Source organism: Oncorhynchus tshawytscha, linkage group LG01, assembly GCF_018296145.1.
Source record: "Oncorhynchus tshawytscha isolate Ot180627B linkage group LG01, Otsh_v2.0, whole genome shotgun sequence".
Classification (NCBI taxonomy): Eukaryota; Metazoa; Chordata; class Actinopteri; order Salmoniformes; family Salmonidae; genus Oncorhynchus; species Oncorhynchus tshawytscha.
Window position 1 is genome coordinate 5987966 of NC_056429.1, and position 112114 is coordinate 6100079.

Below are 112114 nucleotides of genomic sequence, written 5' to 3' on the forward strand. Positions count from 1 at the left end.
CACTAGTCATTTTAATAATGCCACTTTAATAATGTTTACATGTCTTGCATTACTCATCTCATCTGGAATTTTCCAAGCATTTTAAAGGCACAGTCAACTTAGTGTATGTAAACTTCTGACCCACTGGAATTGTGATACAGTGAATTTTAAGTGAAATAATCTGTATCTTATACCATCTACTGCATCTTAGCCTATGCCGTTCTGTCATCGCTCATCCATATATTTATATGTATATATTCTTATTCCACCTCTTTACATAGATTTGTGTGTATTAAGGAGTTATTGTGGAATTATTAGATATTGATGCACTGTTGGGAACTAGAAGCACAAGCATTTCGCTACACTCGCAATAACATCTGCTAACCATGTGTATGTGACCAATACAAGTTGATTTGATTTGACACAGACACACACCACACACACACAGACACACACACAGCTTTTTAAATGACAAATGTTTTGTCAAACAAAATATTTTATTCTAATATATTGTAAAAAAGAAATGTGTTCAGTTCATTTATAAGAACAAAACCTAATAAAGTGTATTTATCTCCAATAAGCAGAGAAATTAGATATACTTGCAATAATATTCTTACTTCCAATAGTAACAGGTGATAAGCACAATGCTTTCGACACTAACAGCACATGAACCATTGTTACATCTGGCCCCATACTGTGTGATAACTCGCCCAGCTACGGGGCAAGATGTCACAACTGATCAGAGTGTTACTCGACCAATAATAACTTAAAAATGGCAATGTGTAACTTTTTTCGGGGGGGGGGGGCGAACCTGAAAAAAAAAGTCACATAGAAATGTGTGTTATAGATCTGTCATTCCACTTGAACGCAAGTCTAAGAAGCGGTAGATCAGTTCTATGTGTGCTATGTCTATGCTTCCTGTTCTTGTTCACTATGGCCTATTTATTGCCTTTACCTCCTCACGCCATTTGCACACACTGTACATAGACTTTCTTTTTTTTTCTTCTATTGTGTTTTATTGACTGTGTTTATGTGTAACTCTGTGTTGTTGTTGTTTGTGTCTCACTGCTTTGCTTTATCTTGGCCAGGTCGCAGTTGTAAATGAGAACTCGTTCTCAAATAGCTTACCTGGTTTAAATAATGGTGAAATAAATATAAATAAAAGATGGTACAATGATTCTCTCTACTATACTAGCTTATTGTCTCACATAAACTGAAATTAGGCAAACTATTACAGTTTTAGCAACCGGGACATGGTGGAGGAGCAATTTCTGCATAGTGCAACTTTAATTTATGTTATAAAAGATGTAAAAGTAACTTTTTTCTAATCAAATCAAATTGTATTTGTCACATGCACCGAATACAACAATAGTAGACATTATAGTGAAATGCTTACTTTAATCTATTCATCAATACCAATGCTGAGAAATCTACACTTAAGTGGTTAAGTGCGACAACATGCCCCGGTCTACATTCAGAGTACCTTTACATGCACAGTAATAATTCGATATTAATTTGATTTTGGTAGTAGGTAGATTATGTAATAGTCATGGAAACACATTACTCTTCTTATCTTAATTGGTATAAAGTCAAAATCGAAGTAAGCATTACACGGTTTAAAAACACCTGGTTTTCCGAGCAGTCTTTCGAATTATTAGGATATATAAATGCCGACGCTGGGACAATTGTGCTCCACCTTATGGGACTCCCGATCACGACCGGTTGTGATACAGCCCGGAATCGAAACAGGGTCTCTAGTGACTCTGGCACTGAGATGCGGTGCCTTAGACTGCTGCGCGAGTGAAGTTCGTCACAAATTCTTACAGACTTTATATGTCCGAAATCAGAATCAAATATGTTTCCCAAAAATAACATCGCTGCAGTGCTTAAGGTGAGCCTGCCGGAACAGGATTCGGCACCTCTCCGATCAAAGTTAATTCGAGTTGCCTCTTTGTTAATTGTCCTGCCCCACGGCCTGATATTCTAAGAGTTGATTCGGGTTGGGTCGGCCAGTGTTTGTGGTTTGCGTGACATTGTAACCTTTGTTTGAGACCAATGCGTGGCCATAGCTGTGTGAGTAGCGCGCCTGTATCTCTCACAGAACTAGAATGAGATTCACTTTGTATGATCTGCCTCCCTCGCTCTGCTCTGATAGACATGATCCTACAACTCTCCTATTTTCAGCGTTGCACTTCCTCATGTATTTGTTTATTGAATCATAGACGCGCTGAGGGTTCTGGAAAAGGGATCTGGAATTGAAATATATTTGCCAAAGTTAGCTATTGAATAACTGATGTTCAGAAATAAATTAAATGATTCAGAATGTCCTACTACACCATGCAAATGCCCGTCATTTTGTCACAGAGGATCAACAGTTTATATAATTGCTGTGGATTGTGCGTAACCCAATAACATGGCATGGCCTACAGTCGGGCATGCGGTCAAAACAAGCCTTTCGCAATATGTCAAATACAATCGGGAGAAAACACCGGTTGGAAACCAAATGGCTACTGCTGGAAAAAAAGAATGCTAATCTGTCTGCTACCAAAAATATTTAATCAACTTCCAAATATTGTTTAAAATCGCGTCGGCCATCGCCGGTGAGTGAGATGCGCATCATTGGGGTGAGTCAGTGAAACTGGAACGCATGTTTAGGACTATAATTTCCTCTTCATATTGTAGCCTACAATGTGTGTCTCCAAACACCTAGCCCTAGGTTATTGATAGATTCAAGGTCGTTTTTATTCATCTCAGATTCTCAGTTTGTCAGGGTCAAAGTAGTCTGTCATTTCGATCATTTGTGCGGCATTAAAGAAAAATTAAGTCTCCAGTCGTGTAAAATTATGTAAAATTGCATGATATGCGTTTATAAAGGAAACATGTTTTCCCTTACCAATTTCTTTCCGGACCCTAGGCTACTAAAATGTTCCCCATGTATAAATGCCTCTACTCTATTGCCCTATGCCACTACGCAAATGAGATGATATGCAATGCTTTGTTAGATATGTTGTTGTTGTTTTTCTCGTGATGTCCCGTACCTCAGAGCTTCCCAGGTCACCCCCCTCTCCCGCTTACTGTTAGTTCCGGCACCTCCCGATTTACAAATGAAGCACATGACCAGTGTGCTAGAAAGTTTCTTTTGATTGGCGATGTTCTGCATTCATCAGAGTGCCATCATGTAGCCTTTTTCAGATGTGTCCATGTAAACATAATGATTAGGGGAATCGTTCTTCTTAGCAAAGCAATAACTACTATATGAATCTAACTATCCACAATAATCGCATTATTGTGTGCATGTAACAGGTACTCAATGAGAGAGTTTATTTTCCTGTGCCAGGTAGCCTACTCTCCCTCACAGACTCCACCCCGTTGTTATTTCAGCATATACTGTATAGTTCATTACCGAGGGAGCAGTCGTAAGAAAAGTATCTCACACAGGAACGAGCAACTCAACACCGAATACCGACTTTACCGATGACCAAATTAATAATTTCCAGATCAGAAATTGTTTAGACGAGAAACACACATTGCGCTCTCGGTTGGAATCCTTGGAACTTTTAAATTGCCTTCCGAGTTTCGACAATGAGTTTCGGGGCTCAAGATCATGTCTTTCTGTCTGCTTTGCAGCCCAATACCGCCGTCAGTACTTACGCGGTCCCGTCCGAGATCCAACTCGAGGGGAAAGGGGGCAACCTGTCGGATGAGATGACCCGGGCCAAGCGGGTCCAGCAGCAGGTTGCTATGCGGCTCGCCGAGAAAACCTCGACGCTTTCACGACAGAACGGCTCAGCCACACACTATACCTCCTCAGGTAGGACCTAGCCTCCTATGGCGACATGGTACTCAAATGTACGGTAGACTATCTATTACATTGCTGCGCTCAGAGACAATTTACTGACTTGATTTGATACATAAGCAAACTATTGACAGTGCTCAATCCACCTGTAGCAACTGTCGGTAGAACTGCATTGCAATGTGATGCATTTGCCTCATGGCACAACAAACTGATTAATACTGTTATATAAATATACCTTTCTTTCTTCAAACATGTATTCCACATTGTGTAAAATTATCATAAAGTCTACAAATGTTGAATTACCCACAATCCTCTAAAAACAGGCATGCTGCAAGTTATTGCAAGAACTTAAAATATTATTTAAAATAAAAATTATTATTTAAAATACTTAGATTTTGAGCAACATACAGGAGTTGGATTTATTCTTAACTTTTTTTGGTTAAATTCAATGAACAAATCATGTAAACAACTTGCATGAATTCGTACTAATTATATAATATTTTATTCAATTAATTTTAGTCATTTAGCAGATGATGTTATCCAGAGCAACTTAGAGTAGTGAATGTCTACATTCTCTTACTTATTTTCCCCATACTGGTCCCCCTGGGAATCAAACTCACAAGCACAATGCTCTACCACCTGAGCTACGCGGGACCACTGTAGATGAATTGTTTAGTGTTGTATACAGTGTATAAAAGCTACCTGATCCAGTTCTGCCACTCATCTCTCTCTCCCTCTCTTCTCTCTCCCATTCTCCACTCATCTCTCTCTCCCTCTCTCCCACCCACCCCTCTCTCTCTCTCTCCCTCTCTTCTCTCTCCCATTCTCCACTCCCTTTCTCTCCCACCCTCTCTCTATCTCTCTCCCCCTCTCTCTCCCTCTCTTCTCTCTCCCATTCTCCACCTCCCTTTCTCTCCCACCCACCCCTCTATCTCTCTCTCTCTTCTCTCTCCCATTCTCCACCTCCCTTTCTCTCCCACCCACCCCTCTCTCTCTCTCTCCCTCTTCTCTCTCCCATTCTCCACCTCCCTTTCTCTCCCACCCCTCTATCTCTCTCCCTTTCTTCTCTCCCCCTCTCCCTCTCCCGCTTTCTCCCATTCTCTACCTCCCTTTCTCTCTCCCCCTATCTCCATCTCTTTCCCCTCTCTTTCTTTCTCTCCCCTCTCTCCATCTCTCTCCCCTCCCTTTCTCTCTCTCTCCCCTCTCTCCATCTCTCACCCCTCCCTTTCTCTCTCTCCCTCACCTCTCTCCACCGGCTACCTCAGTCTTTGTATAAGCCTGTACATAATAAAATAAACTTTATTTTTTTGGGGGGGGTTATCGCAGTGCTTTATCATGAAGTTTTTATACAATTGAATCTTTAGCTGACAGACTCAAACAAGCATGGCTTTCATAGATCGGTTAGTTGACAATGTCACGAAGCGCGAAGCGCGCCCTTCAACGGGGCAGACGGTCTGTGTGTTGTTGTTGTGATTCTGAATGGCCAGATAGCTAAGCAACAATGACAAGAAGCTGCCATGTGGAGAATCGTAAGTGGCTGGTTTCAGCTAGTTTTATCTTGTTCTTGATACCATGTCTTGTTTTGATGTTTTGACTGTTCTCACGTCTTTGCAACCATGGCAACCATAAAATAGCCAGCTAACCATCAACTGCAGCAATGTATTTGAGTGACAACAAGTGCTCATTGTCCAAATGTATTTATGTATTCAATAAACATTTGAGACTAAATATAGTTGACATGTTGTCAACAATCTAAGCCAAACCCGTCGTTTTTTCCCACACAAGTCGGTTTTGTTGCTAAACAAACAACCCATCTATAAAATTAACTCACTGCCAGGAGAAAGAGAAAGAGAGAGTGAGGAACTGTCGCCAAGGACTAGGTTGAAAGAAATAGCTTCAGTGAAACAAGGCCTTGAGTGAGATTGAGATCCAGACGATTGGGTTACAGGTGTTACTCAGGCTGAGTCTGCTCTAAGATGACCAATGAACTCACAGCTACCCCGAAACAATGAGGACTAGGGTGAAAATAAAGCGCTTCAGTCAGACCTGGTTGAATCAGACTTGTTTCAGTGAGATATGGTTTAGTCAGAATTGGTTCAGTGAGACTTGGTTCAGTCAGACTAAGTTCAATCAGACTTGGTTCAGTGAGATATGGTTTAGTCAGAATTGGTTCAGTGAGACTTGGTTCAGTGAGACTTGGTTCAGTGAGACTTGGTTCAGTGAGACTTGGTTCAGTCAGACTTGGTTCAGTGAGACTTGGTTCAGTGAGACTTGGTTCAGTCAGACTTGGTTCAGTGAGACTTGGTTCAGTCAGACTTGGTTCAGTCAGACTTGGTTCAATCAGACTTGGTTCAGTGAGACTTGGTTCAGTGAGATTGAGTTTCAGGTCTGTCTTAGTCCGCTTTAGAGAGGAGAGGGTTTAATGTATATGTAGTTAATGAGAGGTGGAGAGACCAGGTTTCTGTGACTCTCGTCTGCCCAGTCTTGTCAGGGAAATTACATATCAATGGTCTTTCTCTCTGTCAACACAAAGCAGGCTGGGTGTCTAAGTGGTCTTGTTATGTAAGCTCTCTGGGACTGTCAAGGATTAGCTAAACTTTGGTACTCCCTGGATTTTTAAGTTAAAAGTTTCCTGACGTCTTCAGAGTTATCCCAGGTGTTAAATTATGGTGTTCAGTAGTCAGTGACAGTGTTAGCCCCAGGCTGCTACCAGGAGAGACTGAAAATGATTTTGATGTAGACAAAGAGCATATTTTCATCAGAATCATTAAGCATAGGCTCCTGAGTGACGCAGCGGTCTAAGGCACTGCATTTTAGTGCAAGAGGTGTCACTGCAGTCCCTGGTTTGACTCCAGACTGTATCACATCTGGTTGTGATTGGGAGTCCCATAGGGCGGTGCACCATTGACCCAACGTTGGCTGGGGAAGGTCGTCATTAACCCACTGTTCTTAGGCCGTCATTGTAAATGAGAATTTGTTCTTAACTTACCTAGTTAAATAAAAGGTAAAATACATTTGTTTAAAATAATATGGACTTGTTCATCCGTTTAGAAAATTCCACAGAACAAGCAGAATAAAGTCGGTAATTTGCAAGCAAGCACCACTGCTGAGGTTACAGACCTCTTTCAGGACTGTGTTCCCCAATATAATGTAACCAGTTGACATTACGGTTTAAATCAATTGTTATTGCTTTTTTTATTGACTTTAATATACATGTGGCAATTTAGCAACTATGATTTGTTATCTATAATGGTTATGAGAAATGATACATTATTGTGCACTTTTGACAAAGGCCTATAGATAGATGTGCACGTATATATTTTTCCAATGCAGGCCTTATGTTATCATTTTTTAAATATTTTTTTTCCATTTCAGTACTCGATTATTCAACCAAAAAATATGTGAGTACTCGAACAGTTTAGAAATGTCAAATGCCCATATACCTAATGTTGACTCACTGATCCAAACCTCGCATGAGGTTTACGGTACATTGCCTTCAGAAAGTATTCACCCCCCCCACACACACTGTTGTGTTACAGCCTGAATTTAACATGGATTTAATTTAGATTTTGTGTCACTGAGCTACACACAAATACCCCATAATGTCAAAGTGGAATTATGTTTTTAGAAATGTTTACAAATTCATTAAAAATGAAAAGCTGAAATGTCTTGAGTCAATAAGTATTCAACCCCTTTATTATGACAAGCCTAAATACGTTCAGGAGTCAAATTCCGTTTAACAAGTCACACAATAAGTTGCATGGATTCACTCTATGTGAAATAATAATCATGTTTAACATTATTTTTAAATGACTACCTCATCTCTGTACGCCAGCAGTGAATTTCAACCACAAAGACCAGGGAGGTTTTCCAATGTCTCGCAAAGAAGGTCAGTTATTGATAGATGGGTAAAGATTTTTTTTAAAGCAGACATTGAATGTCCGTTTGAGCATGGTGAAGTTATTAATTACACTTTGGATGGTGCATCAATACACCCAGTCACTACAAAGATACAGGCATCCTTCATAACTCAGCTGCTGGAGAGGAAGGAAACCACTCAGGGATTTCACCATGAGGCCAATGGTGACTTTAAAACATGTACAGTTTAATGGCTGTGATCGGAGAAAACTGAGGATGGATCAACAACTTTGTATGTGCTCTACAAATCCAACACAACACATCACTGAGTACCACGCTACATATTTTTAAGCATGGTGGTGACTGCATCATGTTATGGGGATGCTTGTCATTGGCAAGAACTAGGGAGTTTTTTTTAGGATAAGAAAAAATGGAATAGAGCTAAGCACAGGCAAAAATCCTGGAGGAAAACCTGGTTTAGTCTGCTTTCCAACAGATACTGGGAGACAAATTCACATTTCAGCAGGACAATAACCTAAAGCACAAGACCAAATATACACTGGAGTTACTTACCAAGATGACATTGAATGTTCATGGGTGGCCTAGTTACAGTTTTGACTTAAATTGGCTTGAAGATCTATGGCAAGACTTGAAGAATTTAATAAAGAATAATGTGCAAATATTGTACAATCCAGGTGTGCAAAGCTCTTAGATACTTACCCAGAAAGACTCACAGCTATAATCGCTGACAAAGGTGAATCTAACATGTATTGAGGGATGTGAATACTTATGTAAATGAGATATTTCTGTTTAATTTTCAATACATTTGCAAAACATTTCTAAAAACATGTTTTCATTTGGTCATTATGGTGTATTGTGTGTGTGTGTGTAGATGGGTGAGGGAAAAAATCTATTTAATAAATGTTGAATTCAGGCTGTAACACAACAAATGTTGAAAAAGTCAAGGGGTGTATTCTCTAGGCAGCCAGAGACACATACCTGAGAGGAACAGTACAACATGTCTTCTTCTATCTAGGTCAACTTAGTGCAAACTGAACAAACAAACAGAGTATGTCTCCCAATTCATGTTTAAAGCGGGACTACGTTGAAATAGATAAAAGGGTTGCACTTAAACAAATTGCTAACTACACTAACTACAGTGGTAGGATGAGGGAGAAACGTGGCCTTATTTCTATTACAGCATATTGGATGACTCTCATTCATCTTCCATTCACCCAGCTCTATAAGGTAGTAGTTTTGGAATTGTTAGCTAGATTACTTGTTGGTTATTACTGCATTGTTGGATCTAGAGGCACAAGCATTTTGCTACACTCGCATTAACATCTGCTAACCATGTGTATGTGACAAATAACATTTGATTTGATGTAACAGCGATAGGTTTAGGTTTAATACATGATAATTTTCCCTATACACATCATGAGGTTGCTACAACCTATTCTATGAATACAAGCTCTATGACGTAGATGCACAGTTCAAGAGACATTTTAGTAATCAAGGTGGCAGACATGTAACACATTCAATACCAACTTGCACACTCCTGCCTGAATCTAGCTGATCTAGGGTGTAATCGTTAGTCAAACAGTTGCAAACATGAGTTTCTATTGGACAAATCCAGGTACGTTTATCCTCGTTTCGTTCCATTTGCTTCCGTTTAAGAAATGTTTTTCAACAGAATCAGTGGAATGAATACACCCATGATCACACGCAAACACAGTTCACTTTCATAGCAGCCAGATAGTTGTATAATTCCTTCTTGCATCTACTAGCTGCATTCCCTAGCTAAGTAAGTGAAAGTGAAAGTTTAAAACATTTGAAATATCTCTCTCTCTCTTTGTGTTGCTCCTCCTTCAATGTTATATTTGTTCTTAACTGTTCAGCTATTGTCTTTTTCTCTTTGAGACAAACTACTCACCACATTTTATGCACTGCAGTGCTAGCTAGCTATAGCTTGTGCTTTCAGTACTAGATTCATTCTCTGATCCTTTGATTGGGTGGACAAAATGTCAGTTCATGCTACAAGAGCTCTGATAGGTTGGAGGACATTCTCCGGAAGTTGTCATAATTACTGTGTAAGTCTATGAAAGGGGGTGAGAACCATGAGCCTCCTAGGTTTTGTATTGAGGCCAATGTACCCAGAGGAGGAATGGAAGCTAGCTGTTCTCCGGCTACACCATGGTGCTACCCTACAGAGTGCTGTTGAGGCTACTGTAGACCTTCAAGGCAAAACAGGTGTGTTTTAATCAATTATTTGGTGACGTGAATATATTAAGTATAGTTTTATCTAAAAAGGATAACTTAAAAAAAATATTTCACCATTTTTATTTTGGTGAAATTCACTGAGGAGGATGGTCCTCCCCTTCCTCCACCGACTAACTACAACTTTGAAGGTGTAATGAAGCCTTCCGGATACTTTGAAGCATGTATTACTGTTGTAAGGTATTGTATCATAGAGGCTGAATAGCTATCCCAGTTTAGGATAATATCTTAATGCAAGTAGTCTCCTAACCCCACAGCCTTTGTATGAGTAGGAAGTGAAATTAAATGCAGAGTAGTCCAGTATCCCAGTAGCCCAATAGCCCAGTAGCCAAGTATCCCAGTAGCCCAGTAGCCTAATTGCCCTATTGGCCCAGTAGCCTATTGGCCCGGTATCTCAGTAGCCCAGTATCCCAGTAGCCCAGTAGCCTATTGGCCCAGTAGCCTATTGGCCAAGTATCACAGTAGCCTAGTAGCCTATTGGCCCAGTAGCCCAGTAGCCTATTGGCCAAGTATCACAGTAGCCTAGTAGCCTATTGGCCCAGTAGCCCAGTAGCCTAGTAGCCTATTGGCGCAGTAGCCTAAATGAATGAATATTCTATTCCAGTGACAGCTCAGGGCCCTGCTGCCTTAATGGAGATATCCAATCACTTAGTCAGTAATAGTCACCTTAAGCAATCTATTGAACAACACCGTGTATGGCAATGGGAAGTGCCGTTTATCATTACAATACAATGTTGTTTTCTGTGAGATGGTGCTACGAGTCACTGGCAGGGATTTCAGAACAAATACAATGTAGACTTTTCACACTATGAATGCAGTTATGCGTTATGTGCTAGTAGAACAACACACAGACAATACTAGAGCGAGGATAAAACATCCACAGATTACATCTTCCTGAGGGGATTGCACCTTTTATTCAAATTCCGCTTTACATGACTGACTTTGCAGGGAGAAATATAATGGCTGTAAATAGAGGAAATAATGTAATGTAATGGCTGTAAATAGAGGAAATAATGTAATGGCTGTAAATAGAGGAAATAATATAATGTAATGGCTGTAAATAGAGGAAATAATGTAATGTAATGGCTGTAAATAGAGGAAATAATGTAATGTAATGGCTGTAAATAGAGGAAATAATGTAATGTAATGGCTGTAAATAGAGGAAATAATGTAATGTAATGGCTGTAAATAGAGGAAATAATGTAATGTAATGGCTGTAAATAGAGGAAATAATGTAATGTAATGGCTGTAAATAGAGGAAATAATGTAATGTAATGGCTGTAAATAGAGGAAATAATGTAATGTAATGGCTGTAAATAGAGGAAATAATGTAATGTAATGGCTGTAAATAGAGGAAATAATGTAATGGCTGTAAATAGAGGAAATAATATAATGTAATGGCTGTAAATAGAGGAAATAATGTAATGTAATGGCTGTAAATAGAGGAAATAATGTAATGTAATGGCTGTAAATAGAGGAAATAATGTAATGTAATGGCTGTAAATAGAGGAAATAATGTAATGTAATGGCTGTAAATAGAGGAAATAATGTAATGTAATGGCTGTAAATAGAGGAAATAATGTAATGTAATGGCTGTAAATAGAGGAAATAATGTAATGGCTGTAAATAGAGGAAATAATATAATGTAATGGCTGTAAATAGAGGAAATAATGTAATGTAATGGCTGTAAATAGAGGAAATAATGTAATGTAATGGCTGTAAATAGAGGAAATAATGTAATGTAATGGCTGTAAATAGAGGAAATAATGTAATGTAATGGCTGTAAATAGAGGAAATAATGTAATGTAATGGCTGTAAATAGAGGAAATAATGTAATGTAATGGCTGTAAATAGAGGAAATAATGTAATGGCTGTAAATAGAGGAAATAATGTAATGTAATGGCTGTAAATAGAGGAAATAATGTAATGGCTGTAAATAGAGGAAATAATGTAATGTAATGGCTGTAAATAGAGGAAATAATGTAATGTAATGGCTGTAAATAGAGGAAATAATGTAATGTAATGGCTGTAAATAGAGGAAATAATGTAATGTAATGGCTGTAAATAGAGGAAATAATGTAATGTAATGGTTGTAAATAGAGGAAATAATGTAATGTAATGGCTGTAAATAGAGGAAATAATGTAATGTAATGGCTGTAAATAGAGGAAATAATGTAATGTAATGGCTGTAAATAGAGGAAATAATGTAATGTAATGGCTGTAAATAGAGGAAATAATGTAATGTAATGGCTGTAAATAGAGGAAATAATGTAATGTAATGGCTGTAAATAGAGGAAATAATGTAATGTAATGGCTGTAAATAGAGGATACAAATAAATACATACCATAATACAATACTTATTTGTAACATAATTCATAACATTTGATCAATACTATGAAATATCGTGATGTATTGATAACATTATTAACGGATGATTAACGTATCATTGATTTGGATAAGAACACAATGGAAATTGATTTCTTCAATTCACGTTTGTAAGCCTGTGGGCCTAGACAGCAGCCTGATCTCTGGAAATAGACTCCCAATTTCAGATGTTTGAAAAGGACGTGGATATATATCTTCATCCAATGAATCAAATGAATCAAATGAATTAAATGAATCAAATGAATTAAATGAATTAAATGAATTAAATGAATCAAATGAATTAAATGAATTAAATGAATCAAATGAATTAAATGAATCAAATGAATCAAATGAATCAAATGAATTAAATGAATCAAATGAATTAAATGAATCAAATGAATTAAATGAATTAAATGAATCAAATGAATTAAATTAATTAAATGAATCAAATGAATTAAATGAATTAAATGAATCAAATGAATCAAATGAATCAAATGATTAAATGTTTGGCCGGCACTGGGTGTGAATTCATGACGCTGTGGGAGCACATTGCTTAGGTCACTGCACCACCACAGTAGCAAGCCATGAGAATACTCAATGATATTTGATGGTAAGAGTGCATTGTATTTCATTATTTTAGTTATTTAGTTTGTTTTAAGCCTGACCCTAGTGGTTAGAGCATTGGACTAGTAACCACAAAGGTTGCACGATCAAATCCCCGAGCTGACAGGGTAGAAAATCTGTCGTTCTGCCCCTGAACAAGGCAGTTTAACCCACTGTTCCTAGGCTGTCATTGAAATAAGAATTTGTTCTTAACTGACTTTCCTAGTTAAATAAAGGTTAAAAAAATAAAAAAAAAACAAAGCCCTAAGCTTAACCACGTGGAATTAATGCCTAAACTGTTCATGTTTTAGTTTACCTTGTAACCATGTGGAATTAATGCCTAAACTGTTAATTTTTTAGTTTACCTTGTAACCACGCGGAATTAATGCCTAAACTGTTCATTTTTTAGTTTACCTTGTAACCATGTGGAATTAATGCCTAAACTGTTCATTTTTTAGTTTACCTTGTAACCATGTGGAATTAATGCCTAAACTGTTCATTTTTTAGTTTACCTTGTAACCACGTGGAATTAATGCCTAAACTGTTCATTTTTAAGTTTACCTTACCTTACCGCGGAATTAATGCCTAAACTGTTCATTTTTTAGTTTACCTTGTAACCATGTGGAATTAATGCCTAAACTGTTCATTTTTTTAGTTTACCTTGTAACCACTCGGAATTAATGCCTAAACTGTTCATTTTTTAGTTTACCTTGTAACCACGTGGAATTAATGCCTAAACTGTTCATTTTTTAGTTTACCTTGTAACCATGTGGAATTAATGCCTAAACTGTTCATTTTTTAGTTTACCTTGTAACCACGTGGAATTAATGCCTAAACTGTTCATTTTTTAGTTTACCTTGTAACCACATGGAATTAATGCCTAAACTGTTCATTTTTTAGTTTACCTTGTAACCATGTGGAATTAATGCCTAAACTGTTCATTTTTTAGTTTACCTTGTAACCACATGGAATTAATGCCTAAACTGTTCATTTTTTAGTTTACCTTGTAACCACTCGGAATTAATGCCTAAACTGTTCATTTTTTAGTTTACCTTGTAACCATGTGGAATTAATGCCTAAACTGTTCATTTTTTAGTTTACCTTGTAACCACGCGGAATTAATGCCTAAACTGTTCATTTTTTAGTTTACCTTGTAACCATGTGGAATTAATGCCTAAACTGTTCATTTTTTAGTTTACCTTGTAACCACGTGGAATTAATGCCTAAACTGTTCATTTTTTAGTTTACCTTGTAACCACGTGGAATTAATGCCTAAACTGTTCATTTTTTAGTTTACCTTGTAGCCATGTGGAATTAATGCCTAAACTGTACATTTTTTAGTTTACCTTGTAACCATGTGTAATTAATGCCTAAACTGTTCATTTTTTAGTTTACCTTGTAACCATGTGGAATTAATGCCTAAACTGTTCATTTTTTAGTTTACCTTGTAACCATGTGGAATTAATGCCTAAACTGTTCATTTTTTAGTTTACCTTGTAACCATGTGGAATTAATGCCTAAACTGTTCATTTTTTAGTTTACCTTGTAACCATGTGGAATTAATGCCTAAACTGTTCATTTTTTAGTTTACCTTGTAACCACGCGGAATTCATGCGTCAAAGAAACATTGCCGTTCGTCCAAACTATGTTGAATTTAGAAGGGAACCTTTGAGATCTTGTTGTAGACAGACCAGGAAAAGGTGCCTGTTGAGTGACAGGTAGTGTTTGCATGTTGTCAGCAGGGTTAGGCCCAAGTCCTTGGGGTGCAGTCTCTTTAATCTTTCCCTCTCACTCTTTCCCTCTCGCTTTCTGGCCTCTCACTCTTTCCCTCTCGCTTTCTGGCCTCTCACTCTTTCCCTCTCGCTTTCTGGCCTCTCACTCTTTCCCTCTGGCTTTCTGGCCTCTCACTCTTTCCCTCTGGCTTTCTGGCCTCTCACTCTTTCCCTCTCGCTTTCTGGCCTCTCACTCTTTCCCTCTCGCTTTCTGGCCTCTCACTCTTTCCCTCTCGCTTTCTGGCCTCTCACTCTTTCCCTCTCGCTTTCTGGCCTCATTCTCCACCAACCAGTTTGTTGCCTGTTCCCTGAGGCTTTGACTTAGCCAAGTATGAAGCTCACACACCCCTCCCTCCAGCCTACCTGCCTGGGAACACACAAATGCGTGCACACACACCCACAAGTACAGTCTTGTTGTCTTTAACTTTGTACTGTAAAATCAAATCATATCAAATTGAATTAGTCACATGCGCCGAATACAAGAAGTGGAGATCTTACAGTGAAATGCTTACTTACAACCCCCTAACCAACAATTCAGTTTAAATACGAATAAGAATACAAAATAAAAGGAACAAGTAATTAAAGAGCAGCAGTAAAATAACAATAGCGAGACCATATACAGGGGGTACCAGTACCGAGTCAATGTGCGGGGGCACCGGTTAGTCGAGGTAATTGAGGTAATATGTACATGTAGGTAGAGTTATTAAAGTGACTATGCATAGATGATAGCAACAGAGAGTAGCAGTAGCGAAAAGAGGGGGGAGTGGGCAATGCAAATAGTCTGGGTAGCCATTTGATTAGATGTTCAGGAGTCTTATGGCTTCGGGGTAGAAGCTGTTTAGAAGCCTTTTGGATCTAGACTTGGCATTCTGGTACAGCTTGCCGTGCGGTAGCAGAGAGAACAGTCTATGACTAGGGTAGCTGGAGTCTTTGACAATTTTTAGGGCCTTCCTCTGACACCGCCTGCTATAGAGGTCCTGGATGGCAGGAAGCTTGGCACCAGTGATGTACTGGGCCGTACGCACTACCCTCTGTAGTGCCTTGCGGTCGGAGGCCGAGCAGTTGTCGTACCAGGCAGTGATGCAACCAGTCTGCTCTTGATGGTGCAGCTGTAGAACCTTTTGAGCATCTGAGGAAGCATGCCAAGTCTTTTCAGTCTCCTGAGGGGGAATAGGCTTTGTCGCACCCTCTTCACGACTGTCTTGGTGTGCTTGGACCATGATAGTTTGTTGGTGATGTGGACACAAAGGAAATTGAAGTTCTCAACCTGCTCCACTACAGCCCCGTCGATGAGAATGGGGGCGTGCTCGGTCCTCCTTTTCCTATAGTCCACAATCATCTCCTTTGTCTTACTCACGTTGAGGGAGAGGTTGTCCTGGCACCACATGGCCAGGTCTCTGACCTCCTCCCTATAGGCTATCTCGTTGTTGTCAGTGATCAGGCCTACCACTGTTGTGTCATCGGCAAACTTAATGACGGTTTTGAAGTCATGCCTGGCCATGCAGTCATGAGTGAACAGGGAGTACAGGAGGGGACTGAGCACTCACCCCTTAGGGGTCCCTGTGTTGAGGATCAACATGGCGGATGTGTTGTTACCTATCCTTACCACCTGGGGGCGGCCCGTCAGGAAGTCCAGGATCCAGTTGCAGAGGGAGGTGTTTAGTCCCAGGGTCCTTAGCTTAGTTATGAGCTTTGAAGGCACTATGGGGTTGAAGTCAAGGCACTGAGCTGTAGTCAATGAATAACATTCACACATAGGTATTTATTTTGTGCCGGTGGGAAAGGGCAGTGTGGAGAGCAATAGAGATTGCATCATCTGTGGATCTGTTGGGGCTGTATGCAAATTTGAGTAGGTCTATGGTTTCTGTGATAATGGTGTTGATATGAGCCATGACCAGCCTTTCAAAGCACTTCATAGCTACAGACGTGAGTGCTATGGGTCAGTAGTCATTTAGGCAGGTTACCTTAGTGTTCTTTGGGCACAGGGACTATGGTGGTCTGCTTAAAACACGTTGGTATTACAGACTCGGACAGGGAGAGGTTGAAAATGTCAGTGAAGACTAACAGTAACAGTTTACGTCCTTGTAATCCGTCTGGCCCTGCGGCCTTGTGTATGTTGATCTGTTTTAATGTTTTACTCACATCGGCTGCGGAGAGTGTGATCACACAGTCGTAGAGAGAGAGAGACTTCCTATTAACTTCCAGTGTAGAGAGAGAGAGAGAGACTTCCTATTAACTTCCAGTGTAGAGAGAGAGAGACTTCCTATTAACTTCCAGTGTAGAGAGAGAGAGACTTCATATTAACTTCCTGTGTAGAGAGAGAGACTTCCTATTAACTTCCTGTGTAGAGAGAGACTATCACTGTGGTACGTTAATACAGGATGGATTTCTGCCTGCTTGAACACCAATAACTCAGATACACATGAAATGACCCAGGTAATCGATAGAACATCACTCAGAGATGAACAAAAACAATATGACATTGAAAATGGGTGAATATTTACTTCAATTAATACCTAAACTTTACCATCAAAAACTGTGGACAGGGATGGTGGATTGGCGTAAACGGTGCGATCCGGGTCTGAGGTTCGCGGGTTCAATCCCAGTTTTAGGCACTAGCTTGGATTCAGAAGTCAATTTCACCATTTTCTGTGAGATCTTGTTGAATTTTTGTTCACAACAGGTAAATGAAGGTTCTGTTACGACCAGCCTAGGGCCATGACTCCCCTTTTAATCTAAGCAGTCATGTCGCAGCATGAAATCACATAGTTCTTTCTGCAGAGCTCCTTCCCTGGTTCTCACAAACATATTTCATATTTCCTCAGGACAGGATGTAATACCAGTCTATATATGAAGCGTTTATTTCCTAATCTCTATATCCACCATTTTGTTTTTTCATTTTTTTTTTTCTGTTCGAAACGATTGCTTATTTTTATTTATTTATTTTTATTTAACCTTTATTAAACTAGGCAAGACAGTATGGGGGCATTCATGTGTGTGTAAAATTTTACAGTTCTCAGATTTTTTAAATTCATAGATTTTAATGTGTATGAATTTTTTTTTTTTTTTGTATATCGATTGTTTTAGCTGGAATGGAATGTTTGTATCCTGTATATTAGACTGTGATATGTGGTTGTCTCATTTAGCTATCTTAAGATCAATGCACTAACTGTAAGGCACTCTGGGTAAGAGCATCTGCTAAATTAGAAATGTCAAATGTAAATGTTTTACATACAGATCTCATATTAATGTATTTAATTATTATTCTTAGATGTTTCTATAATTATAAATGTATCATTTGTATAGTTCTTTATTAAAAATGTATTTTTTATTTTATTTTTTACATTAAAACCTAGCAGTACTACTTATTTATCTGACCGTGAGGCGGAGATACATCATTTTACAAAAAAAAAAAACTGATTATTTGTCTTTCTGAAATGAAACCATCAAGTGACAGATTTTTAAAAAACAAACAATAACAAGTGGATGTTATAGAACAACAACAATATGTATGTTATAGAACAACAACAATATGTATGTTATAGAACAACAACAATATGTATGTTATAGAACAATAACAATATGTATGTTATAGAACAACAACAATATGTATGTTATAGAACAACAACAATATGTATGTTATAGAACAACAACAATATGTATGTTATAGAACAACAACAATATGTATGTTATAGAACAACAACAATAACAATATGTATGTTATAGAAACACAACAACAACAATATGTATGTTATAGAACAATAACAATATGTATGTTATAGAACAACAACAACAACAATATGTATGTTATAGAACAACAACAACAACAACAATATGTATGTTATAGAACAATAACAACATGTATGTTATAGAACAACAACAATATGTATGTTATAGAACAACAACAACAACAATATGTATGTTATAGAACAACAACAACAACAATATGTATGTTATAGAACAATAACAATATGTATGTTATAGAACAACAACAATAACAATATGTATGTTATAGAACAACAACAATAACAATATGTATGTTATAGAACAACAACAATATGTATGTTATAGAACAACAACAATATGTATGTTATAGAACAATAACAATATGTATGTTATAGAACAATAACAATAACAATATGTATGTTATAGAACAACAACAACAACAATATGTATGTTATAGAACAACAACAATAACAATATGTATGTTATAGAACAACAACAACAACAATATGTATGTTATAGAACAACAACAATATGTATGTTATAGAACAACAACAATAACAATATGTATGTTATAGAACAACAACAATATGTATGTTATAGAACAATAACAATATGTATGTTATAGAACAATAACAATATGTATGTTATAGAACAACAACAACAACAATATGTATGTTATAGAACAATAACAATATGTATGTTATAGAACAATAACAATATGTATGTTATAGAACAACAACAATATGTATGTTATAGAACAACATCAACAACAATATGTATGTTATAGAACAATAACAACAACAATATGTATGTTATAGAACAATAACAATAACAATATGTATGTTATAGAACAACAACAACAACAATATGTATGTTATAGAACAACAACAATAACAATATGTATGTTATAGAACAACAACAACAACAATATGTATGTTATAGAACAACAACAATATGTATGTTATAGAACAACAACAACAACAATATGTATGTTATAGAACAACAACAACAACAATATGTATGTTATAGAACAACAACAATATGTATGTTATAGAACAACAACAACAATATGTATGTTATAGAACAACAACAACAATATGTATGTTATAGAACAACAACAACAACAATATGTATGTTATAGAACAACAACAATAACAATATGTATGTTATAGAATAACAACAATATGTATGTTATAGAACAACAACAATATGTATGTTATAGAACAATAACAATAACAACAACAATATGTATGTTATAGAACAATAACAATAACAATATGTATGTTATAGAACAACAACAACAACAATATGTATGTTATAGAACAACAACAACAACAATATGTATGTTATAGAACAACAACAATATGTATGTTATAGAACAACAACAATAACAATATGTATGTTATAGAACAACAACAATAACAATATGTATGTTATAGAACAACAACAATATGTATGTTATAGAACAATAACAATATGTATGTTATAGAACAACAACAATATGTATGTTATAGAACAATAACAATATGTATGTTATAGAACAACAACAACAACAATATGTATGTTATAGAACAATAACAATATGTATGTTATAGAACAATAACAATATGTATGTTATAGAACAACAACAATAACAATATGTATGTTATAGAACAATAACAACAACAATATGTATGTTATAGAACAATAACAATATGTATGTTATAGAACAACAACAACAACAATATGTATGTTATAGAACAATAACAACAACAATATGTATGTTATAGAACAATAACAACAACAATATGTATGTTATAGAACAATAACAACAACAATATGTATGTTATAGAACAACAACAATATGTATGTTATAGAACAACAACAATAACAATATGTATGTTATAGAACAACAACAATAACAATATGTATGTTATAGAACAATAACAATATGTATGTTATAGAACAATAACAATATGTATGTTATAGAACAACAACAATATGTATGTTATAGAACAATAACAATATGTATGTTATAGAACAACAACAACAACAATATGTATGTTATAGAACAATAACAATATGTATGTTATAGAACAACAACAATAACAATATGTATGTTATAGAACAACAACAATATGTATGTTATAGAACAACAACAATATGTATGTTATAGAACAACAACAACAACAACAACAATATGTATGTTATAGAACAACAATAACAACAACAATATGTATGTTATAGAACAATAACAATAACAATATGTATGTTATAGAACAACAACAATAACAATATGTATGTTATAGAACAACAACAATATGTATGTTATAGAACAATAACAATATGTATGTTATAGAACAATAACAATATGTATGTTATAGAACAACAACAATATGTATGTTATAGAACAACAACAACAACAATATGTATGTTATAGAACAATAACAACAACAATATGTATGTTATAGAACAACAACAATAACAATATGTATGTTATAGAACAACAACAATATGTATGTTATAGAACAATAACAATATGTATGTTATAGAACAACAATATTCTGTATTTATTGAACATTTCTATTGAGCGGTGTAGTTTTACATACTGAGACAGAAACCTTCATTTGGCCTTGTTAACTAGTTTCAGTGAAGCCAGATAACCGTGTCAGCCACCTGTGGCGTGTGTGTGTGTGTGTGTGTGTGTGTGTGTGTGTGTGTCCAGCCTTGTACAGCTAGTAAAAGCCAGATAACTGTGTCAGTGAACTGCAGAGGTTAGTCAGTCTGTTCTGCAACTCCTTCTGACTTAGCCTGTCACTAACACGTGACTCTGTAATTACACACACACACACACACACTACCCTAAGATCACTGCTCTTTATGCCTCTCAGTGCTTTACTTATACAGAAACATTTAATGAGTCACTGTTTCTCTTCCCTGAGGACGCTGGGTTGGGTCCAAATAGTATTTATTTTGTTTGAAATATTTTATCTGTGCTTTATTTGATGTCGTCTGGAGTAACACAACCAGTGGAGTAGCCCCGTTGCAGATCCTGCCCCTCCGGCGCTAACAAGCTTGCTCAATCACACGCTCAAGGTGTTTGAAAGAAAACAAATACTAATTGCTCCCAGGTCAGGTTGGTGCCTGTAAACTACTATATACAATTGTTGTCCTTCTGCACTCTGTGCAAACTATGCTCTGTACTATCTCTGCTCTCTGTACTATTTAAAAAATATATATATATTTCACCTTTATTTAACCAGGTAGGCTAGTTGAGAACAAGTTCTCATTTGCAACTGCGACCTGGCCAAGATAAAGCATAGCCGTGTGAACAGACAACACAGAGTTACACATGGAGTAAACAATTAACAAGTCAATAACACAGTAGAGAAAAAAAAGGGGAGTCTATATACATTGTGTGCAAAAGGCATGAGGAGGTAGGCGAATAATTACAATTTTGCAGATTAACACTGGAGTGATAAAGGATCAGATGGTCATGTACAGGTAGAGATATTGGTGTGCAAAAGAGCAGAAAAGTAAATAAATAAAAACAGTATGGGGATGAGGTAGGTGAAAATGGGTGGGCTATTTAACCAATAGACTATGTACAGCTGCAGCGATCGGTTAGCTGCTCAGATAGCAGATATTTGAAGTTGGTGAGGGAGATAAAAGTCTCCAACTTCAGCGATTTTTGCAATTCGTTCCAGTCACAGGCAGCAGAGAACTGGAACGAAAGGCGGCCAAATGAGGTGTTGGCTTTAGGGATGATCAGTGAACTGAGATAAGGTGGAGCTTTACCTAGCATGGACTTGTAGATGACCTGGAGCCAGTGGGTCTGGCGATGAATATGTAGCGAGGGCCAGCCGACTAGAGCATACAAGTCGCAGTGGTGGGTGGTATAAGGTGCTTTAGTGAAAAACGGATGGCACTGTGATAAACTGCATCCAGTTTGCTGAGTAGAGTGTTGGAAGCAATTTTGTAGATGACATCGCCAAAGTCGAGGATCGGTAGGATAGTCAGTTTTACTAGGGTAAGCTTGGCGGCGTGAGTGAAGGAGGCTTTGTTGCGGAATAGAAAGCCGACTCTTGATTTGATTTTCGATTGGAGATGTTTGATATGAGTCTGGAAGGAGAGTTTACAGTCTAGCCAGACACCTAGATACTTATAGATGTCCACATATTCAAGGTCGGAACCATCCAGGGTGGTGATGCTGGTCAGGCGTGCGGGTGCAGGCAGCGAACGGTTGAAAAGCATGCATTTGGTTTTACTAGCGTTTAAGAGCAGTTGGAGGCCACGGAAGGAGTGTTGTATGGCATTGAAGCTCGTTTGGAGGTTAGATAGCACAGTGTCCAAGGACGGGCCGGAAGTATATAGAATGGTGTCGTCTGCGTAGAGGTGGATCAGGGAATCGCCCGCAGCAAGAGCAACATCATTGATATATACAGAGAAAAGAGTCGGCCCGAGGATTGAACCCTGTGGCACCCCCATAGAGACTGCCAGAGGACCGGACAGCATGCCCTCCAATTTGACACACTGAACTCTGTCTGCAAAGTAATTGGTGAACCAGGCAAGGCAGTCATCCGAAAAACCGAGGCTACTGAGTCTGCCGATAAGAATATGGTGATTGACAGAGTCGAAAGCCTTGGCAAGGTCGATGAAGTCGGCTGCACAGTACTGTCTTTTATCGATGGCGGTTATGATATCTCTGCTCTCTGTACTATCTCTGCTCTCTGTACTATCTCTGCTCTGTGCAATCTCTGCTCTGTGCAATCTCTGCTCTGTACTATCTCTGCTCTGTACTATCTCTGCTCTCTGTATTATCTCTGCTCTCTGTATTATCTCTGCTCTGTACTAGCTCTACTCTGTGCAATCTCTGCTCTGTACTATCTCTGCTCTCTGTACTATCTCTGCTCTCTGTACTATCTCTGCTCTCTGTATTATCTCTGCTCTCTGTACTATCTCTGCTCTCTGTACTATCTCTGCTCTGTGCAATCTCTGCTCTGTACTATCTCTGCTCTGTACTATCTCTGCTCTCTGTACTATCTCTGCTCTCTGTATTATCTCTGCTCTCTGTATTATCTCTGCTCTCTGTATTATCTCTGCTCTGTACTAGCTCTACTCTGTGCAATCTCTGCTCTGTGCTATCTCTGCACTCTGTACTAATTGTCAAAGACTCCAGCCACCCTAGTCATAGACTGTTCTCTCTGCTACTATACGGCAAGCGGTACCGGAGCGCCAAGTCTAGGTCCAAGAGGCTTCTAAACAGCTCCTTCCCCCAAGCCATAAGACTCCTGCACATCTAGTCAAAATGGCCATCCTGACTATTTGCATTGCCCCCCCCTCCCCTCACCACACCACTGCCACTCTCTGTTGTCATCTATGCATAGTCACTTTAATACATGTACTTACTTCCTCAACTAACCGGTGCCCCCGCACATTAACTGTATCGGCTTCCCCCTGTGTATATTGTTATTTTCTACTGCTGCTCTTTAATTACTTGTTACTTTTATCTCTTATTCTTTTCCGTATTTTTGAAACTGCACTGTCGGTTAGGGGCTCGTAAGTAAACATTTCACTGTAAGGTCTACCTTCCAGACTTCCAGACTCATATCAAACATCTCCAATCGAAAATCAAATCAAGAGTCGGCTTTCTATTTCGCAACAAAGCCTCCTTCACTCACGCCGCCAAGCTTACCCTAGTAAAACTGACTATCCTACCGATCCTCGACTTCGGCGATGTCATCTACAAAATGGCTTCCAACACTCTACTCAGCAAACTGGATGCAGTCTATCACAGTGCCATCCGTTTTGTCACTAAAGCACCTTATACCACCCACCACTGCGACCTGTATGCTCTAGTCGGCTGGCCCTCGTTACATATTCGTCGCCAGACCCACTGGCTCCAGGTCATCTACAAGTCCATGCTAGGTAAAGCTCCACCTTATCTGAGTTCACTGGTCACGATGGCAACACCCATCCGTAGCACGCGCTCCAGCAGGTGTATCTCACTGATCATCCCTAAAGCCAACACCTCATTTGGCCGCCTTTCGTTCCAGTACTCTGCTGCCTGTGACTGGAACGAATTGCAAAAATCGCTGAAGTTGGAGACTTTTATCTCCCTCACCAACTTCAAACATCTGCTATCTGAGCAGCTAACCGATCGCTGCAGCTGTACATAGTCTATTGGTAAATAGCCCACCCATTTTCACCTACCTCATCCCCATACTGTTTTTATTTATTTACTTTTCTGCTCTTTTGCACACCAATATCTCTACCTGTACATGACCATCTGATCATTTATCACTCCAGTGTTAATCTGCAAAATTGTAATTATTCGCCTACCTCCTCATGCCTTTTGCACACATTGTATATAGACTCCCCCTTTGTTTTCTACTGTGTTATTGACTTGTTAATTGTTTATTCCATGTGTAACTCTGTGTTGTCTGCTCACACTGCTATGCTTTATCTTGGCCAGGTCGCAGTTGCAAATGAGAACTTGTTCTCAACTAGCCTACCTGGTTAAATAAAGGTGAAATAAAAAAAAATTAAAAATACACCTGTTGTACTCAGTGCATTTGAATAATAACATTTGATTTGATTTGATCTCTGCCCTCTGTACTATTCACTTTACTTTGCTATCTCTGCTCTGTACTATTCACTTTGCTTTACTATCTCTACTCTGTACAATCTCTACTCTGTACGATCTCTACTCTGTTCAATCTCTACACTGTACGATCTCTACTCTGTACAATCTCTACTCTGTACAATCTCTACTCTGTACTATCTCTGTTCAATCTCTACTCTGTCCTATCTCTACTCTGTCCTATCTCTACTCTGTCCTATCTCTGTTCAATCTCTACTCTGTTCAATCTGTACACTGTACGATCTCTACTCTGTCCTATGTCTACTCTGTCCTATCTCTGTACAATCTCTACTCTGTACAATCTCTACTCTGTACTATCTCTACTCTGTCCTATCTCTACTCTGTCCTATCTCTACTCTGTCCTATCTCTACTCTGTACTATCTGTGTTCAATCTCTACTCTGTTCAATCTCTACACTGTACGATCTCTACTCTGTCCTATCTCTACTCTGTACGATCTCTACTCTGTCCTATCTCTACTCTGTACGATCTCTACTCTGTACAATCTCTGTAAATCTCTACTCTGTACAATCTCTACTCTGTCCTATCTCTACTCTGTACTATCTCTACTCTGTACAATCTCTACTCTGTACGATCTCTACTCTGTACGATCTCTACTCTGTACGATCTCTACTCTGTACTATCTCTACTCTGTACGATCTCTACTCTGTACGATCTCTACTCTGTACGATCTCTACTCTGTACGATCTCTACTCTGTACGATCTCTACTCTGTACTATCTCTACTCTGTCCTATCTCTACTCTGTACGATCTCTACTCTGTACAATCTCTACTCTGTACAATCTCTACTCTGTAAAATCTCTACTCTGTAAAATCTCTACTCTGTACAATCTCTACTCTGTACGATCTCTACTCTGTACGATGTCTACTCTGTCCTATCTCTACTCTGTCCTATCTCTGTTCAATCTCTACTCTGTACAATCTCTACTCTGTACAATCTCTACTCTGTACGATCTCTACTCTGTACGATCTCTACTCTGTACGATCTCTACTCTGTACTATCTCTGTACAATCTCTACTCTGTTCAATCTCTACTCTGTACAATCTCTACTCTGTCCTATCTCTACTCTGTCCTATCTCTGTACAATCTCTACTCTGTACGATCTCTACTCTGTACAATCTCTACTCTGTACAATCTCTACTCTGTACGATCTCTACTCTGTACGATCTCTACTCTGTCCTATCTCTACTCTGTCCTATCTCTGTTCAATCTCTACTCTGTTCAATCTCTACACTGTACGATCTCTACTCTGTCCTATCTCTACTCTGTCCTATCTCTACTCTGTCCTATCTCTACTCTGTCCTATCTCTACTCTGTACAATCTCTACTCTGTACAATCTCTACTCTGTACAATCTCTACTCTGTATTATCTCTGTACAATCTCTACTCTGTCCTGTCTCTGTACAATCTCTACTCTATCCTATCTCTGTACAATCTCTACTCTGTACGATCTCTGTACAATCTCTACTCTGTACAATCTCTACTCTGTACGATCTCTACTCTGTACGATCTCTACTCTGTACTATCTCTGTACGATCTCTACTCTGTACGATCTCTACTCTGTACGATCTCTACTCTGTACGATCTCTACTCTGTACGATCTCTACGATCTCTACTCTGTACTATCTCTGTACGATCTCTACTCTTTACGATCTCTACTCTGTACTATCTCTACTCAACACTATCTCTACTCTGTACAATCTCTACTCTTTACGATCTCTACTCTGTACGATCTCTACACTGTACGATCTCTACTCTGTTCAATCTCTACTCTGTACTATCTCTACGATCTCTACTCTGTTCAATCTCTACTCTGTCCTATCTCTGTTCAATCTCTACACTGTATGATCTCTACTCTATACGATCTCTACTCTGTACTATCTCTGTACAATCTCTACTCTGTACGATCTCTACTCTGTACGATCTCTACTCTGTACGATCTCTACTCTGTACTATCTCTGTACAATCTCTACTCTGTACAATCTCTACTCTGTACAATCTCTACTCTGTCCTATCTCTACTCTGTACTATCTCTGTACAATCTCTACTCTGTACAATCTCTACTCTGTACAATCTCTACTCTGTCCTATCTCTACTCTGTACTATCTCTGTACAATCTCTACTCTGTACAATCTCTACTCTGTACAATCTCTACTCTGTCCTATCTCTACTCTGTACTATCTCTGTACAATCTCTACTCTGTACAATCTCTACTCTGTACGATCTCTACTCTGTACGATCTCTACTCTGTCCTATCTCTACTCTGTACTATCTCTGTACAATCTCTACTCTGTTCAATCTCTACACTGTACGATCTCTACACTGTCCTATCTCTACACTGTACGATCTCTACTCTGTCCTATCTCTACCCTGTCCTATCTCTACTCTGTCCTATCTCTACTCTGTACAATCTCTACTCTGTACAATCTCTACTCTGTACAATCTCTACTCTGTATTATCTCTGTACAATCTCTACTCTGTCCTGTCTCTGTACAATCTCTACTCTATCCTATCTCTGTACAATCTCTACTCTGTACAATCTCTACTCTGTACGATCTCTGCACAATCTCTACTCTGTTCTAAGCTCTACTCTGTACAATCTCTACTCTGTACAATCTCTACTCTGTGCTATCTCTGTACAATCTCTACTCTGTACAATCTCTACTCTGTACATCTCTACTCTGTACAATCTCTACTCTGTACGATCTCTACTCTGTTCAACCTCTACTCTGTACGATCTCTACTCTGTTCAATCTCTACTCTGTACTATCTCTGTACAATCTCTACTCTGTACAATCTCTACTCTGTACAATCTCTACTCTGTACAATCTCTACTCTATCCTATCTCTACTCTGTACGATCTCTACTCTGAACAATCTCTACTCTGTACGATCTCTAATCTGAACAATCTCTACTCTGTACGATCTCTACTCTGTACGATCTCTACTCTGTACGATCTCTACTCTGTTTAATCTCTACTCTGTACTATCTCTGTACGATCTCTACTCTGTTCAATCTCTACTCTGTACTATCTCTGTACAATCTCTACTCTGTACAATCTCTACTCTGTTCTAAGCTCTACTCTGTACTATCTCTACTCTGTACAATCTTTACTCTGTACGATCTCTACTCTGTACGATCTCTACTCTGTACGATCTCTACTCTATACAATCTCTACTCTGTACTATCTCTACTCTGTACTATCTCTACTCTGTACTATCTCTGTACAATCTCTACTCTGTACAATCTCTACTCTGTACAATCTCTACTCTGTCCTATCTCTACTCTGTACTATCTCTGTACAATCTCTACTCTGTACGATCTCTACTCTGTTCAATCTCTACTCTGTACTATCTCTACTCTGTACTATCTCTACTCTGTACTATCTCTGTACAATCTCTACTCTGTACAATCTCTACTCTGTACGATCTCTACTCTGTACTATCTCTGTACAATCTCTACTCTGTACAATCTCTACTCTGTACGATCTCTACTCTGTTCAATCTCTACTCTGTACGATCTCTACTCTGTTCAATCTCTACTCTGTACGATCTCTACTCTGTACAATCTCTACTCTGTACTATCTCTGTACAATCTCTACTCTGTACAATCTCTACTCTGTACAATCTCTACTCTGTACAATCTCTACTCTGTCCTATCTCTACTCTGTACTATCTCTACTCTGTACAATCTCTGTACAATCTCTACTCTGTACGATCTCTTCTCTGTACGATCTCTACTCTGTACTATCTCTGCTCTCTGTTGTGTCATGTCCCATTTTTTATTTTTTTACAAATTTTATTTTACCTTTATTTTACTAGGCAAGTCAGTTAAGAACAAATTCTTATTTTCAATGACGGCCTAGGAACAGTGGGTTAACTCCCTGTTCAGGGGCAGAACGACAGATTTGTACCTTGTCAGCCTGGGGATTCGAACTTGCAACCTTTCGGTTACTAGTCCAACGCTCTAACCACTAGGTAGCCTATAACTAGTTAAACCAATGTCATGTCCCATATCATTAAACTAGTTATACCAATGTCATGTCCTATATCATTAAACTAGTTGTACCAATGTCATGTCCCATATCATTAAACTAGTTATACCAATGTCATGTCCCATATCATTAAACTAGTTATACCAATATCGTATCGATGTTTAATTTAGGTGTGGTGGTGGTGAAAAACACAAGGCCTCAAAGTTTTCATTTGATGTTTCAGGTCCTTCCTTTAGTGTTGTCTTTAAATTGGATCAGTTTTTGGTGGGCTGATTCAGGTCCTTTCTTAGTGTTGTCTTTAAATTGGATCAGTTTGTGGTGGGCTGATTCAGGTCCTTTCTTAGTGTTGTCTTTAAATTGGATCAGTTTGTGGTGGGCTGATTCAGGTCCTTTCTTAGTGTTGTCTTTAAATTGGCTCAGTTTTTGGTGGGCTGATTCAGGTCCTTTCTTAGTGTTGTCTTTAAATTGGATCAGTTTTTGGTGGGCTGATTCAGGTCCTTTCTTAGTGTTGTCTTTAAATTGGATCAGTTTTTGGTGGGCTGATTCAGGTCCTTTCTTAGTGTTGTCTTTAAATTGGATCAGTTTTTGGTGGGCTGATTCAGGTCCTTTCTTAGTGTTGTCTTTAAATTGGATCAGTTTGTGGTGGGCTGATTCAGGTCCTTTCTTAGTGTTGTCTTTAAATTGGATCAGTTTGTGGTGGGCTGATTCAGGTCCTTTCTTAGTGTTGTCTTTAAATTGGATCCGTTTTTGGTGGGCTGATTCAGGTCCTTTCTTAGTGTTGTCTTTAAATTGGATCAGTTTGTGGTGGGCTGATTCAGGTCCTACCTTAGTGTTGTCTTTAAATTGGATCAGTTTTTGGTGGGCTGATTCAGGTCCTTTCTTAGTGTTGTCTTTAAATTGGATCAGTTTTTGGTGGGCTGATTCAGGTCCTTTCTTAGTGTTGTCTTTAAATTGGATCCGTTTTTGGTGGGCTGATTCAGGTCCTTTCTTAGTGTTGTCTTTAAATTGGATCAGTTTGTGGTGGGCTGATTCAGGTCCTTTCTTAGTGTTGCCTTTAAATTGGATCTGTTTTTGGTGGACTGATTCAGGTCCTTTCTTAGTGTTGTCTTTAAATTGGATCAGTTTGTGGTGGGCTGATTCAGGTCCTTTCTTAGTGTTGCCTTTAAATTGGATCTGTTTTTGGTGGGCTGATTCAGGTCCTTTCTTAGTGTTGCCTTTAAATTGGATCAGTTTGTGGTGGGCTGATTCAGGTCCTTTCTTCGTGTTGTCTTTAAATTGGATCAGATTTTGGTGGGCTGATTCAGGTCCCTCCTTTAGTGTTGATTCATGACATGTTCTGATTTCCCCTCTCTCTTTTTGTTTTGTAGAACACAGCGGTTCTTCAACAATGAAGTACCAGACCTTCAACCCAGGGTTCAGCTCTAAGTCCTATGTCTACACAGCCTCCAGACCTGTCATGGTGAGTGGTAGTCCTACGTCTACACAGCCTCCACGCCTGTCATGGTGAGTGGTAGTCCTACATCTACACAGCCTCCAGACCTGTTATGGTGAGTGGTAGTCCTACATCTACACAGCCTCCAGACCTGTCATGGTGAGTGGTAGTCCTACGTCTACACAGCCTCCAGACCTGTCATGGTGAGTGGTAGTCCTACGTCTACACAGCCTCCACGCCTGTCATGGTGAGTGGTAGTCCTACGTCTACACAGCCTCCAGACCTGTCATGGTGAGTGGTAGCCCTACATCTACACAGCCTCCAGACCTGTCATGGTGAGTGGTAGTCCTACATCTACACAGCCTCCAGACCTGTCATGGTGAGTGGTAGTCCTACATCTACACAGCCTCCAGACCTGTTATTGTGAGTGGTAGTCCTACATCTACACAGCCTCCAGACCTGTCATGGTGAGTGGTAGTCCTACGTCTACACAGCCTCCAGACCTGTCATGGTGAGTGGTAGTCCTACGTCTACACAGCCTCCACGCCTGTCATGGTGAGTGGTAGTTCTACATCCACACAGCCTCCACACCTGTCATGGTGAGTTCTACTCAGTTTTAGGGACCAGGTATTATAAATATATTATAAATGTATTATAAACAATATCGTCCAACATGCAGTATTCTCTTGGGAAAATATTGCCTCCATTACACATCCGATGGTTTCTGAGTTCCACTTGATATGTTCAGCAGATGGTCAAAAGAGCCCAGCAGACGTGTTGTTGCCAGTAAAGAGATATTATAGACGGTGTCTGTCTATGTGAAAATATGCAGCTTAAACACTGTGTCCGCTCTCTGCAGTTTCCTGTAAATACAGTCAGCTATCAACACAGTGGGATGGTTTCACAGTACAGTGTTGCTAGAGCCATCGAGCTAGGTCTTCTCTGGGCTCTGTAAGCGTGGTATTTCACAGCAACTCTCCACCAATCTCTCCAGGACCTAAGGTCCACCCTTCAGATTCCTCCACATCTCACAGTCAGAATGTTCCCACCTCACGTTAGCATAGCAGATATCATTAGACTATGACACCATTACACAATGACATTGCTGAATCAACTTGCCATTGATGAAATTAATTAAATTAATGAATGTAACATTTTACAAGATGTATATTGTTTTTTTTTGTATTCGGCAAATATACATTACACACCATTGGAGTCTGCTGAGGGGAGGACGGCTCATAATAATGTCTGGAACGGAGCAAATGGAATGGCACCAAACACCTGGAAACCATGGAAACAATGGAAACCATGGAAACCATGTGTTTGATGTATTTGAAACCATTCCACTGATTCCGCTCCAGCCATTACCACGAGCCCGTCCTCCCTAATGAAGGTCCCACTACCCTCCTGTGGTACATACAGTAGAATATATACAGTAAGTAAATGATTCACATGTACACGTTAAGGGTAAGGACAGAAAGAACTCCATTATAGTGGCCTTGTTGACTGCATAAAACAATTATAATTCTAAACTCAACAATTTCCACGTGACTTTTACAATTAGCTTTGCACAATGAAGGTACACAGAATTTTTACTTGTGTCAACACTAGTCCATAGACATGAGCCACTCCCTTTTTATGACAGTGACTCACAGCATTTACAGTATCTACTAAAGGTAGATCTGGAAAGGTCAGAGTTTGTTGTCCCCGCTAATAGAGGCGGAGTCATAGAGGCGGAGTCATAGAGGCGGAGTCATAGAGGCGGGGTCACAGTGATTAGCATTAGCAGTAGACGTATAACGATAGAACCACAATCATTTGTCATTCTCAACATAAAGGATAGAAATATACCTCTGGCCTTCGAAAAACCAAATATGTTTTTTTTCTGATAACAGTCAGATAACATGCTGTATGTGGTTTCTGAAAAATAATTAGCTCATTCTAAGAATCCATTGAGTCTGAGTTAGGGAGGGTTTCCTCCCAAGGTCGAGAGAGAAGAGGCCCTGTTGTTCACTCCAACCGCTAACAAGATAATGTCAACAACACTGATGTAATGGTGAAGTTCGCCATCTGGAAGCTTAGCCAAATATGGTCGACCAGTTTACTCAGATATGTCCTAGAGTTTTCTCCCGGGCTCCTGGCATGTCTCCACCTGTCTTTGTCAGGTAAACATGTCATCCTGATCGCTCGTCATTATTGATCACCTCCCCCGGTCTTCATTATTGATCTCCTCCCCAGGCCTTCATTATTGATCACCTCCCCAGGTCTTCATTATTGATCTCCTCCCCAGGCCTTCATTATTGATCACCTCCCCAGGTCTTCATTATTGATCACCTCCCCAGGCCTTCATTATTGATCTCCTCCCCAGGCCTTCATTATTGATCACCTCCCCAGGCCTTCATTATTGATCACCTCCCCAGGCCTTCATTATTGCGTAGTAATAACGATTCACCATGCCTTTCATCCTGCCGTAGTGCCCTTGAGCAAGGGGGGGGTTTACAGTCTGTGTCTTGGGGGCTGGTTAGAAGCAATAAAGACTAATTTCCATGGACTTTAATGCAAATGTACAATACAATATTTGTTCAACTTCTCCTCTTCTTCCTCCTCTGTCCCAGGCACCCAGGATGTCTCATTACTCTGGTGGTTTCTCCTCTCGCTCGGCGATGGACCTGAGTGGTGGTCAGAGGCTCAGCATGGGGGTGGAGGAGGAGGAGGGTACCAGTACCACGATAACATGAGCCTGAGCGGGGGCTACCAGGGGGAGGGGGCTACCAGGGGGGGGGGGCTACCAGGTACCACGTTAATGAGTTACTGTATTCTACAACTACCATACAGATCATTTTGGGGGGGGGCATATGTTAATCATGTATGTGTACCAGTGTGCTGATTAACTCTGTTCTACCAGGCCGGCGGAGGGGCCATGAGGCAACAGATGTCCACCGTGAACCGGGCGATGAGCCGTGCTCCCGGCCCAGACCTAGAGACCATGTCCCTGCGTTCCGTTAGGCTCCAGAACATGCCCGCTCAGGTATCTGACATTAGATACACTGCATTATGTGTTCTGTGTGTATTGTGTCAATGTCAACGTAAGGTTTTTCTTTCAAGTGTTGTATATCTGTATTGATGTTCTGTCTGTATTGATGTCCTGTCTGTATTGATGTTCTGTCTGTATTGATGTGGTGTTGATGTTGATGTTCTGTCTGTATTGATGTGGTATTGATGTTGATGTCCTCTGTCTGTATTGATGTTCTGTCTGTATCGATGTTGATGTTCTGTCTGTATTGATGTGGTATTGATGTTGATGTCCTCTGTCTGTATTGATGTTGATGTTCTGTCTGTCTGTATCGATGTTGATGTTCTGTCTGTATTGATGTTGATGTTCTGTCTGTCTGTATTGATGTGGTATTGATGTTGATGTTCTGTCTGTATTGATGTTGATGTTCTGTCTGTATTGATGTGGTGTTGATGTTGATGTCCTCTGTCTGTATTGATGGCGATGTTCTGTCTGTATTGATGTTGATGTTCTGTCTGTATTGACGTGTCTGTCTGTATTGATGTGGTATTGATGTTGATGTTCTGTCTGTATTGATGTTGATGTTCTGTCTGTCTGTATCGATGTTGATGTTCTGTCTGTATTGATGTGGTATTGATGTTGATGTCCTCTGTCTGTATTGATGTTGATGTTCTGTCTGTCTGTATCGATGTTGATGTTCTGTCTGTATTGATGTTGATGTTCTGTCTGTCTGTATTGATGTGGTATTGATGTTGATGTTCTCTCTGTCTGTATCGATGTTGATGTTCTGTCTGTATTGATGTGGTGTTGATGTTGATGTCCTCTGTCTGTATTGATGTTGATGTTCTGTCTGTATTGACGTGTCTGTCTGTATTGATGTGGTGTTGCTGTTCTGTCTGTATTGATGTTGATGTTCTGTCTGTATTGATGTTGATGTCCTGTCTGTGTTGATGTTGTCTGTCTGTATTGATGTGGTATTGATGTTGATGTTCTGTCTGTATCAATGTTGATGTTCTGTCTGTATTGATGTTGATGTTCTGTCTGTCTGTATTGATGTGGTATTGATGTTGATGTCCTCTGTCTGTATTGATGTTGATGTTCTGTCTGTATTGACGTTGTCTGTCTGTATTGATGTGGTATTGATGTTGATGTTCTGTCTGTATTGATGTTGATGTTCTGTCTGTATTGATGTTGATGTCCTGTCTGTGTTGATGTTGTCTGTCTGTATTGATGTGGTATTGATGTTGATGTTCTGTCTGTATCGATGTTGATGTTCTGTCTGTCTGTATCAATGTTGATGTTCTGTCTGTATTGATGTTGATGTTCTGTCTGTCTGTATTGATGTGGTATTGATGTTGATGTCCTCTGTCTGTATTGATGTTGATGTCCTGTCTGTGTTGATGTTGTCTGTCTGTATTGATGTGGTATTGATGTTGATGTTCTGTCTGTATTGATGTTGATGTTCTGTCTGTCTGTATCGATGTTGATGTTCTGTCTGTCTGTATTGATGTTGATGTTCTGTCTGTATTGATGTTGATGTCCTCTGTCTGTATTGGTGTTTATGTTGTCTGTCTGTATCGATGTTGATGTTCTGTCTGTATTGATGAGGCAGTTTTCTGATTCTGACTCGTTCTGAATCTTGTTTCAGCCGTCCCCAGTGGCAGCCTGGGTAGATGCGGATGGCAGCGATGGGGTCAGCCTCGTCTCGGACCACGATGCCACATTCAACCGCCAGCAGTCTGTCTACAGCACCGTCAATGGAGGAGCCTACAGCTCTGGGACCCAGATGAGACAGGCAGGAGGAGGAGGGTCCATGGCCTACCAAGCCCCCATGAGGATGGTTGGTGAAGCCCTACCGACATTTTCAAACGAGATTAACACATTGCAATTCTTATGTTCCATGGCATGTGAAAATGAGTTATGTATTTCAAATACATTTAGGAACAAATAAGTCCAAACTAGCTTTTCAGGTGTTTGTAAAAGCAAATATGTTCATTTAATTTGCGTTACAATATAATTATTATTATATTTACAGCAGGTTTTTATTTTTTATGAACATTTACATTCCCGGTAGGGGGGAGAGGAGATGATGTCGGTCCAGCAGCAGCATTCCTTTAAAGGGCCAGCGTTTCGCACCATCAGCAGGATCAACAACAGGAACAACAGGATGTCCATGGGCTCCATGTCTGGGGCTTCCACCCTCCCCCCTGGGGGAAGCAGCTACGGCGGTGGAGGGGGAAGCTTCGTCATGTCCAGGACTTCCACCCTCCCCCTTGGGGGGAGCAGCTACGGTAGTGGAGGAGGATTCATGATGGGCCAGGTGAGGATTGCGATGTGATAGGTTTATAGCCCATTCGCATGGACATTTTGTTATGTGTGGTCAGAAAGCAAAACGGAATAAACAAAATGAATACAACAACTCTGAGAAGTGAGTGGACACACATTCATTTTTCAAATTTATTTAACCAGGCAAGTCAGCTAAGAACAAGTTCTTATTTACAATGGCGGCCTCCACCGGCCAAACCTTAACCCGGACGACGCTGGGCAAATTGTGCGCCGCCTTATGTGACTCCCAATCACGGCCGGTTGTCATACAGCCTGGAATCGAACCAGGGTCTGTAGTGATGTCCGTACCTCTTAGACCGCTGCGCCCCTCGGGAGGGTTCACATATTCACATAGCCCCATGATGGACCAGGGCTAATCTGAGCGGATTCTCAGCATCTAGTCCTATATTGCTATTTTACCTGCCTTGATTCTAAAAAAAATGTCATTTGGTAGTTTAATTTTTTTTCTTATATTATATATTTTTTTGCCGAAGTAGAGCTTTGATATAATGAAAAGCGTTATACAATTGAAAATGTATTATTGTAATTGAATATAATGTTATTGTTATTAGATGTCGTCTGGGTCTCAGGGGAATCTGATGATGCAGCAACAGAGGCAGACCACTCTGCCCAGGACCATGTCTATCAAGAGCATGCACAGTGTTGGGAAGGGCATGGATATCTACGACGGACAGATGGACATGACAGGCAGCATGGGCAACCTCAGCAGGTAAGGAGTGGTTAAATATCGCAAACCTGGATACTGAGATTTTACCCCCCCCGCCCCCAAAAACACTCCCTTTTCCCGGGATAAATAGCTGTGAGAAAACCGGTAAATTATAATAATAAATGATTCATATGAACAGCATGGTGTGAAATGGAACTGTTAAATGATATCAGATGTCTAAATCTGGCTGCCCTACGGCCTCTGATGATGAACCATCAACGCTCTGGGTAGGGAGAGACAGCCCTTCTCAGGGTGGAGGACAGACGGCCCATCTCAGGGTGGAGGACAGACGGCCCTTCTCGGGGTGGGGACAGGCGGCCCATCTCGGGGTGGGGACAGGCGGCCCTTCTCGGGGTGGGGACAGGCGGCCCTTCTCGGGGTGGGGACAGGCGGCCCTTCTCGGGGTGGAGGACAATACACAATGTATGTAGACCTATCATCTCATCATGGTAACTTTTTTTCTTGTGACAGGTAGGCCTGAATTTTCTATAATAGCAATAAGGCACCTCGGGGGTTTGTGGTATATGGCCAATATACCACGGCTAAGAGCGCGATGCGTCGTGCTTAAAAACAGCTCTTAGCCGTGGTATGTTAGCCAATATACCACACCCCCGAGGTGCCTTATTGCTTAAATACTGTACCAATATATGATGCCACTTAGCAGACACTATTGTGCAAACACCTACAGTGCAGTGAGTGCATACAACATCTACATACAACCTCAGCACTCAAATACGGGGCGGCAGGGTAGTGGTTAGAGTGTAGAGGTGGCAGGTAGCCTAGTGGTTAGAGTGTAGAGGCGGCAGGGTAGTGGTTAGTGCACGTGTAGCAGTGCACGGAAACACATAACCTCTAAGCGTATGTTTTGTAAACACTACCTACCATGATCGTGATTGTTATTTTGGGATTATGCCTGAATAGGAAAGTCATTCGTTTCTCACGTTAACTCCCAATCTCACCCACACGGGCTAAACTCCCCAACTAACACACAGTGATATCTGATACTTCTTAAATGTAGCGGTTAGGTCAGCGAGGTTTCAGATGATACAGTGTGGTCAACACTTCCTCTCCAATCCCGGGTGTAATAATACTGAACAAGTTGAAATATAGTGTGAACATTCTTACCACACATTCCTTTACGAAACTGGTCAATAAAAATACACAAGCCTCAGGGAAAGCAGATTTTGTTTGAATGTGTGCGTTAGAATGTGTGAAGTAAAATGTTTGCATTAGAATGTGTGTGTTAAAATGTGTGTGTTAGAATGTGTGTGAAAATGTGTACATTAAAATGTGTGTGTGTTAAAATGTGTGTGTTAAAATGTGTACATTAAAATGTGTGTGTGTTAAAATGTGTGCATTAGAATGTGTGCATTAGAATGTGTGCGTTAATGTGTGCATTAGAATGTGTGCATTAGAATGTGTGCGTTAGAATGTGTGCGTTAGAATATGTGACATTTGGGTTGGTATTTGTCTTGAAGCAGGGTTGAACATTAAATTGACTATAGAAAACCACAGAGTGAACCTGCTCCGTCCATCCAAAAGACCAGGTAGAGACTGTCGTAAAGATACAGACACTATAGTTACATATTGGACTACTACTGTATTTCTTGTGGACATTTCGTTACAGTATTATGTTAAAACATGCTCCGGTACTTTGAAAGTATTTTTTACACCTCCCGGTTTGGGCTGGTTGTGTCATACAAGCCTAATCTATGAGCATAATTACTGTCTTACCTCAATTAGCCACGGAATCCCTAGTTTGAAAGAGTCTGTTTTCTTGAAGTTGTGCCGCGCCATTTCGCTACATGTACCTCCACGTGGCTCAGTCCCCTAGCAATTTGAGTTCTAGCCAATGAGCTTCTGCCCCTAGCATTTGAGGGACAGCTAGCAAGAGGCCTGCCCAGCGTTATCCAATGAGATTGCAGGGCGGGCCCAAACAGCTCAGTGGACACAGCAGAGAGAGAGAGAACAATGACATGGTGCACATAGGGGACAGTGAAGCATCACTTTAAGTCCAAAGAGGTTATCTTTTCACAGTGGCGGTACCGCAGTATCGCTGTTTTAGAGCTAATAATGCTATATATACATAATTCTCTCAGTTTACAAGGTTTCGTTCTACCCCTCCAGATGACACTTTACTGGACACTCGCTGTCTGTGTCGACAAATGGTGCACATGTGCAGTGTTGCCCTGGATTATGCTAACGCTGACGTCGGGGTACAAGCTACCATTCGTTGTGTTTCTGTCAGTGTGGTTCCTATGTCAGGGGTCCAGCACGGATGGTACAGCTGGTATTTCCTGGTTCCCAGAAGTCCTGGGACTTTGCATCCATTTTAGAACTGCGTGCACTAAGCAAGCACTTCAAGGTCTACAAATTCAGAATTTGCTCACGATTGGTTCACCTCCATCGACCTGAAGGACACATACTTTCACGTGGCCATGTATCTCCTTACAGGAAGTTCCTGAGGTTCCATTTTGAGACTGTAGCCGATGAGTTTCTGGTCCTCCCTTTTTGGGCTTTCCCTGTCGCCTCGCACTTTCACCAAAGTCGTGGAGCCTATGTAGTTTCAACCTGATAGTGGAGTCCAAGGAGCAGGTGGTAATTACCTGGAGCTATGTAGTTTCTGGGGCTCAGGGTATTGGACAACCTGATAGTGGAGTCCAGGGAGCAGGTGGTAATTACCTGGAGCTTTTGGCACAGTACACAGTGCTCAGGCATTTTCTCCTGTTGTTGGCAGGCCAGCATGTGCTGGTGAGCACTGACAGCGGGACAGAGGTGGTGAGGACCGACAGTGGTGGGGAGGACTGACAGTGGTGGTGAGGACCGACAGTGGTGGGGAGGACTGACAGTGGTGGGGAGGACTGACAGTGGTGGTGAGGACCGACAGTGGTGGTGAGGACCGACAGTGGTGGTGAGGACCGACAGTGGTGGGGAGGACTGACAGTGGTGGGGAGGACCGACAGTGGTGGTGAGGACCGACAGTGGTGGTGAGGACCGACAGTGGTGGTGAGGACCGACAGTGGTGGTGAGGACCGACAGTGGTGGTGAGGACCGACAGTGGTGGTGAGGACCGACAGTGGTGGTGAGGACCGACAGTGGTGGTGAGGACCGACAGTGGTGGTGAGGACCGACAGTGGTGGTGAGGACCGACAGTGGTGGTGAGGACCGACAGTGGTGGGGAGGACCGACAGTGGTGGGGAGGACTGACAGTGGTGGTGAGGACCGACAGTGGTGGTGAGGACCGACAGTGGTGGTGAGGACCGACAGTGGTGGGGAGGACCGACAGTGGTGGGGAGGACTGACAGTGTTGGTGAGGGCTGACAGCGGGACAGTGTTGGTGAGGACTGACAGTGGGACAGTGTTGGTGAGGACCGACAGCGGGACAGTGTTGGTGAGGACTGAAAGCGGGACTGTGTTGGTGAGGACTGACAGCGGGACAGTGGTGGTGAGGACTGAAAGCGGGACTGTGTTGGTGAGGACTGACAGCGGGACAGTGGTGGTGAGGACTGAAAGCGGGACTGTGTTGGTGAGGACTGAAAGCGGGACTGTGTTGGTGAGGACTGACAGCGGGACAGTGGTGGTGAGGACTGAAAGCGGGACTGTGTTGGTGAGGACTGAAAGCGGGACTGTGTTGGTGAGGACTGACAGCGGGACAGTGTTGGTGAGGACTGACAGTGGTGGTGAGGACTGACAGTGGTGGTGAGGACTGACAGTGGTGGTGAGGACTGACAGCGGGACAGTGTTGGTGAGGACTGACAGTGGTGGTAAGGACTGACAGCAGGACAGTGGTGGTGAGGGCTGACAGCGGGACAGTGTTGGTGAGGGCTGACAGCGGGACAGTGGTGGTGAGGACTGACAGCAGGACAGTGTTGGTGAGGGCTGACAGCGGGACAGTGTTGGTGAGGGCTGACAGCGGGACAGTGGTGGTGAGGGCTGACAGCAGGACAGTGTTGGTGAGGGCTGACAGCAGGACAGTGTTGGTGAGGGCTGACAGCGGGACAGTGTTGGTGAGGGCTGACAGCGGGACAGTGTTGGTGAGGGCTGACAGCAGGACAGTGTTGGTGAGGGCTGACAGCGGGGCAGTGTTGGTGAGGGCTGACAGCGGGACAGTGTTGGTGAGGGCTGACAGCGGGACAGTGTTGGTGAGGGCTGACAGCGGGACAGTGGTGGCAGGGCCATCATAGATCTTTGAGAGAGAAAAGGCTCATTGTCGGCTGTTTTTCTGATAAGGGACCTGACTGTTCCATTGGGAATGGATGCTCTCACGCACCCGTGACCTCAGACCCTCCTTTACATGTTTCCCCTGTGGACCTGTTTCATCCCACGCTGGAGAGGGTGTGGCTGGAGGGCTTGTTGTAGATTCTTGTGGCTCCCTGTTGTCCCAAGCGACCTTGGTTAGTCGAGGACCCGTGACAACTCCCATTGAACAGGGACCTGTTGTCCTAGGTGCGTGGGCAGGTCTGGCATCCATTGAGTGTGTACATTGTGCGGTGCAGGGGTGTGTGTGTGACCAAAGTTTTTGTCTGTTTTGCTATTCTGGCTCGTGATAGAGCACTTTCAAATCAGCGTCTTTGTGATGATTACAAATGTCTCTTTGCCAAGAGCTGTAGATTCTGAGCTGGCTGCTACATGGCCCCCGTAGTGGCAGGACTGGTTTGGGTGTGGCACCAGAGGACTTTCATCAGGTTTCACATTTCACACACAAACAGCCGGCACCTAGCTGTTAGCACAGCAGATGGAAAAACCACAGAGTGTTACCTTTAGGGGCAGTTTCCCGGAGACAAGACTAAAAAGCTATTTCAATGGTGATTCTCAATTGCTTTTCATTCCAGGACTAGGCTTAGCTTTATCTGTTATCGAAACGAAAACTAGACAGTCAGGAAGCATAGAAAATTCCAAAAAGCAATGGAAGAGGAACATTTTTTTGCAAATTTTTTACTGAGGCGGCCCTCAGTGAAGAACCAAATGCGGCCCTTAGTGAAGAACCAAATGCGGCCCTCAGTGAAGAACCAAAGGCGGCCCTCAGTGAAGAACCAAAGGCGGCCCTCAGTGAAGAACCAAATGCGGCCCTTAGTGAAGAACCAAATGCGGCCCTCAGTGAAGAACCAAAGGCGGCCCTCAGTGAAGAACCAAAGGCGGCCCTCAGTGAAGAACCAAAGGCGGCCCTCAGTGAAGAACCAAATGCGGCCCTCAGTGAAGAACCAAAGGCGGCCCTCAGTGAAGAACCAAAGGCGGCCCTCAGTGAAGAACCAAAGGCGGCCCTCAGTGAAGAACCAAAGGCGGCCCTCAGTGAAGAACCAAAGGCGGCCCTCAGTGAAGAACCAAAGGCGGCCCTCAGTGAAGAACCAAAGGCGGCCCTCAGTGAAGAACCAAATGCGGCCCTCAGTGAAGAACCAAATGCGGCCCTCAGTGAAGAACCAAAGGCGGCCCTCAGTGAAGAACCAAAGGCGGCCCTCAGTGAAGAACCAAAGGCGGCCCTGAGTGAAGAACCAAACGCGGCCTGCTGGGAAAAAGGACTTTGACACCGCTGCTATAGAGTGTTATCACCACAAAATCCCCCATCATTCATAATCTATTATTTGTCTCAGTCTCTCTAACCTGACCAGGGGCTGGCTTACTGTTAAGCACTTTGTGTCAACTGGGCTTTACAAATACAGGTACATTTGATTGGTTGGTTGATTGATTGATCTTTCTAATTGTACAGGATCAATAACCTGGACATGGCTACGGCGGTGAGGTACCTGGCAGAGGGGGATGCTGAGCTGCAGGTTCAGGGAGCAGCGTTTATCCAACATGAGTGTTACAGCGACACTGAGGCCAAGAAAGAGGTACTAAAGGGAGTTCCTCTTCATTCTGCATTCTCTGTTTCTCTGGTACTTCCTTATGATATTTACAATGTCAAATATGCGTCCCATTCGGTGTGCGTATGTTCATTAACATAATATTAAGGAACAATAGAAGTGAAGTTGCTAGTTGCATAAGAACTATTGTCTATCAACACATTGACTGAGGTGCTCCAGGTATGTCAACACATTGATTGACGTGCTCCAGGTATATCAACACATTGACTGACGTGCTCCAGGTATATCAACACATTGATTGACGTGCTCCAGGTATATCAACACATTGATTGACGTGCTCCAGGTATATCAACACATTGACTGACGTGCTCCAGGTATATCAACACATTGACTGACGTGCTCCAGGTATATCAACACATTGATTGTCGTGCTCCAGGTATATCAACACATTGACTGACGTGCTCCAGGTATATCAACACATTGACTGACGTGCTCCAGGTATATCAACACATTGATTGACGTGCTCCAGGTATATCAACACATTGACTGACGTGCTCCAGGTATATCAACACATTGACATGCTCCGGTTGTGCCAACTGTCAATCTTGGCCTAGGTGCTTAACGTTAAAAGCCTCATCTTTGATTTAATGTCATAGTTCAGCAGACATACAGTAAATGTGATCTAAGTCATTCTAAAAGAATGTTGTCTTGTTGAAGTGACGGACACCATTTTGTTTCAAGCAGGTGTGAAGTATTTTGCCACAGACAGGTAGCTTGTAGGTGCTTGTCTGTTTTTTTTCAGCTGTGGTTTTGTTGAAAGCAGCAGGAACAGAGATTTATGTGTGTGGTCTCTTGTTGCCGGTTGACAGGTTTGCTCAGCAGTCCAAGCATAGATGCTGAATTCTAAATCAAGCCAAAGATCCTGTAAATTTTAAAATATTTGACAGCTTTAAGCAATATGGACTTTATTATTTTACCTTTATTTAACTAGGCAAGTCAGTTAAGAACAAATTATTATTTTCAATGACGGCCTAGGAACAGTACGACAGATTTTGTACCTTGTCAGCTCGGGGACTTGATCTTGCAACCTTTACGGTTACTAATCCAACTCTCTAACCACTAGGCTACGCTGTCTAATCATTTTAGATATACAGGATTGCCTAGGGAATAGGGGCTAGGCTAGGGGTCACTGGGATTCAGAATTAGTCTAAACCTTACAGAGTTGTTCTTCCCTCCAATCACTAGGTGCACCGCTATAAGGGCATCCCAGAGCTGGTGAGGCTGTTCAACAGTGAGAACCAGGAGGTGGCTCGCTACGCCACGGGCGCCACCAGGAACCTCATCTACGAGAACATGGACAACAAGGTGGCCCTTATCGAGGGGGGAGGGATCCCACAACTCATAGAGGCTCTGAAGGTGAATGACGACGAGCTACGCAAGAACATCACAGGTATGACGTTTTACATTTTAGTCCTTTAGCCTCTCTGGGATATGTGGGACGGTAGCGTCCTGCCTCGCCAACAGCCAGTGAAAGTGCAGGGCGCCAAATTCAAAACAACAAAAATCTCATAATTAAAATTCCTCAAGCATACAAGTATTTTACATCATTTTAAAGATAAAATTCTCATTAATCCAGCCACAGTGTCTGATTTCAAAAAGGCTTTACAGTGAAAGCATCACAAACGATTATGTTCGGTCACCACCAAGTCACAGAAAAACACAGCCATTTTTCCAGCCAAAGAGAGGAGTCACAAAAAGCACAAATAGAGATAAAATCAATCACTAACCTTTGATGATCTTCATCAAATGACACTCATAGGACTTCATGTTACACAATATATGTATGTTTTGTTCGCTAAAGTGCATATTTATATAAAAAAAATCTCATTTTTCATTGGCGCGTTACGTTCAGTAGTTCTAAAACATGCAGTGATTTTGCAGAGAGCCACATCATTTTACAGAAATACTCATCATAAATGTTGATGACAATACAAGTGTTATACATGGAATTAGAGATATACTTCTCCTTAATGCAAACGCTGTGTCAGATTTAAACATTTAAAAAAATGTTACGGAAAAAGCAAGCCATGCAATAATCTGAGTACAGCGTTCAGACAATAAAGCAGCCAAAAAGATGTTCGCCATATTGTGTAGTCAGCATTAGTCAGAAATAGCATTCTAAATATTCACTTACCTTTGATGATCTTCATCATGCACTTCCAGGAATCCCAGTTCCACAAGAAATGTTTGATTTGTTCGATAAAGTTCATAATTTATGTCCAAATAGCTTCTTTTGTTAGGGCGTTTGGTAAACAAATCCAGGTCCAGCTGAACGTCGGACGAAAAATTTAAAAAGTTATATTACAGGTCGTAGAAACATGTCAAACTAAGTATAGAATAAATCTTTAGGATGTTTTTATCATAAATCTTCAATAATGTTCCAAATGGAGAATTCCATTGTATGTAGAAAAGCAATGGAACGAGAGCTAACTCTCTCGTGACCACGTGTCACGAGCCTGTGGCAATCTGCCAGACACCTGGCTCAATCCCCTCTCATTCTCTCCCCCTTGATAGTAGAAGCCTCAAACAAAGTTCTAAAGACAGTTGACATCTAGTGGAAGCATTAGGAAGTGCAATATGACCCCATTTACACTGTATATTGGAATGGCAAAGAGTTGAAAAACTACAAACCTCAGATTTCCCACTTCCTGGTTGGATTTTTTTCTCAGGTTTTTGCCTGCCACATGAGTTCTGTTATACTCACAGACATCATTCAAACAGTTTTAGAAACTTCGGAGTGTTTTCTATCCAATACTACTAATAATATGCATAAATTAGCATCTGGGACAGAGTAGCAGGTAGTTTACTCTGGGAACCTTATTCATCCAAGCTACTCAATACTGCCCTCCTGTTTTTTGTTTGTTGTTTATTTTAACTTTATTTAACTCGGCAAGTCAGTTAAGAACAAATTCTTATTTTCAATGACAGCCTAGGAACAGTGGGTTAAACTGCCTGTTTAGGGGCAGAACGACAGATTTGTACCTTGTCAGCTCAGGTGTTTGAACTTGCAACCCTCCAGTTACTAGTCCAACGCTCTAACCACTAGGCTACCCAGAGGTTAGAGCGACTTACATTCATCTGAAGGTAGCTAGGTAAGACTAACACATATCACACTTTTATAGTAAGTAAAACTTTCTTGAGATGCAAAGTACTCTGTACAATGTAGGGCTCTACGCTGACATGTGCTGACATGTGCCATTTTTTGGGGGAGCACAGAAAGAAATTTAGGAGCACAATGTACAATAGTAGAGGTAATGATACAAGGTTTGGGTTTTCTGTCAGGTATTCTGTGGAACCTGTCATCCAAAGACAACCTGAAGGAGAAACTAGCCAAGGAGACGCTATCTGAGCTCACAGAGAGGATCCTGATCCCGCTCTCAGGCAGTGGAGACACTGAGGTCATCCAGCAGAGCCCCTCTGAGGTTGACATCTTCTACAACACCACCGGATGTCTTAGGTACAGTACACAATAGTATACTATAGGATAGTACAGTATTGTATAGTACAGTACACTATAGTACAATATAGTACAGTATAGGATAGTACACTATAGTACAATATAGTACACTATAGTACACTATAGAATAGTACAGTACACTATAGTACAGTATAGTACACTATAGGATAGTACAGTACACAGTAGTATACTATAGGATAGTACAGTATAGTACACTATAGGATATTACAGTAAACTAGTACAGTATTGTACAGTATAGTACAGTACATTATAGTACAATATAGTACAGTATAGGATAGTACACTATAGTACAATATAGTACACCATAGTACACTATAGGATAGTACAGTACACTATAATACAATATAGTACACTATAGGATAGTACAATATAGTACACTAGGATAGTACAGTACTCTATAGGAGAGTATAGTACACTATAGGATAGTACAGTACACTATAGGATAGTACAGTACACTATGGGATAGTACAGTACACTATAGTACACTATAGGATAGTACAGTACACTATAGTACAATATAGTACACTATAGGATAGTACACTATAGTACAATATAGTACACTATAGGATAGTACACTGTAGGATAGTACAGTACTCTATAGTACACTATAGGAGAGTACAGTGCAATATAGTACACTATAGTACAGTAATGTACAATATAGTACACTATAGGATAGTACAGTACAGTATATTACACTATAGTACAGTATAGTAAATCATAGTACAGTATATTACACTATAGTCCAGTATAGTACAGTACACTAAAGTACAGTATAGGACAGTATAGTACAGTACTCTATAGTACAATATAGTACACTATAGGAGAGTATAGTACACTATAGGATAGTACAGTACACTATAGTGCACTATAGGATAGTACACTGTAGGATAGTACAGTATTCTATAGTATAGTACAGTACACTATAGCACAGTAATGTACACTATAGTACGATATAGTACACTATAGGATAGTACAGTACAGTATATTACACCAGTATTGTATAGTACAGTATTGTACACTATAGTCCAGTATAGTACAGCACACTAAAGTACAGTATATGGCAGTGTAGGACAGTATAGTACAGTATATCATAGTACAGTATATTACACTATAGTACAGTATATTACACTATAATACAGTATAGTACACTATAGTACAGTATAGTACAGTACACTAAAGGACAGTATAGGATGGTATAGTACAGTATAGGATAGTATTGTACAGTATATTACACTATAGTGCAATATAGTAGTATAGTACAATATATAACACTATTGTACAGTATTTCACACTATAGTACAGCCTTCTTCTTCTCGTTCCAGCTCCTCCTCTGTGACAACAGTATCCTATCTTCCGATGTCAGTTCATTGACGCATGTCAGTTCATTGATCCATTTCAGTTCATTGACCCATTTCAGTTCATTGATATGTCAGTTCATTGATCCATTTCAGTTCATTGACCCATTTCAGTTCTTTGATCAATGTCAGTTCTTTGTTCTATGATTTCTGTTTGCCTATCCCGTCTCTGACCTCTCACCCTGTTGTCCCCAGGAACCTGAGCTCAGTGAATGAGAAGACCAGACGTCAGATGCGGGAGACCAACGGTCTGGTGGATGCCCTGGTAGGATACATCCAGGCCTCGCTACAGGAAGGCAAGGTGGAGGAGAAGGTGAGAATGAGCTGCGTAGTGGAATGGAGTACAGATAGTGGACTGGAGAACAGATAGTAAACTGGAGTACAGACAGTAGACTGGAGTACAGACAGTAGACTGGAGTACAGACAGTGGGCTGGAGTACAGACAGTGGACTGGAGTACAGACAGTAGACTGGAGTACAGATAGTAGACTGGAGTACAGACAGTAGACTGGAGTACAGACAGTGGGCTGGAGTACAGATAGTGGACTGGAGTACAGACAGTAGACTGGAGTACAGATAGTAGACTGGAGTACAGATAGTGGACTGGAGTACAGACAGTAGACTGGAGTACAGACAGTGGACTGGAGTACAGATAGTAAACTGGAGTACAGATAGTAAACTGGAGTACAGATAGTAGACTGGAGTACAGATAGTGACCTGGAGTACAGACAGTAGACTGGAGTACAGACAGTGGACTGGAGTACAGACAGTAGACTGGAGTACAGACAGTGGACTGGAGTACAGACAGTAGACTGGAGTACAGATAGTAGACATGGAGTATAGATAGTAGACTGGAGTACAGATAGTGGACTGGAGTACAGATAGTGGACTGGAGTACAGATAGTAGACTGGAGTACAGACAGTAGACTGGAGTACAGATAGTAGACTGGAGTACAGACAGTGGACTCGAGTACAGATAGTAGACTGGAGTACAAACAGTAGACTGGAGTACAGACAGTAGACTGGAGTACAGACAGTAGACTGGAGTACAGACAGTAGACTGGAGTACAGACAGTAGACTGGAGTACAGACAGTGGACTGGAGTACAGATAGTAGACTGGAGTACAAACAGTAGACTGGAGTACAGACAGTGGACTGGAGTACAGATAGTAGACTGGAGTACAGATAGGAGTACAGATAGTAGACTGGAGTACAGATAGTAGACTGGAGTACAGACAGTGGACTGGAGTACAGACAGTAGACTGGAGTACAGATAGTAGACTGGAGTACAGATAGTGGACTGGAGTACAGACAGTAGACTGGAGTACAGACAGTGGACTGGAGTACAGACAGTAGACTGGAGTACAGACAGTGGACTGGAGTACAGACAGTGGACTGGAGTACAGACAGTAGACTGGAGTACAGATAGTAGACATGGAGTATAGATAGTAGACTGGAGTACAGATAGTGGACTGGAGTACAGATAGTAGACTGGAGTACAGATAGGGGTACAGATAGTAAGCTGGAGTACAGATAGTAGACTGGAGTACAGATAGTAGACTGGAGTACAGACAGTGGACTGGAGTACAGATAGTAGACTGGAGTACAGATAGGCGTACAGATAGTAAGCTGGAGTACAGATAGTAGACTGGAGTACAGATAGTAGACTGGAGTACAGACAGTAGACTGGAGTACAGACAGTAGACTGGAGTACAGATAGTAGACTGGAGTACAGACAGTAGACTGGAGTACAGATAGTAAACTGGAGTACAGATAGTGGACTGGAGTACAGATAGTGGACTGGAGTACAGATAGTACACTGGAGTACAGATAGGACTACAGATAGTAAGCTGGAGTACAGATAGTAGACTGGAGTACAGATAGTAGACTGGAGTACAGACAGTGGACTGGAGTACAGACAGTAGACTGGAGTACAGATAGTAGACTGGAGTACAGACAGTAGACTGGAGTACAGATAGTGGACTGGAGTACAGATAGTGGACTGGAGTACAGATAGTGGACTGGAGTACAGACAGTGGACTGGAGTACAGATAGTGGACTGGAGTACAGATAGCGGACTTGAGTACAGACAGTAGACTGGAGTACAGACAGTGGGCTGGAGTACAGACAGTAGACTGGAGTACAGACAGTAGACTGGAGTACAGACAGTGGACTGGAGTACAGATAGGAGTACAGATAGTAAGCTGAAGTACAATCAGTAGACTGGAGTACAGACAGTAGACTGGAGTACAGACAGTAGACTGGAGTACAGATAGTGGACTGGAGTACAGACAGTAGACTGGAGTACAGATAGTGGACTGGAGTACAGATAGTAGACTGGAGTACAGATAGTGGACTGGAGTACAGACAGTGGACTGGAGTACAGATAGTAGACTGGAGTACAGATAGTAGACTGGAGTACAGATAGTGGACTGGAGTACAGACAGTAGACTGGAGTACAGATAGTGGACTGGAGTACAGATAGTGGACTGGAGTACAGATAGTAAACTGGAGTACAGATAGTGGACTGGAGTACAGATAGTAGACTGGAGTACAGACAGTAGACTGGAGTACAGACAGTAGACTGGAGTACAGACAGTAAACTGGAGTACAGATAGTAAACTGGAGTACAGATAGTAGACTGGAGTACAGATAGTAAACTGGAGTACAGATAGTAAACTGGAGTACAGATAGTAGACTGGAGTACAGATAGTAGACTGGAGTACAGATAGTGGACTGGAGTACAGATAGTAGACTGGAGTACAGATAGTAGACTGGAGTACAGATAGTAGACTGGAGTACAGACAGTAGACTGGAGTACAGATAGTAGACTGGAGTACAGATAGTAGACTGGAGTACAGATAGTAGACTGGAGTACAGATAGTGGACTGGAGTACAGACAGTGGACTGGAGTACAGACAGTAGACTGGAGTACAGACAGTGGACTGGAGTACAGACAGTAGACTGGAGTACAGACAGTGGACTGGAGTACAGACAGTAGACTGGAGTACAGACAGTAGACTGGAGTACAGACAGTAGACTGGAGTACAGACAGTGGACTGGAGTACAGACAGTGGACTGGAGTACAGACAGTGGACTGGAGTACAGACAGTGGACTGGAGTACAGACAGTAGACTGGAGTACAGACAGTAGACTGGAGTACAGACAGTAGACTGGAGTACAGACAGTGGACTGGAGTACAGACAGTGGACTGGAGTACAGACAGTAGACTGGAGTACAGACAGTAGACTGGAGTACAGTCAGTAGACTGGAGTACAGACAGTAGACTGGAGTACAGATTGTGGACTGGAGTACAGATAGGAAAGTTACTTAGCCGTGTGGTGTTTGCAGAACAATTGTCACAATGCGTAACTGTGCCTTCAGTGTTTTTCTCCGATCAAGTGTCGAACGTGTCGTCATGGGAATTAAATATATACTCAACATTCTATGGTACATTTGTTCATGTGAATGCCTCACGTGTTGTACTTTGGTATTAAAATATATTCAACTTGTGTGTGTGTGTGTCCAGGGAGTGGAGAACGCAGTGTGTGTTATGAGGAACCTCTCCTATCAGCTGTACAGTGAGATCCCGCCCTCGGCCATGCTACGTCTGGAAGGACCGACCAGAGGCCAGGACACCAGCAGGAGTGAAGCCATTGGTTGCTTCACGCCTCAGAGCAAGAAAGTAAAAAATGTATGTATCACAGTGTCAATCTTCTTCTTCTTCTGTCAGTTTAGCAGTTGAACAGTAGTCTTGATGGTCTTCAGAATGACCCTGTCCGTGTCTAAACGGAAGTCCTGGATCACATCGCCTACATCACATTGACCCCTGACCTTCTCCTTTTACAGAAGATGAACCAGGACCTGGTTACATTCACGGAGGTGGCCCGCGTGCCCAAGGGTCTGGAGTGGCTGTGGCACCCCCAGGTGGTGGGGCTGTATAACCGCGTGCTGCAGGGCTGTGAGTTCAACTTCACCACCCGCGAGGCTGCAGCCGGGGCCCTGCAGAACATCACAGCTGGAGACAAGAGAGTGAGTGTTTATAATTCCCACTGCCAATGGTCCTTCTCTCGTCACCATCTCAAACCTCACGACCCATCCCCTGGCGGTGCCAGATAGACTATGGAGTCATCTCACCTCACCACCCATCCCCTGGCGGTGCCAGATAGACTATGGAGTCATCTCACCTCACCACCCATCCCCTGGCGGTGCCAGATAGACTATGGATTCATCTCAGCTCACAACCCGTCCCCTGGCGGTGTCAGATAGACTATGGAGTCATCTCAGCTCACAACCCGTCCCCTGGCGGTGTCAGATAGACTATGGCGTCATCTCACCTCACCACCCATCCCCTGGCGGTGCCAGATAGACTATGGATTCATCTCAGCTCACAACCCGTCCCCTGGCGGTGTCAGATAGACTATGGAGTCATCTCAGCTCACAACCCGTCCCCTGGCGGTGTCAGATAGACTATGGCGTCATCTCACCTCACCACCCATCCCCTGGCGGTGCCAGATATCCGTGAAGCCTCTGTGACCAGGCCACTGATATGTGCTCCAGGGTCATTTTGTTTTGTACCGGACTTGGACACCTGACAATGAAAACTGCAACTCACATCAGTGATCTCTATAGCTCACTCAGCATTCAAAGAACGACGACAGTGTCTCTCTAGCTGGGGTACTAGAACCCCTGTGGGTACCTTGCCTTTCTACAGGGTGTAATTGACTCATAAGAAAATAAGCCCAATGATCAGTTGCACATAAGGGTTTACTTGTTTACTTCAGACAGAGCAAAACGGGATTTTTGTGTGTGGGGGTACTGTGATTAGTTTCAGAAATACTAACGCAGAATGACCTTTCTCTCTTTTCCTCCTCAGTGGGCGGGGGTGCTGAGTCGTGTGGCTCTCGAGCAAGAGAGGATGCTTCCTGTGATGTTGGACAAACTGAGGACCAATAATGACCTGGAGCTGAGATCCCTCACCGGCTTCCTCAGAAACCTGTCACGCCATGCCAAGGACAAGAACGCCATGGGTCAGTAACCATGACCCTTTTTTTATCAAATCCTTGATTGCCTCGGAACCTCATCCTCCATATAAGCTTTGAGAGAAAGCCGAGCAATTCAAGGATGTCAATGTGAGATATGTGTTATTAACAAACGGAGGAAAACCCATTTGATTTCATGCCAGAGCAAGGACCAAAACAAACACACGAAGACTAACAAAGCCATATCCGTCTATTTCAGGGGTGGATTTGACTGCCGTGTGGGATGAATCAAATTAGATCAACCCTTTTTCTTTTCTCCTTCTAGCAACCAAGACAGTGAACAACCTGGTGGACAAGCTGCCTGCTGACGGTCAACAGAAGGAGCCGTCCAGCGACGTGGTGGTCAACATCTGTGGAACGTTGAACAACCTGGTGACCTGCAGCTCCGTCGCAGCCCGGGACATCACTTTCTTTGACGGGCTGCAAAAACTGGTGGCCATCAAGAACTCCAACGACAGCAGGTACGGGATAGGGAGAAATATTGGTAGCACTGTTTCTTGCTGCTCGGTCGTGTAATGTTTGACTTCATTCTGTCAACATTCTGTCATAAAGAGCACATGTTTAACTTCATAAAAAACATGTTTTCCCATCTCAAGAAGATACTTTTTTTTAAAAATGACTATAATAAGTGCCTATAAAGTAACAGGGTTGACCGTAACACGGTTGAAGATTTCTTCTTAAATCAGCCATAAATACCCAGTGGAAGCTTGTTGTGTGCAACAGGAAGTGGCAATTGAATGCAAGCTTGACTAAAAAAATTGTCATCGCTAAAACATTTCTAGCCTGTCTATCTGTTAGGTAACGGGGTTGACATGTTACGCTCGACCCACTTCGGTTTCCAACACAAAAAGAGTAGAGCGAGCGCATGTGCTTTTACATTGATATAACTATTAGATGATCAAATTTTCTTTTAAATGATTTTTTTAAAGAATATAGTTTCACCATATTAAAACGAGAGTGTATTTCACGTAACAGGGTTGAATGTATCCCTTTACTCTCGTACCTGTAAACTGGTTAGAAAATGGCAGATTTGAGCTTAAGTGCCTAAATTGGAACGCAGTAGCTGTACAGTAGCATGCCACACATACCCTCCCATCTCTGCACCGTCGAGAGCGTCTTGGCTGACTGCATCACTGCTCGGTATGGCAAAAGCACCACCCTCGACCGCAAAGCACTACGAAGGATGGTGCGGACAGCACAGTGCATCCCTGGGGCTGAGCTCCCTGCCATCCAAGACCTCTATATCAGGCGGTATCAGAGGAAAGACCGAAAAAAATTCCAAAGATTCCAGCCACCCTGCGGCAAAGAGTACCGGAGCATCGGCTCTCGGACCAAAAGGCTCCGAGACATTTTCTACCTCCAAGCCATAAGACTGCTAAATAGTTTATTAATGGTTACCCAGACTTCTGCACTGTCTCTATGCACACTCACAAGCCTATACAGTGAGGGAAAAAAGTATTTGATCTCCTGCTGATTTTATATGTTTGCCCACTGACAAAGAAATGATCAGTCTATAATTTATATGGTAGGTTTATTTGAACAGTGTGAGACAGAATAACAACAAAAAAATCCAGAAAAACACATGTCAAAAATGTTATAAATTGATTTGCATTTTAATGAGGGAAATAAGTATTTGACCCCCTCTCATTCAGAAAGATTTCTGGCTCCCAGGTGTCTTTTATACAGGTAACGAGCTGAGATTAGGAGCACACTCTTAAAGGGAGTGCTCCTAATCTCAGTTTGTTACCTGTATAAAAGACACCTGTCCACAGAAGCAAATCAATCAGATTCCAAACTCTCCACCATGGCCAAGACCAAAGAGCTCTCCAAGGATGTCAGGGACAAGATTGTAGACCTACACGAGGCTGGAATGGGCTACAAGACCATCGCCAAGCAGCTTGGTGAGAAGGTGACAACAGTTGGTACGATTATTCGCAAACAGAAGAAACACAAAAGAACTGTCAATCTCCCTCGGCCTGGGGCTCCGTGCAAGATCTCACCTCGTGGAGTTGCAATGATCATGAGAACGGTGAGGAATCAGCCCAGAACTACACAGGAGGATCTTGTCAATGATCTCAAGGCAGCTGGGACCATTGTCACCAAGAAAACAATTGGTAACACACTACGCCTTGAAGGACTGAAATCCTGCAGCGCCCGCAAGGTCCCCCTGCTCAAGAAAGCACATATACATGCCCATCTGAAGTTTGCCAATGAACATCTGAATGATTCAGAGGACAACTGGGTGAAAGTGTTGTGGTCAGATGAGACCAAAATGGAGCTCTTTGGCATCAACTCAACTCGCCGTGTTTGGAGGAGGAGGAATGCTGCCTATGACCCCAAGAACACTATCCCCACCGTCAAACTTGGAGGTGGAAACATTATGCTTTGGGGGTGTTTTTCTGTGAAGGGGACAGGACAACTTCACCGCATCAAAGGGACGATGGAAGGGGCCATGTACTGTCAAATATTGGGTGAGAACCTCCTTTCCTCAGCCAGGATATTGAAAATGGGTCGTGGATGGGTATTCCAGCATGACAATGACCCAAAACACACATTCAATGTCGTCTTGGTAAGCAACTCCGCTTTTTTTTAACCAATAGGTTCCCTTCTTTGCGAGGAATTGGAAAACCTCCCTGGTCTTTGTGATTGAATCTGTGTTTGAAATTCACTGCTGGACTGAGGAACCTTACAGATAATCGTATGTGTGGAGTACAGAGATGAGGCAGTCATTCAAAAATCATGTTCAACACTATTATTGCACGCAGATGAATCAATTCAACTTATGTGACTTGTTAAGCAAATGTTTACTAATGAACTTATTTAGGCTTACCATAACAAAGGGGTTGAATACGTATTGACTCATGACATTCAAGCTTTTCATTTTTGAATTCATCTGGAAAAATTCCACTTTTGGAGGTGTTGTGTGGAGGCCAGTGACACAACCTGAATGTAATCCATTTAAAATTCAGGCTGTAACACAAAAACATTTGGATAAAATCAAAGGTGTGAATACTTTCTGAAGGCACTGTACACACACACACACACACACACACACACTATTATTTGTAGGATCATTGTTTTAACTATGCATCGTTGGAAAGGGCTCCTAAGTCAGCACTGTTGAAGTCTACACCTGTTGTATTCAGCATTTCACTGTAAGGTAAAAACACCTGTTACAGTGGCTTGCGAAAGTATTCGGCCCCCTTGAACTTTGTGACCTTTTGCCACATTTCAGGCTTCAAACATAAAGATATAAAACTGTATTTTTTTGTGAAGAATCAACAACAAGTGGGACACAATCATGAAGTGGAACGACATTTATTGGATATTTCAAACTTTTTTAACAAATAAAAAACGGAAAAATTGGGCATGCAAAATTATTCAGCCCCTTTACTTTCAGTGCAGCAAACTCTCTCCAGAAGTTCAGTGAGGATCTCTGAATGATCCAATGTGTGCAGAGTATTAAAATCCTGAGTCATTTGTAAATGTGTGGGTTTTCAGGAGGATACGGTCGCAGATAAAACCGTATGTCTCTGAAATGTTCATCTGGGTTCAGCTGTAATCAGGCTGACAATCCTGAATCCTGAGTCAGACATGTTTAGTTTTTAACAAAACTGTAGCTATTTGAATACAAACATGATAGCATAACAGTATTTTTTTACCAAGAAAGAGTCAGAACACATCATCAAATACTTTAAGAATTGTATTATGATCATCAGACGAATTTACTGTCATCACTGAACAACGATGTGACGACAATCATTTACTTTAAGATTTCTGTCTGTGTTTTTTTTTTAGTTGCTTTATTTAGAGGCAGATTGTAAAGATGTGTTCTGATTGGTCCGTCTGTATTTGTTCAGGCTTGTGATTGGATTGCAGATATAACCTTATAGTGCCCAAGTTCAAAATAGTTTCATGCAGATAGATCTTTCTAGTTTTTAATTATTTTCTTCACTTAAAATGTACTTTAAAAATTTTTTTAAAAACTCCACAGACATAAGAAAAACCATCTTAAGGTCAATTATATGTGACAAACTAATTTTTTTGACAAAAAATGTCGTAGAGAATCATGTTGTCCCAAAGTCTTGTCCTTTCTGTGTGCACCAAAATTATTGTGTTTCTCTGAATTGCCTTGTGACGCCTAACACTGTAGGATCGTACTTTAGAACATAGAACTTTAGAACATAGAACTTTAGAACGTAGAACTTTAGAACGTAGAACTTTAGAACGTAGAACTTTAGAACGTAGAACTTTAGAACATAGAACTTTAGAACGTAGACCTTTTGAACATAGAACTTTTGAACATAGAACTTTAGAACATAGAACTTTAGAACGTAGAACTTTAGAACGTAGAACTTTAGAACATAGAACTTAGCAATAGAACAGCCTTTCAAATGATGCTCACCTGACCCAGATTGAGATCTATAACGGACCGTTTTTTGTTGTTGTTTGGATTGCTAGTTCATATCCTGGTCTTTATGTTGTCTCTCTTGTAGTCCTGCTAGTTCATATCCTGGTCTTTATGTTGTCTCTCTTGTAGTCCTGCTAGTTCATATCCTGGTCTTCATGTTGTCTCTCTTGTAGTCCTGCTAGTTCATATCCTGGTCTTTATGTTGTCTCTCTTGTAGTCCTGCTAGTTCATATCCTGGTCTTTATGTTGTCTCTCTTGTAGTCCTGCTAGTTCATATCCTGGTCTTTATGTTGTCTCTCTTGTAGTCCTGCTAGTTCATATCCTGGTCTTTATGTTGTCTCTCTTGTAGTCCTGCTAGTTCATATCCTGGTCTTTATGTTGTCTCTCTTGTAGTCCTGCTAGTTCATATCCTGGTCTTTATGTTGTCTCTCTTGTAGTCCTGCTAGTTCATATCCTGGTCTTTATGTTGTCTCTCTTGTAGTCCTGCTAGTTCATATCCTGGTCTTTATGTTGTCTCTCTTGTAGTCCTGCTAGTTCATATCCTGGTCTTTATGTTGTCTCTCTTGTAGTCCTGCTAGTTCATATCCTGGTCTTTATGTTGTCTCTCTTGTAGTCCTGCTAGTTCATATCCTGGTCTTGATGTTGTCTCTCTTGTAGTCCTGCTAGTTCATATCCTGGTCTTGATGTTGTCTCTCTTGTAGTCCTGCTAGTTCATATCCTGGTCTTGATGTTGTCTCTCTTGTAGTCCTGCTAGTTCATATCCTGGTCTTGATGTTGTCTCTCTTGTAGTCCTGCTAGTTCATATCCTGGTCTTTATGTTGTCTCTCTTGTAGTCCTGCTAGTTCATATCCTGGTCTTTATGTTGTCTCTCTTGTAGTCCTGCTAGTTCATATCCTGGTCTTTATGTTGTCTCTCTTGTAGTCCTGCTAGTTCATATCCTGGTCTTTATGTTGTCTCTCTTGTAGTCCTGCTAGTTCATATCCTGGTCTTTATGTTGTCTCTCTTGTAGTCCTGCTAGTTCATATCCTGGTCTTGATGTTGTCTCTCTTGTAGTCCTGCTAGTTCATATCCTGGTCTTGATGTTGTCTCTCTTGTAGTCCTGCTAGTTCATATCCTGGTCTTGATGTTGTCTCTCTTGTAGTCCTGCTAGTTCATATCCTGGTCTTGATGTTGTCTCTCTTGTAGTCCTGCTAGTTCATATCCTGGTCTTGATGTTGTCTCTCTTGTAGTCCTGCTAGTTCATATCCTGGTCTTTATGTTGTCTCTCTTGTAGTCCTGCTAGTTCATATCCTGGTCTTTATGTTGTCTCTCTTGTAGTCCTGCTAGTTCATATCCTGGTCTTTATGTTGTCTCTCTTGTAGTCCTGCTAGTTCATATCCTGGTCTTTATGTTGTCTCTCTTGTAGTCCTGCTAGTTCTTAACCTGGTCTTTATGTTGTCTCTCTTGTAGTCCTGCTAGTTCATATCCTGGTCTTTGTTCTTAACCTGGTCTTTATGTTGTCTCTCTTGTAGTCCTGGGAAGCTGAAAGCAGCCAAAGCAGCGGCCACAGTCCTCTGCAACATGTTCCAATACAAGAAGCTGCACAAGGACTACAAACAGGTGAGAAATACCCCTGGAGAACGGTAGAGAGGAGGATCACAGACTACTGGAGAATGGTAGAGAGGAGGATCATAGACTACTGGAGAACGGTAGAGAGGAGGATCATAGACTACTGGAGAACGGTAGAGAGGAGGATCACAGACTACTGGAGAATGGTAGAGAGGAGGATCATAGACTACTGGAGAACGGTAGAGAGGAGGATCACAGACTACTGGAGAACGGTAGAGAGGAGGATCACAGACTACTGGAGAACGGTAGAGAGGAGGATCACAGACTACTGGAGAATGGTAGAGAGGAGGATCATAGACTACTGGAGAACGGTATAGAGGAGGATCATAGACTACTGGAGAACGGTAGAGAGGAGGATCATATACTGGAGAATGGTGGAGAGGAGGATCATAGACTACTGGAGAACGGTAGAGAGGAGGATCATAGACTACTGGAGAATGGTAGAGAGGAGGATCATAGACTACTGGAGAATGGTAGAGAGGAGGATCACAGACTACTGGAGAACGGTAGAGAGGAGGATCATAGACTACTGGAGAATGGTAGAGAGGAGGATCATAGACTACTGGAGAACGGTAGAGAGGAGGATCATATACTGGAGAATGGTAGAGAGGAGGATCATAGACTACTGGAGAATGGTAGAGAGGAGGATCATAGACTACTGGAGAACGGTAGAGAGGAGGATCATAGACTACTGGAGAACGGTAGAGAGGAGGATCACAGACTACTGGAGAACGGTAGAGAGGAGGATCACAGACTACTGGAGAACGGTAGAGAGGAGGATCACAGACTACTGGAGAATGGTAGAGAGGAGGATCATAGACTACTGGAGAACGGTATAGAGGAGGATCATAGACTACTGGAGAACGGTAGAGAGGAGGATCACAGACTACTGGAGAACAGTAGAGAGGAGGATCACAGACTACTGGAGAACAGTAGAGAGGAGGATCATAGACTACTGGAGAACGGTAGAGAGGAGGATCATAGACTACTGGAGAACGGTAGAGAGGAGGATCATAGACTACTGGAGAACGGTAGAGAGGAGAACCACAGACTACTGGAGAATGGTAGAGAGGAGAACCATAAACTACTGGAGAACGGTAGAGAGGAGGATCATAGACTACTGGAGAATGGTAGAGAGGAGGATCATAGACTACTGGAGAACGGTAGAGAGGAGAACCACAGACTACTGGAGAATGGTAGAGAGGAGAACCATAAACTACTGGAGAACGGTAGAGAGGAGGATCATAGACTACTGGAGAACGGTAGAGAGGAGAACCACAGACTACTGGAGAATGGTAGAGAGGAGAACCATAAACTACTGGAGAATGGTAGAGAGGAGGATCATAGACTACTGGAGAATGGTAGAGAGGAGGATCATAGACTACTGGAGAATGGTAGAGAGGAGGATCACAGACTACTGGAGAATGGTAGAGAGGAGGATCACAGACTACTGGAGAACGGTAGAGAGGAGAACCACAGACTACTGGAGAATGGTAGAGAGGAGAACCATAAACTACTGGAGAACGGTAGAGAGGGGGATCATAGACTACTGGAGAATGGTAGAGAGGAGGATCATAGACTACTGGAGAATGGTAGAGAGGAGGATCATAGACTACTGGAGAATGGTAGAGAGGAGGTTCACAGACTACTGGAGAACGGTAGAGAGGAGGATCATAGACCACTGGAGAATGGTAGAGAGGAGGATCATAGACCACTGGAGAACGGTAGAGAGGAGGATCACAGACCACTGGAGAACGGTAGAGAGGAGAACCATAAACTACTTGAGAATGGTAGAGAGGAGAACCATAAACTACTGGAGAACGGTAGAGAGGAGGATCATAGACTACTGGAGAATGGTAGAGAGGAGGATCACAGACTACTGGAGAACGGTAGAGAGGATGTTCACAGACTACTGGAGAATGGTAGAGAGGAGGATCATAGACTCCTGGAGAATGGTAGAGAGGAGGATCACAGACTACTAGAGAATGGTAGAGAGGAGGATCATAGACTCCTGGAGAATGGTAGAGAGGAGGGGACACTAAGGACAGAACACGTGTTGTACTGGTAGAGAGGAGTTTGAGAAGAATCTCTTGGTTTGGAGGGGGGGTGCTAAAACGGCTGTGTGAATCACAGAAACAGTCAGGAGGAAGTGTTCTATAGGAAGCACTGATACATCACATGGTATAATGTTCAGACACTATCAGAGGAGCTTATTGTTCATGTAACATCTCTCAAAATCTGAAACAACTGTGTGAATACAATATGAGGAACCCAAATTCCTGTGGACATTGGTTAATAATGAGTAGGGAGGGGATTCCCTGTAAAAATCATCTCCTTTTCCTGTTGTTCTACTTTCAACTACAGTAGAGCTGTATGCTGTCTCCTAGTGTCTGGTAGAGAGTCAGAGCTTTCAACTACATTATCTGTCTGCTGTCTCCTAGTGTCTGGTAGAGAGTCAGAGCTTTCAACTACAGTAGCTGTCTGCTGTCTCCTAGTGTCTGGTAGAGAGTCAGAGCTTTCAACTACAATATCTGTCTGCTGTCTCCTAGTGCCTGGTAGAGAGTCAGAGCTTTCAACTACAGTAGCTGTCTGCTGTCTCCTAGTGTCTGGTAGAGAGTCAGAGCTTTCAACTACAATATCTGTCTGCTGTCTCCTAGTGCCTGGTAGAGAGTCAGAGCTTTCAACTACAGTAGAGTGGTCTGCTGTCTCCTAGTGTCTGGTAGAGAGTCAGAGCTTTCAACTACAGTAGAGCTGTCTGCTGTCTCCTAGTGTCTGGTAGAGAGTCAGAGCTTTCAACTACAGTAGCTGTCTGCTGTCTCCTAGTGTCTGGTAGAGAGTCAGAGCTTTCAACTACAGTAGAGTGGTCTGCTGTCTCCTAGTGTCTGGTAGAGAGTCAGAGCTTTCAACTACAGTAGAGTGGTCTGCTGTCTCCTAGTGTCTGGTAGAGAGTCAGAGCTTTCAACTACAGTAGCTGTCTGCTGTCTCCTAGTGTCTGGTAGAGAGTCAGAGCTTTCAACTACAATAGCTGTCTGCTGTCTCCTAGTGTCTGGTAGAGAGTCAGAGCTTTTTATCTGTCATTCACATGCATGCATGTACACAAACACACACACATACACACACACACAAGTTTATTAAAAATAAATTATCAGTGCTTAGATATAAAGCTGGGAAACTCTCACCTAATCGTTCACCTCGAAGTGAATGGGTGACTGTAGAACCCAACCCTCATTCCTGTGTGTGTGTGTGTGTGTGTGTGTGTGTGTGTGTGTGTGTGTGTGTGTGTGTGTGTGTGTGTGTGTGTGTGTGTGTGTGTGTGACGTTGTTTTGCATTCCGTTAACCAGCCTTGAGGATAGGGAGGGTTCAAACAAAAGTAGATAGACCCCCAAATGGTTGGGCAGCCGGTAATCTGGTGGTTAGAGCGTTGGGACAGTCACCGAGAGGTCCAAATACCTGAGCCCCACCAGGGGAACACGTGCCCTTGAGCCCTTGAGCAAAGCACTTAACCTTAATTTGCTCCAGGGGTGTTGTACTACTATGACTGACCCTGTAAAACAACACATTACACTTAACCTAGATGTTTTTGTTCCTACTTAATGTAATCCGTATGCTCACACACAGTAGTGTATAGAAATATCTACCATTTAGCAGACTCTTTTATCCAAAGCGACATACGTGTGTAGATTTTACGTATGGGTGGCCCCAGCGGGAATCAAACCCACGATATACGCTTTTGTAAGCGCCACGCACTACCGATTGACACATACACACACACACACACACACACACACACACACACACACACTTAGGGAGAGGCTTGCTAGAATGATTGCTGTTTTAGATTGTGGTTAGCCCTACCTAAAGGGTGCAGCTCTCTCTATCTAAAGTGATTTCCTGGTGAACAAGTCCCAACACACCCAACATATCGACCTCCCTCTAACAGTACCTGCATGCTTCTTCTCCACGGAATGTTTTTTTTTCAGTAGAACTATTTGAACAGTTTGTCATAAAAGAAACAATTCCAAACATGTTCCACATGTTCAACTGTCACGTGTAATAAATTCCTTGGGACTGAGTTCTGTTAGAACATCTCTGATAGGTTGTTACACCTTATGGACATTAGACAGCAACATGAGTTAGTGTACAGGCTGTGTGTGTCAAGCTCAAAGGTCACGCGCACTGCATTTTTTACTTGACACAGTTTACTATCCTTTTCTGAGGTCCAATGTTCACAGACACACAGTATGTTAGCCTGGTCCCAGATCAGTATGTTAGCCTGGTCCCAGATCAGTATGTTAGCCTGGTCCCAGATCAGTATGTTAGCCTGGTCCCAGATCAGTATGTTAGCCTGGTCCCAGATCAAGATATTACCCTGTTCCCAGATCAGTATATTAGTATGTTAGCCTGGTCCCAGATCAGTATGTTAGCCTGTTCCCAGATCAGTATATTAGTATGTTAGACTGGTCCCAGATCAGTATGTTAGCCTGGTCCCAGATCAGGATATTAGCCTGGTCCCAGATCACGATATTACCCTGTTCCCAGATCAGTATATTAGTATATGTTAGCCTGGTCCCAGATCAGTATGTTAGCCTGGTCCCAGATCAGTATGTTAGCCTGGTCCCAGATCAAGATATTACCCTGTTCCCAGATCAGTATATTAGTATGTTAGCCTGGTCCCAGATCAGTATGTTAGCCTGGTCCCAGATCAGGATATTAGCCTGGTCCCAGATCAGTATATTAGTATGTTAGCCTGGTCCCAGATCAGTATGTTAGCCTGGTCCCAGATCAGGATATTAGACTGGTCCCAGATCAGGATATTACCCTGTTCCCAGATTAGTATATTAGTATGTTAGCCTGGTCCCAGATCAGGATATTAGCCTGGTCCCAGATCAGGATATTAGCCTGGTCCCAGATCAGGATATTACCCTGTTCCCAGATTAGTATATTAGTATGTTAGCCTGGTCCCAGATCAGGATATTAGCCTGGTCCCAGATCAGTATATTAGTACAGTGCCTTGCGAAAGTATTCGGCCCCCTTGAACTTTGCGACCTTTTGCCACATTTCAGGCTTCAAACATAAAGATATAAAACTGTATTTTTTTGTGAAGAATCAACAACAAGTGGGACACAATCATGAAGTTAAATGACATTTATTGGATATTTCAAACTTTTTTAACAAATCAAAAACTGAAAAATTGGGCGTGCAAAATTATTCAGCCCCTTTACTTTCAGTGCAGCAAACTCTCTCCAGAAGTTCAGTGAGGATCTCTGAATGATCCAATGTTGACCTAAATGACTAATGATGATAAATACAATCCACCTGTGTGTAATCAAGTCTCCGTATAAATGCACCTGCACTGTGATAGTCTCAGAGGTCCGTTAAAAGCGCAGAGAGCATCATGAAGAACAAGGAACACACCAAGCAGGTCCGAGATACTGTTGTGAAGAAGTTTAAAGCCGGATTTGGATACAAAAAGATTTCCCAAGCTTTAAACATCCCAAGGAGCACTGTGCAAGCGATAATATTGAAATGGAAGGAGTATCAGAACACTGCAAATCTACCAAGACCTGGCCATCCCTCTAAACTTTCAGCTCATACAAGGAGAAGACTGATCAGAGATGCAGCCAAGAGGCCCATGATCACTCTGGATTAACTGCAGAGATCTACAGCTGAGGTGGGAGACTCTGTCCATAGGACAACAATCAGTCGTATATTGCACAAATCTGGCCTTTATGGAAGAGTGGCAAGAAGAAAGCCATTTCTTAAAGATATCCATAAAAAGTGTCGTTTAAAGTTTGCCACAAGCCACCTGGGAGACACACCAAACATGTGGAAGAAGGTGCTCTGGTCAGATGAAACCAAAATTGAACTTTTTGGCAACAATGCAAAACGTTATGTTTGGCGTAAAAGCAACACAGCTCATCACCCTCAACACACCATCCCCACTGTCAAACATGGTGGTGGCAGCATCATGGTTTGGGCCTGCTTTTCTTCAGCAGGGACAGGGAAGATGGTTAAAATTGATGGGAAGATGGATGGAGCCAAATACAGGACCATTCTGGAAGAAAACCTGATGGAGTCTGCAAAAGACCTGAGACTGGGACGGAGATTTGTCTTCCAACAAGACAATGATCCAAAACATAAAGCAAAATCTACAATGGAATGGTTCAAAAATAAACATATCCAGGTGTTAGAATGGCCAAGTCAAAGTCCAGACCTGAATCCAATCGAGAATCTGTGGAAAGAACTGAAAACTGCTGTTCACAAATGCTCTCCATCCAACCTCACTGAGCTCGAGCTGTTTTGCAAGGAGGAATGGGAAAAAATGTCAGTCTCTCGATGTGCAAAACTGATAGAGACATACCCCAAGCGACTTACAGCTGTAATCGCAGCAAAAGGTGGCGCTACAAAGTATTAACTTAAGGGGGCTGAATAATTTTGCACGCCCAATTTTTCAGTTTTTGATTTGTTAAAAAAGTTTGAAATATCCAATAAATGTCGTTCCACTTCATGATTGTGTCCCACTTGTTGTTGATTCTTCACAAAAAAATACAGTTTTATATCTTTATGTTTGAAGCCTGAAATGTGGCAAAAGGTCGCGAAGTTCAAGGGGGCCGAATACTTTCGCACGGCACTGTATGTTAGCCTGGTCCCAGATCAGTATGTTAGCCTGGTCCCAGATCATACCACTGCTGGCTTGCTTCTGAAGCTAAGCAGGGTTGGTCCCGGTCAGTCCCTGGATGGGAGATCAGATGCTGCTGGAAGTGGTGTTGGAGGGCAAGTAGGAGGCACCCTTTCCTCTGGTCTAAAAAAATATCCCAATGCCCCAGGGCAGTGATTGGGGACATTGCCCTGTGTAGGGTGCCGTCTTTCGCATGGGACATTAAACGGGTGTCCTGACTCTCTGAGGTCATTAAAGATCCCATGGCACTTATCGTAAGAGTAGGGGTGTTAACCCCGGTGTCCTGGCTAAATTCTCAATCTGGCCCTCAAACCATCACGGTCACCTAATAATCCCCAGTTTGGCTCATTCATCCCCCTCCTCTCCCCTGTAACTATTCCCCAGGTCGTTGTTGCAAATGAGAACGTGTTCTCAGTCAACTTACCTGGTAAAAGAACAGATAAATAAACATTTAAAAATATATATTAGCCTGATCCCAGATCAGTATGTTAGTATGTTAGCCTGGTCCCAGATCAGTATATTAATATGTTGGCCTGGTCCCAGATCAGTATGTTAGCCTGTTCCCAGATCAGGATATTAGCCTGGTCCCAGATCAGTATGTTAGCCTGGTCCCAGATCAGTATGTTAGCCTGGTCCCAGATCAGTATGTTAGTATGTTAGCCTGGTCCTAGATCAGTATGTTAGTATGTTAGCCTGGTCCCAGATCAGTATGTTAGCCTGTATCCCAGATCAGTATGTCAGCCTGGTTCCAGATCAGTATGTTAGCCTGGTCCCAGATCAGTATGTTAGCCTGGTCCAGATCAGTATGTTAGCCTGGTCCCAGATCAGTATGTTAGCCTGGTCCCGGATCAGTATGTTAGCCTGGTCCCGGATCAGTATGTTAGCCTGGTCCCAGATCAGTATGTTAGCCTGGTCCCAGATCAGTATGTTAGCCTGGTCCCAGATCAGTATGTTAGCCTGGTCCCAGATCAGTATGTTAGCCTGGTCCCAGATCAGTATGTTAGCCTGGTCCCAGATCAGTATGTTAGTATGTTAGCCTGGTCCCAGATCAGTATGTTAGTATTTTAGCCTGGTCGAGATCAGTATGTTAGCCTGGTCCCAGATCAGGTTTTGCAACAATGGACTAATGAAACAAATACCAAAAGAGAGTTTTTAGGTCTTTGTTTTCCTCTGAGGGCGGTTAGTCAGTGATTGAGTTAACAACAAATACTCAACACAGACCTCAAATTTTTGCCTCTAAAAATTAAAGTTCAATACAAACATTTGTAAAATATGGAAAATGAAAACATAAAAATTCTATCAGATCTTTCAGCACTCTGACAGAGTTAATGTTTTACGGAGTTGACAAAAATACATTTTTTTTTCTTTCTAATTCAAGACTTATACACAGTTGTCATTGTCCTTCTGGACAAGTAAATCTGGGACAAAGCTAACAGTATTATACATACTTTGATATATGCCCTGACAAAATGTCTCTCATGTTTGTGTTTTACAGAAAGGGTTCACACGACCAGACTTTGCAGACATGACAATCTAAAAAAAAGAAGAAAAGGAACAGATACAATGTCTCTTTCTCTCCTTGTGCCAAGCGGCTGGAAACGTATCTGATCACTTCAGTGGTCAAAGACTGGTCTGTACAACTGAAAACATTGCTCCTTGGGCTACTTCCTACTTACGCACACATGGAGTTGGATGAACTATACTACAGTGCAAGTGACGACAAAGATGGAACCTGTTTAGGGACGACCTTAATGGTGGACTATGATGATAACGTACCCCCTTTTCCTTGTGAGCTTGAATACCGTATGTATTCAATGCTATATGTTGAGTTTAATATATGTATTCAATGCAATATGTTGAATTTAATATATGTATTCAATGCTATAGCTTTGAATGCTATATGTTATATATGATAGAATCAGGGACTTTTTTTCTCAATGTAACCAATCAGTCTGCTGTAACCAATAATGCTATGACTCATTTCTCCTGCCTTAGCAAGCGTGGTTTGACACAATCCCAAAGACTTCAGGCCCCCCATTTTGTTAACCCTGGGTCCCAGATCAGTTTGTGCTGTATAGCCTACACTTATGGCCATTGTCACAAAACAACACTACACTGCTAGTAGAGGGATGGTAAAAGGGATGGTTTGCTATCAATGGTGCTTTTACTTTTGCTGAAGGGTTGAATTATTGATGTTGTTCATTGTGTTTTGTATTAGTTTGGTGTTGTTTATTTCTCAGACAAAACCAGAGTATCACTGAGTTATGAGTTATAAACCACAGTATCACTGAGTTATAATGAGCTATAAACCAGAGTATCACTGAGTTATAATGTGTTATAAACCAGAGTATCACTGAGAGTTATAATGTGTTATAAACCAGAGTATCACTGAGAGTTATAATGTGTTATAAACCAGAGTATCACTGAGAGTTATAATGTGTTATAAACCAGAGTATCACTGAGTTATAATGAGCTATAAACCAGAGTATCACTGAGAGTTATAATGTGTTATAAACCAGAGTATCACTGAGAGTTATAATGTGTTATAAACCAGAGTATCACTGAGAGTTATAATGTGTTATAAACCAGAGCATCACTGAGTTATAATGAGCTATAAACCAGAGTATCACAGAGTTATAATGAGTCATAAATTAGAACTGAATGTATGTTTTTGTGGATGTGTGGAAAAACTGAACTACTGACACCTGCATGAATGACCTACAATTATGACTCAGAAAGGGAATCATGCAATTGCTTTTAAAAGCTTTACACGGTGGCTTAAACGTTTTTTGTTATACATCAAAGAGAAGACAAAGAAGTGCTTTGTGTCCGTCATTAGACTGAGACCATTCTTTTTTCCATTTACGGTATGAAAAAAACAATCAACAACTATTTTTACAATGTACTTTTTAACTGTTAACTGCAGGTCGAATAAATCTGCGTCATTTGTAACTAATAAAGCTGACGTCACTGAAGGAGTTTTGTTATCGAGTGTGAGAATAGAAAATAGATGTTCTTTTGAGGTTTCACGTCAACCAGGGTCAGGGTGTTTTATTGAACAAAGAATACATTGGACATGCATTAAATGCGGTATGAAAAACCTCTGGGCCTTAGCTTCTGCTGGTCAGGTCACGTGTTCAGAGAAAAACGTCTGCTCTTTCATAACGGGATCAATCAGCATTTCAGCTCCGTGCAGAAGACTGGAAGTGGTCGTGTTTTGAGAGCATCGAATCTGACAGACTGACTGATCTACAAATCGACTTGCTTCCTAAATAACTACTCTATGGGGCCGATGGATAAGAGCTATGGATAAGAGCTATGGATAAGAGCTATGTGATAAGAGCTATTGTTAAGAGCTATGGATAAGAGCTATGGATAAGAGCTATTGTTAAGAGCTATGGATAAGAGCTATGGATAAGAGCTATGGATAAGAGCTATGGATAAGAGCTATTGATAAGAGCTATGGATAAGAGCTATTGTTAAGAGCTATGGATAAGAGCTATGGATAAGAGCTGTTGTTAAGAGCTATGGATAAGAGCTATTGTTAAGAGCTATGGATAAGAGCTATTGTTAAGAGCTATGGATAAGAGCTATTGTTAAGAGCTATGGATAAGAGCTATGGATAAGAGCTATGGATAAGAGCTATTGTTAAGAGCTATGGATAAGAGCTATTGTTAAGAGGTAAATGAGTAAACTGTTTGGATAAGTGGATTGTAAATATAAGATACAATTATTTTAGATCTAGTTTACCTTCTGATCGCTGGAGACAAATGTGAAACCAGTCACATGGCAGCAAACTGAAGCATATCACCTTTTCCACAGTGAAGTTTATGAAATGCTGGTAATTATAACTTGCAGATATGAAATGTGGAGACCCAAACTAGGGGCTTCTGTAGCTATGATTAGTGAGGAGTGTTAGGGTAGATTTCAGTGGAGGCTCCTCAGAGTAGGACCATCCTCATCAGTGAATTGCAGTAGTTTGTTTTTTGTGAAACAAAAATAAAATGTAGCCCTTTTTAGTTATATCTATACTAAATATATTCACGTCACCAAATAATTGATTAAAACACACTGTTTTGCAATTAAGGCCTCAGCAACACTCTGTAGGGTAGCACCATGGTGTAGCTTGAGGACAGCTAGCTTCAGGGACATTGACTTCAATAGAAAACCTAGGAGGCTTATGGTTCTCACCCCCTTCCATAGACTTACACTGTACCTATGACAACTTCGGGAGGACGTCCTTCAACCTATCAGAGCTCTTGCAGGATGAACTGACATGTTGTCCACCCAATCAAAGGATCAGAGAACGATTCTAGTACTGAAAGCATAAGCTACAGCTAGCTAGCACTGCAGCATAAAATGTGGTGAGTAGTTTGTCTCAAAGAGAGAAAAAGACAATAGATTAACAGTTTTGAACAATTTATTTTTATTTTTATGAAGACGATGCAAGAGAGAGTGAGAGCTAGCTACATTTAATATTTTTTTAGTTAGCGAATGCAGCTAGCTAGTTTAGTCTACTCAAACACCCGGCTCAAACAGAGAGGGATGCTATGTTACCTAGCTGGCTATGGCTATCAAACAGAGAGGGATGCTATGGCTATCCAACAGAGAGGGATGCTATGTTAGCTAGCTGGCTATGGCTATCAAACAGAGAGGGATGCTATGTTACCTAGCTGGCTATGGCTATCCAACAGAGAGGGATGCTATGGCTATCCAACAGAGAGGGATGCTATGGCTATCCAACAGAGAGGGATGCTATGTTAGCTAGCTGGCTATGGCTATCAAACAGAGAGGGATGCTATGTTACCTAGCTGGCTATGGCTATCCAACAGAGAGGGATGCTATGTTACCTAGCTGGCTATGGCTATCAAACAGAGAGGGATGCTATGGCTATCAAACAGAGAGGGATGCTATGTTAGCTAGCTGGCTATGGCTATCAAACAGAGAGGGATGCTATGGCTATCAAACAGAGAGGGATGCTATGTTACCTAGCTTGCTATGGCTATCAAACAGAGAGGGATGCTATGTTAGCTAGCTGGCTATGGCTATCAAACAGAGAGGGATGCTATGTTACCTAGCTGGCTATGGCTATCCAACAGAGAGGGATGCTATGTTACCTAGCTGGCTATGGCTATCCAACAGAGAGGGATGCTATGTTACCTAGCTGGCTATGGCTATCAAACAGAGAGGGATGCTATGTTAGCTAGCTGGCTATGGCTATCAAACAGAGAGGGATGCTATGTTAGCTAGCTGGCTATGGCTATCAAACAGAGAGGGATGCTATGGCTATCAAACAGAGAGGGATGCTATGTTAGCTAGCTGGCTATGGCTATCAAACAGAGAGGGATGCTATGTTCAAAATCAAATCAAATCAAATTTTATTTGTCACATACACATGGTTAGCAGATGTTAATGCGAGTGTAGCGAAATGCTTGTGCTTCTAGTTCCGACAATGCAGTAATAACGAGCAAGTAATCTAACTAACAATTCCAAAAAAAACTACTGTCATACACAGTGTAAGGGGATAAAGAATATGTACATAAGGATATATGAATGAGTGATGGTACAGAGCAGCATAGGCAAGATACAGTAGATGATATCGAGTACAGTATATACATATGAGATAAGTATGTAAACCAAGTGGCATAGTTAAAGTGGCTAGTGATACATGTATTACATAAGGATGCAGTCGATGATATAGAGTACAGTATCAACGTATGCATATGAGATGAACAATGTAGGGTAAGTAACATTATATAAGGTAGCATTGTTTAAAGTGGCTAGTGATATATTTACATCATTTCCCATCAATTCCCATGATTAAAGTGGCTGGAGTAGAGTCAGTGTCATTGACAGTGTGTTGGCAGTAGCCACTCAATGTTAGTGGTGGCTGTTTAACAGTCTGATGGCCTTGAGATAGAAGCTGTTTTTCAGTCTCTCGGTCCCAGCTTTGATGCACCTGTACTGACCTCGCCTTCTGGATGGCAGCGGGGTGAACAGGCAGTGGCTCGGGTGGTTGATGTCCTTGATGATCTTTATGGCCTTCCTGTAGCATCGGGTGGTGTAGGTGTCCTGGAGGGCAGGTAGTTTGCCCCCGGTGATGCGTTGTGCAGACCTCACTACCCTCTGGAGAGCCTTACGGTTGAGGGCGGTGCAGTTGCCATACCAGGCGGTGATACAGCCCGCCAGGATGCTCTCGATTGTGCATCTGTAGAAGTTTGTGAGTGCTTTTGGTGACAAGCCGAATTTCTTCAGCCTCCTGAGGTTGAAGAGGCGCTGCTGCGCCTTCCTCACGATGCTGTCTGTGTGAGTGGACCAATTCAGTTTGTGAGGGATGCTATGTTAGCTAGCTGGCTATGGCTATCAAACAGAGAGGGATGCTATGTTACCTAGCTGGCTATGGCTATCAAACAGAGAGGGATGCTATGGCTATCAAACAGAGAGGGATGCTATGTTAGCTAGCGGGCTAAGGCTATCAAACAGAGAGGGATGCTATGTTACCTAGCTGGCTATGGCTATCAAACAGAGAGGGATGCTATGGCTAGCAAACAGAGAGGGATGCTATGTTACCTAGCTGGCTATGGCTATCCAACAGAGAGGGATGCTATGTTACCTAGCTGGCTATGGCTATCCAACAGAGAGGGATGCTATGGCTATCCAACAGAGAGGGATGCTATGTTACCTAGCTGGCTATGGCTATCAAACAGAGAGGGATGCTATGTTAGCTAGCTGGCTATGGCTATCAAACAGAGAGGGATGCTATGGCTATCAAACAGAGAGGGATGCTATGTTAGCTAGCTGGCTATGGCTATCAAACAGAGAGGGATGCTATGTTACCTAGCTGGCTATGGCTATCCAACAGAGAGGGATGCTATGGCTATCCAACAGAGAGGGATGCTATGGCTATCCAACAGAGAGGGATGCTATGGCTATCCAACAGAGAGGGATGCTATGTTAGCTAGCTGGCTATGGCTATCAAACAGAGAGGGATGCTATGTTACCTAGCTGGCTATGGCTATCCAACAGAGAGGGATGCTATGTTACCTAGCTGGCTATGGCTATCCAACAGAGAGGGATGCTATGGCTATCCAACAGAGAGGGATGCTATGGCTATCCAACAGAGAGGGATGCTATGTTAGCTAGCTGGCTATGGCTATCAAACAGAGAGGGATGCTATGTTACCTAGCTGGCTATGGCTATCCAACAGAGAGGGATGCTATGTTACCTAGCTGGCTATGGCTATCAAACAGAGAGGGATGCTATGGCTATCAAACAGAGAGGGATGCTATGTTAGCTAGCTGGCTATGGCTATCAAACAGAGAGGGATGCTATGGCTATCAAACAGAGAGGGATGCTATGTTAGCTAGCTGGCTATGGCTATCAAACAGAGAGGGATGCTATGTTACCTAGCTGGCTATGGCTATCCAACAGAGAGGGATGCTATGTTACCTAGCTGGCTATGGCTATCAAACAGAGAGGGATGCTATGGCTATCAAACAGAGAGGGATGCTATGTTACCTAGCTGGCTATGGCTATCCAACAGAGAGGGATGCTATGTTACCTAGCTGGCTATGGCTATCAAACAGAGAGGGATGCTATGGCTATCAAACAGAGAGGGATGCTATGTTAGCTAGCTGGCTATGGCTATCAAACAGAGAGGGATGCTATGTTACCTAGCTGGCTATGGCTATCAAACAGAGAGGGATGCTATGGCTATCAAACAGAGAGGGATGCTATGTTAGCTAGCTGGCTATGGCTATCAAACAGAGAGGGATGCTATGTTACCTAGCTGGCTATGGCTATCAAACAGAGAGGGATGCTATGGCTATCAAACAGAGAGGGATGCTATGTTAGCTAGCTGGCTATGGCTATCAAACAGAGAGGGATGCTATGTTACCTAGCTGGCTATGGCTATCCAACAGAGAGGGATGCTATGTTACCTAGCTGGCTATGGCTATCAAACAGAGAGGGATGCTATGGCTATCAAACAGAGAGGGATGCTATGTTAGCTAGCTGGCTATGGCTATCAAACAGAGAGGGATGCTATGTTAGCTAGCTGGCTATGGCTATCAAACAGAGAGGGATGCTATGTTACCTAGCTGGCTATGGCTATCAAACAGAGAGGGATGCTATGTTAGCTAGCTGGCTATGGCTATCAAACAGAGAGGGATGCTATTTTAGCTAGCTGGCTATGGCTATCAAACAGAGAGGGATGCTATGGCTATCAAACAGAGAGGGATGCTATGTTAGCTAGCTGGCTATGGCTATCCAACAGAGAGGGATGCTATGTTACCTAGCTGGCTATGGCTATCAAACAGAGAGGGATGCTATGTTAGCTAGCTGGCTATCCAACACCGGAACTCTTCCAAGTCAAGGTAAGCTTTTGGTTTTATTCATTTATTGCCAAGGGGCCTGTCGGTGTAACTGCTAAACTGCTTACTGCTTACTTACTGCTCACTATAAAAGTATATGGCCATGCTCATTACTGATAGCAGTACTCCATCTTAAACGTCACCTGACGCTACTGGTAAATGTATAGACTACTATATAGACTACTGTTCAACTCCTATCACTTTCCTCACCTTTCAATATTTCATGGATTTAACAATTGAATAAGGCAACTTTCAAGATGAATCAGATATGTTGTGGGTAAAGGCGTTCCAAACCTGTTTTTATTTTTCATAAATACTTTCCTAACCCTAAATAATATACCAGATTAGAGTAAATCCACCAATATATGTGGTTTTCTTTCATTGATCCTTTTTCTGACCCCGAAACAATGTTGAATTATAGGTTTATTGTTTTTTCAAACGGATGGTTTTAGATACATGTACTGAAAACCCTATGAATGAAAATCTGTTTTCAGTGGTTGAGTTCAATTTATGAGTAGGACTGTTGCTTTCAAACACTACCTGTGAGTTCTCAGCCCTGTCCTTGTTTGCATACTAGCTGGTTCTCAGAGAGGATGGATGGAATATTACAGACATAAGAGTTAGTCTAGTAGGTTGGGCCAGATATAAGGGTTAGTCTAGTAGGTTGGGCCAGATATAAGGGTTAGTCTAGTAGGTTGGGCCAGATATAAGGGTTAGTCTAGTAGGTTGGGCCAGATATAAGGGTTATAGTCTAGTAGGTTGAGCCAGATATAAGGGTTAGTCTAGTAGGTTGGGCCAGATATAAGGGTTAGTCTAGTAGGTTGGGCCAGATATAAGGGTTAGTCTAGTAGGTTGGGCCAGATGTAGGTTGGGCCAGATATAAGGGTTATAGTCTAGTAGGTTGAGCCAGATATAAGGGTTAGTCTAGTAGGTTGGGCCAGATGTAGGTTGGGCCAGATATAAGGGTTAGTCTAGTAGGTTGGGCCAGATGTAGGTTGGGCCAGATATAAGGGTTAGTCTAGTAGGTTGGGCCAGATGTAGGTTGAGGCCAGATATAAGGGTTAGTCTAGTAGGTTGGGCCAGATATAAGGGTTAGTCTAGTAGGTTGGGCCAGATATAAAGGTTAGTCTAGTAGGTTGGACCAGAGGTCACATAGGGCATGAGGAAGACAATTAGGGACAAAACTCTTCAGCTGGTGGTGCTAATGAGGAGCCAGTGTGGTAGCCGATGCAGGCTGGTACTCAGGGTGTGCTGTGATCAATGTCTCCACCTGGTGTTGAAATACAGGACCGAATCCAATAAACAACAACTGGACAACTGCTTTTTCAACTGCAGTATGTGGAATTGATATACAACTACTAAAACAGTATATAATACAAGGATGTTGGGTTTTGAAAAATACACAACAGGGCTAAGGAAAACTAGGGATAACAACAACAAAAACATTAAAAGCTTAGGCAAAGAGGTCTAACAACTGGTTTGGACCACAGTTAGTGAGCTTGTGAAAACTTTATTTAAACTAGGCACTTCAGTTAAGAACAAATTCTTACTTACAATGACGGCCTAGTAATCTCCCTCCATGTGTAAACAAGAAGTTCAAATAGGGTTGGGGTGGGGGGGGTGTTGTCACTGAACCAACAAAGGGATGGGGCCCTTCACAAAAGCACCTCTTCTCACGATTAAAACCTCTTAAGGATCCGCCCCTTTTAAAAAATATTTACACCTAAAATGACATACCCAAATCTAACTGCCTGTAGCTCAGGACCTGAAGCAAGGATATGCATATTCTTGGTACCATTTGAAAGTTTTGAAGTTTGTGGAAATGTGAAAGGAATGTAGGAGAATATAACACAATAGATCTGGTAAAAGATAATACAAAGAAAAACGTTTGTTTTGTTGCTTTTCTTTGTACCATCCTCTTTGAAATCCAAGATAAAGGCCATAATGTATTACTCCAGCTCAGTTGAAATTTAGATTTTGGCCACGAGAAAAAAAGTTTTAGACTGATCCAATGAACCATTGCATTTATGTTCAAAATGTTGTATCAAGACTGTCCAAATGTGCCTAATTGGTTTATTAATAACTTTAAGTTCATAACTGTGGACTCTCCTCAAACAATAGCATGGTATTATTTCACTGTAATAGCTACTGTAAATTAGACAGTGCAGTTAGATTAACAAGAATTTAAGCTTTCTGCCAATATCATATGTCTATGTCCTGGGAGATTTTCTTGTTATTTACAACCTCATGCTAATCGCATTAGCCTATGTTAGCTCCCGTCCCGTGGACAGGACACCGATCCCGAAGAAGTTTTAAGACCTCTGGGGACTAAAGTATCTAAGGAATGGATCCAGAATGTCTCTCTGGACTTTTCAGGTGTTTGTCAACATAGCCACCGCGTTTGGTTTCACCGACTTTGTTCTAATTCCAAAACAAAAAAAGAGGACGACTGGACTGGTGGAGTCAGCAGTTGAAAGGCACTTCGGTGCTCACACATTCTACTGCGTAACTCCCTTGAAGTTTCTCCTGGGCAAAATAAGCCGCGCGGGCAGCGAATCACATAGATCGCATTGTGACAATTACAACTGATGGGCACGAGAAACTTCATGCATTTGGTGTATTGACATTGAATACAATTGCCACACTTGTTTGTTGCCGGGGAGGAATAAGCAGGGGACTGGTCTTGTTTGCGCCTTGGCTGATGCCAGATCGGACAATAATGTCTTTAAATGTTTTTAGCTGACGTAATTAAATTGAAATCTAACTTTAGATAGAAAAGTAAATCGATAAATAATATGCAAATGAAAAAATTTAAAAATATGCACAAATTGAATAAATCTGTGATAAAAATCTTAAATTATCCAAAGAAACTCTCAGTAAATTAAACGACGCAGCTCTTCCCTAATCTTTCATTTGAACAATTTCACCCCTGAAGTGTTGTATTTAGTTGAACTAGATATAACTACTATAGTTGGAATTACTGGTTACAAGATTAAAGGCCATAACTCATATTTTACAAATGTAACACTTCCTTAAGTGTGGAAATATACACTATGAAGTAACAGATACTGTTGGAGAGAGAATATAACTGCATTTCATACACTGAATACAAAACAACATGAACAAATACACCATAACAGCGCAACACACAAGGGGTGGAACAGTGGCAAAGGTACCCACAGGACCAACAGATCTAAACTACAAAACAGAGTAACTGTACATCCACCATACATCAGCTTGCATTCACTCACTCAGTCTGATCAGGTTCTTCTCAAGCATGCTTTAATGTCAGTGGTTAATCAGAAACAAAGGCAATTAAAGTGTTTCCTTCTGAAGAGTAGGGCTTCTTCCTCTTCTTCTTCTTCTTCCTCTTCTTCTTCCTCTTCTTCTTCAGATGTCTTCCTCCATGGCCAGGCAGTAGAAGTCATCGCGGGCCTTGTAGACAGGGAGAGGCAGCCCTGGACCACAGGAGCTCTGGACGCCAAGGCCTTGTAGACAGGGAGAGGCAGCCCTGGACCACAGGAGCTCTGGACGTCAAGGCCTTGTAGACAGGGAGAGGCAGCCCTGGACCACAGGAGCTCTGGACGTCAAGGCCTTGTAGAAGGGGGGAAGCCATGGACCACAGGAGCTCTGGACGTCAAGGCCTTGTAGACAGGGAGAGGCAGCCCTGGACCACAGGAGCTCTGGACGTCAAGGCCTTGTAGACAGGGAGAGGCAGCCCTGGACCACAGGAGCTCTGGACGTCAAGGCCTTGTAGACAGGGAGAGGCAGCCCTGGACCACAGGAGCTCTGAACGTCAAGGCCTTGTAGACAGGGAGAGGCAGCCCTGGACCACAGGAGCTCTGGACATAAGGCTTTGTAGACAGGGAGAGGCAGCCCTGGACCACAGGAGCTCTGGACGTCAAGGCCTTGTAGACAGGGAGAGGCAGCCCTGGACCACAGGAGCTCTGGACGTCAAGGCCTTGTAGACAGGGAGAGGTAGCCCTGGACCACAGGAGCTCTGGACGTCAAGGCCTTGTAGACAGGGAGAGGTAGCCCTGGACCACAGGAGCTCTGGACGTCAAGGCCTTGTAGACAGGGAGAGGCAGCCCTGGACCACAGGAGCTCTGAACGTCAAGGCCTTGTAGACAGGGAGAGGCAGCCCTGGACCACAGGAGCTCTGGACGTCAAGGCCTTGTAGACAGGGAGAGGCAGCCCTGGACCACAGGAGCTCTGGACGTCAAGGCCTTGTAGACAGGGAGAGGCAGCCCTGGACCACAGGAGCTCTGGACGTCAAGGCCTTGTAGACAGGGAGAGGCAGCCCTGGACCACAGGAGCTCTGGACGTCAAGGCCTTGTAGACAGGGAGAGGCAGCCCTGGACCACAGGAGCTCTGGACGTCAAGGCCTTGTAGACAGGGAGAGGCAGCCCTGGACCACAGGAGCTCTGGACGTCAAGGCCTTGTAGACAGGGAGAGGCAGCCCTGGACCACAGGAGCTCTGGACGTCAAGGCCTTGTAGACAGGGAGAGGCAGCCCTGGACCACAGGAGCTCTGGACGTCAAGGCCTTGTAGACAGGGAGAGGCAGCCCTGGACCACAGGAGCTCTGGACGTCAAGGCCTTGTAGACAGGGAGAGGCAGCCCTGGACCACAGGAGCTCTGGACGTCAAGGCCTTGTAGACAGGGAGAGGCAGCCCTGGATCACAGGAGCTCTGGACGTCAAAGGCCTTGTAGACAGGGAGAGGTAGCCCTGGACCACAGGAGCTCTTGACGTCAAGGCCTTGTAGACAGGGAGAGGCAGCCCTGGACCACAGGCGAGAGGAAAGGGGAAGGTTAAAGTCCAAATGAACCCTCAATCTTACCAACCACGCTGTCATAGCTGATTATTCTAGCTAGACAAGCACTTACCAATATCATTCATGTGGATACTGTGCATGAATATGAACTATTCACTTTGTAATTTTGTTGTCCACTACATTACACTATCTATCCCAATCCAATATGCTTTAGGTCCAAGGACCCAATGCCAGGCAGCCCCATGTCTCCTGCAGGGTCTGGGTCAGGGCGACAGTCCAGGTAGTCTGGGTTTAGGGTGAGCATGGGGTTCTTATCGTCCTGGAAGAGGGTCTGGGTGGTAAGGGTTAGGGCTCAGGCCTCGGGGGTGGTTATGGTTAGTCATGGGGTAGTATATACTAACTACTATATACTAACTACTACACACTAACTACTAAATACTAACTACAGTACTACAGTACTACTACACACTAACTATTATATACTAACTATTATATACTAATTACTACATACTACAGTACTACTACCTACTAACTATTATATACTAATTACTACATACTACAGTACTACTACCTACTAACTACTACATACTACAGTACTACTACATACTACAGTTCTACTACATACTATCTACTACATATTACAGTTCAAATATATACTACTGTACTACTACATACTAGAGTTGTACTACATACTAACTACTAAATACCACAGTTCTACTATATACTACAGCACTACATACTACAGTTCTACTATATACTATAGTACAACTACATACTACAGTTCTACTATATACTACTGTACTACTACATACTACAGTTTTACTACATACTAACTACTAAATACCACAGTTCTACTATATACCACAGTACTACATACTACAGTTCTACTATATACTATAGTACAACTACATACTACAGTTCTACTATATACTACTGTACTACTACATACTACAGTTCTATATACTAAATACTACATACTATAGTTCTACTATATACTAACTACTACATACTACAGTTCTACTATATACTATAGTACAACTACATACTACAGTTCTACTATATACTACTGTACTACTACATACTACAGTTCTATATACTAAATACTACATACTACAGTTCTACTATATACTAACTACTACATACTACAGTTCTACTATATACTATAGTACAACTACATACTACAGTTCTACTATATACTAACTACTACATACTACAGTTTTACTACATATTACAATACTACTACATAATAACTATTACATATTAACTACTACATACTACAGTACTACTACATATTAACTACTATGTATTAACAACTATAATCTAACTACTAATATAAACAAACTACTACTTACTAACCACTATAAACTAACTACTACATACTACCGCTCTGCTATATACTAACTACTACATACTACAGTACTACTACATATTACAGTACTACTATATACTATTACATGTTAACTACTTCATACTAGAGTACTACTACATTCTAACTACTACATACTAACTACTACATACTAACTACTACATACTAACTACTACATAGTCACTACTATATTATCTACATAGTAACTACTACATATTCTACATAGTAACTACTACATAGTCACTACTATATACTAACTACTACATATTCTACATAGTAACTACTACATAGTCTACATAGTAACTACTACGTAGTCTAAATAGTAACTAAGTAGTATACACAGTAACTAAGAAATTAGTACCGGGATTTCAGTCCTGGCCCGCAACAGGTAACCCTCATTGACTCTTGTTTTAAGTCATGTCCTCGTTTGAGGCATAGGGCTTAAGGTACAGTCCTGGGAAATCTTGTATCTATACCAATTCAAGCCGGCTCTATGGTATCTTGAAACAGAGGGTTACCTACTGAACATAGATAGCATGGTTATTTTCGAGACTCCGTCTGATCTGAAATCCTGCAACTGCGACTTTGAGCTGATTGATGTAAATGCTACAAGTTTGATTTAGAAAAGGTCTTTTATTGTACCTCTGTCTTCTCAAACCAACGCGGAAATTCTGATTATTATGAAATTTTGGTTAAAGAAGTTTGTCGAATTCTGATGTGTATCTGACTGGTTATAAGGGTTATAGATCTGGCACCTCGGCTCTACCTTATGAACTAAATCTGAATGATTAAATCTGAATTACTATGCTAAATCTGAATTATTAAATCTGAATTACTATGCTAAATATGAATGATTAAATCTGAGACACTATGCTAAATCTGAATTATTAAATCTAAGTCACTATGCTACATCTGAATGATTAAATCTGAGTCACTATGCTAAATCTGAATTATTAAATCTGAGTCACTATGCTACATTTGAATGATTAATATTGGTTGATTTGAATCTGGATTGGTTGATGCCAGTATCAGATAGATTTAGCTTATTACAAATATCTTTCAGCCTAACTCAGCTGATAACTAAACCAACACGCCCCAACTTCAAACACGCTTAAAAATCTAAATATACTGCCACTGGAATCTTTGCTATTCTGCTCAGTGAACCGTGTCTCATTTCTCGCATAAGAAATGCTAAACTACCTAAATCCCGCCCACACATTCTTACAAAGAAACATTTTAGGAATTTGAATGAGCAAATTCTGATCTGCGGGTTGTGTGACTGGGAGGGTGTGACTCGGATCAGGCTCTAACTTGTTTTACTTCTCTATTTAACACTGTTGCAGAAAACCATGCTACATATAAAACAGACTAAGAATAAAGGATAATCCTGGAAATTTACTGAAAATAAATGTAGTTTGGGCTAAGATTGATTGATACGACGTCTGACTGGCAGTGCTTCAGGCGTTTGAGAAATGTATGTCTATCCCTGGTTCTACCAGTAGAGGGAGTACTTTATTCACCTCCGAAACAGACTGTAGGGAACGATGCACTCCCAGATACACGTTCTCTATTTTAATTTCAACCATTTTATATTTATCTATATGATGTACTATGTTCCTTGCGGAAAAAAATCTATGTTAAAAAATCCACAGGGCCTGATCCTCAATAACATGCTTAGGGAATGTGATTTTGGGAAAGAGGTCATCTTAAATGGGAGATTTTAACATTAATTATGAAGACAAGTCTTGTAGGAAAACCCTCAAACGGATCACTAATACCTTTGACCTTACACAGCTAGTTAAAGGGCCAACCAGGGTGACTTGTTGCTCTAAAACACAGATTGATTTGGTGTTCAGTGATAAACCAGAGAGTGACTAAATCATTCAATATGGTTACTGGGCTGTCTGATCATAATCTGACACTTAGAGCCAGAAAGCTGTCTAAGAGCAGGTTTAACCTCTCTACTGTTAGAAAGCCGGATCTACTAAGAATACCTAAGAGTGAATTAAACTATTTTGAAAATGCAATGAAGGGAATTAACTGGAATGATCTCTTGTCCTATACACACGTGGAAGCTGATAGTCAGGTTTTTCTATCCACAATCCAGACTACAATAAATGGTTTCCTAAAGAAAATCAAATCCAAACCTGGCCAAAAGAGCCCTCTTCCTTGGCTAAATGGAGAAATCTGGAAAATGATGAAAGAACGAGATTGTGCTCTAAAAATAGCCTTAAAATCTAAATTAGAGCATGACAGACGTAGGTTTACCATGTTGAGAAATAAGGTGATGAAAGGAATCAGACAGGCCAAGGCAAACTTTTTGAATAACATAATTGATGAAGCAAAGGGAAATTCTAAACTGATTTGGAAGAATCTAAAAAAGTTAACAGGGAAAGACCATAGTAACACTGCAAAAAGACTAGAAATCATGGTGAATAACAATCTAACACAGGATGCAGTCGAAATAGCAATAGCCTTCAATTCCTACTTTATTGACTCTGTCAGGGTACTGACACAGAACCCCTCCACTGGTTTCTTGGGCTCAGTGCTAGTGAATGACGCTCAACCTGTCTTCATCATATAAGGGAGGTTTCTGAGTCAAAGGTGAACAAGGTGATTAGCTCACTAAAGAACTCTAAAGTCAAAGATGTGTTTGGGCTGGACTCTACCTTACTTAAAAACTACAAAGAGTCACTCATTGGCCCCATTACTAAGGTCACCAACACATCTATTGGTCTCGGGGTGTTTCCAAGGGTATGGAAGTCGGCCATAATAACGGCCAACTTTAAATCGGGCGACCCTGCTGACGTGAGTAACTACAGGCCCATTAGTATACTACCTGTGGTGTCGAAGGTTGTTGAAAAGTGTGTAGCAGAACAACTGATTGCCCACCTCAACAACAGCCCCTTCACATTACACTCCATGCAGTTTGGCTTCAGAGCGAAACACTCCACAGAAACGGCCAACTGCTTTCTTCTGGAAAATGTGATGTCCAAGATGGACAAAGGGGGTGCTGTTGGGGCTGTGTTTCTGGACCTAAGGAAGGCTTTTGATACTGTTAACCATGAGATTCTCATCACAAAATTGTCCAAGTTCAACTTCTCCCCCGATGCCTTGAGATGGATGAAATCACAACTTGAAGGCAGAACTCAGTGTGTCAGAGTGAGCAATGAGCTGTTGCCCACTCTTAGCTATGATGTGGGCGTGCCCCAAGGGTCAATACTGGGGCCCCTCTTGTTCAGCCTGTACATTAATGATCTGCCTTCTGTCTGTACTGGGTCTGAAGTTCAAATGTATGCAGATGATACAGTGATATATGTGCAAAGAGCAAATAACAAGATGCACAAGGACTCACTACTGTAATGGTCCAAGTTACAAAGTGGCTCAGAGATTCGTGTCTGCATCTCAATGTGACAAAAACTGTTTGCATGTTCTTCACAAAGAGGGCAACAGATGCTACTGAACCAGATGTCTATGTGTCAGGGGAGAAGCTCCAGGTGGTATCTGATGCTACTGAGCCAGATGTCTGTGTGTCAGGGGAGAAGCTCCAGGTGGTATCTGATGCTACTGAACCAGATGTCTATGTGTCAGGGGAGAATCTCCAGGTGGTATCTGAGTTTAAGTACCTTGGCATCATACTTGATTCCAACCTCTCTTTTAAAAAGCATGTGAAAAAGGTAATTCAAATAACCAAATTCAACCTAGCTAATTTCCGATTTATACGAAATTATTTGACTACAGAGGTAGCAAAACTGTACTTCAAATCTATGATACTCCCCCACTTAACATACAGCTTGACTAGTTGGTCCCAAGCTTGCTGTACAACATTAAAACCTATTCAGTCTGTCTACAAACAGGCTCTCAATGTGCTTGATAGGAAGCCCAATAGCCATCATCACTGTTACATCCTCAGAAAGCATTGAGTTGGGAAAATCTTGTGCAATACACTGACGCATGTCTTGTATTCAAGATCCTAAATGGCCTGGCTCCTCCCCCTCCACTCAGTGTGTTTGTTAAACAGAAAACCCAGACATATGGCAGCAGATCCACAAGGTCTGCCATGAGAGGTGACTGTATAGTTCCCCTAAGGAAAAGCACCTTTAGTAAATCTGCATTCTCTGTGAGAGCTTCCCATGTCTGGAATACACTGCCATCAGACACACATAACTGCACCACATATCACACTTTCACAAAATGCTTGAAGACATGGCTAAAGGTCAATCAGATTTGTGAACATGGTCCCTAGCTGTGTGTTGCAGCTCTCCATGTTGTCTGTAGTCTGTAGCTTGTGAGGTGTGGAAACACTTTGTTGCTTTTATGAATTTTGTCTTGCTGCTTTTTGTTCTATGTTGCTCTGTCTGTATGCAATGTCTTGCTTGTTCTATGTTGCTCTGTCTGTATGCTATGTCTTGCTTGTTCTATGTTGCTCTGTCTGTATGCTATGTCTTGCTTGTCCTATGTTGCTCTGTCTGTATGCTATGTCGTGCTTGTTCTATGTTGCTCTGTCTGTATGCTATGTCTTGCTTGTCCTATGTTGCTCTGTCTGTATGCTATGTCTTGCTTGTCCTATGTTGCTCTGTCTGTATGCTATGTCGTGCTTGTTCTATGTTGCTCTGTCTGTATGCTATGTCTTGCTTGTTCCATGTTGCTCTGTCTGTATGCTATGTCTTGCTTGTTCTATGTTGCTCTGCGTGTGCTCACTGCTCATTGATTGTCTATATTGTAATTGTTTTTAATAACCTGCCCATTGACTGCGGTTGAAAATTAGCCGGCTGGCTAAAACCGACACTTTTACTGAAATGTTGATTAATGTGCACTGTCCCTGTAAAAATAAAATTAACTCAAACTGCTGATCTCTTCTTACTGCAGCTCTCTGCCCCACTTATTGCAGAATCATTAACCTAGATGATTTTACTTGACAGTTGTTTCTGGTGTTATCTCTAAGTCTGGGAAAGTGGCACAGAGATCCTTTTGACTTAGATAACTACCGTCCAATGTACTGTATCTTGAAGAACACTCTTATTTGTATTCTTATCTCCACCCGGCACAGCCAGAAAAGGACTGGCCAGCCCTCGGAGCCTGCTTCCTCTCTAGGTTTCTTCCTAGGTTCCTGCTTTTCTAGGGAATTTTTCCCTAGCCACCATGTCTCTACATCTGCATTGCTTGCTCTCTGTGGGTTTCTGTATTAAAACTTTTTTTTTGAAGGGCTCTATCAAAACATTTGATCGATTGATTGAACGTCCAAGTTATCTTGCCTTTCCAAAGTTTTAGAATCTCTGGCCAACTCTAAGAGAAGTTATCTTGCCTTTCCAAAGTTTTAGAATCTCTGGCCAACTCTAAGAGAAGTTATCTTGCCTTTCCAAAGTTTTAGAATCTCTGGCCAACTCTAAGAGAAGTTATCTTGCCTTTCCAAAGTTTTAGAATCTCTGGCCAACTCTAAGAGAATAACTTTTCCAACTCGTCATTGTTAATAATGTGTACCAGTCTACTTTTAGACCTGGACAGAAGCAGCTTGTTTGCATTGATCCCCTTCATTTTATTGTGATTGTTTTGCACTGACTTTCTTGCACAGGCTCAATGTAAACTCACTGGACTCTATAAACACACACACACACACACACACACACACACACACACTACACTGACACTCCAACACACACACATATTAACGCCACACACACACATACATTCACATTCCTTCACGCTCTTCATATACACTGCTGGTAACCTCTGTTTATTATTTATGCATAGTTACTTTACCCCTACCTACATGTACATATTACCCCTACCTTTACCCCTACCTACATGTACATATTACCTTTACCCCTACCTACATGTACATATTACCTTTACCCCTACCTACATGTACATATTACCTTTACCCCTACCTACATGTACATATTACCTTTACCCCTACCTACATGTACATATTACCTTTACCCCTACCTACATGTACATATTACCTTTACCCCTACCTACATGTACATATTACCTTTACCCCTACCTACATGTACATATTACCTTTACCCCTACCTACATGTACATATTACCTTTACCCCTACCTACATGTACATATTACCTTTACCCCTACCTACATGTACATATTACCTTTACCCCTACCTACATGTACATATTACCTTTACCCCTACCTACATGTACATATTACCTTTACCCCTACCTACATGTACATATTACCTTTACCCCTACCTACATGTACATATTACCCCTACCTTTACCCCCTACCTACATGTACATATTACCTTTACCCCTACCTACATGTACATATTACCCCTACCTTTACCCCTACCTACATGTACATATTACCCCTACCTTTACCCCTACCTACATGTACATATTACCTTTACCCCTACCTACATGTACATATTACCCCTACCTTTACCCCTACCTACATGTACATATTACCCCTACCTTTACCCCTACCTACATGTACATATTACCTTTACCCCTACCTACATGTACATATTACCCCTACCTTTACCCCTACCTACATGTACATATTACCCCTACCTTTACCCCTACCTACATGTACATATTACCTTTACCCCTACCTACATGTACATATTACCCCTACCTTTACCCCTACCTACATGTACATATTACCCCTACCTTTACCCCTACCTACATGTACATATTACCTTTACCCCTACCTACATGTACATATTACCCTACCTTTACCCCTACCTACATGTACATATTACCCCTACCTTTACCCCTACCTACATGTACATATTACCCCTACCTTTACCCCTACCTACATGTACATATTACCTTTACCCCTACCTACATGTACATATTACCTTTACCCCTACCTACATGTACATATTACCCCTACCTTTACCCCTACCTACATGTACATATTACCTTTACCTCTACCTACATGTACATATTACCTTTACCCCTACCTACATGTACATATTACCTTTACCCCTACCTACATGTACATATTACCTTTACCCCTACCTACATGTACATATTACCCCTACCTTTACCCCTACCTACATGTACATATTACCTTTACCCCTACCTACATGTACATATTACCCCTACCTTTACCCCTACCTACATGTACATATTACCTTTACCCCTACCTACATGTACATATTACCCCTACCTTTACCCCTACCTACATGTACATATTACCTTTACCCCTACCTACATGTACATATTACCCTACCTTTACCCCTACCTACATGTACATATTACCTTTACCCCTACCTACATGTACATATTACCCCTACCTTTACCCCTACCTACATGTACATATTACCTTTACCCCTACCTACATGTACATATTACCCCTACCTTTACCCCTACCTACATGTACATATTACCTTTACCCCTACCTACATGTACATATTACCTTTACCCCTACCTACATGTACATATTACCCCTACCTTTACCCCTACCTACATGTACATATTACCTTTACCCCTACCTACATGTACATATTACCTTTACCCCTACCTACATGTACATATTACCTTTACCCCTACCTACATGTACATATTACCTTTACCCCTACCTACATGTACATATTACCTTTACCCCTACCTACATGTACATATTACCTTTACCCCTACCTACATGTACATATTACCTTTACCCCTACCTACATGTACATATTACCTTTACCCCTACCTACATGTACATATTACCTTTACCCCTACCTACATGTACATATTACCTTTATCCCTACCTACATGTACATATTACCTTTACCCCTACCTACATGTACATATTACCTTTACCCCTACCTACATGTACATATTACCTTTACCCCTACCTACATGTACATATTACCTTTACCTCTACCTACATGTACATATTACCTTTACCCCTACCTACATGTACATATTACCTTTACCCCTACCTACATGTACATATTACCCCTACCTTTACCCCTACCTACATGTACATATTACCTCAATTATCTCAACTAACCTGCACCCCCGAACATTGACTTGGTACTGGTACCCCCTCTATATAGTCTCGTTATTGTTATTTTATTGTGTTACCATTTTTACTTTCGTTTATTTAGCACATTTTCTTACTTACTTTTTAAAAACTCTGCATTGTTGGTTAGGGCCTGTCAGTAAGCATTTCACTGTAAGGTCACCTGTTGGTTAGGGCCTGTCAGTAAGGTCACCTGTTGGTTAGGGCCTGTCAGTAAGCATTTCACTGTAAGGTCACCTGTTGGTTAGGGCCTGTAAGTAAGGTCACCTGTTGGTTAGGGCCTGTCAGTAAGCATTTCACTGTAAGGTCACCTGTTGGTTAGGGCCTGTAAGTAAGCATTTCACTGTAAGGTCACCTGTTGGTTAGGGCCTGTCAGTAAGCATTTCACTGTAAGGTCACCTGTTGGTTAGGGCCTGTCAGTAAGCATTTCACTGTAAGGTCACCTGTTGGTTAGGGTCTGTCAGTAAGCATTTCACTGTAAGGTCACCTGTTGGTTAGGGCCTGTCAGTAAGCATTTCACTGTAAGGTCACCTGTTGGTTAGAGCCTGTAAGTAAGGTCACCTGTTGGTTAGGGCCTGTCAGTAAGCATTTCACTGTAAGATCACCTGTTGGTTAGGGCCTGTAAGTAAGGTCACCTGTTGGTTAGGGCCTGTAAGTAAGGTCACCTGTTGGTTAGGGTCTGTCAGTAAGCATTTCACTGTAAGATCACCTGTTGGTTAGGGCCTGTCAGTAAGGTCACCTGTTGGTTAGGGCCTGTCAGTAAGCATTTCACTGTAAGGTCACCTGTTGGTTAGGGCCTGTCAGTAAGCATTTCACTGTAAGGTCACCTGTTGGTTAGGGCCTGTAAGTAAGGTCACCTGTTGGTTAGGGCCTGTAAGTAAGGTCACCTGTTGGTTAGGGCCTGTCAGTAAGCATTTCAGATCTACACCTGTTGGTTAGGGCCTGTAAGTAAGCATTTCACTGTAAGGTCACCTGTTGGTTAGGGCCTGTCAGTAAGCATTTCACTGTAAGGTCACCTGTTGGTTAGGGCCTGTAAGTAAGGTCACCTGTTGGTTAGGGCCTGTCAGTAAGCATTTCACTGTAAGGTCACCTATTGGTTAGGGCCTGTAAGTAAGCATTTCACTGTAAGGTCACCTGTTGGTTAGGGCCTGTCAGTAAGCATTTCACTGTAAGGTCACCTGTTGGTTAGGGCCTGTCAGTAAGGTCACCTGTTGGTTAGGGCCTGTCAGTAAGCATTTCACTGTAAGGTCACCTGTTGGTTAGGGCCTGTAAGTAAGGTCACCTGTTGGTTAGGGCCTGTCAGTAAGCATTTCACTGTAAGGTCACCTGTTGGTTAGGGCCTGTCAGTAAGGTCACCTGTTGGTTAGGGCCTGTCAGTAAGCATTTCACTGTAAGGTCACCTGTTGGTTAGGGCCTGTCAGTAAGGTCACCTGTTGGTTAGGGCCTGTCAGTAAGGTCACCTGTTGGTTAGGGCCTGTCAGTAAGGTCACCTGTTGGTTAGGGTCTGTCAGTAAGCATTTCAGATCTACACCTGTTGGTTAGGGCCTGTAAGTAAGCATTTCACTGTAAGGTCACCTGTTGGTTAGGGCCTGTCAGTAAGGTCACCTGTTGGTTAGGGCCTGTCAGTAAGCATTTCACTGTAAGATCACCTGTTGGTTAGGGCCTGTAAGTAAGGTCACCTGTTGGTTAGGGCCTGTCAGTAAGCATTTCACTGTAAGGTCACCTGTTGGTTAGGGCCTGTCAGTAAGCATTTCACTGTAAGGTCACCTGTTGGTTAGGGCCTGTCAGTAAGCATTTCACTGTAAGGTCACCTGTTGGTTAGAGCCTGTAAGTAAGGTCACCTGTTGGTTAGAGCCTGTAAGTAAGGTCACCTGTTGGTTAGGGCCTGTAAGTAAGGTCACCTGTTGTTTAGGGCCTGTAAGTAAGGTCACCTGTTTGCTAGGGCCTGTAAGTAAGCATTTCAGGTCTACACCTGTTGGTTAGGGCCTGTAAGTAAGCATTTCACTGTAAGGTCTACACCTGTTGGTTAGTAAGGTGTAATTGTAAGGTGTAATTGTAAGGTGTAATTGTAAGGTGTATTTGTAAGGTGTATTTGTAAGGTGTATTTGTAAGGTGTAATTGTAAGGTGTAATTGTAAGGTGTAATTGTAAGGTGTATTTGTAAGGTGTAATTGTAAGGTGTATTTGTAAGGTGTAATTGTAAGGTGTATTTGTAAGGTGTATTTGTAAGGTGTATTTGTAAGGTGTATTTGTAAGGTGTAATTGTAAGGTGTAATTGTAAGGTGTAATTGTAAGGTGTATTTGTAAGGTGTAATTGTAAGGTGTAATTGTAAGGTGTAATTGTAAGGTGTATTTGTAAGGTGTAATTGTAAGGTGTAATTGTAAGGTGTAATTGTAAGGTGTATTTGTAAGGTGTAATTGTAAGGTGTATTTGTAAGGTGTAATTGTAAGGTGTAATTGTAAGGTGTATTTGTAAGGTGTATTCAGCGGATGTGACCAATAAAAATGTATTTGAAATAAAATGTGATTTGATCTGTCCTAGATCAGGGATGGGCAGTTGGCGTCTCCACTTTTGTAGGTTAGAATAGTAGAATACGAAAAGTGCAATTTCAACATTCGGGTTGTGCATCAGCAGTTTCTCTCTTGTTCTGGCAGTCACTGGCAGTCACACAATTAGCACGTCAGCTAACATTTTTTTAGATTGATAAATTAGTCAAGCAGCCAGCTATCTAAACTTGTAGTAATCAATGGTCGAATTACCAAATGTGTCGCTCCCTCCATTGATTTTCTGTCACGTGCATTTCCTCTCCGGCCTCTAGGTCACCAGGCTGCTTGTTATGGTGCACACCTGTCACCAGCGTTACGCGCATCAGCCCATTATGACACTCACCTGGACTCCATCACCTCCTTGATTACCTGCCCTTTATATGTCCCTCCCTCTGGTGTCTTCCCCAGGCGTTGTTGTTTCTGTATCTGTGTCATGTCGGTGCGCTGTTCGTGTTTCTTGTTGTGTTCGTGTATTTATTAAATGTCGTCACTTCCTGGTCTTGCTTCCCCGACTCTCAGCGTACATCCTTAGATTTTCTTAGTCACTTTCACTCAGATATCATACTATGGCAAAATGTGTAGAATTGCATTAACTGTTGTAGTAAAATGGCTAAATCTTCTCTCTGCCCCATTGCAAAATGTGTAGATTTGCAGGATATTAAGTCAAAAACTGCAACATTTTTCTCTCCACTTTCAAGAGGGGGCCTCTAAAATGTTTTGCTCGCAAGGTGGGAGAAACAAAATGTTGCTTAGGGCCCCCAAAAAGGCTTAAGGCCGGCTCTGACTATGTGTGGATGTGGGTAAGTGGCTGCTGATGAGATCAGACTTTTTGTGGCCCTCACACCGATCAAAGTTGCCCATCCCTGTTCTAGATGATGTCTTAAATCGCTTAGATCATAAAAAACATTGGCTCAAACATTACAACAAAATCTATGGGCTGAAAAACTTAGATTAAAAAAAACATTAGCTGACATGGGCTAATTGATCTGGACATTTCTGACGTTATAGCTGTAAGGGAGTTCGTAACTGGCGTCAGGGAAGTCAGGCGCAGGACAGCGAAACTGGGTGATCAACGGAGCAGTTTTATTCATAAAAACCACGGGAAACCAGAACAACAAACAAACGGGTAACAAAACCCGTCGGGCACCAGAGAAAACACACACTCTTACAGTAAACAATACCGCACAAAGACATGGGGGGAACAGAGGGTTAAATACACAACATGTAACGAGGGAAATTGAGACCAAGGTGTGTGAGAAGACAAGACAAAACAAATGGAAAATGAAAAGTGGATCGAAGATGGCTAGAAGACCGGCGACGCCGAGAGCCGCCCGAACAGGGAGAGGAACCGACTTTGGCGGAAGTCGTGACAATAGCTCTCTAAGAGTCTAAGGTCTGCAATGACTTGACAAGAGGAAAACTGATGATGCACGACCCAATTTAGAAATTGCACCCTGTGCATTCTACTATTGCAATTTTCAAGAGTTCCTCTAAAGAAAACGTGTTTTCTATTTTTTTTTTAAATGGGGGGGGAAACCAGAACATTTTGGTCCGTAAGTTCCTTGTCTTTCTACTGAAAGATTTGTCTTTCTTCTGCCTGATTTGAACAATTCTAAGTTTAACCGATTAAAACATAAAGAGTTAGTCTATAACAGGCCTATAACATTTTCTTATATTCTAGCCTGTTAAAAGTGTTCATATTAGCTGGTCCTGCATATCCTGCCATAAAGGGCAACCACAGATCCATTTAGTATCAGCATCAATCTATACTCTCTGTTTATTATCTATGCATAGTCACTTTAACTCTACCTACATGTACATATTACCTCAATTACCTCGGCTAACCGGTGCCCCCGTACATTGGCTCTGTCCCAGTTCCCCCTTTATATAGTCTCCACATTGACTCTGTGCTGGTACCCCCTGTATATAGTCTCCACATTGACTCTGTGCCAGTTCCCCCTGTATATAGTCTCCACATTGACTCTGTGCTGGTACCCCCTGTATATAGTCTCCATATTGACTCTGTACCGGTACCCCCTGTATATAGCCTCCACATTGACTCTGTACCGGTACCTCCTGTATATAGCCTCCACATTGACTCTGTACCAGTACCCCCTGTATATAGCCTCCACATTGACTCTGTACCGGTACCCCTGTATATAGCCTCCACATTGACTCTGTACCGGTACCCCCTGTATATAGCCTCCACATTGACTCTGTACTGGTACCCCCTGTATATAGCCTCCACATTGACTCTGTACTGGTACCCCCTGTATATAGCCTCCACATTGACTCTGTACCGGTACCCCTGTATATAGCCTCCACATTGACTCTGTACCGGTACCCCCTGTATATAGCCTCCACATTGACTCTGTACCGGTACCCCCTGTATATAGCCTCCACATTGACTCTGTACCGGTACCCCTGTATATAGCCTCCACATTGACTCTGTACCGGTACCCCTGTATATATCCTCCACATTGACTCTGTACCGGTACCCCCTGTATATAGCCTCCACATTGACTCTGTACCGGTACCCCCTGTATATAGCCTCCACATTGACTCTGTACCGGTACCCCTGTATATAGCCTCCACATTGACTCTGTACCGGTACCCCCTGTATATAGCCTCCACATTGACTCTGTACCTGTACCCCCTGTATATAGCCTCCACATTGACTCTGTACCGGTACCCCCTGTATATAGCCTCCACATTGACTCTGTACCGGTACCCCTGTATATAGCCTCCACATTGACTCTGTACCGGTACCCCCCTGTATATATCCTCCACATTGACTCTGTACCGGTACCCCCTGTATATAGCCTCCACATTGACTCTGTACCTGTACCCCCTGTATATAGCCTCCACATTGACTCTGTACCGGTACCCCCTGTATATATCCTCCACATTGACTCTGTACCGGTACCCCCTGTATATAGCCTCCACATTGACTCTGTACCGGTACCCCTGTATATAGCCTCCACATTGACTCTGTACCGGTACCCCTGTATATAGCCTCCACATTGACTCTGTACTGGTACCCCCTGTATATAGCCTCCACATTGACTCTGTGCCGGTACCCCCTGTATATAGTCTCCACATTGACTCTGTACTGGTACCCCCTGTATATAGCCTCCACATTGACTCTGTACCGGTACCCCCTGTATATAGCCTCCACATCGACTCTGTACCGGTACCCCCTGTATATAGCCTCCACATTGACTCTGTACCGGTACCCCCTGTATATATCCTCCACATTGACTCTGTACCGGTACCCCCTGTATATATCCTCCACATTGACTCTGTACCGGTACCCCCTGTATATAGCCTCCACATTGACTCTGTACCAGTACCCCTGTATATAGCCTCCACATTGACTCTGTACCAGTACCCCCTGTATATAGCCTCCACATTGACTCTGTACCGGTACCCCTGTATACAGCCTCCACATTGACTCTGTACCAGTACCCCTGTATATAGCCTCCACATTGACTCTGTACCGGTACCCCCTGTATATATCCTCCACATTGACTCTGTACTGGTACCCCTGTATATATCCTCCACATTGACTCTGTACCGGTACCCCCTGTATATAGCCTCCACATTGACTCTGTACCGTAATACCCTGTATATAGCCTCCACATTGACTCTGTACTGGTACCCCCTGTATATATCCTCCACATTGACTCTGTACTGGTACCTCCTGTATATAGCCTCCACATTGACTCTGTACCGGTACACCCTGTATATAGCCTCCACATTGACTCTGTACTGGTACCCCTGTATATATCCTCCACATTGACTCTGTACTGGTACCTCCTGTATATAGCCTCCACATTGACTCTGTACCGGTACACCCTGTGTATAGCCTCCACATTGACTCTGTACCGGTACCCCCTGTATATAGCCTCCACATTGACTCTGTACCAGTACCTCCTGTATATAGCCTCCACATTGACTCTGTACCGGTACCCCTGTATATATCCTCCACATTGACTCTGTACCGGTACCCCTGTATATATCCTCCACATTGACTCTGTACCGGTACCCCCTGTATATATCCTCCACATTGACTCTGTACCGGTACCCCTGTATATATCCTCCACATTGACTCTGTACCGGTACCCCCTGTATATATCCTCCACATTGACTCTGTACCGGTACCCCCTGTATATATCCTCCACATTGACTCTGTACCGGTACCCCTGTATATAGCCTCCACATTGACTCTGTACTGGTACCCCTGTATATAGTCTCCATATTGACTCTGTGCTGGTACCCCCTGTATATAGCCTCCACATCGACTCTGTACCGGTACCCCTGTATATAGCCTCCACATTGACTCTGTACCGGTACCCCCTGTATATAACCTCCACATTGACTCTGTACCGGTACCCCTGTATATAGCCTCCACATTGACTCTGTACTGGTACCCCATGTATATAACCTCCACATTGACTCTGTACCGGTACCCCCTGTATATAGCCTCCACATTGACTCTGTACCAGTACCCCCTGTATATAGCCTCCACATTGACTCTGTACCGTAATACCCTGTATATAGCCTCCACATTGACTCTGTACTGGTACCCCTGTATATATCCTCCACATTGACTCTGTACTGGTACCTCCTGTATATAGCCTCCACATTGACTCTGTACCGGTACACCCTGTATATAGCCTCCACATTGACTCTGTACTGGTACCCCCTGTATATATCCTCCACATTGACTCTGTACTGGTACCTCCTGTATATAGCCTCCACATTGACTCTGTACCGGTACACCCTGTATATAGCCTCCACATTGACTCTGTACTGGTACCCCCTGTATATAGCCTCCACATTGACTCTGTACCAGTACCTCCTGTATATAGCCTCCACATTGACTCTGTACCGGTACCCCTGTATATATCCTCCACATTGACTCTGTACCGGTACCCCTGTATATATCCTCCACATTGACTCTGTACCGGTACCCCTGTATATATCCTCCACATTGACTCTGTACCGGTACCCCTGTATATAGCCTCCACATTGACTCTGTACCGGTACCCCCTGTATATATCCTCCACATTGACTCTGTACCGGTACCCCCTGTATATATCCTCCACATTGACTCTGTACCGGTACCCCCTGTATATATCCTCCACATTGACTCTGTACCGGTACCCCTGTATATATCCTCCACATTGACTCTGTACCGGTACCCCTGTATATATCCTCCACATTGACTCTGTACCGGTACCCCCTGTATATAGTCTCCACATTGACTCTGTACCAGTACCCCTGTATATATCCTCCACATTGACTCTGTACCGGTACCCCTGTATATAGTCTCCACATTGACTCTGTACCAGTACCCCTGTATATAGTCTCCACATTGACTCTGTACCGGTACCCCCTGTATATAGTCTCCACATTGACTCTGTACCAGTACCCCTGTATATATCCTCCACATTGACTCTGTACTGGTACCCCTGTATATAGTCTCCACATTGACTCTGTACCAGTACCCCTGTATATATCCTCCACATTGACTCTGTACCGGTACCCCCTGTATATATCCTCCACATTGACTCTGTACCGGTACCCCTGTATATATCCTCCACATTGACTCTGTACCGGTACCCCCTGTATATATCCTCCACATTGACTCTGTACCGGTACCCCCTGTATATATCCTCCACATTGACTCTGTACCGGTACCCCTGTATATATCCTCCACATTGACTCTGTACCGGTACCCCTGTATATATCCTCCACATTGACTCTGTACCGGTACCCCTGTATATATCCTCCACATTGACTCTGTACCGGTACCCCCTGTATATATCCTCCACATTGACTCCGTACCAGTACCCCCTGTATATATCCTCCACATTGACTCTGTACCGGTACCCCTGTATATATCCTCCACATTGACTCTGTACCGGTACCCCTGTATATATCCTCCACATTGACTCTGTACCAGTACCTCCTGTATATATCCTCCACATTGACTCTGTACCGGTACCCCCTGTATATAGCCTCCACATTGACTCTGTACCAGTACCCCCTGTATATAGTCTCCACATTGACTCTGTACCGGTACCCCTGTATATATCCTCCACATTGACTCTGTACCGGTACCCCTGTATATATCCTCCACATTGACTCTGTACCGGTACCCCTGTATATATCCTCCACATTGACTCTGTACCGGTACCCCCTGTATATAACCTCCACATTAACTCTGTACCGGTACCCCCTGTATATAGTCTCCACATTGACTCTGTACCAGTACCCCCTGTATATAGTCTCCACATTGACTCTGTACCTGTACCCCCTGTATATAGTCTCCACATTGACTCTGTACCAGTACCCCCTGTATATAGTCTCCACATTGACTCTGTACCGGTACCCCCCTGTATATAGTCTCCACATTGACTCTGTACCGGTACCCCCTGTATATAGCCTCCACATTGACTCTGTACCTGTACCCCTGTATATAGCCTCCACATTGACTCTGTACCGGTACCCCTGTATATATCCTCCACATTGACTCTGTACCGGTACCCCCTGTATATAGCCTCCACATTGACTCTGTACCGGTACCCCCTGTATATAGCCTCCACATTGACTCTGTACCGGTACCCCTGTATATAGCCTCCACATTGACTCTGTACTGGTACCCCCTGTATATAGCCTCCACATTGACTCTGTGCCGGTACCCCTGTATATAGTCTCCACATTGACTCTGTACTGGTACCCCTGTATATAGCCTCCACATTGACTCTGTACCGGTACCCCCTGTATATAGCCTCCACATCGACTCTGTACCGGTACCCCCTGTATATAGCCTCCACATTGACTCTGTACCGGTACCCCCTGTATATATCCTCCACATTGACTCTGTACCGGTACCCCCTGTATATAGCCTCCACATTGACTCTGTACCAGTACCCCTGTATATAGCCTCCACATTGACTCTGTACCAGTACCCCTGTATATAGCCTCCACATTGACTCTGTACCGGTACCCCTGTATACAGCCTCCACATTGACTCTGTACCAGTACCCCTGTATATAGCCTCCACATTGACTCTGTACCGGTACCCCTGTATATATCCTCCACATTGACTCTGTACTGGTACCCCTGTATATATCCTCCACATTGACTCTGTACCGGTACCCCCTGTATATAGCCTCCACATTGACTCTGTACCGTAATACCCTGTATATAGCCTCCACATTGACTCTGTACTGGTACCCCCTGTATATATCCTCCACATTGACTCTGTACTGGTACCTCCTGTATATAGCCTCCACATTGACTCTGTACCGGTACACCCTGTATATAGCCTCCACATTGACTCTGTACTGGTACCCCCTGTATATATCCTCCACATTGACTCTGTACTGGTACCTCCTGTATATAGCCTCCACATTGACTCTGTACCGGTACACCCTGTATATAGCCTCCACATTGACTCTGTACCGGTACCCCCTGTATATAGCCTCCACATTGACTCTGTACCAGTACCTCCTGTATATAGCCTCCACATTGACTCTGTACCGGTACCCCCTGTATATATCCTCCACATTGACTCTGTACCGGTACCCCTGTATATATCCTCCACATTGACTCTGTACCGGTACCCCCTGTATATATCCTCCACATTGACTCTGTACCGGCCCCCTGTATATATCCTCCACATTGACTCTGTACCGGTACCCCCTGTATATATCCTCCACATTGACTCTGTACCGGTACCCCCTGTATATATCCTCCACATTGACTCTGTACCGGTACCCTGTATATAGCCTCCACATTGACTCTGTACTGGTACCCCCTGTATATAGTCTCCATATTGACTCTGTGCTGGTACCCCCTGTATATAGCCTCCACATCGACTCTGTACCGGTACCCCCTGTATATAGCCTCCACATTGACTCTGTACCGGTACCCCCCTGTATATAACCTCCACATTGACTCTGTACCGGTACCCCCTGTATATAGCCTCCACATTGACTCTGTACTGGTACCCCATGTATATAACCTCCACATTGACTCTGTACCGGTACCCCTGTATATAGCCTCCACATTGACTCTGTACCAGTACCCCTGTATATAGCCTCCACATTGACTCTGTACCGTAATACCCTGTATATAGCCTCCACATTGACTCTGTACTGGTACCCCTGTATATATCCTCCACATTGACTCTGTACTGGTACCTCCTGTATATAGCCTCCACATTGACTCTGTACCGGTACACCCTGTATATAGCCTCCACATTGACTCTGTACTGGTACCCCCTGTATATATCCTCCACATTGACTCTGTACTGGTACCTCCTGTATATAGCCTCCACATTGACTCTGTACCGGTACACCCTGTATATAGCCTCCACATTGACTCTGTACTGGTACCCCCTGTATATAGCCTCCACATTGACTCTGTACCAGTACCTCCTGTATATAGCCTCCACATTGACTCTGTACCGGTACCCCCTGTATATATCCTCCACATTGACTCTGTACCGGTACCCCTGTATATATCCTCCACATTGACTCTGTACCGGTACCCCCTGTATATATCCTCCACATTGACTCTGTACCGGTACCCCCTGTATATAGCCTCCACATTGACTCTGTACCGGTACCCCTGTATATATCCTCCACATTGACTCTGTACCGGTACCCCTGTATATATCCTCCACATTGACTCTGTACCGGTACCCCCTGTATATATCCTCCACATTGACTCTGTACCGGTACCCCCTGTATATATCCTCCACATTGACTCTGTACCGGTACCCCCTGTATATATCCTCCACATTGACTCTGTACCGGTACCCCCTGTATATAGTCTCCACATTGACTCTGTACCAGTACCCCTGTATATATCCTCCACATTGACTCTGTACCGGTACCCCCTGTATATAGTCTCCACATTGACTCTGTACCAGTACCCCCTGTATATAGTCTCCACATTGACTCTGTACCGGTACCCCCTGTATATAGTCTCCACATTGACTCTGTACCAGTACCCCTGTATATATCCTCCACATTGACTCTGTACTGGTACCCCCTGTATATAGTCTCCACATTGACTCTGTACCAGTACCCCCTGTATATATCCTCCACATTGACTCTGTACCGGTACCCCCTGTATATATCCTCCACATTGACTCTGTACCGGTACCCCTGTATATATCCTCCACATTGACTCTGTACCGGTACCCCCTGTATATATCCTCCACATTGACTCTGTACCGGTACCCCTGTATATATCCTCCACATTGACTCTGTACCGGTACCCCTGTATATATCCTCCACATTGACTCTGTACCGGTACCCCCTGTATATATCCTCCACATTGACTCTGTACCGGTACCCCCTGTATATATCCTCCACATTGACTCTGTACCGGTACCCCCTGTATATATCCTCCACATTGACTCCGTACCAGTACCCCCTGTATATATCCTCCACATTGACTCTGTACCGGTACCCCTGTATATATCCTCCACATTGACTCTGTACCGGTACCCCTGTATATATCCTCCACATTGACTCTGTACCAGTACCTCCTGTATATATCCTCCACATTGACTCTGTACCGGTACCCCTGTATATAGCCTCCACATTGACTCTGTACCAGTACCCCTGTATATAGTCTCCACATTGACTCTGTACCGGTACCCCTGTATATATCCTCCACATTGACTCTGTACCGGTACCCCTGTATATATCCTCCACATTGACTCTGTACCGGTACCCCTGTATATATCCTCCACATTGACTCTGTACCGGTACCCCCTGTATATAACCTCCACATTAACTCTGTACCGGTACCCCCTGTATATAGTCTCCACATTGACTCTGTACCAGTACCCCTGTATATAGTCTCCACATTGACTCTGTACCTGTACCCCCTGTATATAGTCTCCACATTGACTCTGTACCAGTACCCCTGTATATAGTCTCCACATTGACTCTGTACCGGTACCCCTGTATATAGTCTCCACATTGACTCTGTACCGGTACCCCCTGTATATATCCTCCACATTGACTCTGTACCGGTACCCCTGTATATAGTCTCCACATTGACTCTGTACCGGTACCCCTGTATATAGTCTCCACATTGACTCTGTACCGGTACCCCCTGTATATAGTCTCCACATTGACTCTGTACCGGTACCCCCTGTATATAGTCTCCACATTGACTCTGTACCGGTACCCCTGTATATATCCTCCACATTGACTCTGTACCGTAATACCCTGTATATAGCCTCCACATTGACTCTGTACCGGTACCCCCTGTATATAGTCTCCACATTGACTCTGTACCGGTACCCCCTGTATATAGTCTCCACATTGACTCTGTACCGGTACCCCCTGTATATATCCTCCACATTGACTCTGTACCGTAATACCCTGTATATAGCCTCCACATTGACTCTGTACCGGTACCCCTGTATATATCCTCCACATTGACTCTGTACCGTAATACCCTGTATATAGCCTCCACATCGACTCTGTACCGGTACCCCTGTATATATCCTCCACATTGACTCTGTACCGGTACCCCTGTATATATCCTCCACATTGACTCTGTACCGGTATCCCTGTATATATCCTCCACATTGACTCTGTACCGGTACCCCCTGTATATATCCTCCACATTGACTCTGTACCGGTACTCCTGTATATAGCCTCCACATTGACTCTGTACCGGTACCCCTGTATATAGTCTCCACATTGACTCTGTACCGGTACCCCTGTATATAGCCTCCACATTGACTCTGTACCGGTACTCCTGTATATAGCCTCCACATTGACTCTGTACCGGTACCCCCTGTATATAGCCTCCACATTGACTCTGTACTGGTACCCTCTGTATATAGCCTCCACATTGACTCTGTACCGGTACCCCCTGTATATATCCTCCACATTGACTCTGTACCGGTACCTCCTGTATATATCCTCCACATTGACTCTGTACCGGTACCCCCTGTATATAGCCTCCACATTGACTCTGTACCGGTACTCCTGTATATAGCCTCCACATTGACTCTGTACCGGTACCCCCTGTATATATCCTCCACATTGACTCTGTACCGGTACCCCTGTATATAGCCTCCACATTGACTCTGTACTGGTACCCCCTGTATATAGTCTCCACATTGACTCTGTACCGTAATACCCTGTATAGATCCTCCACATTGACTCTGTACCAGTACTCCTGTATATATCCTCCACATTGACTCTGTACCGGTACCCCCTGTATATAGTCTCCACATTGACTCTGTACCGGTACCCCCTGTATATATCCTCCACATTGACTCTGTACCAGTACTCCTGTATATATCCTCCACATTGACTCTGTACCGGTACCCCCTGTATATAGTCTCCACATTGACTCTGTACCGGTACCCCTGTATATATCCTCCACATTGACTCTGTACCGGTACCCCCTGTATATATCCTCCACATTGACTCTGTACCGGTACCCCCTGTATATAGCCTCCACATTGACTCTGTACCGGTACCCCCTGTATATAGCCTCCACATTGACTCTGTACCGGTACCCCCTGTATATATCCTCCACATTGACTCTGTACCGGTACCCCCTGTATATAACCTCCACATTGACTCTGTACCGGTACCCCCTGTATATAACCTCCACATTGACTCTGTACCAGTACCCCCTGTATATATCCTCCACATTGACTCTGTACCGGTACTCCCTGTATATAGTCTCCACATTGACTCTGTACCGGTACTCCTGTATATATCCTCCACATTGACTCTGTACCGGTACCCCTGTATATATCCTCCACATTGACTCTGTACCGGTACCCCTGTATATATCCTCCACATTGACTCTGTACCGGTACCCCCTGTATATATCCTCCACATTGACTCTGTACCGGTACCCCCTGTATATAGTCTCCACATTGACTCTGTACCGGTACCCCTGTATATATCCTCCACATTGACTCTTTACCGGTACCCCCTGTATATAGCCTCCACATTGACTCTGTACCGGTACCCCCTGTATATATCCTCCACATTGACTCTGTACCGGTACCCCTGTATATAGCCTCCACATTGACTCTGTACCGGTACCCCTGTATATATCCCCCACATTGACTCTGTATCGGTACCCCTGTATATAGCCTCCACATTGACTCTGTACCGGTACCCCTGTATATATCTCCACATTGACTCTGTACCGGTACCCCCTGTATATAACCTCCACATTGACTCTGTACCGGTACCCCCTGTATATAACCTCCACATTGACTCTGTACCAGTACCCCTGTATATATCCTCCACATTGACTCTGTACCGGTACTCCTGTATATAGTCTCCACATTGACTCTGTACCGGTACTCCCTGTATATATCCTCCACATTGACTCTGTACCGGTACCCCCTGTATATATCCTCCACATTGACTCTGTACCGGTACCCCCTGTATATATCCTCCACATTGACTCTGTACCGTACCCCTGTATATAACCTCCACATTGACTCTGTACCGGTACCCCCTGTATATAACCTCCACATTGACTCTGTACCGGTACCCCCTGTATATAACCTCCACATTGACTCTGTACCGGTACCCCCTGTATATAGTCTCCACATTGACTCTGTACCGGTACCCCTGTATATATCCTCCACATTGACTCTGTACCAGTACCCCCTGTATATATCCTCCACATTGACTCTGTACCGGTACCCCCTGTATATATCCTCCACATTGACTCTGTACCGGTACCCCCTGTATATAGCCTCCACATTGACTCTGTACTGGTACCCCCTGTATATAGCCTCCACATTGACTCTGTGCCGGTACCCCCTGTATATAGTCTCCACATTGACTCTGTACTGGTACCCCTGTATATAGCCTCCACATTGACTCTGTACCGGTACCCCCTGTATATAGCCTCCACATCGACTCTGTACCGGTACCCCCTGTATATAGCCTCCACATTGACTCTGTACCGGTACCCCTGTATATAACCTCCACATTGACTCTGTACCAGTACCCCCTGTATATATCCTCCACATTGACTCTGTACCGGTACTCCTGTATATAGTCTCCACATTGACTCTGTACCGGTACTCCTGTATATATCCTCCACATTGACTCTGTACCGGTACCCCCTGTATATATCCTCCACATTGACTCTGTACCGGTACCCCCTGTATATATCCTCCACATTGACTCTGTACCGGTACCCCCTGTATATATCCTCCACATTGACTCTGTACCGGTACCCCTGTATATAGTCTCCACATTGACTCTGTACCGGTACCCCCTGTATATATCCTCCACATTGACTCTTTACCGGTACCCCCTGTATATAGCCTCCACATTGACTCTGTACCGGTACCCCTGTATATATCCTCCACATTGACTCTGTACCGGTACCCCCTGTATATAGCCTCCACATTGACTCTGTACCGGTACCCCCTGTATATATCCTCCACATTGACTCTGTATCGGTACCCCCTGTATATAGCCTCCACATTGACTCTGTACCGGTACCCCTGTATATATCCTCCACATTGACTCTGTACCGGTACCCCCTGTATATAACCTCCACATTGACTCTGTACCGGTACCCCCTGTATATAACCTCCACATTGACTCTGTACCAGTACCCCTGTATATATCCTCCACATTGACTCTGTACCGGTACTCCCTGTATATAGTCTCCACATTGACTCTGTACCGGTACTCCCTGTATATATCCTCCACATTGACTCTGTACCGGTACCCCCCTGTATATATCCTCCACATTGACTCTGTACCGGTACCCCTGTATATATCCTCCACATTGACTCTGTACCGGTACCCCCTGTATATAACCTCCACATTGACTCTGTACCGGTACCCCCTGTATATAACCTCCACATTGACTCTGTACCGGTACCCCCTGTATATAACCTCCACATTGACTCTGTACCGGTACCCCCTGTATATAGTCTCCACATTGACTCTGTACCGGTACCCCTGTATATATCCACATTGACTCTGTACCAGTACCCCTGTATATATCCTCCACATTGACTCTGTACCGGTACCCCCTGTATATATCCTCCACATTGACTCTGTACCGGTACCCCCTGTATATAGCCTCCACATTGACTCTGTACCGGTACCCCCTGTATATAGCCTCCACATTGACTCTGTACCGGTACCCCCTGTATATAGCCTCCACATTGACTCTGTACTGGTACCCCCTGTATATAGCCTCCACATTGACTCTGTGCCGGTACCCCTGTATATAGTCTCCACATTGACTCTGTACTGGTACCCCCTGTATATAGCCTCCACATTGACTCTGTACCGGTACCCCTGTATATAGCCTCCACATCGACTCTGTACCGGTACCCCCTGTATATAGCCTCCACATTGACTCTGTACCGGTACCCCCTGTATATGGTCTCCACATCGACTCTGTACCGGTACCCCCTGTATATATCCTCCACATTGACTCTGTACCGGTACCCCCTGTATATAGCCTCCACATTGACTCTGTACCAGTACCCCCTGTATATAGCCTCCACATTGACTCTGTACCAGTACCCCTGTATATAGCCTCCACATTGACTCTGTACCGGTACCCCCTGTATACAGCCTCCACATTGACTCTGTACCAGTACCCCTGTATATAGCCTCCACATTGACTCTGTACCGGTACCCCCTGTATATATCCTCCACATTGACTCTGTACTGGTACCCCCTGTATATATCCTCCACATTGACTCTGTACCGGTACCCCCTGTATATAGCCTCCACATTGACTCTGTACCGTAATACCCTGTATATAGCCTCCACATTGACTCTGTACTGGTACCCCCTGTATATATCCTCCACATTGACTCTGTACTGGTACCCCCTGTATATATCCTCCACATTGACTCTGTACTGGTACCTCCTGTATATAGCCTCCACATTGACTCTGTACCGGTACACCCTGTATATAGCCTCCACATTGACTCTGTACCGGTACCCCCTGTATATAGCCTCCACATTGACTCTGTACCAGTACCTCCTGTATATAGCCTCCACATTGACTCTGTACCGGTACCCCCTGTATATATCCTCCACATTGACTCTGTACCGGTACCCCCTGTATATATCCTCCACATTGACTCTGTACCGGTACCCCTGTATATATCCTCCACATTGACTCTGTACCGGTACCCCTGTATATATCCTCCACATTGACTCTGTACCGGTACCCCCTGTATATATCCTCCACATTGACTCTGTACCGGTACCCCCTGTATATATCCTCCACATTGACTCTGTACCGGTACCCCCTGTATATAGCCTCCACATTGACTCTGTACTGGTACCCCCTGTATATAGTCTCCATATTGACTCTGTGCTGGTACCCCCTGTATATAGCCTCCACATCGACTCTGTACCGGTACCCCCTGTATATAGCCTCCACATTGACTCTGTACCGGTACCCCCTGTATATAACCTCCACATTGACTCTGTACCGGTACCCCTGTATATAGCCTCCACATTGACTCTGTACTGGTACCCCATGTATATAACCTCCACATTGACTCTGTACCGGTACCCCTGTATATAGCCTCCACATTGACTCTGTACCAGTACCCCCTGTATATAGCCTCCACATTGACTCTGTACCGTAATACCCTGTATATAGCCTCCACATTGACTCTGTACTGGTACCCCTGTATATATCCTCCACATTGACTCTGTACTGGTACCTCCTGTATATAGCCTCCACATTGACTCTGTACCGGTACACCCTGTATATAGCCTCCACATTGACTCTGTACTGGTACCCCTGTATATATCCTCCACATTGACTCTGTACTGGTACCTCCTGTATATAGCCTCCACATTGACTCTGTACCGGTACACCCTGTATATAGCCTCCACATTGACTCTGTACTGGTACCCCCTGTATATAGCCTCCACATTGACTCTGTACCAGTACCTCCTGTATATAGCCTCCACATTGACTCTGTACCGGTACCCCTGTATATATCCTCCACATTGACTCTGTACCGGTACCCCCTGTATATATCCTCCACATTGACTCTGTACCGGTACCCCCTGTATATATCCTCCACATTGACTCTGTACCGGTACCCCCTGTATATAGCCTCCACATTGACTCTGTACCGGTACCCCCTGTATATAGCCTCCACATTGACTCTGTACCGGTACCCCCTGTATATATCCTCCACATTGACTCTGTACCGGTACCCCCTGTATATATCCTCCACATTGACTCTGTACCGGTACCCCCTGTATATATCCTCCACATTGACTCTGTACCGGTACCCCTGTATATATCCTCCACATTGACTCTGTACCGGTACCCCCTGTATATAGTCTCCACATTGACTCTGTACCAGTACCCCTGTATATATCCTCCACATTGACTCTGTACCGGTACCCCCTGTATATAGTCTCCACATTGACTCTGTACCAGTACCCCTGTATATAGTCTCCACATTGACTCTGTACCGGTACCCCCTGTATATAGTCTCCACATTGACTCTGTACCAGTACCCCCTGTATATATCCTCCACATTGACTCTGTACTGGTACCCCCTGTATATAGTCTCCACATTGACTCTGTACCAGTACCCCCTGTATATATCCTCCACATTGACTCTGTACCGGTACCCCTGTATATATCCTCCACATTGACTCTGTACCGGTACCCCTGTATATATCCTCCACATTGACTCTGTACCGGTACCCCTGTATATATCCTCCACATTGACTCTGTACCGGTACCCCCTGTATATATCCTCCACATTGACTCTGTACCGGTACCCCCTGTATATATCCTCCACATTGACTCTGTACCGGTACCCCCTGTATATATCCTCCACATTGACTCTGTACCGGTACCCCTGTATATATCCTCCACATTGACTCTGTACCGGTACCCCCTGTATATATCCTCCACATTGACTCTGTACCAGTACCCCCTGTATATATCCTCCACATTGACTCTGTACCGGTACCCCCTGTATATATCCTCCACATTGACTCTGTACCGGTACCCCCTGTATATATCCTCCACATTGACTCTGTACCAGTACCTCCTGTATATATCCTCCACATTGACTCTGTACCGGTACCCCCTGTATATAGCCTCCACATTGACTCTGTACCAGTACCCCCTGTATATAGTCTCCACATTGACTCTGTACCGGTACCCCCTGTATATATCCTCCACATTGACTCTGTACCGGTACCCCCTGTATATATCCTCCACATTGACTCTGTACCGGTACCCCCTGTATATATCCTCCACATTGACTCTGTACCGGTACCCCCTGTATATAACCTCCACATTGACTCTGTACCGGTACCCCCTGTATATAGTCTCCACATTGACTCTGTACCAGTACCCCCTGTATATAGTCTCCACATTGACTCTGTACCTGTACCCCCTGTATATAGTCTCCACATTGACTCTGTACCAGTACCCCTGTATATAGTCTCCACATTGACTCTGTACCGGTACCCCCTGTATATAGTCTCCACATTGACTCTGTACCGGTACCCCCTGTATATATCCTCCACATTGACTCTGTACCGGTACCCCCTGTATATAGTCTCCACATTGACTCTGTACCGGTACCCCCTGTATATAGTCTCCACATTGACTCTGTACCGGTACCCCCTGTATATAGTCTCCACATTGACTCTGTACCGGTACCCCTGTATATAGTCTCCACATTGACTCTGTACCGGTACCCCCCTGTATATATCCTCCACATTGACTCTGTACCGTAATACCCTGTATATAGCCTCCACATTGACTCTGTACCGGTACCCCCTGTATATAGCCTCCACATTGACTCTGTACCGGTACCCCCTGTATATAGTCTCCACATTGACTCTGTACCGGTACCCCCTGTATATATCCTCCACATTGACTCTGTACCGTAATACCCTGTATATAGCCTCCACATTGACTCTGTACCGGTCCCCCCCCTGTATATATCCTCCACATTGACTCTGTACCGGTACCCCCTGTATATATCCTCCACATTGACTCTGTACCGGTATCCCCTGTATATATCCTCCACATTGACTCTGTACCGGTACCCCCTGTATATATCCTCCACATTGACTCTGTACCGGTACTCCTGTATATAGCCTCCACATTGACTCTGTACCGGTACCCCCTGTATATAGTCTCCACATTGACTCTGTACCGGTACCCCCTGTATATAGCCTCCACATTGACTCTGTACCGGTACTCCCTGTATATAGCCTCCACATTGACTCTGTACCGGTACCCCCTGTATATAGCCTCCACATTGACTCTGTACTGGTACCCTCTGTATATAGCCTCCACATTGACTCTGTACCGGTACCCCCTGTATATATCCTCCACATTGACTCTGTACCGGTACCTCCTGTATATATCCTCCACATTGACTCTGTACCGGTACCCCCTGTATATAGCCTCCACATTGACTCTGTACCGGTACTCCTGTATATAGCCTCCACATTGACTCTGTACCGGTACCCCCTGTATATATCCTCCACATTGACTCTGTACCGGTACCCCCTGTATATAGCCTCCACATTGACTCTGTACTGGTACCCCCTGTATATAGTCTCCACATTGACTCTGTACCGTAATACCCTGGATAGATCCTCCACATTGACTCTGTACCAGTACTCCCTGTATATATCCTCCACATTGACTCTGTACCGGTACCCCCTGTATATAGTCTCCACATTGACTCTGTACCGGTACCCCCTGTATATATCCTCCACATTGACTCTGTACCAGTACTCCCTGTATATATCCTCCACATTGACTCTGTACCGGTACCCCCTGTATATAGTCTCCACATTGACTCTGTACCGGTACCCCCTGTATATATCCTCCACATTGACTCTGTACCGGTACCCCCTGTATATATCCTCCACATTGACTCTGTACCGGTACCCCCTGTATATAGCCTCCACATTGACTCTGTACCGGTACCCCCTGTATATAGCCTCCACATTGACTCTGTACCGGTACCCCTGTATATATCCTCCACATTGACTCTGTACCGGTACCCCCTGTATATAACCTCCACATTGACTCTGTACCGGTACCCCCTGTATATAACCTCCACATTGACTCTGTACCAGTACTCCTGTATATAGTCTCCACATTGACTCTGTACCGGTACTCCCTGTATATATCCTCCACATTGACTCTGTACCGGTACCCCCTGTATATATCCTCCACATTCACTCTGTACCGGTACCCCTGTATATATCCTCCACATTGACTCTGTACCGGTACCCCCTGTATATATCCTCCACATTGACTCTGTACCGGTACCCCCTGTATATAGTCTCCACATTGACTCTGTACCGGTACCCCTGTATATATCCTCCACATTGACTCTTTACCGGTACCCCCTGTATATAGCCTCCACATTGACTCTGTACCGGTACCCCTGTATATATCCTCCACATTGACTCTGTACCGGTACCCCCTGTATATAGCCTCCACATTGACTCTGTACCGGTACCCCCTGTATATATCCTCCACATTGACTCTGTATCGGTACCCCCTGTATATAGCCTCCACATTGACTCTGTACCGGTACCCCCTGTATATATCCTCCACATTGACTCTGTACCGGTACCCCCTGTATATAGCCTCCACATTGACTCTGTACCGGTACCCCCTGTATATATCCTCCACATTGACTCTGTACCGGTACCCCCTGTATATAACCTCCACATTGACTCTGTACCGGTACCCCCTGTATATAACCTCCACATTGACTCTGTACCAGTACCCCCTGTATATATCCTCCACATTGACTCTGTACCGGTACTCCCTGTATATAGTCTCCACATTGACTCTGTACCGGTACTCCTGTATATATCCTCCACATTGACTCTGTACCGGTACCCCCTGTATATATCCTCCACATTGACTCTGTACCGGTACCCCTGTATATATCCTCCACATTGACTCTGTACCGGTACCCCCTGTATATAACCTCCACATTGACTCTGTACCGGTACCCCCTGTATATAACCTCCACATTGACTCTGTACCGGTACCCCCTGTATATAACCTCCACATTGACTCTGTACCGGTACCCCCTGTATATAGTCTCCACATTGACTCTGTACCGGTACCCCCTGTATATATCCTCCACATTGACTCTGTACCAGTACCCCTGTATATATCCTCCACATTGACTCTGTACCGGTACCCCCTGTATATATCCTCCACATTGACTCTGTACCGGTACCCCCTGTATATATCCTCCACATTGACTCTGTACCGTAATACCCTGTATATAGCCTCCACATTGACTCTGTACCGTAATACCCTGTATATATCCTCCACATTGACTCTGTACCGTAATACCCTGTATATATCCTCCACATTGACTCTGTACCGGTACCCCCTGTATATATCCTCCACATTGACTCTGTACCGGTACCCCCTGTATATGGTCTCGCTATTGTTATTTTACTGCTGCTCTTTAATTATTGTTACTTACATTTTTTACTTCACACTTATTGTTTTCTTAACACTGCATTGTAAGTAAGCATTTCACTGTAAGGTCTACAGCTGTTGTATTCAGCACATGTACAAATAAAGTTTTATTTGAATGGTAAACACAGCAGGATATATATAGTACAAACACACCCAGAGGATTAAGAGATGTCTCTTTCTTTCTTTCCCTCTCTTCAATGACCAGTTTGTCAACATATTAATTTATGGCAATGAGTAGGCTGCAGTGAAACCTGCCCTGGGGCAACTAGTTAAACCTCTGATCGCTGAGTAACCCAACACGTTAGTCTCCTATTTGTCATCAACAACCTGTGCAGATCACTGTAGGCTAAACTATCATTCTGAATGTATAGACCTTTTAGTAAAAGTTCAGAATTTTGATAGAGACTATTCTGGCACAACACTGGTAAAGTTTCATCAGACTGAAACATTACCACCTGAAAAGTATACAGAAATACAATATATTTTTTGTGTTACAAAGTTGCATTTATTTTTTAAATTAAAATATGCAAATGAGGCAAAAAGAATATGCAAATTATGAGAATCAGTTTATACAACACATTGCTTCAAGGCAGAATGTTTTATTTTATTGTGATACAACACTCCATGGTCATACTTTTAACAGAACAGTTTATCAAAATATTGTCCTTTTGCATATATTTACAGATGAGTGTTACACGATATTTAAAAAAAGAGCCTCTGTATTAGTCTGACTGAAAGACCTAAGAACCCGTGTGTGGAATAATGGGAAATGTCAAAAAATGTCTCAAAATGTCTTTCGAAGACTGATAAAAATGGATTTGGCGCAAACCGGGTACATGTCATTTTGAGAAAATGGCAGATAAATATTGGCGAATGCAATTACAATGTACTTTCCATAAATATGTCCATTTCATGTCACGTTATTAATTACCAGCCCTGTGACACCGTAGGCCTAACTGACAGTCTCATTGTATAGTTATGTTTTTCTATCACTCTGGGGGGTTTTTCTTCACTTTTGCCGGAGAAAGGAAATAAATATTATTTATACACAGGAAGTCACCTGACAATAATGGGCTCCTCCCCCTTTTTTATTTGCCTGTCACTCTCCTGTCTGTGATATGAGCTGAGATGCAAGGAAGGAATCCCTAGGACTTTGCTCATTTGAAAAACCAAGTCTAAGTTTGTGGGCTAGAAGAAAATGTATATATAAAAATTTAAAAAATGAAATACCTTATTTACGTAAGTATTCAGACCCTTTGACATGAGACTCGAAATTGAGCTCAGGTTGCATCCTGTTTCCATTGATCATCCTTGAGATGTTTGTTCTACTTGATTGGAGTCCACCTGTGGTAAATTCAATTGATTGGGCATGATTTGGAAAGACACACACCTGTCTATTTAAGGTCCCACAGTTGACAGTGCATGTCTGAGCAAAAATCAAGCCATGAGGTCGAAGGAATTGTCCGTAGAACTCTGTGACAGGATTGTGTCGAGGCACAGATCTGGGGAAGGGCACCAGATCAGGGGAAGGGCACCAAAAAATGTCTGCAGCATTGAAGGTCCCCAAGAACACAGTGGCCTCCATCATTTT

General features: G+C 42.7%; 1 protein-coding gene across 1 annotated transcript; it reads left to right on the forward strand.

Annotated features, from left to right (window-relative positions):
* The first annotated feature begins 3356 nt into the window (after positions 1–3356).
* On the forward strand, positions 3357–67919 carry LOC112235170 (plakophilin-3). Its single transcript, XM_042327633.1, has 18 exons — positions 3357–3790; positions 30381–30472; positions 33061–33170; positions 33204–33237; positions 33351–33473; positions 35107–35298; positions 35533–35778; positions 36356–36513; positions 42215–42338; positions 43557–43761; positions 45654–45828; positions 47400–47517; positions 50733–50897; positions 51053–51235; positions 52080–52233; positions 52511–52706; positions 58168–58255; positions 66440–67919. Exons 1-18 carry the CDS (start codon positions 3562–3564, stop codon positions 66479–66481), a joined length of 2634 nt encoding a protein of 877 aa, XP_042183567.1. The 5' UTR covers positions 3357–3561; the 3' UTR covers positions 66482–67919.
* Positions 67920–112114: the final 44195 nt, after the last annotated feature.

Excerpts from the sequence above, each read along its gene's own strand:
- LOC112235170 (XM_042327633.1), top strand. The coding sequence starts at position 3,562 with ATGAGTTTCGGGGCTCAAGATCATGTCTTTCTGTCTGCTTTGCAGCCC. Across the intron at positions 47,518-50,732 it reads AAGGCAAGGTGGAGGAGAAG|GGAGTGGAGAACGCAGTGTG; the intron begins GTGAGAATGAGC and ends GTGTGTGTCCAG. Across the intron at positions 50,898-51,052 it reads AGAGCAAGAAAGTAAAAAAT|AAGATGAACCAGGACCTGGT; the intron begins GTATGTATCACA and ends CTCCTTTTACAG.